The following is a 144,179-nucleotide window of genomic DNA, read 5'->3' on the forward strand; positions in this document are numbered from 1 at the left end:
CATATTGCTAAACATTTTAGCCAATCTTGTCAGTAGGAGAGGTCACCTATTAAACATTTTATAAAGATTTTCTTTCTATGATGTGGCCAATGTCAATTTCCGATTTCTCTCCCAAAGCTTTTGCTAATTGTCCAAATCAATATTATATCCAAAATTTTTAGCCGATACAACCATTGTTCTTTTTCCATTTTATAGTCTAATAAATAATTGTATAGTATCCTTATCAATTTGTCATCAGTCCCCACTAATAATTTATCCTATGTTATTAATTCTCTATAAAACCCCCATATTTTCACATCTTTCACATAACACAATTGTATCTGCAGGTATGACCACCACTCCAGTTCCACCCCTTGATCTTTTAATTCTAATCTGGTTTTCTGTTCACCCTAGGATATTTAGTATATCCTTATAAGAAACAATATTTTCTATATTTGTAAGATTTGGGAGTATCAGTGCTGTTCTTTTGATGCTTTGTGTTAACTAAATAGTCACCCCTGAACAAAAGGAGAATGCCAGCCTCCAAACATCTATCTATGTAAGCACAAAATACTAATATATTGTGAGTGCTGAGCTACTCAGTATAATAGTATTTCACTGCATTATTTAAAAATTACTTTTATGTAAGTCAATTCATTTTCTATACAGCTGCTTTATTAGTTTAATTTTAGAATATTCAGTATTCAGTAATACAAATCATATTACTTACTTTTATCCATTTACAGAAATGTTTAATATTTTAATTCCATTTTTTGTGTCTTCCTGTAAATGCTATTTACTAACTTTAATTAAGATATCACGTTCACTAAACTAAAACAACCCCATTAAGCTGAATATAAAATAAATCTATGTCTGAGAAGCTAGATCCCAGATTTATCTGATTTAGAAAAATACATAAATAAGGCCAATTGTGAAAAAGCCCACTGCACAATTTTTAGATCTTTGGATGATGCACTAGACTTACCTCAAGTTCCTTGAAATGGATTATATGACCTTTAAAGTACCTCTCAAAATTGATGCCTCATGAGATTCATCAGACAATGCTAATTTAATGTTCAAAAAAAAAAAAAAAGGAATTGCTTAAATAATTCTCTTTATTAGATGTTGCCTTTTATTCAGATCAGGCCTCACAATGATGATGTAGCATTTGGGGAAAAAGATACAAGCCAGAAGTCCAACACTAGAAGCCAAGAGGGAGAAGATCTCCACAGCCACTGTGTATTTCCCTTTTGTGCTCACATAGGCAGGGATAAAGGACAACCACACACTGCAAAAAAGAAGCATGCTGAAAGTAATAGATTTGGTTTCCTGGAAAGTGTCAGGTAGCTTCCTTGATAAGAAAGCTACAATAAAATTGACCATTGCCAGGAAGCCCATAAAAGACAAGACACTATAAAACATGACAACTGATCCTTCATTGCATTCCACAATGATTTCAGAAACAAAGGAGTGCATATCAAAGTTTGGGAAAGGGGGTGAGGTAGCCAGCCACACAGTACAAAGGAGGGTTTGAATGAGGGAGCAGGAGAGAACAATGGAAAGGGCCAGTCTTTTCCCAACCCACGTCCTCATCTTTGATCCTGGCTTGGTAGCCATGAAAGCAAGAACCACAGTGATGGTTTTGGCCAATATACAAGAAACAGCCACTGAGAAGATGATCCCGAAAGCAGTCTGTCGAAGGAGACAGGTCACCGCCATGGGTCTGCCAATGAAAAGCAGAGGACAAAGGAAGGAAAGGAGGAGGGAGATGAGGAGGGTGTAGGAGAGACTGCGGTTGTTGGCCTTAACAATAGGAGTGTTGTGGTACTTCAGGAACACTCCTAATACAGAAATTGTGGTGAGAGAAAGGAAAATGGCCATAATCATCAAGATGCTTCCTAACATTTCTTCATAGGAGAGATAAGTTATGTATTTGAGAAGGCAGAAATTATTTTTCTTATTGGAATACTGATCTTCTGGACACTGGAAGCATTGGTCCATATCTGCAAAAGTAAGTATAAACAGAAAATGAAGAGATAGTTGAAAGACCACCATTCAGAGGATGAGGATTTATGTAAAGGTTACATTGGCCATGTATTTGTTTAAAATAAATATGTTTTGGGAGAGATAGAGTAGAGTGGTGTACAAATGTAAATAATAATAGTAGTAACAACATAGTCTCTTCCATGTGGTAGGCTGCTGGGGGTTTGGGAAAACCACTAGCTATGATTCTTTCCAGTTTGGAGAACCCCCAAATCCCACTCCTGGCTGCCCCCACCCACTCTGCCTCACCCCTCCCAGGAGTCCCCACGTGGCCCGTTTTGGATGCAGGTAAGTGCAGGGCATGCATGGAGGCTCAGGGAGGGCAAAAAATGTGCCTACTGGAAGTTTGTTTCTGGCCTCCAGAGGGCCTCCGGAGCCTGGGGAGGCCATTTTTGCCCTCCTGGTGGCTTGAGGAAAGCCACCAGAGCCCTGCCAGGGCAAAAACGTCCTCCCCACCCGCCGTGGCGCAGGAGCTGACTAGGCCACGCCCACCATGGCCACACCCACCCAGCAACTGGGCAGAGAACCCCTTGCTAAAATTTTTGAAGCCCACCCCTGTTGTCTTCATGTGGATTTCTGCTTGGATGAGAGTAAATAACCAAGGTCCGTTTTGTTTATTTATTTTAAAAGCATAAATATCACAATGGTATTGGCAAACCTTCCTACAAACGAAAAAGAAAAGGTTCATATTGAGACTGTTCTAATTCAACCAAAGTTAGGAAGGACTTCAAAGGTACCTTAATACAAGATGTATTCAATATTCCTCCACTACTACTTTCACAAACTTTTAGATAGTAAATCAGAAGAAAGAAAGGAACAACCTTTAAAATAATAAGTTGAGTGTAACATGTAAGTGATGGAGGACATTCATAATCTCCCTGACCTGTCTGATTTGTGATCTCTCCTTGTGGACATGGAATGCAGCCATAACAGCAAAACGGTTTTCCATCTTTTGGGGTCTTTCTGTAACCTGAAGGGCAATTATCATTACAGAGAGAGAGGGGGGATACCTGCCCATGAAGGAAATAAAAATATGTTTATATATTTGGAAATATTATTCACAGATTGTCATTACAATATTTTGAGATTGTTATAGCATCTGAGTCAGGGGAGATTCCCAACCTCCCTGACACAGATGAAATGGCACCCAGAAGTATAAATAATTCAACAGCCCATGACTCATAGAAGTAACCAGTGGTGGGATTCTGCCAGTTCTAGGTGGTTCAGCTGAACCGTTTGTTAATGTCAGATGTAAATGCCTTATTCTCCAATGTGTAAATAGTATATGAACGGGGTATCAGGGGTTAATTTATTCTTCACTCCTTAATGTATTCATAATTCACCACTCCCACATCTAGCTCCTCCCATTGTATATATAAGGAGCTGTCTGCATCTTTTTCCTTGCTTCTATCTGTGAATATTCAGTGAATATAGAATGCCTGCTGTAAATAAAAGAAAATATATTCAAACCTCTAACTCTCACTAATCTTATTGAGTCTGATCCTGAAAATATTGCAACAAGTTGGTAGCAGAGGATGGTTAATTGACTCAATAAAAACTTAAAAATGTCTAAGAAAGATAGGCCCAACACCAGGGCATACAGCAAAGAAATGGAAACAGAACAAGAAATAATCAACGAATCCACAAACGCAATTTCGAGAGAATCCGAAGAATACACCACTGAAGACGAAGAAATTATAGACAAAAATGATGACCAGGAGGAAATCGAAATAGAGAATAACGAACTCAGGTCAGAAATATTAAAACTATTAAAGAGCCAGAAGAACGATGAAAGCCTCATCGCGAACCTCCAAGATATGCTGAAGAACAGCGGAGCAGCGAGAGAGAAAAACATCACTAATGAAAAGTCTAAAGACCCAAAAACAGTGAGTGATATGACTGCAGAAAAAAATATTGTGAAGAAGAAAAACGGTGATCCAGCGCGAAATTTTGAATGGCAGCCATCTTGGTTTCAACAGACCTCCAAGGTGAGCGAAGCAGAGCCAATCAAAAAGCTCAATTCAAAATTTCTGGCGCGAAAAACGTTATCAGACAACGAAAATGAAAAAGAAGATTCAAACTCCTCAGAAGAATCAGAATCAGAAAGTGAAGGTGATTCAACAAACTACCAAATAAAATCAGCAATGAAAACGCTTTTTGCTGCATTTGGGCCAAAACTAAAAATTACTAAAAAGCTAACGAAGAAGCGAGCGAGCAAGCCAATGCCTCAAGACCTGCCCGCTCCCATCCTGACTACGAGAGCGCCGACGCCCGAACCCAGAGAGCCCTGCCGATACCGCCCCACGCCACAGACCGAAGCAAGCACCAACGCCCTCAGAAGAAAAGGAAGAACAGCCGCCGTCGTCAGGACTCCCAAAATCGAACCAGAGACTGATTCATCTGAGGAGGAGCGGAACGAGCGAGCCGCGGTGAGGAGAACCTTTCACGACGACTCCAAGGAAGAAATGGACAACGCGCATGCGCAAGACTACACAGACGGCCCGGGAAGACATGAACTGGCGAGGAGACCGTTCAGGCTCGTTGCGAGCATCCCCATGCCGTTTTGTAACTTTCTGCATTTACGAGACCACGGACTACCTCAGGTTGTAAGTAATGGACCTAATAATGTCGGAAATTTACCCAGTGACTTCCCAAAGCTAAGGGTAGATGGCATTAATTTGCAAGAATGGTATCAACAGCTCCAGGTTGTCTTTATGAAGGAAAACTTACTGTTTTTTATCACTAGTCCCCCAAAAAGACCTTGGACTCTAAAAATAGATTGTTTACACCATAGAGCATTTTTCTTATTAATATCTAGTGTGTCTCCTGCAATGTATCACAGCATTAAGCCAAATCTGACTGTTTCAGAAATTATTCAATGCATGTTTAATTTGTTTCACAGTGACAGTGTAGCTACCACCACAAGGATGTCTAAAGATTTCTTTTCATCTAGGATAAAACCAGGGGTTTCCATAAGTGAGCACTTAATATCTTTAAACAAAATAAGAGCTGAGCTGCATTTAAGGGGGGAGGTGATTTCAGACCAAACAATGAAAAGTGTTATTATCAACTCACTTGATCCATCATGGGACAATTATATAACACATTTAGACACAATCAATCTAGGATACTTATCCATAGAAAGTCTATCCAATAAATTAATAGCAGAAGACAATTCAAGAAGGAATCGTTCTAACAATCACATAGAACACAAACCATATAGGAAAGTAGCTTTCCAAGAAAAATATAATGAAACATTTAAATGTCATAACTGTGGATCCAGGGAACACAATAGGAGAGATTGCCCCAAGATTTCAAAAGAAAGACATAGGTCAGAATATAGAAACAAATACAATTATAGACAGTCTTCCATAGATAGACATAGATATAAAAGCCCACCAAATTACAAAGAGAATAGAGGGGGCAGAGATAATTCAAAGGATAGAAAATCTGGTTCACTAAATGGATTAAATAAACAAGACAACACTAACATACAGCAAAATGAGAACAATAATTGGCTTATTGATTCTGGAGCAACTAATCACACCACTAATAACAAAAATATATTGTCTTCATTTATAGAAGATAAATTTGTAATAAAGGTAGCTAACCAAGAAAAGGTTCAAGTATTAGGTAGAGGGAATGTAACCCTGCCTGGTCTAGGAAAAATAGAGGGGGTATTGTTAATACCTGAAATACCTCATAACATACTAAGTGCCATAAAACTAAGTAGAGATTCTGACATTAACATTGTTTTTTCTAAAGGAAAAGCGACTTTGGAGAAGAATAAAATAAATATAGGCACTGTGATGATTAAAGGAGGCCTACCTTATCTGATAACGAAGGAAAAATGGTTGCATAACATTGATTCAAATATGGAAGATTGTATTGAAGTAGATAATGAAAATATTAGCAACAGTGACAATGATGAATGTAAAATATCTCATGATCACATAGATACACACAATGAAAAAAAACCAAAAATAGGTAAGCCAATTCATGATGAGTGTGCTCACATCTTACATAGGAAGTTAGGACATGCCAGTTTTCCTGTAGTACAAAAAATGACTGAACACGCAGAAGGTGTTAAAATAAAAAATTGTGAAAACTATTTGGAATGCTCAGTATGTAAATCTACAAAACTAAAAACTAGTCCCAGACCAAGAAAATCTACTAGATCAACCAACAAAATTTTTGATTTAGTACACATGGACTTAGTTGGTCCATTAACTCCATCAATCACTTATAGAAAACGTTACTTCTTGACAATAGTAGACGATTATAGCCGCTATGGATTTGTTTATACATTAAAACACAAAGATGAAACCTTTCAAAAATTTAAAGAATTTTACAAACGCATAGAAACACAACACAATATCAAAATAAAACAAATTATGACAGATAGGGGATGTGAATTCATGTCTAAAGAATTCTCCCAATGGTTAAAAGGCAAAGGAATGTTACATTACACATCTAGCCCATTTTCTGTGTTCCAGAACGGGATTGCGGAGAGGAAGAACTCAACATTACAAACCATGATTAGATGCACATTGGAAGATGCTGGCTTAAGCAAACAATTCTGGTCAGAAGCCTTACATTATTCAAATTACACACAGAATAGAACCTGGTCCAGCATTGTAAATAAGACACCATATGAAGTGATGTATAATAGGAAACCAAAATTAGCACACATGCACATATTTGGAGTCACTGCAGACGTACACATACCTAAGCAATTAAGAAGAAAGGGAGAAAACGTATCCAGAAGACTCAGATTTATGGGTTACGAGACAGGCACTAAAGGATACAGATTCATTGATAATAATAACAAATTTATAGTCTCCAGAACAGCTGTGTTCCATGAACAGGCCAACTGGTCTAAAATACATCTTAATGAAATATTTCCAAATAACAACAAAGATACAAAATCTCATGAGGAAGAGACTATAGAAAAGCAAGATATCAACAAATATAAAAACAAAACCAAAACATGGACAAATAGCCAACACAAAATAAAAACAGATACACTAACAAAAAAGGAAGCAAGATATTTGCATGATAACGATAGTAAACCTAAAAAAACTATTAGAAACACCAGAAATCAAATACCAAATAAATACAAGGATTATATAATGCATATGGATGGTGAGCCAACAACACCTAATACATATGAGGAAGTGTTAAAACTCCCTAGTAAAGAAAAAGAAAAATGGGAATTAGCGATGAAAAAAGAGATGGAAAGTTTACAAGGACTAAATGTATTTACACCTGCAATTGCACCTAAAGATAAAACAATTATTGGTACCAGGTGGATATATAAAATTAAGAACTTAGAGGGAGGCAATACCCTATACAAAGCTAGACTAGTTGCACAAGGTTATGCACAGAAATATCCGGAGGACTATACTGTCACGTATTCCCCCACAGTAAGAACAGAGAGTGTCAAAACAGCTCTAGTGGTAGCATCAGCACTCAATCTTGATGTATTCCAATATGACATACAGACTGCGTATCTACACGCAAAACTAGATAAGGAAATATATGTAAGAGCACCTCACAGTCAATACACAAACAAAAATGAGATTTGGTTGTTAAACAAGAGTTTATACGGGTTAAAACAATCTGGTAAACAATGGTATGATTGTTTAGTAAAAGTACTTAAAACCATGGACTTCAATGCTACCACTGCTGATAACTGTTTCTTTGTCAAAAAGGGTGATGATTACATTGAATTTGTGTTGATTTATGTAGATGACATTTTATATATAGGAAAACACAAAGAGAGAAGAGAAACTTTTGTAAATAAATTAAATGAACATTTCTCGTTGAAATCTCTAGGTAAAGTGAACAAATATCTTGGTGTTCAAATTAATAAGACTAGAAGGGGATTCAAACTTACTCAGAGAGATAAGATTATAGAACTTTTAAATAAATGCAATTTAAACAATGCCAAACCCTGTGATACTCCTATGCAAACTGATTTTCTTAGAAATACTGATGAATCTTCCCCTGAATTCAAGGATAACACGTTTTATAGATCAATCATAGGTTCACTTCTTTATATATCTAATTGGACTAGACCAGATATCGCCTTACCACTCAATTTATTATCCAGACACGTCAGCAAACCAACAATGTATCACTGGGAAGCTGTTAAAAGAATTTTAAGATATCTGAAAAGTACACTAGATTTTTGCTTAGTACTAGAACCTAGTGATAATAAAGAACCAAAGCTTGCATGTTATGCAGATGCGGACTGGGCTGGAGACACATCATGCAGAAAAAGTACATCTGGTTATATTTTTCTCTTAAATGACTGTCCAGTTTACTGGTATACTGGTAAACAAGAACTAGTAGCCACTTCAACGACAGAAGCGGAATATGTTTGTTTATCCAAAGCTGCAAATAACCTTGTATGGTTTAATGATTTAATTTCAGATGTTTGGAAAAAACCTGCTTTGCCTTTTGTTATGCATGAAGACAACAAAGCAGCCATTGAAATATCTAGATCTGACGCCATTGGACAAAGGTCCAGACACATAGATATAAAATTTAAACATGTGAGACAATTATCTCAGGATGGATTTATTAAAGCAGTGCATTGTGATACTTCAGAACAATTAGCTGACATATTGACAAAGCCTTTACCTTCTAAGCAGCACAAATATCTAACTTCTAAATTGTATGTTTTGTATTGTCCTGAATCTGAATGTAATTGGTGTTGCATAACGAATCGGCATTTAGAGGGGGATTTGTCAGATGTAAATGCCTTATTCTCCAATGTGTAAATAGTATATGAACGGGGTATCAGGGGTTAATTTATTCTTCACTCCTTAATGTATTCATAATTCACCACTCCCACATCTAGCTCCTCCCATTGTATATATAAGGAGCTGTCTGCATCTTTTTCCTTGCTTCTATCTGTGAATATTCAGTGAATATAGAATGCCTGCTGTAAATAAAAGAAAATATATTCAAACCTCTAACTCTCACTAATCTTATTGAGTCTGATCCTGAAAATATTGCAACAGTTAAATTGCTGGCTCACCCTGCCCCTTGCCCTACCCCTCTGCGCCACTATTTATTGGCCTCGGCCCTCGCAGCACAAGAACCATTTGTTAAATTGCTGGCTTGCCCGCCCCTCCCCACCACTATTTACTGCCAATAAATAGTGGTGGGCAGGGCAGGGTGAGGGGCGGGCGAGCCAGCAATTTAACAAATGGTTCAGTGTTTGTTTGTAATTTATTGGCCTTCTAGCACACCGAAACATTTGTTAAATTGCTGGCTTGCCCACCCCTCGCCCCGCCCTGCCCACCACTATTTATTGGCCTTGCTTGCAGTGTTGCACAGCTTGCCTTAGTGACACATTGAGGCATAGCTGCAGTTATTCTTTGGCTCCTTGACCACGTGGCCCAGCCAGCTTTCCGAACTTTGCCCGCGGCAGCCTCCCACTCTGTTCCCAAATGCCCACCTCAGACTGCCCCCAACCGCTCCAGCAGCAGAACAGGCAAGTACAGCTGAGTGCTGCCCTTGGGGAAGTGGGGCTGGGAACGGTGGCTGACCTGCACTCACACGGCTGCTGGCTGCGGCCTACCCCCATCCGAGCACCTTGCTAGTGGCTGGTGGCCACGTGGCTAGCGAGGTGCTTGGATGGGATGACCAGCAGCTGTGAGCCCAATCCAAGCGCTTCGCTGGCCACCCAATCCAAGCGCCTTGCTAGCCATGTGGCCGACAGTCACTAGCGAGGTGCTTGGATGGGGATAGGTTGTGGTCAGTGGCCGCGTGGCTAGCGAGGTGCTTGATCGGATAGCCAGTGGCTGGCAGTCACTGGCTACCCCATCCAAGCATCTCGACCTGCCACCAACCCAGCAGGACTGTCCTGCAGCTGCCTCCCACCCGCGTGACGCCAGCCTACCCTACCCCATCCAGTCACTGGGGGAGAGACGTGTGACTTTTCTCCACCCTGGAACACTGGCTGCCCAGGCTGCAGCCAATGCTCTGCATCGTAATGGGCTCCAGGAGGAGGAGGGGCACCATCTGCCCCATTGCGAAGCTCAGTAAGAGCAACCAGAGCCAGCTGTAGGCGGAGCCAGGAGGGCGCACGCGCAGTGGGGCACAGGCTTAAGGTGCCGCCTCCAGGCTGAGGGCGACCCAATGGTGCGGTAGGTGTGCTGCCACCGCCGCCGCCACCCGGGCAGGAGAGGAGAAAGAGAGATGAAGGAGAGAAAGAGAGATGAAGGAGAGAAAGAGATGGAGAGAAAGACAGATGAAGGAGAAGAAAAGGGGGGGAGAAAGTTGGATGAAGGAGAGAAAGAGAGGGGGGAGAAAGAGATGGAGAGAAAGAGATGAAGGAGAGAAAGAGGGGGGAGAAAGAGAGATGGAGAGAAAGAGATGGAGAGAAAGATGAAGGAGAGAAAGAGAGATGGAGAGAAAGAAAGATGAAGGAGAGAAAGAGAGGGAGGGAGAAAGAAAGAGATGAAAGAGAGAAAAGAGACACACAGAGATACCTGTTTAAAAGAAAATACTGGGAGCCACAAAACCTGGATGGGAGTAAGTGATATGGAGTTGGCAATGCCCATCCAGGTTTAAGGTTGTGCTTAAGTGTTTACATGTGTTTAAGGTTGAGTGTTTAAAGTTACAGACCCCTGATTTACCCCATCCGATCGCTTCACCCTGCAGCCAGCCCTGTAGGCCTGTGCCTGCCTCCCATCTGGGCAGCAGTGGTCTACCTACCCCAGTTGTATCACCTTGCCCTGCAGCCAGCCTGAACGCCCGCCTCGTACTCCTCCGACCACTCCAGCAGATCATTTTTATTTAATTAATTTAATTAAGAATGCTGCAATGGGCATAAAGGATGATCGGTCAAAAGTGCGAGGACCTGTCAGAAATCACTTTTTTCAGCCCTCTGGGTAGTCCCTATGTGCATATTGACTACTCAGTGGCTGAAAAAGTTATTTTTGACCGGTCCTCGCACTTTTGACTGGTCCTTGCACTTACGACTGTCCTCATATTTTATGTTTTGCATCCTATCTTGTCACCGTGGTGAAGAGAAGTAGTTGTGAAATAAGTGACACGGTTGTTAAGAATGCTGCAACGGGCATAAATGTGAGGATGGGCATAAATGCGAGGAGCAGTCAAAAGTGCGAGGACCTGTCAGAAATCACTTTTTTCAGCCCTCTGAGTAGTCCCTATGCACATAGCCATGCCCACCAGTCACATGACCAGCTAGCATGCCCACCCAGTCACATGACCACCAAGACACACCCCCAACTAAGCCCAGCCCACAGAACCGGTTTTTAAAAAATTGAATCCCACCACTGGAAGTAAGAAGATGGGCTCCTTACTTCTCACATAAACAGGATGTTTCAGCTGCTGCAGGCTGTGATTCCGTTAGATTCTAAATTATGAATTTAATTACCCACATTTTATTACTACAAGGTTAGCTTCTGGTTCAGAAAATAGCAATAAGACTTAGACTTATATACCGCTTCATAGTGCTTTTACAGCTCTCTCTAAGTGGTTTACAGAGTCAGCATATCTGACTCTGGGTCCTCATTTTACCCACCTCGGAAGGATAGAAGGCTGAGTCAACCTTGAGCCTAGTGAGATTTGAACTGCCAAACTTCAGCTACTAGTCAGCTGAAGTAGCCTGTAGTGCTGAACTCTAACCACTGCACCACCTTGGCTCTTAGCTGAATATGCCCTCCAAAAGTCTACACTTTGGGTCCCACTGCACAATGTGTCACTTAACGCATGCATTTTACCCCAAAATATCACATGGATATTTTCATGAACCCTAGGACTCAGATTCATCAACAACTCCTATGACTGAAGCAAAACAAGGCAAAATAAAATATATTTTTACCAGAATAGTCACTTGAACATATACTAAATATATACAGTCTTATTCCCTTAGTCCTTGGTCAGACATTTTGTTTTCTTCAGAAGAAAATACTCAACAGAAAATAATGCAATTGTGTTAGGTTTATGTGAATCTCCTTGGAATATTGGTACAGTAATCAATCAATGTGGATAGGATATGAATTTTACCTGATTGAACCAGGTGGACCAGATGAGGTCATCCTCTCTAATGGTCAGCAGGTGATGTGAGAATTGGTCTGGATCTATGGTTCCCACCTTAACTCTAAGGAAGGACTGGTTTGGGAATGTGATCCAGTTTATGATATCAAATCTTCCTACAATTTCTCCATTTCCATCAAAGGAAATATTGTCTCCAGCACTGTTATTAAATGAAACTCCTCTCAGAAAATTGTGAAGCTAGACAGCAAGGTGGAAAAAAAAAAGTATGGTCTGAAGCAGTGGTGGGATTCAAAATTTTTTACTACTGGTTCTGTGGGTGTGTGTTGCGTAATTTTAAGGATCAGACTCAATAATTGATTTAAGAATAAAGTATTCAAACATAACACTGTTTATTTACAGTAGGCATTCTATATTCACTGAGTAATCGCAGATAGAAGCAAGGAGGAGGTGCATACAGCTCCTTTTATATTCACAAGGCGGAGTAAAGTATGGGAGTGGTTACATATGAATATATTAAGGGAGGAAGAATAAATTAACCCCTAATACCCCGAGTATATACAGTTTCCATATTAGAGAATAAGGCATTTACTTGTGACAAATCCCCCTCTAAATGCCGATTCGATATACAACAATAATTACATTCAGATTCAGAACAATACAAAACTTGCAATTTGGAAGTTAAATATTTGTGTTGTTTAGAAGGCAAAGGCTTTGTCAATATGTCAGCTATTTGCTCTGATGTTTCGCAATGAACTGCTTTAATAAATCCATCTTGAGATAATTGTCTCACGTGCTTGAATTTTATATCTATATGTCTGGATCTTTGACCAATAGCATCAGACCTAGATATCTCAATAGCAGCTTTGTTATCTTCATGTATGATAAATGGTAATGAAGGTTTCTTCCAAGTATTTGACAATAAATCATTAAACCATACAAGATTGTTGGAGGCTTTAGACAAACAAACATATTCTGCCTCAGTTGTTGAAGTGGCTACTAAATCCTGTTTTCCAGTGTACCAGTAAACTGGACAATCGTTAAGAAAAAATATATAACCTGATGTCCTTTTTCTACATATGGTATCACCTGCCCAATCTGCATCGGCGTAACAGGTGAGGATGGGCTCTTTGACATTATTAGGTTCCAATAATAAACAGAAGTCTAAGCTGTGCTTTAAGTACCTTAATATTCTTTAAACGGCTTCCCAATGATACATTAAGGGTTTGCTGACGTACCTGGATAACAAATTGAGGGGCAAAGCAATATCAGGTCTAGTCCAATTAGAAATATATAAAAGGGAACCAATAACTGATCTGTAGAGTGTATTATCCTTAAATTCAGGGGATGATTCATCTATGTTCCTTAAGAAATCAGTTTGCATAGGAGTGTCACAAGGCTTAGCATCATTTAAATTACACTTGTTTAAGAGTTCTATAATTTTATCTTTCTGAGAAAGTTTGAATCCTTTTTTGGTTTTACTGATTTGAACTCCAAGATATTTATTTACCTTCCCTAATGATTTTAAAGAAAAATGTTCATTTAGTTTTGTTACAAATGTGTCTCTTTTTTCTTTATGTTTACCTATATACAAAATATCATCCACATAAATTAACACAAATTCTAATGAGTCACCCTCCTTTTTGACAAAGAAACAGTTGTCAGCAGTAGTAGCATTGAAATTCATAGTTCTGAGTACTTTGACTAAACATTCATACCAGCGTTTGCCAGATTGTTTTAATCCGTACAAACTTTTATTTAATAACCACGTTTCATTTTTGTTTGTGTATTGACTATGAGGTGCTCTTACATATATCTCTTTATCAAGTTTTGCGTGTAGATACGCAGTCTGTATGTCATATTGGAATACATCAAGGTTAAGTGCTGATGCTATAACTAAAGCTGTTTTGACACTCTCAGTTCTTACTGTGGGAGAGTATGTGTCTGTGTAATCCTCAGGATATTTTTGAGCATAACCTTGTGCAACTAATCTAGCTTTGTATAATGTGTTGCCTTCTTCTAGATTTTTAATTTTGTATAGCCACCTGGTGCCTATAATAGTTTTATCCTTAGGTGCAGGTGTAGGTGTGAATACATTTAACTCTCGTAAACTGTCCATCTCCTTGGTCATGGCTAATTCCCATTTTCTTCTTTCTTCAGTGGGAAGCTTTAATACTTCCTCGTATGTGTTTGGCGTTGATGTGTCACTATCCATGTACATTACGTAATCTTTGTATTTGCTTGGCACTTGATTTCTGTTACATCTGATTGTTTTTTCTGGTTTACTATCGTTATCATGTAAGTATCTTGCCTCCTTTTTTGTTAACGAATCTGTCTTTATTCTGTGTTGACTGTTTGTCCATGTTTTATTTTTGTTTCTATGTGTGTTGTGATTGCATTCTTCTCTATCTATTTTATCTTGACGCTCAGTGTCTGAATTTGTGATTGGGAATATTTCATTAAGATGTATTTTAGACCAGTTGGCCTGTTCATGAAATACAGCTGTTCTAGAAATTATAAATTTGTTATTATTATCAATAAATCTGTACCCTTTTGTGCCTGTTTCGTATCCCATGAATCTAAGTCTTCTGGACACGTTCTCTCCTTTACGCCTCAATTGTTTTGGTATGTGTACATCCGCTGTGACTCCAAATATGTGCATGTGTGCTATTTTGGGTTTTCTACTGTACATTAATTCATATGGTGTCTTGTTTATAATGCTGGACCAAGTTCTATTTTGTGTATAATTGGAATATTGTAATGCTTCTGACCAGAATTGTTTTCCTAAGCCAGCATCTTCTAATGTGCATCTAATCATGGTTTGTAATGTCGAGTTCTTTCTCTCTACTACTCCATTTTGAAATGCAGAGAAAGGGCTAGACGTGAAATGTAGCATCCCTTTGTTTTTTAGCCATTGGGAGAATTCTTTTGACATGAATTCAGATCCCCTATCTGTCATGATTTGTTTTATTTTAATATTATGTTGTGTTTCTACACGTTTGTAAAACTCTTTAAATTTCTGAAAGGTTTCATCTTTGTGTTTTAAAGTGTAGACAAATCCGTAACGACTATAGTCATCTACAATAGTCAGAAAGTATCGTTTTCTATACGTGATTGATGGTGTTAATGGACCAACCAAATCCATATGTACCAAATCAAAAATTTGATTAGTTGATCTTGTTGCCTTTCTTGGTTTGGGGCTAGTTCTGAGTTTTGTGGACTTACATACTGAGCATTCCAAATAGTTTTTACAATTTTTTATTTTAACACCTTCAGCATGTTCAATCATCTTTTGTACTACAGGAAAACTAGCATGCCCTAATTTCCTATGTAAAATATGCGCACATTCGTCGTGAATTGGTTTTCCAATCGTAGGTTTTTTGTTATTGGATGTGTCATTAATAGATGTGTCTTTGTGACTATGAATTGTTTCATGTTCCTCATTATCACTATTGCTATTGTCTCCATTATCTATGTCATTGTTATCATCCATGTTGGAATCAATGTTGTGTAACCATCTTTCTTTTATGATTAAATATGGTAGACCTCCTTTGATAATCACACTACCTAAGCTTGTTTTGTTTTTCTCTAGTGTTGCTTTTCCTTTTGAGAATACTATATTTATGTCAGAATCTCTACTTAGTTTTATTGCACTAAGTATGTTATGAGGTATTTCTGGTATTAGTAATACCCCCTCTATTTTTCCTAGACCGGGTAAGTTTACATTTCCTCTACCAATAGCTTGGACTTTTTCTTGATTAGCTACTTTGATTACAAATTTATCTTCTATAAATGAAGATAATATACTTTTGTTATGTGTAGTGTGATTAGTTGCCCCAGAATCAATGAGCCAATCATTGTCCCCTGACTGTTGTATGTTAGATGTATTATGTTTGTTTAATCCATTTAGTGAACCAGACCTTCTATCTTTTGAATTATCCCTGCCCCCTCTATGTTCTCTATAGTTGGGTGAGCTTCTATATCTATGTCTATCAATGGATGATTGTCTGTTATGGTATCTACTTCTATAGTCAGTTTTTTGCCTTTCTCTAAGGAATTTAGGACAATCTCTTCTACAATGTTCTTTAGACCCACAGTTGTGGCATTCAATTGATTCACGATATTTTTCTTGGAATGCTACTCTCTTATATTGTCTCTGTTCTATGTGGTTATTACAGCGACTCCTTCTTGAATTATCTTCAGCTATTAGCTTATTTGATAAATTCTCTATGGATAAGTATCCTAAATTAATTGTGTCTAAATGTGATATATAGTTATCCCATGATGGGTCTAATGAGTTAATGATAACACTCTTCATTGTTTGATCTGAAATTATCTCTCCCCTTAAATGCAGCTCTGCTCTGATTTTGTTTAAAGATATTAAATGTTCACTTATAGTAACCCCTGGCTTTAACCTAGCTGAGAAGAAATCTTTAGACATCCTTGTAGTAGTCGCTACACTTTCACTATGAAACTATTTAAACATGCATTGAATAATTTCTGAGACAGTCAAATTGTGCTTAATATTATGGTACATAGCAGGAGATATACTGGATATTAATAAGTAAAATGCTCTGTGGTGTAGGCAGTCCAATTTTAGAGTCCAAGGTCTTTTGGGGGGGTTAGTAATAAAGAATAATAAGTTTTCTTTTAGAAAAACAACCTGAAGTTGTTGACACCATTCCTGCAAATTAATACCATCTATTCTCAGTTTTGGGAAATCATTGGGCAAATTCCCAATACTGTTAGATCCATTACTTACAACTGGAGGTAGTCCGTGATCTTGCAAGTGTTGATAGTTGCAGAATGGTGTGGGTATGCTTGCAACGAGTCTGAATGGCTCTCTCTGCTCTTCATGTCCTCCGTAGTTGTCTGCGTAGGTCTGCACATGCGCGTTGCTCATTTCGCTTCTGGAGCTGTCGGGAGAGGTTCTCGCTGCTGCAGCTCCCTCGTAGCGTTCCTCTTCCGATGAATCGGTCTCCGGTTCGATCTTGGGTGTCCAGGTGACAGCAGGCGCTCGTTTCTTTTTGTTGAGATGATTCTTGTTGAGATCGCTGGTTCCTGGGATCGTCTGTGGCATGGGGTGGTATTTGCAGGGCTCTCTGGGTTCAGGCGTCGGTGCTCTCGTCGTTTGGATAGAAGCGGGTAGATTCTGAGACGTTTGCTTGCTTGCTTGTCTTTTCTTTATTTCTCGATTACTAGCTTTTGTTGATTCTTTTGTAATTCTTAATTTTGGACCGAATGTTGCAAAAAGCGTTTTCATTGCTGATTCTATTTGCATTTCTATTGAAGTTTCTTCGATGTCTGTGTCTGATTCTTCTGAAGAGTAAATTTTCTCTTTTTTGTTTTTTGCATCATGTAAGGCTTTTCGCGCCAGATATTTTGAATTCTGCTTTCTGATTGGCTCTGCTTCGCTCATCTTAGTGGTCTGTTGGAACCAAGATGGCTGCCATTCAAAATTTTGTGTGGGACTGTTAGTCTTCTTTTTTGTTATATTCTTAACTACAGGTAATTCGCTCACCATTTTTGATTCTTTAGGTTCATCTGTTGCGATGTGTTTCTCTCTCGCTGCTCCGTTGTTTTTTATTATGTCTTGGAGGTTCGCGATGAGATTTTCGTCATCCTTTTGACTTTTCAAGAGTCTCAGTATCTCTGACCTGAGTTCGTTGTTTTCTATTTCGTTCTCTTCTTGGTCATCAGTTTTATCCATTATCTCCTCGTTGTCTGTAGTGCAGTCTTCAGATTCTCTCGATATTGCAGTTGTGGATTCATCGATCATTTCTTGATCCGCTTCCATTTCTTTACTGTGTGCCCTGGTGTTGGGTCTTTCTCTTTTGTTTCTGGAGTTTTCTCTCTTGGGCATATCTAAAGTTTTATTGAGTCAATTCAACCATCCTCTGCTACCAGATTGTTGCGTAATTTTAAGGATCAGACTCAATAATTGATTTAAGAATAAAGTATTCAAACATAACACTGTTTATTTACAGTAGGCATTCTATATTCACTGAGTAATCGCAGATAGAAGCAAGGAGGAGGTGCATACAGCTCCTTTTATATTCACAAGGCGGAGTAAAGTATGGGAGTGGTTACATATGAATATATTAAGGGAGGAAGAATAAATTAACCCCTAATACCCCGAGTATATACAGTTTCCATATTAGAGAATAAGGCATTTACTTGTGACAGTGTGGCTTGGTGGGCATAGCAGGGGAAGGATACTGCAAAATCTCCATTCCCACCCAAATCCAGGGGAAGGTTACTGCAAAATCCCCATTTCCTTCCAATCAGCTGAGAGGCAGAGAATAGATGAGGGTGGGGCCAGTCAGAGGTTACTGGTTCTCCAAACTACTCAAAATTTCCGCTACCGGTTCTCCAGAACTGGTCAGAACCTGCTGAATACCACCTCTGATGGGAACTATGCTGGTGTAAAGGATTTCTGATTCATGTCCTGCCTAAATTTAGGTTTACTTTACTTTGAAGGTTTACTTCTAATGCTTTGCAAAATGTTTATGTTACCAATATGATCAAGGTCAGAAAATGAAGTCAATCCAGCATGGATATAAGGTTCAAATGAAGGAAAATAATTCACATCCAACTTGGAATAGCCTTTTTTGGGGGGGGAGGGGGGGAATAGCACTGCACTGAGAATTGGAACCTAGGATAGCTGTAGAAATGAAAACAAAATTGCAAACTAAAAATGTACAGAATATAGTGTATGGGGCAGCAACACCCCTACCCTTTTCTCTGTTGATATACATGAGCTGCATATATTCATATATGCAAACTCTTTGAAGGAAACATTGCCGTGATGGTATTCAGCTGGTTCTATCCGGTTCGGGAGAACAGATAGCAGTGGCTGTGGGAGGCTCCACCCACCCACCCAGACATCATCACGTCCTGTTTTTGACCCTCTCCGCATGTACTCACATTTGCGAACAAGTAGCAAAGGTAAGTGGATACCATCCCTGAAACATTGGTTCTATGAAATAAGAATTTCTCTGGGCCCAAATATTTCACAATTACCAGGTAAACACACACACACACACACACACACACACACACACACACAGTGTGAGAGAGAGAGAGGGAGGGATAAAAATGATAATATTACTGTTCTAGCAACCAATATGGTGAGATACCTTGCACAATTCTGTTGAGAAGATTTACCTTCCATGACTGTTGTTTCCTATTGTCATGTTGTTGTTTCCGTGTCATCCCTGGTCTTTGCTGGTCTATGGATGAATACAGGGCATGCAAAGCATGTGCAGCAGCATAGACAGCATAGTAGACACAGTAACTGTGGGCTGTCATCCTTGCTTCAAAAACAGTCATGGGAAGAGCCTCCAACCTTTCCATTCCAGTGCAGATATTCTGGTCCTCTGACTCAGAGGCAGAATTTGGAATCAGACAATCGAATAACTGCTGCCAGATCTCTTTCAGGAAGCCATCTCCCTTATGCAAAAGAGGGTTCCTCATCTGAACAAATCTTTCAAATCCTGACACTTCCTTAGATTGGACTGCCAAGGATATAGCACCATGGAGGAAATCTATGCGCCAATTTCTTTGAAAGAGGGCTGATGAAAAGTCCACATCTGCTGTCATGATCCAGACTTTTGCTTTTTTTCCTGCCATATCATCATAATCTACAATTCTGAGTAAAATCCATAAAAACCCAATACTCTGAAATTCCCCATGAAAGATCACTATATTAGCTGTGCTCTTCAAGGCCAGGCTTATTTTATCATGGGTTGCTTCCAAAATCATATTTGTCTGTCCACCGGGTAACTTTTCAATGAAGTCGAAGCAGATACCATGTTGTGAAAAGAAAGGTAATACCTTTCGGAGTAACAACTCTGTCTGACTGCCAATGCCAATATAAAATATGCCAATCCACGTCCATTTGAAAAAGAGTAAGAGCTGAAGAATCCCATCGTATTGATAATCAGCATTTGGAAACATCCAATGGAAGAAAATTGCTTGATTTGTTCTCTTCCTCTCTAGAGCAGAAGAATAGGCAAGCTAATTGAATGGAAGCATAAAAGCAGAATGAAACAACAACAACAAAAAAAAAAAAAGCAGAAGGATTTATTCCATAAGAAATACATTTTCCTTGGTTTGGTTCCAAGACAAATTCCTTGTGTGTCCAATCACACCTGGCCAATAAAGAATTCTATTCTATTCTATTCTATTCTATTCTATTCTATTCTATTCTATTCTATTCTATTCTATTCTATTCTATTCTATTCTATTCTATTCTATTCTATTCTATTCTATTCTATTCTATTCTTGTGTTCCATAGACTGGAATTATGTGGCCCTGATTTTATTGTAATTTTTACATCCTACAAACACTTGAATGTAAATATATTTTGTTTGGGATATGTTAACATGAAGAAAAATCGGGATGACATATTTATCTAGTTTCTCCTGCAGAAATAATAGAAACCCACCAATACCCATCACACAGTTCTCAAACAATTTCCTATTCAACAGGAGAGGGAATTTATAGACAGTTTCTTTATTTTTTCTCCCATTCACGAAAGGAAACACTACCTGTGCAATCTTGTATTGACTCAGAATAGTTGATACATGAAGGAAATCATTTGAGTTAGGTCCTCCAATGACTGCAACCAGATTGTTCTGCAAATCACATTTATAGTTTGAGATGAACCTGCCTGGTGTGGACAGGATTTCCATTGTAGCTGCATATGTAAGTTTTGGATTAAAATAGTTGTTATAGATGTTAAATCCCAAAGTGGTGTTGGTTAAGATGTGGGGATTTCCATTAATCTCCTTGACAGCAAACAAAATAGCCAAGATGTGTTGATAGGTTTGAGTTCCTAATCTGCAATTCAGTTGGAAAATCATAAATACCTTCATTACGTGGGTTTGCAGAGAGATTCACTTCCAGTATTAATAACTCTGAACTTGGTTGCTATCTGAGTTCATATGTAACAAATTGAAAATATCTCCACATATACACTAATATTGATTTAGAAGTTAACAGATTAATATGAAAAACATAATTCCATCTATGATAACCAGCCCACTTGTACAAATTTTGTTGTGTACATTTTTATCAAGTGCACGATAGAACTAATCCTATAAATTTTCAAATGTAGTATTTGGATCATGTTCACCATTCCTTAAAAATAATGTGTAGTAATGTGAAGACAATTGTCCTTTGTTTGCAACCTTTTGTAGCTCTAAGGGACAGTTTGTACATTTCTGGTGTTTCTAAAATAAAATGCTTGTTATTTTTTCAGACATACTAAGAGATGGTTAACTTCATAAAGAATTGATGAGTTGGAAATTTCTCGTGTAAACATTTCTGCTGCAAACATTTTATATAATTTTTTTTCTGATTATTGACCACAAATATTTTCTCTCTCCATCTCCATTTTCTATATCTACATATCTATCTATCTATCTATCTATCTATCTATCTATCTATCTATCTATCTATCTATCTATCATCTATCTATCTATCTATATCATTTATTCCTTGGAAAGCAAGAAAGAGATTGAATCTTTGATTCCCCTCTCTTTGAGATACTTTTATTTTCTAACTATTATTTGAATAGCGATACTCCATGACCTCCTTCTCCTCCTCTAGATTCTTGAAATGAAAAAGAATAATTAGCTACCAGAAAAATGTTCCCTCTCACCTTACCCTTCTCCCATAAACCAATAAGCCAATTTTATTCTTATCATTTCTGACTTTTATCAGGACAGAGATACAATACAGGTCTAAAGCAACCAACTCCTTACACAAATTCACCAAAGAAATCTTCAAAAGGATGCCTTCTGAATGAGATCTTCTCTGAACCTACAAGGCTCTGAGAAATTATACTACCAACAATGACGTCCCCTAGTTCATGATACTTATGAAGAAATGGACTTGGAGCATTGCTATGGCATTTTAAAAAGGAAACCTTGGAAACTCTCCTAGGGAGCATGCCTAATACCAGCATCCCAACTGTAAGATATGAAAATCTTCCTGTAAAAAGTCTATTCATTTCTCCCATGGCTGATGGAGTATTCTCCAACTGAACAGCCAGGAGTCAATGGAAAAACCGAGGGAATTGAGAACAAATTTCTAGCTATTTAGCTACAACTCCTCTGTATGCATAATGTCTAAGACTGAAAGGAATGTTTGAAGTATTCTTTCAACTTAAATGGCTAAACTGGTCATGTCCTATTGCATGTTACAGGGAGTTGCCAAATTGAAAGAAGGGGTCAATCAAGATTATAAGGACAGGACAGATGATTGCCTCACCGGAATTCTTTATTATTTAAAACAGCAAGGAAATAAATATGTTTATCTGACTGTTCTTCAGCTTATTCCCATGGTACAATTAAGCCATGTTTTGTAATGATCTATGCCAAAGAATGCCAAGGGGAAAATGCGATCACAACAGATGAATGCTTTTTATGATATTTGTATTAAGTTCTGCATTGTTCATAAGATACAAAAAATTAGTAGCCTAGAAATTTAAGTTGGATCCTATTTTGAGCACTCTAGATTGAATAAGTTTTATACAGATTCCCAAAGTACCTTGAGATTTTTCTGAATGTGCTACAAATGATGCAACCTGTAATTAAATTAAAGAAATGAAGATATTTACTGAACTAAACATGGATTTATAAATGTCATTTATTTAGACCTTCTAGAATTGGTCTGTAACATTGCGATTACATACTAGATCAGGGGTCACCAACCTTTCGGACCTCAGGTCCACTAAATTCATAATTTTAAATTTCACTGACCACTAATATGATCTGCCTAATAACCAGGTGGGTGTGGCTAGGTGGTCATGTGACTGGGTGGTCATGGCCCACTTGATGTCACTCACTTCATGGGGCACCTCGTTGGACTCTACTCACCCCTCCCCTGCCAGCCACTCCTCACCTCCCCACCTGGGCTCCTTAGGGCTCCAACAGGAAGCAGTTGTTGGAGCTAAGCAGCCACCATGAGAAAGAGTTGGCAAAACAGCTGGCTCAGTTCAAATTGGATCTAACCGAGAAGGAGGCTGAGCAGAAGCACCTCACTGAGGACTATGAGCATAGCCTTTCCGAGCAGAAGAAAGACCTGCGGGAGTGCAAGGCCAGGTACCAGCACCTGGAGGCTCAGTGAGTGAGATGGTCAGCCAGTTCCAGGCCATGATGTAGTCCCACTAAAACAAGGCCCTCCGGCTCTTCGCCACTAGTGGCACTTCCCTCCAGCCTTCACCCAAAGTCCCACACTGGCTGAAGGCTGAAGCAGACCCCAAGTCAGAATGCCCCCCTCCGACCTGCACACAAAGACACTGAAGGGGGAGATTCTCTGAAGCAACACAAAGGTTCATTGCATGTATCCGGCACAGGGGCTATAGTTTGAGGACTCCTGATTTAGTGCAATATAAAAAATTCAAATATTTTTTTCTACAGACCACCCAAAAATTTTCGTGGACCACCAGTGGTCCACGGATCCACCAGATGGTGACCGCTATACTAGATGGTAGCAATGTAAAAAAGGCAAAGGGATCTGGGCCCACTTTTCTTCAGCAGAAGCAACAGCGACAGGGACCTCTAGAGGGTTCATATCTGCTGACCTGCAGAGGCTAAAATCTTGAACATTGATTTTATTTGATTGATTTTTAATCGATTTATTGATTTTGGTTTTGACTTCTCTGGACACCACCTACTTTCATTTAGGCACAAAAATCGAATTGAAGAATAAAAATTTCCTTCTCGCTCTTATGGGTAGCAAGTGCTTTCCTCAATCTCAGGATCTCTACCAAAGACCTGGGGGTTTGTGGATTTTGCACAGTATCTTAGATGTTCCTAGCACTGCACTTTTCTGGATAGAGATCGCTGATGCCGTTCTGGGATCTGTTGGAGCCTCACTCCTTCAGAATGGTTCATTCCAGATTCCAGAGGGGTGGAATAATACTCCAAGATATTTAAAATATATTTCAACCAGCATCTAAACAGTTAATCCACTTGTTATTTCCTGCTGGCTATGAAATATTAACTAAAGGATAAAATATATCCTTTAGTATTATTCATTATGGTAGCAGGTGGGTTCTTGCTTCTTTTAGTATGAAAAATACTAAAGGAAGCAAGAACCCACTTGCTACTATAATACTTTTCAAACCCCAATCCATCTCCAAGATGCACACATATGTCTCAAAATCCAACCCTAATAAATGTTTCATAAGTTCTGTGCAAGATTTATTTGCTTTATACTATCAGTCTAGACCCCTAATATTTCCAGGAGAATCATTATTTCAGCAATCATTTTTAGGTAGAAAATTTTTGTTCTTAGGGACCTCACATATATCCAAACTTTTACATAACTTCTATGCTGTTCTATATTTCTATGTTTCCTGTTACATATCATTTGTCACTGAAATCTATCAATCATCAATCCTATCATCTCTCTCTCTCTCTCTCATCTATCTATGTCTGTCTATCTATCTATCTATCTATCTATCTATCTATCTATCTATCTATCTATCTATCTATCTATCTATCTATCTATCTATCATCTATCTATCTTCTATCATCCGTCTGTCATCTATCCAGCTATCCAGCTTTCTAGTTCTCCAGCTATCTACAACATAACTCAGTATATCACTATTACATTGTTTTATTCAAAAAGTACTGTACCTTTATCATAGTTAATTAATTTGTATACAGCTATTTTATTATTTTCATTTTAGTATATTCAGTATTTAGTAGCCTAAACTATTTTACTTTATTTTCTCTACTTTTAGAAAATGTTTATACAGTTTAATTTAATTCTGGGTAACTTTCTATAAACATTGTATAAAATACTTTTAAGACAATATAATCAAGATTTCAGGTTAAGTAAAATAATTTTGAAAAAGCTCCCAAAATTTCTCTGATTCAGAACATTACATAAATAAGGACAATCATGACAAATTCCAATGCATATTATTTTTTCCTGTTTGGCTGATTTACGGGACTTTCTTCAACACCATGAAATGGATTATCTGAACTTTAAAGTCTCTCTCAAAATTAATGCCTCATGATATTCACCTCAAAATGCCAGTCCCATGTTAGAGAAAGACATAAGACAGGATTGCTTAAATAATTCTCTTTATTAGATGCTGCCTTTTATTCAGATCAGGCCTCACAATGATGATGTAACATTTGGGGAAAAAGACACAAGCCAGAAGCCCAGCACTGGAGGCCAAGAGGGAGAAGATCTCCACAGCTACTGTGTATTTCCCTTTGGTGCTCACATAGGCAGGGACAAAGGACAACCAGACACTGCAAAAAACAAGCATGCTGAATGAGATGGATTTGGTTTCCTGGAAAGCATCTGGTAACTTCCTAGCTAAGAAAGCTGCAATAAAACTGACCATAGCCAGGAAGCCCATAAAAGACAAGACACTATAAAACATGACAACTGACCCTTCATTGCATTCCACAACAATTTCAGAAATGAAGGAGTGCATATCAAAGTCTGGGAAAGGGGGTGAGGTGGCCAGCCACACAGTACAAAGAAGGGTTTGAATGAGGGAGCAGGAGAGAACAATGGTAAGGGCCAGTCTTTTCCCAACCCATGTCCTCATCTTTGATCCTGGCTTGGTAGCCATGAAAGCAAGAACCACAGTGATGGTTTTGGCCAATATACAAGAAACAGCCACTGAGAAGATGATCCCAAAAGCAGTCTGTCGAAGGAGACAGGTCACTGTCATGGGTCTGCCAATGAAAAGCAGAGGACAAAGGAAGGAGAGGAGAAGGGAGATGAGGAGGGTGTAGGAGAGGCTGCGGTTGTTGGCCTTAATGATAGGAGTGTTGTGGTGCTTCAAGAATACTCCTAATACAGAAATTGTGGTAAAAGAAAGAATAACGGCCACTGTCATCAAGCTGCTTCCTAATGTTTCTTCATAAGAGAGATAAGTTATGTATTTGAGAAGGCAGAAATTATTTTTATTGTTGGGATACTGATCTGCTGGGCACTGGAAGCATTGGTCCATATCTGCAAAAGTAAATATAAGTTGAAAATAAGAAATGGTTGATAGACCACCAGTCTCAGAATAAAGATATAAAACACATATGTTGTAAATGTGTACTTAAACAAATTAATCTTTGGGAAACAGAGTGTTGAGTTGTGAACAAATGTATATAATAACAATAACAACAACAACAACAACAACAACAACAACAACAACAACAACAACAGTAATACCCATTGTCATCGGGGCACTTGGTATCATGTCCAAGAATTTTATAAAATACATCAAGAAATTGCAGCTTCCTGCAATAACACCAGCGGAACCGCAAAAAAAACCTGTGCTACTCGGAATATCATACATCTTTAAAAAATAATTGGTTGATACCTAGGATGTTGGCAGCAACCTGTATCAACCGTTAGTGCCAGTCAATAGTATTTGTGATACATTTTCAAATGTTCAGTTGACTGAGCTTCATGTTTAATGAATAAAAGAGATAATAATATGAATAATTGAATGACTGTGGCAAAAGAAAGCAAAGGTAATACCAATAGTAAAAGATTCCTTTCATCCAGTCCCAAAACAACTGGAGCACCACTTGAATCCCATTGGCATTGACAAATTCATCATCAGTAAATTGCAAGAGGCAGCTTTACTTGGAATATCTTACATCCTGTGACAATATCTGTAACACCATCAAGCATCCATATCTGCCTATACAAAGTCCTTGAGAGATACTCGATAGATAGACAAAATGTCAAATCCAGTCTGAATGTTTGGTTGATTATGTGACTAACCTTAGTAATAGCATACTCACGTCATGGGGATTTCATCCATAATCCACCCAAATATGGATGAAAATAATTAACAAAGGGTCATTTTATTTGTTTTTTTTTTAAAAAAAGCATAAATATCTCAAAGGTATTTATGATCCAATGAAAAAGATAAACTATTCACATTGAATTGAACTAAAGGTAGGAAGGACTTCAAAAATGCCTTAATACAGGATATATTCAATATTGCCGTCATCGCTATTTACACATTGACCTGATACTCAATCTTTGTGAACAATTATACATGGTTAGGAAATTGAGGGTGATAAGTGATCGAGGACATCCAGTATCTTTCATAGTTTCTCTTGCCTGTCTGATTTGTGATCTCTCCCTGGGGACATGGGATACAATCATAGCAGCAAAATGGTTTTTCTTTTACTGAAGTCTTTCTGTAACCTGAAGAGCAATTCTCATTACACAAGGAAAGAGGTGATGCCTGCCCATGAAGGAAATAAAAATTGTTTAATATATTTGGAAATTATATTCACAGATTGTCATTACAGCATTTTGAGATTGTGGTGCTAAATAGCAACTTTCTAACCTTTCTTACTTAAATAGAATAGAATAGAATAGAATTTTTTATTGGCCGTGTGATTGGACACGCAAGGAATTTGTCTTGGTGCATACGCTCTCAGTGTACATAAGGAAAGATACATTCATCAAGAATCATAAGGTATAACACTTAATGATAGTCATACTGTAGGGTACAAAAAAATAAAACAGCATTCAGAAACATAAATAATTCCAGGCCAATAACTCATAAAACTAATTCCATCAGGCTAAAAGAAGATGAACTCCTTAGTCTAGATATCAACTAGATGTTTCATCTGTTGCAGACAGTGCTTCTTGTAGTTCCCCTACACTATGAACTTAATGACACATCTTTTATTATTGAAAAGTTAACCTGTGGTTGTCATCAGAGTTGAAATTACCCTCCAAAAGTGTACAGGTTGGGTCCCACTGTACAAATTGTCACCTAGCCTACCAATTGTACCCAGTGGTGAAATCCAGCAGGTTCTGACAGGTTCTGGAGAAACGGTAGCGGAAATTTTGACTAGTTTGGAGAACTGGCAAATACCACTCTGACTGGCCTCAGAGTGGAATGGGAATGGAGATTTTACAGTATCCTTCCCCTGGAGTGGGGTGGGAATGGAGATTTTGCAGTATCCCTCCCCCAGGAATGGGGAGGGAATGGGGATTTTGCAGTATCCTTCCCCTGCCACGCCCACCAAGCCACATTCACCAAGCCACACGACGCCCACCAAGCCACACTACAGAACCTGTAGTAAAAAAATTTGAATCCCACCACTGATTGTACCTCAAATATCATATGGATATTGAACCTATCTATAGAAGGACTCAGATTCATCAACATGAATGAATGTTGACTGAAACAAAACAAGGCAAAATAGAATACAGGTAGTCCTTGACATACCCAAAATTTCTGTTCTTAGGCAAGACAGTTAAGTCAAGACACTTTATCAGTATAATCACTTGAATTCAATTTTCTTTAGTTTTATGTGAACCTCCTTGTAATATTGGGCAAAGTAATACATCAAACTGGACATGACAGGGATTTCTACCTGATTGAACCAGGTGGGCCAGTTGAGGTCATCTTCTCTGATGGTCAGCAGGTGATGTGAGAGTGGGTCTGGATCAATGGTTCCCACCTTAACTCTAAGGAAGGACTGGTTTGGGAATGTGACCCAGTTTATGATATCAAATCCACCTCTGAGTTCACCATTATCATCAAAGGAAATATTTTTTCCGGCACTGTTATTAAATGAAACTCCTCTCAGGAAATGGTGAAGCTAGACAGGAAAGAGGAAAAAGTTAGGGGGGAAAAAGCATGGTGAATTCAAGCAAACAAATACTCCTATTTGCATCATTGTTTTTGGTGGAAGTAGAATTTTAGGCTTCTTATCATTCTAAAAAATGATCATTAATGTTTTGTGAGCTTAATCTCTGAGTACGATTCCCACAATTTCTTAAACATATATTTATTTCTAATGGACAAAACATGACATTCTTGTGCAAATCTAAAATGTCTTAATTAATATATAGGAAGTTATCATTTGCCCATGTATTATTGCGGTTGAAGCTGAAGAAGTCATTGACAGGTAGGAGGTTGTCGCAGACAATTTTGTGTACTAAACTTAGGTCAGACCATAGGCGGCGTAGTTCCAAACTCGATTGCAGAAAATACGACTTCAGCAACAGAGTGGTCAATGCCTGGAATGCACTACCTGACTCTGTTGTTACATCTTCAAACCAGGGGTGAAATCCAGCAGATTCTGTCAGGCTCTGGAGAACCAGTAGCGGAAATTTTGAATAGTTTGGAGAACCGGTACCAGAAATTTTGAGTAGTTTGGAGAACTGGCAAATACCACCTCTAGCTGGTCCCAGAGTGGGTGGGAATGGAGATTTTGCAATATCCTTACCTCAGGAGTGGGGAGGGAATGGGGATTTTGCAGTATCCTTCCCCTGCCATACCCACCAAGCCATGCCCACCAAGCCACGCCCACAGAACTGGTAGTAAAAAAAAGTTGAATTTCAAAACTGCTTCAAACCCCCATAGCTTTAACCTTAAACTGTCTACCGTGGATCTCACCCCATTCCTAAGAGGTCTGTAAGGGGGCGTGCATAAACACACCAGTATGCCTACCATCCAGGGGTGGGTTCTACTTACCTTTACTACCGGTTTCCAATGGGGCCTCGTGTGAGTACTCTTGCATGTGCAGAAGCATTCTGATGACATCGGGGTCGGTGGGCGGAGCCTCCCGCTGGTTTTACTACTGGTTCTATAGAACCGGTGCGAACTGGGGGCAACCCACCACTGCTACCGTCCCTGTCCTACTGTTCCCATTTATTCGTAATCATTTCTTATGTTTATACTTATACCTGTTTATATATGTTTATATGTTATGTTTATACTTATACTTATTTTCTCATACATGCTTGACAAATAAATAAATAAATAAGAAGGTATCTACATAATGATCTTAACAATTGCTAGATTTATAGTAGTATCTTTTTTAATAGATACAGATTAATAGAGTTGGAAGGGACCAGAGTTGGACTAGATGACCTACATCTAGTCCAACCCCCCACCCAAGCAGACCCTACACCATTTTTGACAGATGGCAGTCCAGTCTCTTCTTGAAAGCTTCCGGTGATGAAACTCCCACAACAAGATATTTTGGAAAATCTTAATTGTAACAGTTGAGGGTCAAACAAGGAGTAGAGATTGAAATGTAAAAAGAAGAAATAATTCACTTCCAGATTGGAACAAATTTTATGAGACCAGAATTGTAGTGGATGAGAATTGGGATTTAAAACAATTGTAGAAATGAAAGCAAAAAATGTTAACTTTTTTTTAAACAAAAAAAATGGAATAGAATAGAATAGAATAGAATAGAATAGAATAGAATAGAATAGAATAGAATAGAATAGAATAGAATAGAATAGAATAGGCCAAGTGTGATTGGACACACAAGGAATTTGTTTTGGTGCATACTCTCTCAGTACATAAAAGAAAAGATACATTCGTCAAGAATCATAAGGTACAACACTTAATGATAGTCATAGGGATGTGTAGAAGACAAAGCACTGGACACCTCACCTCAACCTCACATCAACTTTTTGCTTTGCAGATAAGCTTTAGCCTCGGATTTTAATATATGCACTCAACAGGAAGAAGCCATTGGCTCTTGATATAATCCCACTGCTGCCAAGAATCTTAAGCCTGACCAGGTGGCTCAGTGGCTAAGACACTGAGCTTGTCGATAAGAAAGGTCGGCAGTTCGGTGGTTCGAATCCCTAGTACAGGTCTCCTGCTTGAGCAGGGGGTTGAACTAGATGACCTCCAAGGTCCCTTCCAACTCTGTTACTGTTATTATTAATGGAAACATGACACTTTCAGGTCGCAAACATCAGGATTCAGTAAAACAAAATGGGTTTATAATTTTGCTTTGCATCAAAAGATACGGCAATGTATCTTGCACAATTCTGATGAAGAGATTTATCTTCCATGACTGTTGTTTAAGGAGTTTCCAGATCACCCCCGATCTTTGCTGGTCTATGGATGAATACAGGGCATGCAAAGCATGTGCAACAGCATAGACAGCATTGTAGACACAGTAACTGTGGGCTGTCATCCTTGCTTCAAAAACAGTCATGGGAAGATCCTCCAATCTTTCCACTCCAGTGCAGATATTCTGGTCCACTGACTCAGTGGAAAAGTTTGGAATCACACAATTAAATAACTGCTGCCAGATCTCTTTCAGGAAGCCATCTCGTTTATGCAAAATAGGATTCCTCATCTGAACAAATCTCTGGAACCCTGACACTTCCTTAGATTGAACTGCCAAGGATATAGAACCATGAAGGAAATCCACGCTCCAGTTTCTTTGAAACAGGGCTGATGTAAAGTCCACATCTGCTGTCATGATCCAGACCTTTGCTTTCTCCGACAAACGATGAAATGCCGAAACCTCAAGTAGAATCCACAAATATATTATCCCTTTATATTCTCCATGAAAGATAATTGTATTCGCTGTGCTTTGCCATGCAAGACTTATATTTGGAATTGCTGACAATGCAACAGCTTGGGCTTCACTTAAACCCTTGTCTCTTAACTCCCTAATAAAATCAAAGCAGACCCCGTGCTGTGAAAATAAGGGTAATATTTTCCAAAGGAATGTTTCAGTTTGACTGCCAATACCAACATAAAACACTCCGATCCATGTCCATTTGAAATGTAGCAATAGTTGGAGAATTCCATGATGCTGGTAATCCACATTTGGGAACATCCAATGGAAGGGAATTGCTTGATTTGGTCCGCTTGTCTCTGGAGCAGAAGTATATGCAAGCTAAGAAAAAGAAAGTGTGAAAGAAGAAGAAGAAGCTAGAGAAAGATTCATTTGAGAAAGAGCCTTGATAGTACAGTGGTCTAAGCACCCTGTTATTAACACAACTGCCTGCAATTACTGCTGGTTCGAATCTCTCCAAGGCTCAAGGTTGACACAGCCTTCCATCCTTTCTAAGGTAGGTAAATTGAGGACCCAGTTTGTGGGGGCAATAAGCTGACTTTGTATAAATATACAAAAGGATGAAGGCTATTGCTTAACGCATTGTAAGCCGCCCTGAGTTTCCGGAGAAGGGCGGCATATAAATCAAATTAAAAAAAGAAAAAAGAATAGTAGCTTAGACTTATTTTTTTAAAATGTATGTTTCTAAGACTGTCCTTTGACTGAAATCACATGACCCTGATATTAATTTAATGTATCTATGTTATAAGCAACTAAGATCATGGCTCCCAGCCCTCTCAATTCCTGGCAAATAGATGGGAAAGAAATGGAGGTAGTGACAGATTTTATTTTCCTGGGCTTCAAGATCACCGCACATGGGGACTACAGCCAAGAAATTAAAAGACGCTTGCTCCCCTTTCTTGGGGAAGAAAGCTATGGCAAAGTTAGACAGCATACTAAAAAGCAGAGACATCACCCTGCCAACAAAAGTGCATATAGTCAAGGCTATGGTTTTCCCAGTTGCAATGTATGGCTGTGAAAGTTGGACCATAAGGAAGGCTGAGCGCCAAAGAATTGAGGCCTTTGAACTATGGTGCTGAAGAAGACTTCTGTGAGTCCCTTGGACTGCAAGGTGATCAAACCGGTCAGTCCTAGAGGAGATCAACCCTGACTGCTCTTTAGAAGGCCAGATCCTGAAGATGAAATTCAAATACTTTGGCCACCTAATGAGAAGGAAGGACTCACTGGAGAAGAGCCTAATGCTGGGAACGATTGAGAGCAAAAGAAGAAGGGGATGGCAGAGAATGAGGTAGCTGGATGGAGTCACTGAAGCAGTCAGTGTGAGCTTAAATGGTCTCCAGAGGATGGTAGAGGACAGGAAGGCCTGGAGGAAAGTTGTCCATGGGGTCGTGATGAGTCGGACACAACTTCGCAACTAACAACAATAGAAGCCTAGCCTTATTTTTGTCAGTATGTTTCTAAGACTATCTTTGACTGAAATCACATGATCCTGATATTAATTTAATATATGTATCTTATAAGCAGCTAAACTGAAGCCTGTTAATACTAATAAATATTAAAATATTTAATTCACATAGTTATTATGGTAAAATATAGATCAGTGTATTCCATAGTTTGGCTTATTTCACATAGTCTCCCTTATAGAGTTCATTTTTAGCTTTTTTTTTCTTTTTTTTAATTAGTGTTCAAATAAGAGTTCTGCAACCAAAAAAATCTTAATCTTTTGCATCAAGGAATTGTGAAGGACTTCTTCAGTTTCTCCTCTGTCATGATGTCATGAACTACCTGTGAAATCTTGTATTTACTCAGAATAGTTGCTATATGAAGAAAATCATTTGAGTTAGGTCCTCCAAGGACTGCTACCAGATTGTTCTGGAAATCACATTTATAATTTGGGATGAATCTTCCCGGTGTGGAGAGAATTTCCATTGTAGCTGCATATGTAAGCTTTGGATCAAAATAGTTGTTATAAATGTTGAAACCCAAAGTGATATTGGTTAAGAGGGTAGGGTCTGCATTAATCTCCTTTACAGCAAAAACCAGAGCCAAGATATGTTGATAGCTCTGGATCAGTAATCTGTAATTCAATTGGAAAATAATTTTTCTGGAAAGGGATGTCTTTTGAATGTGATCTCCTCAGAAGCAACAAAGCTCTGGGAAACGATGCCACCAAGAATGAGTTCACTTGGTTCATGGTATTTATGAAGAATGGGACTAGGGTCACTTGTAGTACATTTTGCGAAAGGAATCTTGCAAACACTTGCCGGGAGGGAAGCCAAGATCAACACTCCAATGGTTAAAAACATATACATCTTCCTGTAAAAAAGCTACTCATTTCACACACTTTTGGTCAAATATTTTTTAACACTCTATAGCCAGATTTCAGAAGCAAATCAAGAAAGGTTGGAACAATTTGCTTGCTTCTGCACAGGTGGATCACAACTGTTTTGCATTCAAAATTCCAGCAGTTAGACGAGATCATTGACTCTTTAGTTTTGAATACCAATTCTTTAGAAATTGGTAATGTCAGCGAATGTCCAAAGTCAAGGGAGAAAAGAATTAAGATCACAGAAATAAGGCTGATGGATCACATCTTAACTGTGTTTTATTATTTGCAGTATTATGGAAGAAAACATGTTTTTTTCCTTTTCAGTTTATTCCCCTGATGCAATCACACAGGCAACATTTGTAATGACCACTCCCAAAGGAAGATGCAATAGAAAAGCCAATTTCTTAAAAAAAAGTTATTTTTCTTGAAATAGTTGTGAAATTTTCAGGGAAAAAAAAAGCCAAGTCGTTTTCAACTCCAGGTCTTGATCTTGGTTGTTGATATATTTTACATTATATATCTCTTTCATATTTGGTGTTGTTGTTGTTGTTGTTGTTGTTGTTGTTTTACACTAATGTTAGTTGTGGTAGGACAATAATGTTCTTTTCTTCATGCAGATATGGCCAGCTAGTCCTACATAGCAATAAAGTACAATGCAGAAATGAAGACGTCTGTGGCCATTTGAAGCCAAAAAATATGCACAAGCTAGAAATGAAAGAAATGTGTAAGACAAACACATTGACCTGCTTGCACTGGTTAAAGAAGAGAGTCCTTTCCCTCCCTTTCCCAAGGAATCTTGCAAAACATTGCAAAAACTGCTGTATTACCTACAGGACAGTGGTGAAATGCTACCGGTTCGGGCAGGTTTGCCCGAACTGGTAGTAAAAAAATGTTTAAAAAGTAAAAAAAAAGTTCTGATGAACAGCTGTGCAACAATCAGCTGTGCTGCGTGAACTGGTAGCAGATTTCAGAGCATTTCACCCCTGCTACAGGATTACCAATAGTTACTTTCTTTTAATTATGCGTAAATCCTTGTTAACAAGCCAGTTTGGTGTAGTGGTGAAGACACTAGAGCAGTGATGGCTAACCTTTTCGGCACTGAGTGCCGAAACTGGAGCACGTGCTGGAACGTCAGAACCCAGAAGAGAGCAGCTGGCCACTGCACATGCGTGGCAGTCAGCTGCTCTCTTCTGGGTTCTGTCACACACATGTGCGCCAGCCAGCTGGTCTTCGCATGAAGATCAGCTGGTTGGTATGCATGTGTGTGACAGAATCTGGAAGAGCAGCTGGCGATGGCAAGTGTGCCCACAGAGAGGGCTCTACATGCCACCTCTGGCACATGTGCCATAGGTTCGCCATCACTGCACTAGAGTAAAAACTAGGAGACCATTAGTTCTAGTCCTGGCTTAGACACAAAGTCTGCTAGGTGATCTTGGGGCAGTCCTCTCTCATCTCTAGGAAGGAGGAGTAGCGGCAAAACACTTCAAACCCCCCCCCCAAAAAAAAAAACTTTGCCAAAAAACCCTGCAGAGATTTTCCAGGCAGCAAGAGTCAACAAAGACTTGAAGGAAACAACAAACAAAAGTCCTTGTTTCTCCAAAGTCCTACATCAAGCAGATGACAATGCATTGAACCCTTAACTTCTATAGTGAGCAAGCTTTATTAATACCAGGGCTTAAAGAAGGACACAGTGGTGTTATTTCTTTTAAGCATTATGGAGCTTTTAAGCTTTTTAAGCATTGTGGAGCTTTTAATCTTTTAAGCATTATGGAGATGAAATATGTGACCATAGGCATAACAGAATCAGAAAAAGGAGAGTAGTTTTTCTTCTTCTTATGTTAAACCTCCCATGCCTAGATTAGGGCCTTCAATTAGATCTGAGAAAACTAAGAGTTTCTTCAAGGTGTTTTGGTCCCTATTTTGTGCAATCCAGCTGAATGGTTGAATCCAGCAATTATTTTCCTCCATCTATCACTATTGGGATCTTATAGCTTGCTCTTATCCCTCCCACGCCTTCCTCTCTTCCATGTTCATAGCCATACATATCCCAACCTGTGGCTTCCAACTCAATCACTCAGTCAGGGAAATGTGAGAGGAAGAAGCTCCTAGGGCACTTCTGTATTAGCTCTCAGTATCAGAAGAAACTCTCCCTCATCTCCAACCCAGTTCATATTCAATCATCCCAAGACTGGCCTAACATAATATTATCCCTGATTCTCACCCAGAGAGAGGGATGCCAAACATTCACTCCTAAATTCACAGCAGTGATCCCTATGCTCTAAATTCACAGCAGTGACCTCTATACTATTCTATGATAGTAGTCACTATTCCTATCATTTTAGGGGACCTCAGCTCCCAATGCAAGCTTTCCACCTCTCTCCAACAGATCTGGTAGCACTTGTTGAGGTCAGTTTCAGCTATCACCTTCAGTTGTCTCTGGGAGTCAGCCTCTGGGCCCATTGGTGCAGCCATTAAATTCTGAGGTCCTTTCCTTAGGGATTCTTCTGCATTGCTGCCACCACTGATAGATCAGCTGTCAGCTCAGTTCCGCATCTCTTCTCTGCTTCTTCAGTGGGCCCCTTATTTGCTCTTCGGGCTGCCCATCTATCAACTTTGTTCCTTGCTCAGCTATGCTATCCTGGCAAATAGATGGGGAAGAAATGGAGATAGTGACAGATTTTATTTTCCTGGGCTCCAAGATCACTGCAGATGGGAACTGCAGCCAAGAAATTAAAAGAGCCTTGGTAGTACAGGGGTTTAAGGCACCCTGTTATTAAGCTGGTTATTAAGACCAGCTGCCTGCAATTACTGCAGGGTTCGAATCTCGCCAAGGCTCAAGGTTGACTCAGCCTTCCATCCTTTCTAAGGTAGGTAAATTGAGGACCCAGTTGTGGGGGCAATAAGCTGACTTTGTATAAATATACAAAAGGATGAAGGCTATTGCTGAGCACATTGTAAGCCGCCCTGAGTCTTCGGAGAAGGGTGGCATATAAATCAAATTTTTTAAAAAAAAAAAGACGCTTGCTCCTGGGGAGGAAAGCCATGGCAAATCTAGACAGCATACTAAAAAGCAGAGACATCACCCTGCCAACAAAAGTGCATATAGTCAAGGCTATGGTTTTCCCAGTTGCAATGTATGGCTGTGAAAGTTGGACCATAAGAAAGGCTGAGCACCAAAGAATTGAGGCCTTTGAACTATGGTGCTGGAGAAGCCTCCTGTGAGTCCCTTGGACTGCAAGGCAATCAAATTGGTCAGTCCTAGAGGAGATCAACCCTGGCTGCTCTTTAGAAGGTCAGATCCTGAAGATGAAACTCAAATACTTTGGCCACCTAATGAGAAGGAAGGACTCACTGGAGAAGAGCCTAATGCTGGAAAAGATTGAGGGCAAAAGAAGAAGGGGATGACAGAGAAGAGAACGAGGTGGCTGGATGGAGTCACTGAAGCAGCAGGTGTGAGCTTAAATGGACTCCATAGGATGGTAGAGGACAGGAAGGCCTGGAGGAACGTTGTCCATGGGGTTGTGATGGGTTGGATACGACTTCGCAACTAACAACAACAACAGCTATGCTAAGCTGCTCAATTGCCAGGCCAACACTCAACTGTCTAATGCATGATCCTGTGGAACAGCAGGTCATCTGTCATTGCCATTGTGTCAAAGGTGCTTTTTCAAAAGGCAGCTGGACTTTCTGTTTTTTTTTTTAAGATGTTTCGCTTCTCAACCAAGAAGCTTCTTCAGCTCTGACTAGATGGTGGGAAGGGAAGGATTTATACTCTTTGCAGACAGATGGTCATTTGCATTCTTTTTAGAAAGTTGTTAAGGCCACCTGGAGGTTTATCTGTGTCGTCAGGGTCACCAGAGTGGTGAAAATGGATGTGGAGCCTTCTTGGAACTGTTGAAAGGACTGCGTTGTAGACTGGAGATAGATGATGTCATATCCCTCCCCCTCTTTTGAGAGAGGGCTGTTCAATTTTGACATAGATGGCCTCTTTGACCTCAACCATGACCTGGATGACTGAGAATCTCCCTAGACATATAGTTGCCATTTTAACTTCAGTCACTGCACCAGCTGAAACCATATTTTGCTCAAACTCCTCATAATATGGAAATGCTATAATGATAAATGCTCATCAAATGTCCATTAAAACACTGCTCAAAAGTGCTACTTGAGAGGCACAGAACAAACAATCTAATGATGGTTACACCCCTGACCCTTCCCCCCCAAATGAAAGGAAAATGTTGATGACAAAACAATTGAATTCAATCTTTTTAATGTTCTTTTTAGTTGAGATCAGGCCTCATTGTAATGATGTAGCATTTGGGGGAAAAGCCAGGAAATCGGAATTGGAGGACCAGATAGCTTCACACCTGCCATGTATGTGCCCTTGCCCTCAAATATGCAGGGGCAAAAAACAAACACACAGTGCAAAAACAAGCGTGTTGAAGATAATAGGTTAGGTTTCCTGGAAAGCGTCAGGTAGCTTCCTAGATAAGAAAGCTACAATAAAAACTAATAAGGACCAGGAAACCCATAAAAGCTAAAACAGAATGAAACATTGCAACTTATTCTTCATTACATTCAACAATTATTTCACTGATTACAGTATGGACTGCATGTCAAAACCTGAAATATTGGAAATTGGAGAAAATAGTATATTACCCAGTTATTGTTTAAGAAAAAGTGCTAAGTGGAAATCTGCACAGAGATTTAGCTAAAAGAAGGGCTTATTTGGTATTACCTGGACCGATGGGGTTTTGATTTTTAATGTATTTTAATATGCATTTAATATGTATTTTAACAAGTTTCTTACTTGGATTGAGATTGTATATCTTAATTGTTGTGAGCCGCCCTGAGTCCTATGGAGATAGGGCGGCATACAAATCTAATTAAAATAAATAAAAATACAAAATAAATAAAAATAAATTACCACATTTTTTGCTCCATAAGACGCACCTGACCATAAGACGCACATAGGGTTAGAGGAGGAAAACAAGAAAAAAAATATTCTGAACCGAAGCCTGAGAAGACCACAGATAGGTGTCCTCTCATGTGCCAGCTCTGCCTAAAAGAGACAGAAGAAGCGGGCAATGACAAAGACAGAAGAGGCGGGGTTCAGCACTGCAAAAGGACCCCGTTGCCATGGCCTGGCTGCTATTCACCAAAGGACCAGCATCGTGATGCAATATTCACTCCATAAGACGCAAAGGCATTTCCACCCACTTATTGGGGAAAAAATGTGTCTTATGGAGCGAAAAATACAGTATATGCTAGCTGCAGCATTATGCATGCACACAGATTCATGCATGTGTGCGTGCGTGTGTTCATTTTCAAAGGCTATTCTGAGGACAAATATATGGCCATGATCACCACTACGAGACTGACATGGCATACTTCACAAGGTTACATAAGAGAAAACAACTACAACGTCAAACAGCTTAGTGCATATATCGCAGACAAGAAGCCACTTCTAAATCAAGATCAGAAAAAAAGCATACCAAATGATCATGGATTATCTAAGAAAACAACAAGGTGGTATCATTTTACTTAATGCTTCTGGGGGCACAGGGAAAACATTTTTAACTAATTTAATTATCGCTGAAATCAGGGCTCAAGGTGAAGTTGCTCTTCCTGTCTAATACAGGATTGCGATAAATAAATACCCGGGCAACTCTGGGTTATCAGCTAGTAAATTATATAGAGAAGGAGAATATTATTTTTCCCCCTTCATGTCCTCTTCCATACTATCATCTAAACCTTTGCCAACCATGTAATGAAGCACTAATTGAACTAGGAGATGGAAAATGACTTTTATTGAAAAGAACAGACACAGTGCAAATATGAAAAAAACCATGATGTAATTGATTACAAAATATGCTTTCTATGTTGAAGTGCCAGATGTTCTTTTAATATCAATAAAATATGCCAAATCAATAAGCTATCGTAGTAGTAAAATTTAAAAATTTAATTGTAGCCAGAAATTAATTCCTTGAGAAAGAACTGGTTTAGAGTGAACTGAGCTGGCACCATGCTGATTTTTTTTTTTAAAAAAATGACAACATAAGTAATATTTGAACTCAGGACACAGTAAGTAGGTCACAGAAAATGAAATGAGATTTATCAGTTTGAATGGAAAAATTTAGCTTGAAAGTAGATCTTGACCAGTGGTGGTTTCAAAATTTTTTACTACCAGTTCTGTGGGTATAGCTTGGTGGGCATGGCATGCTTTGTGGGCGTGGCTTGGTGGGCATGGCAGGGGAAAGATGCTGTAAAATCTCCATTCCCACCACACTCCAGGGGAAGGATACTGTAAAATCTCCATTCCTTTCCCAATCCAGGGGAAGGATACTGCAAAATCCCCATTTCCCCCCAATCAGCTGGGACTTGGGAGGCAGAGAATAGATGGGGGTGGGGCCAGTCAGAATTTTTACTACTGGTTCTCTGAACTACTCAAAATTTCCACTACCGGTTCTCCAGAACTAGTCAGAACCTGCTGAAACCCACCTCTGATCTTGACAATAAGTAACAAAACTGTGACTGTTTTGTAAAGTTAGAGCAACTTTTTTTCAACTAAAATAAAGACAGTGTCCCCTAGAATACTTGAACCATGACCAGTAAAGAACACACAGACAAGACCATTTAAATTGTACCATGATAACAAAACTGAATATGGAGTGTGTTGTAGAGTCTTTGATGTCAAGGTCCATTTCAGATATTACAAAAAGAAGAAAGAAAGAAAAGGAAAGGAAAAAAGTAACACACACAACTTCCTTCTTATTACTACAATAATAATGTCAATATATAGAATGCCATACTTTGACAAGATAGATATGTTAGGAGCAATTAAAAGGTCACGGACTATTGTATTTCTATAACTAGAGAAAAAAAATTAGTGACAATATAGTTTAATTCACTCTTTTTGTTAATTGCTCCCGTTTGTTAAGATCTGGTCTAATTATAATGATGTAACATTTGGGGAAAAAGATAAAAGCCAGGAGCCCAGCACTAGAGGCCAAGATGGCAAAGATCTCCACATCTATTGTGTATTTTCCTTTGGTGCTTATGTAGGCAGGGACAAAAGACAACCAGACACTGCAAAACACCAGCATGCTGAAAGTAATTGACTTGGTTTCCTGGAAAGTGTCTGGTAACTTCCTGGCTAGGAAAGCTGCAATAAAACTAACAAAGGCCAGGAAGCCCATAAAACCTAAAACACAATAAAACATTGCCACCGAACCTTCATTACATTCTATAATTATTTCACTATTTATGGACCACACGTCAAAGTCTGGGAAGGGGGGAGAAATTCCAAGCCACGCCATACAAAAAGTACTTTGAATAAGAGAACAGGAGAGAATAATGGAAAGGGCCAGTCTTTGCCCAACCCATGTCCTCATCCTTGATCCTGGTTTGGTGGCCATGAAAGCAAGAACCACAGTGATGGTCTTGGCCAACATGCAAGAAACAGCCACGGAGAAGATGATCCCAAAAGCAGTCTGTCGAAGGAGACACGTCATCTTCATCGGCCGACCGATGAAAAGCAGAGAACAAAGGAAGGAGAGGAGGAGGGAGATAAGGAGGGTGTAGGAGAGGCTGCGGTTGTTGGCTTTGACGATGGGAGTGTTGTGGTACTTCAAGAAGATCCCTAGCACAAAGATTGTGATAAAAGAAAGCACAAGAACTGATGTGGCTAAGCCTGTTGCCAACAAGTCTCCGTAAGATAGATAACTTACATGCTTTGGCATGCATAAATCCTGTTTATTGTTTGGATATTGATCTTCTGGGCATTGGAAGCAATCATCCATATCTGGAAAAAAACAAATGTATATATTTAAGTCAAAACATATTCAATTCTTTCCCTGTCTGATGGTATCCCACCAGGCAAAAAAAAAAAATATGATTTTAAAAAACCTAAAGTGTTCTTATGATTTAGCTTCAGTGGAATCAATTTATTTTAATTGAGTTTCCTTACTAAAGAACACACTGTTATTATATGGACAGAAACTTTATTTTGATCATTGACCAATAAAAATAAATGCAATAAAATAAAGCAAAGTTAACCCCTGATGTCAATGAATTTTTTCAACCATTGTGAGGGAATCTTAAAGGTGTAAAAAAAAAAATCGTAGTTTTGAGAGAGGTAGAATTGTCTTGATTATCTACAAACTAATGCAAATAAACATTATCAGAACTTGTAAACTTGGATGAAAAGGCTAGAGATGGCAAACATGTTTGTAAACTGACAATACAAAAGAACCAAGTTGTGTTTCCACTGTGTCACAGGATCAGGGTTTCATAAGGTTTTCCTCTACTTCCTTTCTAAAATCACTGTAGGGTACAGCATTAATTTGGGGAAATGTAAAGTAGAAGCACTTAAGTGAAGAACCTATGAGTTTACAGGTGAAACTCGAAAAATTAGAATATCGTGCAAAAGTTCATTTATTTCAGTAATGCAACTTAAAAGGTGAAACTAATATATGAGATAGACTCATTACATGCAAAGCGAGATAGTTCAAGCCTTGATTTGTCATACTTTTGATGATTATGGCTTACAGCTCATGAAAACCCCAAATTCACAATCTCAGAAAATTAGAATATTGTGAAAAGGTTCAATATTCTAGGCTCAAAGTGTCCCACTCTAATCAGCTAATTAAGCCATAACACCTGCAAAGGGTTCCTGAGCCTTTAAATGGTCTCTCAGTCTGGTTCAGTAGGAATCACAATCATGGGAAAGACTGCTGACCTGACAGTTGTGCAGAAAACCATCATTGACACCCTCCATAAGGAGGGAAAGCCTCAAAAGGTAATTGCAAAAGAAGTTGGATGTTCCCAAAGTGCTGTATCAAAGCACATTGATAGAAAGTTATGTGGAAGGGAAAAGTGTGGAAGAAAAAAGTGCACAAGCAGCAGGGATGACCGCAGCCTGGAGAGGATTGTCAGGAAAAGGCCATTCAAAAGGGTTGGGGGCTTTCACAAAAAGTGGACAGAGACTGGAGTCAGTGCATCAAGAGCCACCACACACAGACGGATCCTGGACATGGGCTTCAAATGTCGTATTCTTCGTCAAGCCACTCCTGAACAACAAACAACGTCAGAAGCGTCTTACCTGGGCTAAAGAAAAAAAGAACTGGTCTGTTGCTCAGTGGTCCAAAGTCCTCTTTTCTGATGAGAGCAACTTTTGCATCTCATTTGGAAACCAAGGACCCAGAGTCTGGAGGAAGAATGGAGAGGCACACACTGCAAGATGCTTGAAGTCCAGTGTGAAGTTTCCACAGTCTGTGTTGATTTGGGGAGCCATGTCATCTGCTGGTGTTGGTCCATTGTGCTTCATTAAGTCCAGGGTCAACGCAGCCGTCTACCAGGAGATTTTGGAGCACTCCATGCTTCTTTCTGCAGACGAGCTTAATGGGGATGCTGACTTCATTTTCCAGCAGGACTTGGCACCTGCCCACACTGCCAAAAGTACCAAAACCTGGTTCAATGACCATGGGATTACTGTGCTTGATTGGCCAGCAAATTCGCCTGACCTGAACCCCATAGAGAATCTATGGGGCATTGCCAAGAGAAAGATGAGAGACATGAGACCGAACAATGCAGAAGAGCTGAAGGCTGCTATTGAAGCATCCTGGTCTTCCATAACACCTCAGCAGTGCCACAGTCTGATAGCATCCATGCCACGCCGCATTGAGGCAGTAATTGATGCAAAAGGGGCCCAAACCAAGTACTGAGTACATATGCATGCTTATACTTTTCAGAGGTCCGATATTGTTCTATGTACAATCCTTGTTTTATTGATTTCATGTAATATTCTAATTTTCTGAGATTGTGAATTTGGGGTTTTCATGAGCTGTAAGCCATAATCATCAAAAGTATGACAAATCAAGGCTTGAACTATCTCGATTTGCATGTAATGAGTCTATCTCATATATTAGTTTCATCTTTTAAGTTGCATTACTGAAATAAATGAACTTTTGCACGATATTCTAATTTTTCGGGTTTCACCTGTATATAAAAATAAAATAAAACTAGGGCCAATACATATTCCTATCTAACTCCCTTCCTTAGTGACATATGCTTGTTTACCATACCTGATTTTCAATCTTGTGATTTTATGAATTTTATTTAGCAAAGAAGCAGAGGTTTATCTATTTTGGTGTATTTAAATTTATGCCAGAGTTTCGATCTGGTTACTATGTTGAGAGCTGACCTAAAGTCAATAAATGCGGTAGAAAAATGGATAGATTTAGGGCTATACATTTCTACTAGGTGTTGCAGCATCATAGCAAGGTCAAACACTAATCATTCTGCTCTAAACCCAGCCTTTTTGCCCATCAGAAGGTCTTTAGGTTCAAGCCAGTCAATTAATAGTAAACAAATAGAACAATTTACTAAATAATATATTGTTGTAAAAGATTGGTATGAAAACATGTTTTTTATACTAGTGTACTGTCTTGTTTCATTTAGATAAACTATAGCTACATATCTTCCTTCCTTCCTTCCTTCCTTCCTTCCTTCCTTCCTTCCTTCCTTCCTTCCTTCCTTCCTTCCTGTCTTTCTTTTTTGTTTGTTCTTTCTTTCTTTCATTCTCTCTCTCTCTTTTTCTTTCTCCTTCCTTCCTTCCTTCCTTCCTTCCTTCCTTCCTTCCTTCCTTTCTTTTTTGTTTGTTCTTTCTTTCTTTCATTCTCTCTCTCTCTTTTTCTTTCTCCTTCCTTCCTTCCTTCCTTCCTTCCTTCCTTCCTTCCTTCCTTCCTTCCTTCCTTCCTTCTTTCCTTCCCAGATTTCAGTCTGAATATTTTTGTGTTTGTGCTCATGTCTTTGGTCATTAAAACCTCCTGTTCAGATAGTTCTTCAAAAGAACTTTCTTTCTTTCTTTCTTTCTTTCTTTCTTTCTTTCTTTCTTTCTTTCTTTCTTTCTTTCTTTCTTTCTTTCTTCCTTCCTTCCTTCCTTCCTTCCTTCCTTTCTTCCTTCCTTCCTTCCTTTCCTTTCTTCCTTCCTTCCTCTTTCTTTCTTTTCTCTCTCTCTCTCTCTCTTTCTTTTTCTTTTGCTCTCATTCCTTCCTTCCTTCTTCCCCTCCCTCCCTCCCTCCCTCCCTCCCTCTGTCCCTCCCTTTTACCTATTTTGTTTGAGATCTTGCCCTTTGGACATGGAGTACAATCATAACAGCAAAACAATTTTCCTTCAATTTTGGTCTTTCTGTATCCCGAAAGGCACTTATTATTACAAAGTGAAAGGGGCTGCTCCTGTCCAGCAATGAAGAAAAAAAAAGTTTGTAATACAGAAAAAGAGTTTTCAAGCAGCACATATCTAGGAATGAATGGCATAGATCTCTATTCTCTCTCATTTTCCTGAAACAAGATATACAATATGTTATAAATGAAGGTATGTATATATATTATTATAAATAAGATATAAAAGATGTGGAGACTCTCGACTTCCGGTTGGCACCGCCGGCGTCGTGGATGGTCTTTTTAGACCACCAGCCCCGTGATTCCGTTGGAGCTGTCCTGACAGTGCTAATCAGCTGTCAGACGGCTTGAAAACCTCTCCTTCGGGAGAAGAAGGAGGGGAGAGCCGGTGGGCGAGGGTAGAGCTCCCCCTAAGCCCCTGGAACAACTCCAGGGGCTTGGAGGGTGAGAGCTCCCCGGTCAGCCAACTGAAGCTCCGGATCCAGGGCGACTCTGTTTTAAACAGAGCCAGACGTCGTGTCCAACTCTGCTGTCAAAAAGGAGATTAATTGAATTCAGAAGCAGACAGAATGGAAGCAGGAGGACAAGCTTTTGCAACTACTATGCTTAACTCCGGGGATACATTGTTTCTATTTGAATTTTCTGAGCTGGAGGTGAAGATGGCGTCTTTGTTGTGGGTAAAAGTGAAAGTCAGAAAGGAAAGCGCTTGTTAACAGACTTGCGCTCAGAGACTGGATTTAAGTTGCAGAGATTTGAGAGCTGGGAGGAGAAAAGACTATTCTGCTTGATAAATTACAGATAAATTTGTGAAAGCTGTTCAAGAGACTTTATGGCTGTGAAAAGAAATTTTTCTTAAAATAAGATGGCTTCTAAGCAAGGAGTTTCTGAATGTGGTGGAGGCTCTCTAGTGGTGTCAGAAATGACACAGAAAATACAATTTCCGATTGATTTACAGAGCCAGAAGGATTCTATTAGAGAACTTACAGAATTTATAAAAGAAGCCATGAACAACCAAACTGCAGCTATGAACAACCAAATAGCAATCTTGGAAGGGAAATTTACAGAGCTGGTGGAGGATACAAAAGTAACTACAGAGCACAATGACAATGCAGGAGACATTATGATCAAAGCAGAGAAGGTGGAACTGGCTGGTTCTCAAGAACTTTCAAATTTTCTTCCTGCTCTTTTGGAATTAATTGACAGAACTTTTCAAAAATATAATTTGGAGCAGAAAGAAGTAGAAAATGACCAACATTGCGAGGTTTTGGAGGACAAAGAAGACTTGGCAGAGGCTTTCACACAATTAACTGAAAAGCAACAACTGGACTCTTCTTTGCAAGCTGATGACAATTTTTGGTTTTACAGATGAAGGAATGAACTGAATGATCATATAAGCAAGAAGAGTCGATATGGGGGCTCTAAATCAGAGGAAATAGTTTTAAGAAAGGGACAAGTTTTAAAGATACATCAACCTCAAATCAAAATTCAAAACCTCCTTAAAATAGAAGTAGGAGGAAGGAAGAAAGACTGGAAAAAATACAGAAAGAAAGGAAGAATGGAAGATCAACTTTTTCTGGTTTAGCTGTTGATGCATTAATGATTAATTAAAATGATTAAGTAAATGAATTAAGAATATTTAGATGTATTAAGAGATTTTTAGGTTTTGAATGATTTATTAGTGTTTGTTAATGTTTTTAAAACCCTTAGGGCTAATGTATTATATGTTTCAAAATTTTTCAAAATGAAAGTAGGAGGGAGGAAGAAAGACTGAGAGAAAAATACGGAAATTAATGATTAATTAAGGTTTACTTATTGTTGTATTAAGATTTTTAAAACATTTGAATCTTGAGAATAAAAGTAGGAGGAAGAGTAAAATGACTAAGTAAATGAATTAAGAATACTTTATAGATATATTAAGAGTTTTTTAGGGTTTGAATGATTTATTAATGTTTGTTAATGTTTTTTAAACCCATAGGGCTGGATTATATGTTATTTGGAGTTTATAAAAAAGGGAGGTTGATGAATTTGTAGAAGGGGAGTTAAGGGGTTTAGGGAGTTTTAAATCTTGCAGTAAGCTAGCATATTTTAGCGTGTGTTTGGTAAAATCTATGTCCTGTTTTTGCTCTGGGAAGTCGGGGGTGGGGGGGTGGGGAGGGGGGTTTGAAGGTTGGGTTTAGAGATATGTATTTTGATGATATATTGAATGATTGCCTATATTGTATATTTGTTTGATTATAAAATAAAAAAAAAACTTTTTTTCTTAAAAAAATGTGGAGACTCTTGAAAGACTGCAGAGAAGAGCAACAAAGATGATTAGGGGACTGGAGGCTAAAACATATGAAGAACAGTAGCAGGAACTGGGTATGTCTAGTTTAATGAAAAGAAGGACTAGGGGTGACATGACAGCAATGTTCCAATATCTCAGAGGCTGCCACAAACAAGAGGGAGTCAAACTATTCTTCAAATCACCTGAGGGTAGGACAAGAAGCAATGGGTGGAAACTAATCAAGGAGAGAAACAACCTAGAACTAAGGAGAAATTTGCTGACAGTTAGAACAATTATCCAGTGGAACAACTTGCCTCCAGAAGTTGTGAATGCTCCAAAGCTGGAAGTTTTTAAGAAGATGTTGGATAACCATTTGTCTGAAATGGTTTAGGGGCTCCTGCCTAAGCATGGGGTTGGACTAGAAGACCTCCAAGGTCCCTTCAAACTCTGTTATTCTATTCTAATATATGAAACACATGAGGAAGTTTGACAGAAGCAAATTCCACCTGTTACTCAGGGGGGAGTCACTTTTGTGACATTGGAAAGTAAAACAGTTGAAAGAAAAACTAGTTGCATGAACAAAATAAAATTGTTTAATTGAAAAGAATTAATAATCATCTCTCATCAAACTTAAAAGCAAACTGTTTCCTGAAACACTCAGATCAATCTAGATGAAATGGGACTCAGGACATCATAATACGAAATGTCTTTTTTGGTCAATTGAAACTACTCTAGAATCAAATTCAATTTCTGATCGGTAGAGGAACCTATCTTGTTTTTTGCTGAGTATAATACTCAACCTTCCTCTTTCCACTATGTATTCAAGATGGACAGTGATTAATATTTATATGTTAGGTTGTAGGTATATACATAGGTATGTTAATAGCTCAGTGGCTAAAACGCTGAGCTTGTTGATTGAAAGGTCGGCAATTCAGCGGTTCGAATCCCTAGTGCCACGTAACGGGGTGAGTTCCTCTTACTTGTCCCAGCTTCTGCCAATTTAGCAGTTCGAAAGCACATAAAAAATGCAAAATAGGGACCTCCTTTGGTGGGAAGGTAACAGGATTCTGTGCGCTTTTGGCATTTAGTCATGCCGGCCACATGACCATGGAGACATCTTTGGACAGTGCTGGCTCTTTGGCTTTGAAACAGAGATGAGCATTGCCCCCTAGAGTCGCGAACGACTAGAACATATGTGCGAGGGGAACCTTTATCTTTACCTATATGTATGTTATGTAGGTGTATACTTTTGAGAGCAGGCAACAGAATTTCATTTTTAATGTGTGCCAGTGTGCCCACAGAAAAAAAAAGATACTAAAGCTTTTCTTATCTATCTCATTATCTATATAGTTTTCCATTGCATTAAATGAAAATTAATATCTAAACTGTCCAGAACTCCTTCACAAATCTAAGTGTGCAAATTTAACAATAAATTACTGCCACTGAAAATGTTGAATTATAGACTCTCTAAGTATAGTTTGCTTTAATAAGGTGAAAAATTGCTACTATTGTCTAGAGTGTTAGAGAGACTTTGAGAAGTAATATTAAAACTGCTGTTGTTATACAACAGGATATATTCAAGGCATTTTTTTAAAAAAAAATAGAAGTTCAGTTTACTTCAGAAAGTTTGGAAGATAATATATTTACTTTCTATTGATGTATGAACCTGAATATTCATAACTGGCCATAATAAAATTAAACCAATCCATTTTGAAATGAGCTGGATCTCACCTGATTAAACCGGTTGGGCCAAATGATCTTTTCTTCAGAAATAATCAATGGTTTGTCAGAGAGTGTTCCTGGATCTATCCTTCCAACTTTGACTCTAAGAAATGTCTGATTTGGAAATGTGATTCAGTTTATAATATCAAAGCCAGAAATTATTTCCCCATTTTTATCAAAGGAAATCTCTCCAGTACTGCTATTTAAGGATATGCTCCGGAGAAAATGGTGGAGCTTTAGAAACAGGGGATAAAAAAGGTACAAAGATTTCATTAGATCAACATCCATACTGTAATTAATTGCCCTTCAAAACGTTCAGCAGGCTACTACAATGGAAACCAGCCATTCAGCAGATTAAACATTTTATACATTACAGGTAAAATATTTAGAAATTAAATGCATGGCTTGGGACCAGGTTATCTGAGGGACCGTCTCTTGCCAGTCACATTTACCCGACTCATCAGAGGAATGCTGCGGGTCCCATTCCCTAGTGAGATACACTTGGTGGGACCCAGAAGAAGGGCCTGGTGGCTCCCTCTCTCTGGAACATCATTCCCCCAGAGATTAGAATGGCCCCCACTCTAATAGTCTTCTGGAAGGTGCTGAAGACCTTGTTCTGCCAGCAGACCTGGTGAACCCAGAGCAGGATGGAACCCATTAAATGGTTTGTGTGATGGGGTGGGGGTGATGTTATTATATATTATATTATATTATATTGCACTGCATTGTATTGCAGATCCCGGATCTGCGCACCTTCCGCCACGCCTTAAAGACCTTTTTATTTCACCAGGCAGGCCTGGCCTAATTTTCTCCCTCTTTTATAAAATATTTTTAATTTTTTAATATTTTTTTAGTATTTTATATATTCAAATTTTGATCCGCTGATCTGCTGAACTAGCTATTGTATTGTATTGTATTGTATTGTATTGTATTGTATTGTATTGTATTGTATTGTATTGTATTGTATTGTATTGTTATGATATGATATGATATGATATGATATGATATGATATGATATGATATTATTAATGGATTTGATTCTTTTTTATTAGTTTTATTGTTTTAAATGAGGTTTTATATTCTGTAAGCCGTCTTGAGTCACCATGTGCAAATAGGCGGCAATATAAATTCAATCAATCAATCAATAAAATTCCACTTAAAGCTTCCATATATTACAACAAAGGCCTGTAAATTGGGGAACTATATAGTTATTAGTAATGAATGATGTACAATACAGAAAAGCCAAAAAGATAAGCTATGTTCTTTATAATATAGAAATTGACATGTTTGTCTTTGCTAAGGTAAAATTATGTTTCACATTTTTTTCAGGGGAAAATCAAATTGTAATTTTAATTTAGAATAACAGAGTTGGAAGGGACCTTGGAGGTCTTCCAGTCCATTTCCCTGCTCAAGCAGGAAATTCTAGACCAGTGGTGGGTTGCCCCCGGTTTGGACTGGTTCGCAAGAACTGGTAGTAAAACCGGCGGAAGGCTCCGCCCACTGACCCGGACATCATCATAAGTGATCTAAGCATGCAGGCATGATGTGAACTGGTAGTAAAGGTAAGTAGAACCCACCCCTGCTCTAGACCATTTCAGACAAATAGTTGTCTAATCTCTTCTTAAAAACTTCCAGTGTTGGAGCACCTACAACTTCTGGAGGCAAGTTGTTCCACTGATTAATTGTTCTAATTATAAGGATTTTTCCCCCTTAATTCTAATTTACTTCTCTCCTTGATTAGTTTCCATCTATTGCTTCTTGTCTTGCATTCAGGTGCTTTGGAGAATAGATTGACCCTCTCTTTTAGAAGACCTCCAAGATCACTTCCAACTCTGTTATTCTGTTCTGTTCTTTGTGGCAGCCTCTTAGATATTGGAACGCTGCTATTATATCACCTAAATGGATAGTTTGATATTGACCTGACAAATAGAATAAATATGTTTATAACTTAATAGCATTGCAACTCCAGGAAAAAATATCTCCAAAATTTTTGACAATAATGAGACATGTAATCAATGCAGTCAAATTTTCAAAACAGTACAAACTAAAAGTTAAGATTACTCAAAAACTAGAAAGGAAAATAAAGAATTTTCTTATTATGTAGAAAATACATTGTGACTATCACTTGTGAAATATGCAGCTAAATACAAGTAGTATAATATAATAAGAGCAGAAAATATTTATTTACTTTATTTATTTATTTGTCAAACAAGTATAAGATAACAGATATAAGTATAAACATGATTATGAAAACAGGATAAGGATACAAATAAATGGGGACAGTAGGACAGGGATGGTAGGCACATTAGTGCGCTTATGCACGCCCCTTACAGACCTCTTAGGAATGGGGTGAGGTCAACAGTAGACAGTCTAAGATTAAAGTTATGGGGGTTTGGGGAAGTAACCACATAGTCAGGTAGTGCATTCTAGGCATTGACCACTCTGTTGCTGAAGTCATATTTTCTGTAATCGAGTTTGGAGCGGTTTACCTCTATATCTGATATTATATTATGTATGATATTATATATCTGACAGATGTAAGGATAAGACAAGATTGATAGAAAACTTTGCGATTGAATCGATGTACTGTATCTGCTGAGATGTTCTAAGTCATCTGCTTACCTTCCATGACTCTTGACTGAGAAATTTCTGCCTCCTCATTGTCCTTTGCTGGCCTTGGGAAGAGTACAGAATATGCAAAGCATGTGCGATTGCATAGACAGCTGTGTAGACAGTGTAGCTGTGGGCAGTCATGCTGGTTTCAAACATGGTCATGGGGAGACTCTCAAGTTTCTCTTCTCCATTGCAGATAGTGTCATCCTCTTCCTTTACAGAAGAAGTTGGGAGAAAACAATTGAACATTTGTTGCCAGAATTCTTTTAAGAAATTGTCTTCTTTGTCCAAAGCCGGGTTTCTCATCTGAACAAAATTTTGGAATCCTAATATTTCCACTGATTTTACTGACAAAGACAGAGCCCCATGCATGAAATTAATGTCCCAACTCCTTTGAAAGAGAACCGATGAGAAGTCAACATCTGCCGTCATCACCCAGACTTTTTGTACCATAAACTGCATTACTAAACTCCAACAAATTGAGTAAAAACCTTAAATTTAATATACTCGTGAATTCTCCATGAAACAACACAATATTAGTGGTGCTGTTGAAAACCGTGTTTAAAATTGCACGGGATCTATGAACAGTTTTTTTATCCTCGCTGAGAAAGCCAGATGGTAATTTTTCTATGAACTCAAAGCAGACGCCTCTTTTGGAAAACATGGGAAGAATATTCCTCCACAAAGTCTCGGCTATGTTGCTAATATCAAGGTAAAGCACTCCAACCCAGGTCCTGCCAAAATGGAAAAAAAGCTGGAGAAATCCTTTGTACTGGCGGAGAGCATTTGGGAACATCCAGTAGAAGAAACGAGATGAAGTTTGGCTCTTGGTCTCTAGAGTAGAGGCATATGCAACCTAAATGAAACAAGCAAAATGGGACAGATAAATAGTTAGGACCACTGACAATTTTTTCCCCTTTGGCATTAATAACATTGCTACATTTTCAGGTGAGATCATTCAGCCATTGTATTTTAGGTCTCCAAAATACATAATAAAAGTAAAGAAATATCACAAAATGTAAAAAGTTTAAAAACTCACTCTGGGTTTTTCTTAAAGAACTTACCTGTGGAAACTTGTAATAAGTCAGGATAGTAGCCATATCCAGAAAAACCATAGAACCTGGTCCCTCAATAACTGCTATCAGATTATTCTGAAGACCACATTTATAGTTAGAGATGAATCCATTTGGAGCAGAGAGAAGTTCCATTGTAGCTTCATATGTATATATTGGATTAAAAAAGTCATTAAAGATGTTGAAGCCCAGGGTGACATTGAGTAAGATGAGGGAATTTTCATTAATCTCTTTCGCAGCAAAAATCAAAGCTAAGATATGTTGGTAGGTCTGAGTGAGCAATCTGGAAAGAAAGACAGGAAGGAAGGAAGGAAGGAAGGAAGGAAGGAAGGAAGGAAGGAAGGAAGGAAGGAAGGAAGGAAGGAAGGAAAAAGAAAGAAAATTACTGTATTACCTCTGATATGTCAGAAGCTTTTAAGAGAAGTTCTTCATTTGTAGGTTAATAAGGTGTAATTCTCTAAGCATGTCAATACTGCAGGATTGAAATATAAGAAACAGAAAAAAATTGTAAGTTTAAAAGGCTTACATATGATCCAAAAGTATTTCCTGGAGTGGGGGTCTTCTGAACATCATTGTATTAATAAGAATGAAAGACTGTGATAAGATACCACCAATGATCCTGTCTCCTGGCTGATAATATTTATGAATGATAGTAATGGGCTGGGACCTGCGGCATTTTAACACTGGAACCTTGCAGACAATCTTAGGAAGAAGCATGAATGCCAGTAAGTTAAATATTATAACCATGAATGAAAATCTCCTTGTAAAAGAACCTTTATCCATTGGGTCCATAAATGCTGAGGCAGCCTCAAGTTGGAGAGCCTAAGTCAAAGAGGCATACTGCAAACCATCTCTTACTAGCCTATTAATGCAGACTCTCTCTGTTAGCATCTTTCATTCTGAAGTGCTAGAGGATATTCAAGTCTTATTTACATGGATTTGTAATGTCATGAACAGCCACTTGAATTCTCCACAGACCCAAAGAAGCTGCAGACCGATTCCACGTTCATAATTATAGAGTAGGTTATCATGCCTGAGTTAATTCCCAAGCCATGATTTTTCTCTAGGCTAGGGGGAAAAATGCTATTGAAAGCAACACAAGGAGGCAGCAACATTTAAATAAACATTTAAATTTTAAAAAAGCACTCTGGAAGGTTGTTGTTGTTTTTAATTCAAATTTTTGTAGCTTTTAGGAAGCATAACATGGCACTATAAAATTATACTTGAAATCATTTTCTTTTTGAGAAAAGAAAAGTATCCCTCTTATTTTGATTTATCTTAACATAACCTCCATAATGATATTACCTATAATTACAATGAAGATCTGAGAAAATAGATTTACCTACTTCAAAGTTGGCAATCATTAATCTAAGAAACCAAAAAGTTAGAGAAGGGCAGCAGCCATAGCATTGACAAAAAATACAAAATAAATAAAATAAAATAAATAAAATTAGTGTGTTTTTATGTCAGCTTTATTTTCATGGTTTCCACTCATTCAGGGTTTGGTAGTAGAACCCTAAGGCTTCGATCCAATTATATAAATCCGTCATAAATCCAATTATATAAATCCCTAGCCAAGACTAAATTTCTCTTAGTCCAATCATGACCCTGTTTCCCCCATCTCCCCAGGGTGTCTCAGCAATCACATTTGCAAACGGAGCAATTTCGCGGGTAGTAGAGCTCATTCCCCTCTGGCTGCTATGCGTAACCATGGGATACAGCCTTGAGAGAGATAAGTCTGGAATGTGCATTTGTCTTTGGCTGCAGTGCTATTTCGTCGGTTTCCCATCCCTCTTGCCTATGGCAACTTGAGAGCAGGCCAGGGACGTTTTGCAATTTGACATACAGTAAAGGATGAACAGACATCATTTAAATTGCACTATGAGAACAAAACTCAATATGGACTGTGTGAGAGTCTTTGGCTTTAAGGTCCATCTCAGAGATAGCAAGAAGAGAAAAAACATACACAACCGCCTGTGATGTTGCTACTGTAAGAAGGTTAATGCACAGAATGGCCTGCTTTGGCAAGGTTAATATGTCAAGTACAATTTAAATACCAGGTAGGAACCACTGTGTTTTCACAACTGGAGAAAAAGGAAACAATGTTGAAACATAGTTTAATTCACTCTTTTTATTAATTGTTCCCTTTTATTAAGATCTGGTCTAATTATAATGATGTAACATTTGGGGAAAAAGATAAAAGCCAGGAGCCCAGCACTAGAGGCCAAGATGGCAAAGATCTCCACATCTATTGTGTATTTTCCTTTGGTGCTTATGTAGGCAGGGACAAAAGACAACCAGACACTGTAAAACACCAGCATGCTGAAAGTAATTGACTTGGTTTCCTGGAAAGTGTCTGGTAACTTCCTGGCTAGGAAAGCTGCAATAAAACTAACAAAGGCCAGGAAGCCCATAAAACCTAAAACAGAATAAAACATTGCCACCGAACCTTCATTACATTCTATAATTATTTCACTATTTATGGACCACACGTCAAAGTCTGGGAAGGGGGGAGAAATTCCAAGCCACGCCATACAAAAAGTACTTTGAATAAGAGAACAGGAGAGAACAATGGAAAGGGCCAGTCTTTGCCCAACCCATGTCCTCATCCTTGATCCTGGTTTGGTGGCCATGAAAGCAAGAACCACAGTGATGGTCTTGGCCAACATGCAAGAAACAGCCACGGAGAAGATGATCCCAAAAGCAGTCTGTCGAAGGAGACACGTCATCTTCATCGGCCGACCGATGAAAAGCAGAGAACAAAGGAAGGAGAGGAGGAGGGAGATAAGGAGGGTGTAGGAGAGGCTGCGGTTGTTGGCTTTGACGATGGGAGTGTTGTGGTACTTCAAGAAGATTCCTAGCACAAAGATTGTGATAAAAGAAAGCACAAGAGCTGATGTGGCTAAGCCTGTCGCCAACAAGTCTCCGTAAGATAGATAACTTACATGCTTTGGCATGCATAAATCCTGTTTATTGTTTGGATATTGATCTTCTGGGCATTGGAAGCAATCATCCATATCTGGAAAAAAAAAAAAAACCAAATGTATATACAGTATTTAAGTCAAAACACTACCAGAAAGCCTTTAGTATATTGCATGATATTATGGTGCCTTATTGATACAAATGATGCTACTGTTATGATTGAGTTCCAGTGGAATCACTTTTTTCTTGGTAAAGAGTTTATACTAAAGAACACATATTATTATTATTATTAGATAGAAAGAAACTTTATTTCTTCCTTGACCACTAAAAAGACATCCAGTAAAAAAAACAAAGCAAAGTTCAACCCTTAATATCAGTGAATTCTATCAACCTTTTGTGAGTGAAGGTTATGTTTAATATAGTAACATTTTGCTACTTTTAGACAGATAGATTATCCTTGTTATCTAAGAAATAAAGAAATGCAAATTAGCAGAATGCCCTGTAAATTTAGATAAAACGGATAATCAATGTGTGGTAAATGTCCCTGTAGAACTGGCAGTGAATGGACTGTGGTTTCTGAGGCACCTACATAGTCTATCACAGGGGCAGTTTCAATTTTCATAATGAATATTTCTATATTTCTCATCTAAAACAGCTGAGGAGAACAGCATTCACCCTACACCATTTTGGACAAATGGTTATCCAACATCTTCTTAAAAACTTCCAGTGTTGGAGCATTTACAGCTTCTGGAGGCCAGTTATTCCACTGATTATTTGGTGTAGCTGTGATAAAATTTCTCCTTAGTTCTAAGTTGCTTCTCCCTTTGATTAGTTTCTACCCATTGCTTCTTGTCCTACCCTCAGGTGCTTTGGAGAATAGCTTGACTCCCTCTTCTTTGTGGCAGCCCCTGAGATATTGGGACACTGCTATCATGTCTCCTCTAGTCCTTCTTTTCATTATACTAGACATACCCAGTTCCTGCAACTGTTCTTCATATGTTTTAGCCTCCAGTCCCCTAATCATCTTTGTTGCTCTTCTCTGCAGTCTTTCGAGAGTCTTCACATTTTTTTACATCATGGCGACCAAAAGTGAATGCAGCATTCCAGTAAGAGTTGGAAGGGACCTTCTAACTCTATTCTCTAACTAAAGGTGATACACTTATGAGGTTATATTTCCCAATTCCCTTATTTCCCAATTCTTTTTCTTGTTGAATTGAGAAAATGGAGAAAACTCCTAGCCTCAACTAGCTCAAGTGTACCTCTATTAAATGTTCCTTCCTCTCTCCCTCTCTTTTTTTTACCTGTCTGATCTGAGATCTTCCCCTTTGGACACGGAGTGCAACCATAGCAGCAAAACAATTTTCCTTCAATTTTGGTCTTCCTGTAACCTGAATGGCACTTCTCATTACAGAGTGAGAGGGGTCTTTCCTGTTCAAAATAATAATAAAAAGATAGTTTGCAATATAGAAAAGTTTTCAAGTGCTATATCTGAAAAAGTAAAAACATCCTTTCTGTCTGATATGGCCGAAACAAAATAATGAAAAATACTGTGAAATTTGAGGAAAGAACATCCCTCCTATTACTTAGGCTAGAGTCAATTTTGTGACACTTGGAAGCAAAGAGGCAGAAAGAAAAACTAAGGTGTGTTAATAAAAAAAAACCACCCTGAAAATTAGATCACCAGATGTCATCAAACATAGAAGCAAAATTATTTCCTGAAACATTCAGATAAGGGATGAAATCCAGCAGGTTCTGACAGGTTCTGGAGAACCGGTAATGGAAATTTTGAGTAGTTCGGAGAACCGGCAAATGCCACCTCTGGCTGGCCCCAGGGTAGGCTGGTAATGGAGATTTTGCAATATCCTTCCCCTAGGAGTGGGGAGGGAATGGAGATTTGCAGTATCCTTCCCCTGCCACACCCACCAAGCCACACTACTCCCACCAACCCATGCCCACAGAACCGGTAGTAAAAAAATTGGATTTCACCACTGATTCAGATGCGTCTAGATGAAACAAGCCTGAGGATATCACGTTATGACATTTCCCCTTTTAGCCAGCAGAATTGCTGACAAATAAATGGACCAATCTCATTCTTTTTTGACTTTAATAGTCGTGTGGTTTTGAATTGCATTTATCTTTTGTTGTTGTTGTTGTTTATTTCTGCTTTTATTCCACTTCCACTCTAGCCTAAAGCTGGGAATTTCCACCAAGAGTAATTATGTGCCGCCAAGTACATGCACTCGAACAGCATTCTTCAAAATGAAAAAAGGTCTTCTGCAGTCACGACAGAAGCCTAAGGCTGAAAATCAAGCTTGTCAGATGTTCCATCTTTTCTATCCTGCTCTATGGAGTAGAGAGTTGGTCTCAGACAGAAAACCACTTGAAGAAACTAGAAGCATTTCAAATGTGGATTTATAGACGGCTGTTACATATAAACTAGGTTAACAAAATCACAAATCAGGAGGTGATAAGCCACCTGGGAAAGCAAAGGTAAATCATCAAAGCCATTAAAAAGCAAAAGTTCGAATATTTTGGACATGTGATGCAAACACCCTGAAAAAGACGGCTACTTTCACTTAATCCTCCAGGGAAAGATTGAAGGCAAACAAGGTGCAGGCAGAAGAAGAACATCATGGCTTCAAAACAGGGGTGAAATGTAAGATTTGTTACTACCGGTTCTGTGGGTGTTGCTTTGGGGGGGGGGTTAAAGTGTAATGTGACTGGGTGGGCGTGGCCAACTTTTTTTTTTTAACTTTTCAAAGCATTTTTTCTAATGCTTTGAAAAGCATCTGCCGATCAGGCAACTCAGCTGGGATCGTAAGAGACTTTTCAAAGCATTTTTTTTACCACCTCTTCGGCCAAGAGGTTGCAGAAAAAAATGCTTTGAAAAGCCTATGATGATCCCAGCTGAGCCGCGTGATCATCAGAGGCTTTTTTTTACTTTTAAAAGCATGTTTTCCGTCGGAAGAAGTTGTATAAAAATGCTTTTAAAAGTAAAAAAAAAAAAAAAAGCCTCTGATGATTGTGCAGCTCAGCTGGGCATGTGGGGGGGTGCAGGGATTTTTGCTACCGGTTCTCCGAACCACCCACTGCCATCACTACTGGATCGGGTGATCTGGTCCGAACCGGGTGCATTTCACCCCTGCTTCAAAACCTAAGGGAGTGGTTTGGACAAAACTCAGCAGCACTTTTTCATGGGGCTGTTGACAAAAATAGGATTGCAACATGATTGCCAATGTCCGATGATGGATATGGCACAAGAAGAAGAAGAAGTACATGCACCAGGAATTTAGACTCTCAATTGACAAGATTGACAATTAACATCTTTAACTGCCTAAAAAAGCAATGTTGCAGTCTCAATATGCAATTTGGAAAAAGTCAAAACTAATAGAAACCATTCCGGAAAGCATAGGTATGTACTTTCTACAATCATCCAGATAGAGTTAACTTGGATTAGGGAAAAAGAATTGAATCTCTCCAAGATGCCTTTGTGTTCAATAGAAATGTCTCCATAGCTGACAGTGATTTTAAAATCCATAGCAATCATTAAGAAATGAGTCTGGGATTTTTGATAGTCCTTAACATTTCTAGAAAGGATGCTCATCATCCAGTTGAGACAAAAGGATTGGTATTTGCTCACTTCAGCCGTATGATTATACAATCATTGATTATTAAGTTTAGATGCAGAAAAAAAATGCAAATAAGGGATCCTTAGAGCTCTCTGAGCTTGCTTGTTTTCTTGCAGATGTTTCATTACCCAAACTAGGTAACATTCCTCCCTCTATGTATGGGATGTAATGACCAAGGACCTGTCATATCAACCCTGAGCTGCAAGTATTCTCTTTTATTGTCTATGGAGATTCTCCGTCAGCCATGTCATGAGTGTCCCAAAGGTGCTTTTTCAAGAAGCAATTGGCTTTTCTGGTTTTTCTTTGAAGATTTTTCCCTTCTCATCCAAGAAGCTTCTTGAGCTTCATAGGATATTTCTTGTGGTGATGAAATAAATGAAAATTAACATCTAAACTGCCCAGCCTTCTTAAAGCTAAAGGTGTAAAAATCTGATAATAAATTACTGCTACTGGAAATGTTAAATCATAGCTAATTAAACTGTCCAAGTATTATTTGCTTTAATAAATTAATATTTTTTAAAATATTTATTTTTTCTGGAGTATTGGAGAGAAAGGAATTAGGCAATATTAAAATTGTTGCTATACAGTAGGTTATCTAAAAGCAAATGTTAAAGAAATAGTCAGAAGTGGACATTTCTTCAGAATGAAGGGAAGACAATATAAGCACTTTGTAATGAGGTATGAACCTGAAAATCATGACTCATCGTAATAAAATTGAACCAAGCCATAATGAAATAAGATGAATCTCACCTGATTAAACTGGTTGGGCCAAATGATCTTCTCTTCAGAAATAGTCAATGGTTCATCAGAGAGTGTTCTTGGATCTATCCTTCCAACTTTGACTCTAAGAAATGTCTGATTTGGAAATGTGATCCAGTTTATAATATCAAATCCTGCAACTATTTCCCCATTGCTATCAAAGGAAATCTCACCAGTATTGCTATTAAATGATATACTCTGCAGAAAATGGTGAAGCTTTAAAAACACAAGATAAAAAAGGTACAAAGGTAAGAATGCATTTTAATAAATCAGCATCCATACTGTAATTAATTGCCCCTCAAAACGCTACTATAATGTAAACAAAGCAATTCAGCAAATAAAACATTTTATACACTGCTAGTAACGTATTTAGAAATAACCATTACTATATGATTCCACTGAAAGCTTCCATATATTACTACAAAGGCCTATAAACTAGGCAACTATATATTTTATTATGAATGAATGCCGTATCACAAAGAAAAGTCAAAAAGATAAACGATGTTCTCTATATCATAGAAATTGCCAAGTTTGTATTTGCTAGGATAAAATTGCATTTTATTTATTTTTCAGTGCAAAATAAGGATGTAATTTTAATTAATCCAGGAGCCTCGATAGCTCAACAGACTAAGCACTGTAATTTAACACCAGCTGTCTGCAATTAAAGTAAGATTGAATCTCGCCAGGCTCAAGGTTGACTCAGCCTTCCATCCTTTTTAGGGTAGGTAAATTGAGGACCCAGTTTGTGGGGGCAATAAGCTGACTTTGTATAAAAATATACAAAAGTATGAAGGCTATTGCTTAACGCACTGTAAGCCGCCCTGAGTCTCCGGAGAAGGGCGGCATATAAATCAAATTTTTTAAAAAATTATTTCTGATCATTCACCATAAATGGAGGGAGTGGTACGGTGGCCTAGAGGTGGAGCTCTCGCCTCAAAATCAAGAGGCTGTGAGTTCAATCCTAGGTAGAGGCAGATATTTCTCTCTCTGGGCACAATGAGAATATATCTGCTGAACAAAACTCTGCATTGGTGACAAGTAGGGCATCCGGCCAGTAAATTCTCTGCTCACTCCATTCAGTTGCCCAGACTCCACCCCACAAGGGATTATGGGGTCATTAAAAGAAGATGATTCACCATAAATGGATAATTTGATGATGAGCCCAACAAATAGAATAACAATATTTATAGTTATAAGTTAGAGCAGTCAAATGCTCTAATTTAAAAGCAAAAAGCTTTTAGCTAAAGCAAAAAAAAAGCAAAAAAATATAAATCTTATTGTGTAGAAAGCAAAGCACAATGTATAAAACATATGGTATGAAACTGGTGCTCACCAAACACATTGTGATCATCCCTTGAAAAATATACACGTAGACAGTCATAAGTATTGGAATTGACTAAAAGCTGAATTTATATGTGATTGGCTCGAGGATGAAAAATCTGACATTGAAGCAATGCAGTCAAATTTTCTAAACAGTACATACTACAAGTTAAAATAACTGAAGATAAAGCAAAATAAAAATTACATTATCACATAGAAAGCAAAGCACACACACAGCTGGTGATCATCCAATACATTGTGACCAGTGCTAGTATTCAGCCAGTTCAGACTGGTTCAGGCTAAACCCGTACTGGCGACCTGAGGGTTTGCTATGCCCTGGCGCTATGCCGTCCTATTTAGCCACGTTTTCTAAGCCACGTGATGTGTGCAAGCGAGCAAACCAGTGGTGAGTTCCTCCTGGTTCTGCCGAACCAGTAGCAGTGAAGATATGACATCACCAAACCTGTTCTGCCCCCCCCCCGCCCCTCCGCCCCCCTGCTCTGCAAGCAGTTAAAAGCCTGATAGACCAGTACCTCTGCTAAATCCTAAATAATTCTCACATGACCATCAAGCCACGCCCAGAAAATAAGCCACGCCACAGAACCGGTAGTAAACACTTTTAAAACCCACCCCTGGGGCAAACCAGTGGTAAAATCATGTGAAACCCATCCCTGATGGTGACTATCACTTGCAAAACATGCAGCTGGATCAATCACAAATATCAGAATTTAATAAAAGCTGAAAATAGATCTGATAGGCTTAAAGGATGAAAAAAAAAAAAAAGGCCGATAGACAACTTTGCAACTGAATCAATGAACTATATCTGCTGAGATGTTCTAAGTAGTCTGCAGTACTCACCTTCCATGACTCTTGATTGAGGACTTTCTGCCTTCTTGTTGTCCTTTGCCAGACTTGAGAAGAATACAGACTCTGCAAAGCATGTGTAATTGCATAGACAGCAATGTAGACACTGTAGCTGTGGGCAGTCATGCTGGTTTCAAACACAGTCATGGGGAGGCTCTCAAGTTTCTCCTCCCCAGTGCAAAGAGTCTCATCCTCTTCCTCTATAGAAGTCGTTGGGAACATACAATTAAACATCTGTTGCCAGAATTCTTTTAAAAAGCTGTCTTCTTTATCCAAAGCTGGGTTTATCATCTGAACAAGATTTTGGAACCCTGATACCTCCACTGATTGCATTGAAAGAGACAGAGCTCCATGCATGAAATGAATGTCCCAACTCCTTTGAAAGAGAACCGATGAAAAGTCAACATCTGCCGTCATCACCCAGATTTTTGTACCATAATCTAGATTGCTAAACTCCAACAGGTTGAGTAAAAACCTTACGTTTAATATACTCTGAAATTCCCCGTGAAGCAACACGACGTTAGTTGTGCTGTTGAAAACTGTTTTTAAAATTGCATGGGAACTGTGAACAGTTTTCTCATCTTCGCTGAAAAAGCCAGCTGGTATTTTTTCTATAAATTCAAAGCAGACCCCTTTTTGGGAAAACATAGGAAGAATATTCCTCCATAAAATATCTGCTATGTTGCCAATGTTAAGGAAAAATAACCCGATCCAGGTCCAGCCAAAATGCAGAAAGATCTGGAGAAGTCCTTTGTACTGACTAATTGCATTTGGGAACATCCAGTAGAAGAAATGAGATGGAGTTTGGGTCTTGATCTCTAGAGTAGAGCTATATGCAACCTAAAGGAAACAAGGAAACTGGAAAGGTTTAATGTCCGGGACCTGCAACATTTTAAAATTAATATTCATTATTTTAATTAATATTATTTGTGAATAGAATAGAATATAGAAGAGAAGAGAACAGAACAGAATAGAATAGTAAATAGAAGAGAGCAGAGCAGAGCGGAGTGGAGCGGAGCGGAGCGGAGCGGAGCGGAACGGAACGGAACGGAACAGAACAGAACAGAACAGAACAGAACAGAACAGAGTGAGTGGAATGGAATGGAATGGAATGGAATAGAATAGAATAGAATAGAATAGAATAGAATAGAATAGAATAGAATAGAATAGAATAGAATAGAATAGAATAGAATAGAATAGAATAGAATTCTTTATTTTCCAAGTGCGATTGGACACATAAGGAATTTGTCTTCAGTGCGTAAACTCTCAGTGTATATAAAAGATATAAGTGATAAATCATGATCATTTAGATCTTTAAATGACATTCATTCATTTTATGAATGTATTTTCAAGCACCTTGTAGCTTTTAGGAAGCATTTACATGGCACTATAAAATTATAGTGTTTAAATCATTTTCTTTTTGAGAAAAGAAAAGTATCCCTCTTATATTGATTTATCTTAACATAACCTCCATAATATTATTACCTATAATAGCAACGAAGATCTGAGAAAATAGATTTACCTACTTCAAAGTTGGCAATCATTAATCTAAGAAACCAAAGACTTGGAGAAGGGCAGCAGCCATAGCACTGAAAAAAAAAAATAGTGTGTTTTTATGTCAGCTTTATTTTCATGGTTTCCACTCATTCAGGGTTTGGAAGCAGAGCTCTAAGGCTTCAATCCAGTTATATAAATCCCTCATAAATCCAATTATATAAATCCCTAGCCAAGTCTAAATTTCTCTTTCTTATTTATTTTTATGTACTTATTTCTTTAGTTTCTTATGGTTACAACTTTGTTGCTTTTTATGATTGATGTTGATTGTTTCTATTTAGTATCCTATTATGAATTATGTTGATTGCTATTTAGTATCTATGTCAATCATTGCTGCATCTTATGATTTATGATGGTTGCATTCATGATTATGATCATGCTATATTACTTGTTCCTTGTACGTGTCCTTGTGTGTCCCATCTCACCATTGGCATCCTTCAGTCTCAAAAGACTATGGTAACGTGCTCTGGAAAGAGGTCCTAAAACAGCATCTAGTGTGACTAAAAAGGCCAATTCGAGAGCATTCAAATAAAGGGACGGTAGCTTCTAAAGGTCTTTTTCTTGAGAGTCATAATTAACTCTAAGCCTCTTCTTTATTTGTTGCCAGAGAATGACTGTGAAGTGGAAAGCTAGAGATTTAAATAAGAAGAGTTTATTTGGTATTAGATGGTTGTTGGGGCCACATGCATGCACACAGATTCATACATATAACAAGAATATTATTTTTCTTTCAGTTCTACTTGACATCTGCCATTCTATCATCTGCATCATTGGCATCTAAGTAAAGAAGCACTAATTAAACTAGCAGATCGGAAAAAAATTTACTAAAAGAAAACTGATTAAACTAATCACCAAAAATACTTTGTATGTTGAAATTTCAGATAATGTCAATAAAATGTGACAAATCAATAAAGTATGTAGTAAAATTTAACAGGGAACACTGTTTAATTACAGACAAAAATGAATTCTTGAAAAAGGATCTGAGTGAATTGGGTGAGAAAAAGGCCACCAAAGTATTATTTGAACCTTGGTCACACTAATTAGATCACAGAAAATGAAATGAGGCATATCAGCTTGATTGAGAAAATCTGGCTTGAAAGTAAACCCTGACAATGGGTAACAAAATTATACCTGTTTTGTAAAGGTAAAGGAATTTGAAGCAAACTTTTCCTCAACCAAATAGAGTGTCATCTAGAGATGATTCCTAATCTTACTGAACCATGTCCAGTGTTAGGGTTCCGATGGATGCCCTAATTAAAACATGAGCCTTGAGCCAAGCTTCAAAAGAAATCCAGTTATTTATTAGAACCTTCATGTCGGCACATTCAAAAGTGTAGCCAGCTCTGACCCCATGTAATTTTTTCCCCAATCATGACCCTGTTTCCCCCATCTCCCCAGGGTGTCTCAGCAATCACATTTGCAAACGGAGCAATTTCGCGGGTAGTAGAGCTCATTCCCCTCTGGCTGCTATGCGTAACCATGGGATACAGCCTTGAGAGAGATAAGTCTGGAATGTGCATTTGTCTTTGGCTGCAGTGCTATTTCGTCGGTTTCCCATCCCTCTTGCCTATGGCAACTTGAGAGCAGGCCAGGGACGTTTTGCAATTTGACATACAGTAAAGGATGAACAGACATCATTTAAATTGCACTATGAGAACAAAACTCAATATGGACTGTGTGAGAGTCTTTGGCTTTAAGGTCCATCTCAGAGATAGCAAGAAGAGAAAAAACATACACAACCGCCTGTGATGTTGCTACTGTAAGAAGGTTAATGCATAGAATGGCTTGCTTTGGCAAGGTTAATATGTCAAGTACAATTTAAATACCAGGTAGGAACCACTGTGTTTTCACAACTGGAGAAAAAGGAAACAATGTTGAAACATAGTTTAATTCACTCTTTTTATTAATTGTTCCCTTTTATTAAGATCTGGTCTAATTATAATGATGTAACATTTGGGGAAAAAGATAAAAGCCAGGAGCCCAGCACTAGAGGCCAAGATGGCAAAGATCTCCACATCTATTGTGTATTTTCCTTTGGTGCTTATGTAGGCAGGGACAAAAGACAACCAGACACTGTAAAACACCAGCATGCTGAAAGTAATTGACTTGGTTTCCTGGAAAGTGTCTGGTAACTTCCTGGCTAGGAAAGCTGCAATAAAACTAACAAAGGCCAGGAAGCCCATAAAACCTAAAACAGAATAAAACATTGCCACCGAACCTTCATTACATTCTATAATTATTTCACTATTTATGGACCACACGTCAAAGTCTGGGAAGGGGGGAGAAATTCCAAGCCACGCCATACAAAAAGTACTTTGAATAAGAGAACAGGAGAGAACAATGGAAAGGGCCAGTCTTTGCCCAACCCATGTCCTCATCCTTGATCCTGGTTTGGTGGCCATGAAAGCAAGAACCACAGTGATGGTCTTGGCCAACATGCAAGAAACAGCCACGGAGAAGATGATCCCAAAAGCAGTCTGTCGAAGGAGACACGTCATCTTCATCGGCCGACCGATGAAAAGCAGAGAACAAAGGAAGGAGAGGAGGAGGGAGATAAGGAGGGTGTAGGAGAGGCTGCGGTTGTTGGCTTTGACGATGGGAGTGTTGTGGTACTTCAAGAAGATTCCTAGCACAAAGATTGTGATAAAAGAAAGCACAAGAGCTGATGTGGCTAAGCCTGTCGCCAACAAGTCTCCGTAAGATAGATAACTTACATGCTTTGGCATGCATAAATCCTGTTTATTGTTTGGATATTGATCTTCTGGGCATTGGAAGCAATCATCCATATCTGGAAAAAAAAAAAAAAACCAAATGTATATACAGTATTTAAGTCAAAACACTACCAGAAAGCCTTTAGTATATTGCATGATATTATGGTGCCTTATTGATACAAATGATGCTACTGTTATGATTGAGTTCCAGTGGAATCACTTTTTTCTTGGTAAAGAGTTTATACTAAAGAACACATATTATTATTATTATTATTAGATAGAAAGAAACTTTATTTCTTCCTTGACCACTAAAAAGACATCCAGTAAAAAAAACAAAGCAAAGTTCAACCCTTAATATCAGTGAATTCTATCAACCTTTTGTGAGTGAAGGTTATGTTTAATATAGTAACATTTTGCTACTTTTAGACAGATAGATTATCCTTGTTATCTAAGAAATAAAGAAATGCAAATTAGCAGAATGCCCTGTAAATTTAGATAAAACGGATAATCAATGTGTGGTAAATGTCCCTGTAGAACTGGCAGTGAATGGACTGTGGTTTCTGAGGCACCTACATAGTCTATCACAGGGGCAGTTTCAATTTTCATAATGAATATTTCTATATTTCTCATCTAAAACAGCTGAGGAGAACAGCATTCACCCTACACCATTTTGGACAAATGGTTATCCAACATCTTCTTAAAAACTTCCAGTGTTGGAGCATTTACAGCTTCTGGAGGCCAGTTATTCCACTGATTATTTGGTGTAGCTGTGATAAAATTTCTCCTTAGTTCTAAGTTGCTTCTCCCTTTGATTAGTTTCTACCCATTGCTTCTTGTCCTACCCTCAGGTGCTTTGGAGAATAGCTTGACTCCCTCTTCTTTGTGGCAGCCCCTGAGATATTGGGACACTGCTATCATGTCTCCTCTAGTCCTTCTTTTCATTATACTAGACATACCCAGTTCCTGCAACTGTTCTTCATATGTTTTAGCCTCCAGTCCCCTAATCATCTTTGTTGCTCTTCTCTGCAGTCTTTCGAGAGTCTTCACATTTTTTTACATCATGGCGACCAAAAGTGAATGCAGCATTCCAGTAAGAGTTGGAAGGGACCTTCTAACTCTATTCTCTAACTAAAGGTGATACACTTATGAGGTTATATTTCCCAATTCCCTTATTTCCCAATTCTTTTTCTTGTTGAATTGAGAAAATGGAGAAAACTCCTAGCCTCAACTAGCTCAAGTGTACCTCTATTAAATGTTCCTTCCTCTCTCCCTCTCTTTTTTTTACCTGTCTGATCTGAGATCTTCCCCTTTGGACACGGAGTGCAACCATAGCAGCAAAACAATTTTCCTTCAATTTTGGTCTTCCTGTAACCTGAATGGCACTTCTCATTACAGAGTGAGAGGGGTCTTTCCTGTTCAAAATAATAATAATAATAATAATAATAATAATAATAATAATAATAATAATAATAATAATAATAATAATAATAATAATAATAAAAAGATAGTTTGCAATATAGAAAAGTTTTCAAGTGCTATATCTGTAAAAGTAAAAATATCCTTTCTGTCTGATATGGCCGAAAGAAAATAATGAAAAATCCTGTGAAATTTGAGGAAAGAAAATCCCTCCTATTACTTAGGCTAGAGTCAATTTTGTGACAGTTGGAAGCAAAGAGGCAGAAAGAAAAACTAAGGTGTGTTAATAAAAAAAAACCACCCTGAAAATTAGATCACCAGATGTCATCAAACATAGAAGCAAAATTGTTTCCTGAAACATTCAGATAAGGGGTGAAAGTATTGTGTAGAAAGCAAAGCACAATGTATAAAACATACGGTATGAAGTTGGTGCTCACCAAACACATTGTGATCATCACTTGAAAAATATACAACTAGATCAATCATAAATATTGGAATTGACTAAAAGCTGAATTTATATGTGATTGGCTTGAGGATGAAAAATCTGACATGAACTGATAGTGGCGACCTGCGGGTCACTTTTCTAAGCCGCATGCATGGTGCAAGCTGCGCGCACTAGCAAATGGTGGTAAAATTATGTGAAATCCACCTCTGATGGTGACTATCGCTTGCAAAACATGCAGCTGGATCAATCACAAATATCAGAATTTAATAAAAGCTGAAAATAGATCTGATAGGCTTAAAGGATGGGGAAAAAAAAAAGGCCGATAGACAACTTTGCAACTGAATCAATGAACTGTATCTGCTGAGATGTTCTAAGTAGTCTGCAGTACTCACCTTCCATGACTCTTGATTGAGGACTTTCTGCCTCCTTGTTGTCCTTTGCCAGACTTGGGAAGAATACAGACTCTGCAAAGCATGTACAATTGCATAGACAGCAGTGTAGACACTGTAGCTGTGGGCAGTCATGCTGGTTTCAAACACAGTCATGGGGAGGCTCTCAAGTTTCTCCTCCCCAGTGCAAAGAGTCTCATCCTCTTCCTTTATAGGAGTTGTTGGGAACATACAATTAAACATCTGTTGCCAGAATTCTTTTAAAAAGCTGTCTTCTTTATCCAAAACTGGATTTCTCATCTGAACAAGATGTTGGAACCCTGATACCTCCACTGATTGCACTGAAAGGGACAGAGCTCCATGCATGAAATGAATGTCCCAACTCCTTTGAAAGAGAACCGATGAGAAGTCAACATCTGCCATCATCACCCAGATTTTTGTACCATAACCTAGATTGCTAAACTCCAACAGGTTGAGTAAAATCCTTACATTTAATATACTCTGAAATTCCCCGTGAAGCAACACAACATTAGTTGTGCTGTTGAAAACTGTGTTTAAAATGGCATGGGATCTGTGAACAGTTTTTTCATCTTCGCTGAGAAAGCCAGCTGGTATTTTTTCTATAAATTCAAAGCAGACCCCTTTTTGGGAAAACATAGGAAGAATATTCCTCCATAAAATATCTGCTATGTTGCCAATGTTAAGGAAAAATAACCCGATCCAGGTCCAGCCGAAATGCAGAAGAATCTGGAGAAGTCCTTGGTACTGACTAATTGCTTTTGGGAGCATCCAGTAGAAGAAACGTGATGGAGTTTGGGTCTTGACCTCTAGAGCAGAGCTATATGCAACCTAAAGGAAACAAGGAAACCGGAAAGGTTTAATGTCTGGGACCTGGGACTTTTTAAAATTAATATTCATTATTTTAATTAATATTGTTTGTGAATAGAATAGAATAGAATAGAATAGAATAGAATAGAATAGAATAGAATAGAATAGAATAGAATAGAATAGAATAGAATAGAATTCTTTATTTGCCAAGTGCGATTGGACACACAAGGAATTTGTCTTCAGTGTGTAAATTCTCAGTGTACATAAAAGATATAAGTGATAAATCATGATCATTTAGATCTTTAAATGACATTCATTCATTTTATGAATGTATTTTATGTCTGCTAAATATATAAGAATAGTAATAAAATATTAGAGAGACAAGATATCTAATGAAATATTTGAAAAGTCATAGGTTTAAAAACTAAGCATGTGTTTTCACCAAAAGAAAAACTCACTTGTACAAACTTGTAAGGTGTCATGATGGTAGCCATATCAAGAAAAGCAACAGGACTTGGTCCTCCAATGACAGCTATCAGATTATTTTGTAGATGACATTTATAGTTAGGGATGAATGCTTCTGAAGCAAAGAGGAGCTCCATTGAAGCTTTGTAAGTATGTTTGGGACTAAAATAATCATTGTAGATGTTGAAGCCTAAGGTCATGTTAGCTAAAATGAGAGGACTCTGATTAATCTCTTTCACAGCAAAAACCAAAGCCAAAATGTGTTGATAGCTCTGAGTCAGCAATCTGCAAAACAAATAAATAGAAAATTACTGTATTGCCATTGGCATTTCAGAAGTGTTAAGAAGGAGAGATTCTTCTCTAGTAAGTTGCTAAGGTACAATACATATATTAATAGAGAAAGATTGAAACATAGCTTTAAAAAAAGAAAACGGAAAACTTGCTCCCAATTTTAAAACACACAACTGTTTACACATGATCCAAAAGCATGTCCTGGAATGGATGTCTTCTGTACTGTAATATGCTCATATAAATGAAAGACTGTGAGAAAATGCCACCAAGAATCTGGTCTCCTGGCTGAGGAGGAAGGAAGGTTAGTAATAGGCTGGGTCTGGGAGCATTTTGACACTGGCACTCTGCAGACACTCTTAGGAAGGGGCACTAATACCAATAATCTGAATATTATGATCATGACGGAAAATCTCCCCATAAAAGAATATTTCTCCATCTGGCCCATTAACGCTGAGGTAACTTTTTCTTAGATTCTAAATCATGTCTTATTAGTCTGGTAATACAGTCTTTCTCGGTAGCATCTGTAATTTCTGAACTGGGATATTTAACTTCTTTTTCCTTTGGTCTGTAACATCATCAACAATTATCTGAATTCTCCACATAGGAAAGTAGAAAACTTCCCAAAGAAGCTGCAGTCCAAGTCGCTATTCATAATTATAGGGTAAGCTTCTGGGTGATTCCCATGCAATTTCTCAAATTGATTCTCTCAACGATCTCACTACCAGAGATCATTAAGCGAAAATAAAAGTGTATATAATTAGAGGACAGAGGAGCTGAGAAGTGGAACAAAAGTTCCACAGAAAAGAAATCCAAAATCTACGTGTGTCTCTATGGTTTTTCATGCAAAATTTCTCACATTTCTTTCACTCAGAATTTTGAAGCAGAGGAATTAAAACTTAGGCCTAATTATATAAATCTTTTAGGTTTTGTTTTTTTTTGTTTTTTTTTAGGATCTCTATCCAAGGATATCTAGAGTCAGGAAAAAAATTGCTGTCTGAATCCCACACCTTTCTCCCAGGTGAAGGGAAAGTAACTGTAGTTAAAGAATTCTTTCCTTTCCTTTCTCTCTCTCTCTCTCTCTCTCTCTCTCTCTCTCTCTCTCTCTCTCTCTCTCTCTCTCTCTCTCTCTCTTTCTTTCTTTCTTTCTTTCTTTCTTTCTTTCTTTCTTCTCCTCCTCCTCTTCCCTTTAAAATGGGAGCACAAGTATTTCTTTTTCAGTCGCTGGCATTCAGGATCAAACCAATGGGGTCTATCCCAGTGATGGCTAACCATTTTCACTTTGGATGCCAAAAGTGTGTGTGCACGTGCGTAATATCGTGCAGACGTGCCGGCACCCATAATGCAATGCAGGGGGGGCTGTGCATGCATACAGGATCCCCCCGTGCCCCCATGCCTCCGCCCCGCACATGCACATGCAACCCCTCCCGCACAAGCGTTTGTGACCCCCACCCCCATTTTGGGCAGCCTCCTGGGCCAAAAAATGGGCCAAGGGGGGATGCGCCACTCCCCCCACCCCCCATTTGGGCCTACGAGGCCTCCCTGCAGCCTCCTGGGCCCAAAAATGGGCCATGGGGGGGCATGCCTCATCCCCACCCACTCTTTTGGACCTAGGAGGCTTCCGTGTGTGACCCCCCACCCCCCGCATGCATGTGCAAAACCCCCCCACGCATCCCAAAAATCAGCTGGCCAGTGGGAGGCGCATATGCATGCACGGTGGAGCTGAGCTAGTCTTTCTTTTAATTAAACTAAAAGGTAAAGGTAAAGGTTCCCCTCGCACATATGTGCTAGTCGTTCCCGACTCTAGGGGGCGGTGCTCATCTCCGTTTCTAAGCTGAAGAGCCAACACTGATGACAATTCCATGGTCATATGGCCAGCATGACTAAACGCTGAAGGCACACAGAACTTTGTTACCTTCCCATCAAGGTATCCCCTATTTTTCTACTTCCACTTTTACATGCTTTCGAACTGCTAGGTTGGCAAAAGCTGGGGCAAGTAATGGGAGCTCACTACGTTATGTGACACTAGGGATTTGAAATGCCAAACTGCCGACTTTTCTGATTGACAAGCTCAGCATCTTAGCCACTGTGCCACCACGTCCCCTTAATTAAACTAGAGATACCCAATTCCAGCAACAGTTCTTTATATTTTAGCCTCCAGTCCCCTAATCATCTTTGTTGCTCTTCTATGCACTTTCTCTAGAATCTCAACATCTTTTTTTACATCATTGCAACTAAAACTGGATGCAGTATTCCAAGTATGGTCTTACCAAGGCATTATAAAGTGGTATTAACACTTCACATGATCTTGATTCTATCTAATGCAGCCTAAAACTGTGTTGGCTTTTTTTGGCAGCTGCAGCACACTGCTGGCTCATATTTAAGTGATTATCCACTAGGACTCCAAGATCCCTCTCACAGTTACTACTATTGAGCAAGGTACCACATATACTGTACCTGTGCATTTTGTTTTTCTTGCCTAAATGTAGAACCTTACTTTTTTCACCATTGAATTTCATTTTTGTTAGATAGTGCCCAATGTTCACGGCTGTCAAGATCCTTCTCTATCTTAAGCCTATCTTCTGTGTCTGTGCTATATGTAATGTTCAAACAACTCTTGCACAAATATGGTGAAATGGACTTTTTTACATAGTAGTCATTTTGGCATGAAATAGTAGGACATATACAGGTATTAGCAATGCATTATAGAGTTCCATTCCATTTAGGTTTACAGCATCCAGCTGTCTGTGGTTGCTCCAGTGTATGGGGAGGTCATACTAAATATTTGCCACTTTAGCCTATGGAAGGGTTTCCTGTTTTTGAATACTGCGTGTTGAGGGTAAAACTGCCCTCTGCAAAGTGGTGCAACGGACCAGACAGCGAATAGATATGTTGCTTATCAAAACATACAGATACTCACAGACTCTGAACATTGTAAGAAAATAAACAGTCTTTACTTGTAGTAAAACAAACAAACTTGGCTTCTTAAAACAAAGATAACACTTCTTCAAATAATCACAGTTCAATACAAAAACATTGTTTGCTTACAATTCCAGTTCTCTTCAGTAACACAGACACAGTTCCTTTCAGCAGTTCAACCTTCTAATAGCAGGAGGAGAAGTGAATGAACTTCCTGCCTTCTTTTATGTCTGCTTAGCCAATTAATCAATTAGTCATCTTGTAGCAGTTAAAGTTACAGAACATAGTTTGCTATATATTACCTACCCAACCGTAGGATAAGGATCCAACATTCTCCCCTTTGGGTAGACTAATATATTTACAATCTTAAACCATACTGTTCACATGTATCTATATGTTTCCTACTTCCCTGTGCTTTTGTGAAATAATCAGCCACATTGTTTTCTGATGCACAATATACAAGTTCTATCATCTTGTTCATTATACATTCTCTTACATTGAGATACCGAAGATCTGTATGTTTTGTTCTAGTCTTTACAGCTATATTTGTCGCCATTTTTATCGCTGCCTGATTATCTTCGTATATTATTATAGGATCTTGTATATCTATTCCTAAATCTAGCATCAGCTGCTTAATACTGATCAAATCCGTATATAACAAAGACAAACAAGAAAACTCTGCCTCCATTGTAGACATACTTAAATGCTTCTGTCTTATTGAACGCCACCATATCAAAGATTTACCCAGAAATACATCGATTCCTGAGGTTGATTTTCTTGTATTCACATCTGTTGCGAAACTAGCATCTGCATAAGCGGTTACATGAAAGTTTTCTGATGGTTGTAGATATAATGCATGATGCATGATATATTTCAGATATCTAAGAATACGTTTTGCTCCTTGCCAGTGTCTTTCTGTAGGTTCCGTGTTGAATCTAGCTAATTGGTTCACGCTATAAGAAATATCGGGTCTAAACCAATTGCTAATGTATGATAAACTGCCAATCAACGATTGGTATATCCCTTTATCAAACACTGGACTTTGCACATCAGTGTTGCAATAATCTTGAGCCATAGGTGTTTTTGATGGTTTACACAATTCCATTCTGAACTGTTTTAATAGATTATTAATTTTATCAGTTTGGGATAATTTAAATCCTCCCCTAATTTTTTCGATCCTTACACCTAGGTATTGTTGTATCTCCCCTAGATTTTTAATCCTGACATGAGCTTTTAATTCATCAACAATCCTGTTGGCCTCTTGCTCATTCTTTGTAATCAGAGCTGTATCGTCCGTAAAAAGAAGTAATAATGATACTATACCATCCCTTTCCATTTTAAATAAACATCGATCTGCTAATCCTGCTTTAAATCCGATATTCTTCAATGTTTTTACAATGAACTGGTTCCATTCATAACCTGAATTAAATAAACAACAAATTCCATTCAGATGGGATGCTCCAGTTGGCATAATATTGAGGTATCAAGGAGAGAGATATCGATTAAATACTGTTGAAAAAGCAGAAGAATTTTACTTCAATGTTTTTAAAACTGGCCCAACATCTCCACGTACATCCTCAGTGTCAGGCATAGAGAAGGGTGATAAAGAGAAGCAATTTGAACAAGAGTCAGAAGAGCAGCGGAAACAGATGGAGGTGGAGGCAATGGAAACTCAAGGAGCTATAGGGGTTTTTTTGGATGAACCATTGTTGGATCTTCCTTTAGAGGCTATAGGTGGACCACCCAAAAATACAAGAGAAGTGGCAGTGGATCTCGACTTGATGTCATATAAAGCTAAAGATCAGCGTATAACTCGATCAGCTTACAAACAAATTCTAGAGAAACAACAACTGCAGAGGTCTAAGCCACCACAAGATAAGAAGGGAGCCAAGGGTAAAATACAAAAACTTGAAGCTATGGGAGGAGCCAAGCCAAAGACTACCAGTTTGGAACAGAAACTTCAGCAAATGCTCTTAACGCTTCAGGAGACTACAAATGACAATTAAGTTTCTATCCTGGAATGTGAATGGATTGAATTCACCACAGAAAAGGAGGAAAATATTTCATTATCTGAGACAATTTAATAATGATGTTATGTGTTTGCAAGAAACTCATATTAGAACACAAGATCAAAAATATCTGATAAACTCTAGATTAGGAGCACAATTTATAGCCTCAAATCCGGAGAAAAAGAATGGTGTGGTGATTTATATAAATAAAAGACTGTCAGCTAAAATTATAGAAGCAGATGATTGTGGAAGATATATAGCAATTGAACTTTATACATATAATGGTCCAATTTTGGTGATTGGAATTTACGCTCCTAACCAACAACAAGAGAATTTTTACAAAATATTGTATTCTAAAATATTACAATGGGACTATAGATCCATTTTACTTATGGGAGATTGGAATGGAGTAATAGATCTTAAAAAAGATAAAAAGAGTTTGGCAAAGTCATGTGTTAAATTACCACAGATCTTTTTCGATATGAAAGAAGATTTGGAATTGAAAGACATATGGAGAGTGCACAACCCAAAAGAACTGGACTTTACTTTTTTCTCAGACAGGCATAGATCCTTCTCTAGGATTGATTTTATCCTACTTACGGCTGATTTACTTCTAAAAACAAAGAAAACAAAGATATTTCTGAGGACTTTAACTGACCATAGCCTGGTATGGATAGAAATAGAAATGGGAAAGAATGAGAGAAGATCGTGGAGAGTAAATGAAAATTTGTTTAGATATGAAAAGAATGTAAATGAACTCAAAAAACAAATGAAGGAATTTTTTGAAATGAATTTGAATAAAGGTACCCCTATTGAAATTGTTTGGGACGCGAGCAAGGCATATATGCGGGGGGTACTGATCTACATGAATTCTAAACTTAAGTTTAATCGACAAAGAAAAAGATTAGAACTGGAAGGAGAGATAAAGAAAAAAGAACAGTTACTTATAAAAAATCCAACAGATGAAAAACTACAAGGAGTTATAAAACTTTTGAAAGATCAATTTCAAATGCTCATAGCAGAACAAACAGCAACTAATTTACAATTTGCAAAACATAATACATTTTGTAACGCTAATAAACTGGGCAGGTGGCTGGCTTACACATTGAGGAAGCAGCAGAGTACTCGGACTATTGATAGTATTGAGTATGGAGGGAAGGAAGTTTTTCAACAAAGATTAATCAAAGAAGCCTTCTTAGATTACTATGCCAAATTATATGCTAAAGATGATATACTGAATGAACTTATAAATAAATATCTAGAAGAAAGGAGAGTTATGAAAATTTCTAGCAATCAAAAGGAAAGAACGAGTCAACCAATAACAGCTGAGGAGATTATCGTTGCTATTAAACAACTGAAAACAGCTAAAGCTCCAGGGACGGATGGTTTAACTGCGGTGTATTATAAAACCTTACAAGTAGAAATGATTGAACATCTTAAAGACTTATTTTGTAGCATACAACAAGGGGGTAAAATACCCCCTTCATGGAAAGCAGCTTTTGTCTCATTGATACCAAAAGAGGAAGCAGGTTCTACAAAACCAGAAAATTTTAGACCAATAACACTCTTGAATACGGATTACAAAATTTTTGCAAAAGTATTAGCCAACAGACTAATGCCAGTTATCCAAGAGGTGATTCATCATGATCAAGCAGGATTTATAGAAGGCAGATATATGAAGGATAATGTGAGGCAAATTATAGACTTATTGGAATATCTTGAGAAGAATAAACAGATCCCTGCAGTGCTGGTGTTTTTGGATGCGGAGAAGGCCTTTTATCGAGTGAATTGGAACTTTCTATTAAAGACTTTAAGAAAGATGGATTTTGGGGATCAGTTTGTGCAGGCGGTTTCAGCAATTTATCAAGAGCAAACAGCACAAATTATCATTAATGGAAGCTTAACGACAAACTTCAGTTTAGAAAAAGGCACAAGACAAGGGTGTCCGTTATCCCCGTTGTTGTTTATCTTAACTCTAGAAGTCTTGTTGAACACAATACGGGACTCGAGTACCTTGAATGGAATAGTTATAAGGCAAGAGGATTACAGAACAAGGGCATTTGCAGACGATCTGGTTGTTACCCTAACACAGCTGATGGAATCAATAATCCAGGTGAAAGACATTATAGAAGAATATGGTATGGTATCAGGATTTAGACTGAATCAGAAAAAAACCAAGATGATAGTTAAAAATATGACAGAAGATCAAAAGAAGGAACTTGAAAGGAAGGCAGGTTGTGAAATAGTACCAAAGGTGAGATATCTAGGAGTTCAAGTTGCAGATTCAAATATAAAATTGTTTCAAAATAATTATGAGGTGTTGTGGCGAAAGGTACAAAAGGATATGGAAACCTGGAAAAAACTGCAGCTGTCTTTACTTGGAAGAATAGCAGCAGTTAAGATGAACGTTCTACCTAGATTTTTATTTTTGTTTCAAATGATTCTGGTGCTTAAAAGTGATAAACAGTTGATGGAATGGCAAAAAGGAGTGAATAAGTTTGTTTGGAATGAGAAAAAGCCGAGAGTTAAACTGAAAATTATGCAAGATGTTTGTGAAAGGGGTGGCCTTAAACTTCCAAACCTACGACTGTACTATGAAGCAGCAGCATTGACACAAGCAAGTGATTGGTTTGGAAGGATAAAGACTGGAATATTGAATATAGAAAGTTATGATCTTGAATTTGGTTGGCATGCATATTTATTTTACGAAAATAAAGTGGATAAAGTATTCAACAGCCATATACTCAGAAACTCCTTGATGAGAGTATGGAAGAAGCACCGTCTTAAATGGGATTATAAAATACCGTTGTGGTTGAATCTTGGTCATATCATACGGAATATAAATATAAAGTCACTCGGGGGGTTTTTATACAAAGAAATACTTTTTAAGGATGGGGGCAGATGGCAGCTAAAGACATTAAATACACTGTTGGAAGAAGGGATTAATTTAACTTGGTTACAGTATAGTCAACTTCAATTGAGATGGAAAGAAGATCAAAAAACTGGTTTAATGTTGCATGAAGAAGAATTGGTATGACAGATAAAAGAGAAAGGCCCAATGCATATTAAGAGGGTCTATAACGTTTTGCTAGAAAGAGATTCAGAAAATGAATTGGTTAAAGATTGCATGATATTCGATCGAATAAGAAATAAATTTTACCTGATGACTCCGATTTGGCTTTCCCCTTTAGAGGCAATGACACACCCGACTCTTTATAACAGAAATAAACCACTAATCTACCAAGCCCTGTTGGAACCTTCAGGCAAAGTAAAATCTCGAAATATGCTGGGGGAATTAGGCTATGAGCTAGATTGGTGGTCATACAATCAGATCCAATCTAGGACAGCTCAGGATAAAAATAAAGGAGGAATTTATAATTCTCTACAGGAACTTGATAAGATCTTGTTGGGGAAGGATGAGAAGGTATTAGCCAAACTCTATCAATTCCTCTTAATGGACTGGATTGGAGAGGAGGTCATCAAAGACTCAATGATTGCCTGGGGGAGAAATTTGGGATACTCGATTGAACTTGAAAAATGGGAAGAAATCTGGGGGACAACCTTAAAATTAACAATGTCAGTTTCCTATAAGGAAAATATATACAAAATGCTATATAGATGGCACCTGCCCCCGGCTAGATTATCGAAGATGTTCCCGGGGACCTCTCCGGTTTGCTGGAAATGCAACGCCGCTATGGGAACTTACTTTCATAGTTGGTGGACCTGTCCCCGAGCAAAAGAATATTGGGTTAGAATTCAAAAATGGATTTTAGAAATCATAGGATGTAGAATAGATTTGAACCCGGAAACGTTTTTACTAGGCATGAAACCAGAGAATTTAAACAAATCTAATTGGTATTTCGCTCTCCACATCATCATTGCAGCCAGGATCTCGTTCGCGCAAGAATGGAAATCTAAAAATATCCCATCGGAGGCTATGTTAATTACAAAGATCATGGACTGTGCAGAAGCAGACAAGCTTACTGGACTTTTGCGAGATAGACAAGAATCGGGGTTATATAGGAGCTGGGACAGATGGTATGCTTGGCTGCAAAAAAAGAAATCTTAAGAAGAACGAAAATATTAACCTTAATGTGAACATGGGTAAATACTTCCAGGAGTACTGCATGACGATTGAGAATTTTTTTTCTGGCTAAACCTTCCTTTCGTTTGATGAGTTAGCTTAATGGAAGTTTGTACTTTCTCCAGGCGAAAATTGATACTTTAAAACTCTATATGTATTATATTACTCTCTGCAATTCTATCCATATTATTATATTTTTTTCTGTATTTTTTAATAATTTTCAATAAAAAATTAAAAAAAAAAAAAAGATTGCATGATAAAATGGGCACAAAACTTTGCAGAACCAGTTATGATGGAAACGTGGAAAAAATATGGGTCCAGAATGTTAAATTTACGCAGTCACAGAATTTGAGGGAAAATTTTTACAAAATGTTTTATAGGTGGCATTTAGATCCTAAGAAATTGTCGTGCATGTATCCTAATGTTCAACCAAAATGTTGGAGATGTGATTGCTTAGATGCTACATATTATCATATATGGTGGACTTGCAAGAAAGTGAAGGCTTTCTGGATAAAAATTTGGTGGGTTATGCAAAATGTTTTGAAGAAAAAACTTCAATTTTCTCCTCAATTGTTTTTATTGGGTATAGTTAAGGACTTTTCACTGGGTGAAACAAAATTGCTACTGTATATGATGACAGCAGCTAGGTTACTGATTGGTCAATATTGGAAAAGGGATGTTATGCCTACTATTGAAGAATGGACTTTGAAGGTGGCCAGTTTTGCAGAAATGGCGAAGATATCAGCATACTTAAAAGACCGGACTCAAGAGACCTATGTATGGGAGTGGAAGAAATGGATAGATTATGTGCAGAATAAATATCAAACTAGGAAGTACCAGATAGCTTTTAGCTGAATGTTGTGTAGAAATGTATAGTATACAGGGGGAAGAATAGTTGAATGTCATGTAGAAATGTATAGTACACAGGGGGTAGAATAGATGGGCGGTAAAGTATTATACAATATGATTTAGATTTGGATTTCATCTTGGGGAAGTCATGAGGGGACGGGAGGGTTAGGGAGGGTTAGGGAGGGAAAAGGGGGGGAAATGGGAAAATTTGTATTTGTAAAACTTTTTCAATAAAAAAAAAAGAAAGTTGTTAAGTGTGTTTTACCCCATTTACATCCTTTCAGTTGTTGTTCAGTCTGTCTTCCCCATTGTCTTTGCTTTTCAGAAGGTTGCAAAAGACGATCACCTGACCTCTAAACACTGTAATCCAGGGGTGTCAAACAGACTCAGATGCGTCACGTGCTGGCCATGCCCACCCCCGTTTTAGCGAAGGGGGAAAAGTTGTGATACATCACGTGACGACATGTCATCGTGAGTTTGACACCACTGCTGTAAACCATCATAAATATTCCAAACATCTGAATTTTGATCACATGTCCATAGGGATGCAATGGTTGTAAGTGTGAAATATGGTCATAAGTCTCTTTTTTCAGTGCTGTTATGACAACAGTAAATAAACTGTTGTTAAGTGAAGTACTACCTGTACAAATTTCCTTCATTTTTTGGTTGCATTTTAATAAGGAGACTGAGACATAATTATATATGGTTATTATCAGTGGTAGGATCCTGCCGGTTTAACAACTGGTTTGGTGATCGGGCTTTGTGCATGCACAGTTTTACAAAAACGTACCTTGTGCGTTACTGCTGGGGAGTAACACAGCTGAGGCGTGGTTCGCTCCCAGCTACCAGTTCACCCGAACTGGTCTGAACCAGTAGAATTCCAGCCCTGGTTATTATACCATTGCTACAACAATAAATCTAAGCCTTTTGCACAGCGCTATATGTTCCCTTCCTCAAGAAGTCATTGTTCACTCTAGTTGTTTTTGATAATTATAAAACAGTCCCCAACTTTCTCTTTCTGGGGGAAGTTGTGGATCCGCAGTTATGAAAGGCCCTGGAACACATAGATTATCAGAATTAGTTTTTTTTTTTTTTAATTTGATTTATATGCCGCCCTTCTCCGGAGACTCAGGGCGGCTTACAATGCGTTAAGCAATAGCCTTCATTCTTTTGTATATTTTATACAAAGTCAGCTTATTGCCCCCACAAACTGGGTCCTCATTTCACCTACCTTAGAAAGGATGGAAGGCTGAGTCAACCTTGAGCCTTGGAGAGATTCGAACCAGCAGAAATTGCAGGCAGCTGTGTTAATAACAGGGTGCACTAAACCCCTGTACTATCAAGTTTGATAAGGTACATTGGTAAGGTAAAGGTAAAGGTTCCCCTTGCACATATGTGCTAGTCATTCCCAACTCTAGGGGGTGGTGCTCATCTCCATTTCAAAGCCAAAGAGCCAGCGCTGTCTGAAGATGTCTTCATGGTCATGTGACCGGCATGACTAAATGCCAAAGGCGCATGGAACGTTGTTACCTTCCCACCAAAGGTGATCCCTATTTTTCTACTTGCCTTTTTTATGTGCTTTTGAACTGCTAGGTTGGCAGAAGCTGGGACAAGTAACGGGAGCTCACCCCATTATGTGGTACTAGGGATTCGAACTGCTAAACTGCCGACCTTTCGATCGACAAGCTGAGCATTTTAGCCACTGAGCCATTGCGTCCCTTTGTCCCTTTGTCCATCTGGCTGTACTAAAACCAGATTAAGGTCATGCAGACCTTCTTAGTGATCTCTCAGCTGTCTTTTGGACCACTTGCAGGAGTTAAGTATGGGTGAACTGTTTGCCTGCAGTTGTCATCATTCTTCGGGGGCAAGTTTCAGAAAAGCTTTCTCTTTGGGAACAGGTTTCCATTATACCCAGTGTTCCATCATATTCAGAGTGAACTCTGCTGGCACTTAGGAAAGCCAGTAACCTCTGGCTATTTCAGGAAGCCTTTGGGGGCTGATAAAATAATGGAAAATGTGTTGTTAATGAGCATGTCTTTCCTCAGAATGTTGCTGAAAATGATGCCACCACAACTGTCTGTTTTATGGTTTAATTTTTTTTATTGTATTGGAGTAGCTGTCACTTAAAGGATTCAGTGGCTCAGTGACTAAGATGCTGAGCTTGTCAATTGAAAAGTCGGCAGTTCAGTGGTTCAAATCCCTAGTGCTGTGTAATGGGGTGAGCTCCCGTTACTTGTCCCAGCTTCTGCCAACCTAGCAGTTCAAAAGCATGTAAAAAAAAGCAAGTAGAAAAATAGGGACCACATTTGGTGGGAAGGTAACAGCATTCTGTGCGCCTTTGGCATTTAGTCATGCCAGCCACATGACCATGGAGACGTCTTCGGACAGTGCTGGCTCTTTGGCTTTGAAACAGAGATGAGCACCGCCCCCTAGAGTCAGGAACGACTAGCACATATGTGCAAGGGGAACCTTACCTAGCTGTCACTTAGAACCAACTGGTATTGAAACACTATTAGTCTAAATCAGGGGTCTGCAAACTTACACACTCAAAGAGCCATTTGGACTCGTTTCCCACAGAAAAGAAAACACCAGGAGCCACAAAACCCTTCCCGTGCCTGACTATTTCTTGAGCGGCCACAAAACTAGCATATGTAGTTGAATTAAATGTTCCGTTTTCTTCTGAAACTTTTCCTTTCTTGGGTTTATCCATGTTTGGCCTACCCGGGGTTGAAAAGCTCAATAAATTGCGTGCCAGCAGGTATCACACATTGGCGGTTGTGACGCACATTTTTAGTGACAGGGAGCCACAACAGAGGGGTGAAAGAGCCACATGCGGCTCCAGAGCCGCAGTTTGCTGACTCCTGGTCAAAATAAATAAACATAGGATTGTTAATTGAGTATCACATTTTAATCAGGCAAAATAAATCATTTACTGAGTGGGATGGATGGATGGATGGATGGATGAAGTCAGCCAATCATCAACCATTTATTTATCATTTATTTCAACTAGCTGGGCTGGCTTGAGTTAAATTTTAAATTGATTTTAAATTGGGTTGTTTTAATTTACAGCCAAAATATTTAATTATTTTAAACTGTTTTTAAATTTTGTATGTTCTGTTTTTTACTTTGGCTGTTCACCGCCCCGAGTCCTATTTGGAGAAGGGCGGTATAGAAATGGAAACAAATAAATAAATAAATAAACCACAATAGGAAAAAAAATGGACACTGGAAACGGATATTGAAGCTGCAATCTTATCAAAAGTTTCCTGGAGTACAGCCCATTGGCTTCCTAAAATTTGATCTGTGTGACTATTTAAATCCTCATAGATAATAGGACCAAGCACATACATCTTTTCTTCTCTGTTCTTCGTGTATTTAGCTGGTAAATCTACAAAATCAAAATAAGCACCATCACTTGACTCAGAATAAAGCTGTTCATATGATCTGGAAATTTAAATCCAGACTTGCATAGGAAATTTACCTATGTACAATTACATCCTCCCACCATTGCATGCCTGATCTCTAAATACTCTAAGGCTAGGTACTGAAAAGAGGTGAATCTAGTTCAGAAATCTCATTTTGTATTAATTTAAAATGTTCTTTTATAGAGCTAACTGCTGGAAATGGCATTTAGGCTAGATAAATTAACACCAATAGCTCCTTGAAGCTAAAGGAAAAGCTGAAAATGGTTCGTTCCATTCATTGTTTAGAATTTATATGGTTTTTAAATTTGTTAGCTGAATGCCATAAATATCAAAAATCTTTAGTGCTTTATTCTGAGCAGTTCCCTATTATTTAATTCAGGTTTCACTAGAATGATATAAATTTTTGGAAAAAAAATACAACTCAGTAAGCCAGCACTGGCGGCCAGGATGGAGAAGATCTCTACAGCCACCATATATTTTCCCTTAGTACTAAAATAAGCTGGGAAAAAAGACAACCAAACAACACAGAATATTAGCATGCTGAAGGTGATAAACTTGGCTTCATTAAAAGTATCAGGCAGTGTCCTGGCTAGAAAAGCTGCTATGAAGCTCACGATAGCCAAGAAACCCATAAAGCTGAGGACACAGTAAAACATGACATTTGAGCCTTCGTTACATTCTAATAAAATTTCTGCAGGCAAAGAATGCACGTCAAGATCTGGGAACGGAGGAGCGACAGCCAACCATGTTATACAAATAATTATTTGAAGAAAAGAGCAGGAAAAAACAATGGAGTTGGCCAGGGGTTTTCCAACCCACTTCCTCATTTTGGAATTTGGCTTGGTGGCTTTAAAAGCGAGAATCACAATTACAGTTTTAGCCAAGACACATGACACAGCTATCGTAAAGATGATGCCAAAAGCACTTTGTCGAATAAGACACAACACCTTCTCAGGCTGGCCAATGAACAGTAAAGCACAAAGGAATGAGAGCAGGAGAGAAACAAGGAGAGTATAAGTAAGATTCCTGTTGTTGGGTTTGACAATGGGAGTATCTTGGTACTTTATGAAAATTCCAAGCACCAATGCTGTGATAAAAAAAAATGAAAGTGCAAGAACGGTTAAACTAATCCCTAAAGATTCTCTGTGTGACAAATATATAATTTCTTTCAGAAGACATCCATCCTGTCCATGATTTGGAAATTGTCCTTCTGGGCACTGAATGCAATCATCCATGTCTGAAAGAGAATTCATGTCTAGTATCAATATGTAATATTGCCAAAGCCCTAAAAAAATCAATTAAGATACATCTAAAAGAGACAACTTTAGTCTTTTCCATCACTGAATTATGTGGCGGGGAAGTATTGCTTTACAAATTGGAATGTTTAGTAACCCCATTGTATAAGTCACTACCATATATCTGAAAGGCCCAGAGAAGGGAGAAATTATGATTTTTTAAAAGCACATTCTTGGTATTTTGCTCTGTCTATTTTATATGTAATGCATTTGACTCATGTTATATGTGTAATCTGGTTTCTTATAGTTTTAACAATATACACAAAACAATGCATATCAGAGATTATCTAAGGGACCGTCTCTTGCTGATCACATCTACCTGACCAGTGGTGAAATTCATTTTTTTTTTACTATCGGTTTTGTGGGCATGACTTGGTGGGTGTGGCTTGGTGGGCATGGCAGGATTTTGCAAGGATACTGCAAAATCCCCATTCCGTCCCCACTCCTGGGGGAAGGATATTGCAAAATCTCCATTCCCACCCCTCTCTGGGGCCAGCCAGAGGTGGTATTTGTCAATTCTCCAAACTACTCAAAATTTCTGCTACTGGTTCTCTGAACTACTCAAAATTTCCGCTACTGGTTCTCCAGAACCTGTCAGAACCTGCTGAATTTCACCCCTGTACCTGACCCATTAGAGCGGGGAGGCAGGGAATGCTGTGGGTCCCATCCCCAAGAGAGATACACCTGGTGGGACACAGAAGAAGGGCCTTCTCCATGGTGGCTCCCTCTCTCTGGAACATCATTCCCCCAGAGATTAGAATGCCCCCCACTCTAATACTCTTCCAGAAGGCACTGAAGACTTGTTTCTGCCAGCGGGCCTGGAGAACCCAGAGTGGGATGGAGCCCATTAAATGGGTCATGTGACCTGCTGCCACTAGGGCGGGAAGTGGGGGGTGATTTTATTATATTAATTTATTTGATTCTTTTTTATTAGTTTTATTGTTTTAAATGAGGTTTTATATTCTGTAAGCCGCCTCGAGTCGCCATGGCAAATAACCACCAATAATAAATAAATAAATAAATAAATAAATAAATAAATAAATAAATAAATAAATAAATAAGCAAGCAAGCAAGCAAGCAAGCAAGCAAGCAAACAAACAAACAAACAAATAAATAAATAAATAAATAAATAAATAAATAAATAAATAAATAAATAAATAAATAAATAAATAAATAATACAGGACTATATCTTCATCTGCAGATGCTACCATCATGATTTAACTGAACAACTGTTAAAATATAAGGTCAGCTTTGCACCTTATATATATCTATCAATATGTGTGTGTGTGTGTGTGTGTGTGTGTGTGTGCATCTGTGTGTGTGTTTGTGTGTGTGTGAGAGAGAGAGAGAGAGAGAGAGAGAGAAAGAGAGAAACAGAGACAGAGACAGAGACAGAGACAGAGACAGAGACAGAGACAGAGACAGAGACAGAGACAAAGACAAAGAGACAGAGACAGAGAGAGAGGGGGGGAGAGAGAGGGGGAGGGGGGGGGAAGGGACAGAGACAGAGACACACACAGAGAGAGAATATTTGTGGTCAATAACCAGAAAACAAAACTTAGTTTTCAAGACAGTGTTGACTTTTGGTGGAGTAGTAAAGACTGGTTTGTCATTGCCTTCTTCCCAAGACCAGAGAGTCAATGTCACATAGCTGATTTCATATCATAGGGTGGGACTAAAACTCATGGTCTCCTAGATTTTAGCCTGGTGCCTTATCCACTATAACAAATTGGTTCTCATATTTGTATTTGTATCTGTATCTATCTCAGTCCTACACAACAAATATTTTTGACCCATCAATGCATTAGGTATCTTACCCTCCTGATTTGAAATCTTCCCTTTTGGACAAGGAAAGCAATCATAGCAGCAAAATGGCAGCCCTTCTTTTTTTCTCTTACTAAATCCTTTAAAGCAGTTATCATTGCATATTGAAACAGGGCATGTCTAAAGATAAAATAAAACAAAAACAATGATAGCTATATCTCAATTCATGTTGCAGGGAAAAAGTGACTAGTTAAATATAAGGTGTGACAAGATGCAAAAGAAAGATGAAGGATGGACTGACCTGATTTGAATGTGTATGTGCTGTTTGGTCTGGATGAAAGGAAGGCTGTTACAGAGAAATTTGTAGTTAGAAGGGCATAATTTAAGATTTGGGTGGCACAGGGTTAATGTGAATATTATGGGACATGGTGGCTCAGTGGCTAAGATGCTGAGTGTGTCAATCAAAAGGTCAGCAGTTCAAATCCCTAGTGCCGCGTAACGGGGTGAGCTCCCATTACTTGTCCCAGCTTCTGCCAACCTAGTAGTTTGAAAGCATGTAAAAATGCAAGTAGAAAAATATGGACCACCTTTGGTGGGAAGGTAACAGCGTTCCGTGTGCCTTTGGCATTTAGTCATGCTGGCCACATGACCACGGAGACATCTTTGGACAGTGCTAGCTCTTTGGCTTTGAAATGGAGATGAGCACAGCCCCCTAGAGTCAGGAACGACTAGCACATATGTGTGAGGGGAACCTTTACCTTAATGTGAATATTAAAAATAAGTTTGTTAGATTTACTGAAAATACAGAAGGAATATAAACTCTAGGCTGTGGTTTAAAATGCCTTTGTAGCTCTCAGCACAGGAAGCATTTGATAGAAGAGAAATGCATACTAAGTGGTTGACTTACTTTGATATATGAGAATTTTGTCAAAGAAAATGTAGAGTAACAGCAGAAGAAAAACTGATGGTAGAATGATGTTCATGTCAATGGGTTTTATACATACAGTTAGTATAAATATTTAAAGTAGAGAAAAGAACTTTTTGGTCTGAACAATATAAGACTTAATTTGAGATGAAATTTCTGTCACAACATCATCCACACCATAACTCACTCTCCTTCATTTTAGGATTGGCTGTGAGTAAACCAGGTTTTTTTTTCTTTGACGAAAAGACCTGGAAACCCAAAACAAATTCATTGACCCATACCTGATTGAACCTGCTAGGCCACACAATATTATTCTTGTCAGATGTAAATGCCTTATTCTCTAATATGTAAATAGTATATGAATGGGGTATCAGGGGTTAACTTATTCTTCACTTCTTAATGTATTCATAATTCACCACTCCCACTTATAGCTCCACCCATTGTATATATAAGGAGCCACCTACACCCTTTTCCTCGCTTCTATCTGTGAATATTCAGTGAATATAGAATGCCTATTGTAAATAAAAGGAAGTATATTTAAACCTTTAACTCTCACTAATTTTATTGAGTCTGATCCTGAAAATATTGCAACAAGCTGGTAGCAGAGGATGGTTAATTGACTCAATAAAAAAACTTTAAAAATGTCTAAGAAAGATAGGCCCAACACCAGGGCCTACAGCAAAGAAATGGAAACAGAACAAGAAATAATCAACGAATCCACAAACGCAATTTCGAGAGAATCCGAAGAATACACCACTGAAGACGAAGAAATAATAGACGAAAATGATGACCAGGAGGAAATCGAAATAGAGAATAACGAACTCAGGTCAGAGATATTAAAACTATTAAAAAGCCAGAAGAATGATGAAAGCCTCATCGCGAACCTCCAAGAAATGCTGAAGAACAGCGGAGCAGCGAGAGAGAAAAACATCACTAATGAGAAGTCTAAAGACCCAAAAACAGTGAGTGATATGACTGCAGAGAAAGTCATTACGAAGAAGAAAAACAGTGATCCCGCGCGAAATTTTGAATGGCAGCCATCTTGGTTTCAACAGGCCTCCAAGGTGAGCGAAGCAGAGCCAATCAAAATGCTCAATTCAAAATTTCTGGCGCGAAAAACGTTATCAGACAACGAAAATGAAAAAGAAGATTCGAACTCCTCAGAAGAATCAGAATCAGAAAGTGAAGATGACTCAACAAAATCTCAAATAAAATCAGCAATGAAAACACTTTTTGCTGCATTTGGGCCAAAACTAAAAATTACCAAAGAGCCACCGAAGAAGCGAGCGAGCAAGCCGATGCCTCAGGACCTGCCCGCTCCCATCCTGACTTCGAGAGCGACGACGCCCGAACCCAGAGAGCCTTGTCGATTCCGCCCTACACCACAGACCGAGGCAGGTGCCAGCGCCCCCAGAAGAAAGAGAAGAGCAGCCGCCGTCGTCAGAACTCCCAAGGTCGAACCAGAGACCGACTCGTCTGAAGCAGAGCGGAGCGAGCGAGCCGCAATGGAGAGAACCTTCCACGACGACTCCAAAGAAGAAATGGACAACGCGCATGCGCGAAACTACGCAGACGGTCCGGGAAGACATGAACTGGCGAGAGAACCACGCAGACTCGTTGCGAGCATCCCCATGCCGTTTTGCAATTTTCTACACTTGCGAGACCACGGACTACCTCAGGTCGTAAGTAATGGACAAAATAATGTCGGAAATTTACCCAGTGACTTCCCAAAACTAAGGGTTGATGGCATTAATTTGCAAGAATGGTATCAACAGCTCCAGGTTGTCTTTATGAAGGAAAATTTACTATTTTTTATCACTAGTCCCCCAAAAAGACCTTGGACTTTAAAAATAGATTGTTTACACCATAGAGCATTTTTCTTAATAATATCTAGTGTGTCTCCTGCAATGTATCATAGCATCAAACCTAATCTGACTGTTTCAGAAATTATTCAATGCATGTTTAATTTGTTTCACAGCGATAGTGTGGCTACCACCACAAGAATGTCTAAGGATTTCTTTTCATCTAGAGTGAAACCAGGGGTTTCCATAAGTGAGCATTTAATATCTTTAAACAAAATAAGAGCTGAGCTGCATTTGAGGGGGGAGGTGATTTCAGACCAAACAATGAAAAGTGTTATTATCAACTCACTTGATTCATCATGGGACAGTTTTATGTCACATTTAGACACTATCAATCTAGGATATTTATCCATAGAAAGTCTATCCAATAAATTGATAGCAGAAGACAATTCAAGAAGAAATCGTTCTAGCAATCACACAGAACACAAACCTTATAGGAAAGTAGCTTTCCAAGAAAAATATAATGAAACATTTAAATGTCACAATTGTGGATCCAGGGAACACAATAGAAGAGATTGTCCCAAAATTTCAAGGGAAAGACATAGGTCAGAATATAGGAACAAATACAATTATAGACAGTCTTCCATAGATAGACATAGATATAGAAGCCCACCAAATTACAAAGAGAATAGAGGGGGCAGAGATAATTCAAAGGATAGAAAATCTGGTTCACTGAATGGATTAAATAAACAAAACAACACTAAAATACAGCAAAATGAGAACAATAATTGGCTTATTGATTCTGGAGCAACTAATCACACCACTAATAACAAAAATATATTGTCTTCATTTACAGAAGATAAATTTGTAATAAAGGTAGCTAACCAAGAAAAGGTTCAAGTATTAGGCAGAGGAAATGTAACCTTGCCTGGTCTAGGAAAAATAGAGGGGGTATTGTTAATACCTGAAATACCTCATAACATACTAAGTGCCATAAAACTAAGTAGAGATTCTGACATTAATATAGTTTTCTCAAAGGGAAAAGCGACTTTGGAGAAGAATAAAATAAATATAGGCACTGTGATGATTAAAGGAGGCCTACCTTATCTGATAACGAAGGAAAAATGGTTGCATAACATTGATTCAAATATGGAAGATTATATTGAAGCAGATGATGAAAATATTAGTAACAGTGACAATGATGAATGTAAAATATCTCATGATCACGCAGATGCACACAATGAAAAAAAACCAAAAATAGGTAAACCAATTCATGATGAGTGTGCTCACATCTTACATAGGAAGTTAGGACATGCCAGTTTTCCTGTAGTACAAAAAATGACTGAACACGCAGAAGGTGTCAAAATAAAAAATTGTGAAAACTATTTGGAATGCTCAGTATGTAAATCTACAAAACTAAAAACTAGTCCCAGGCCAAGAAAATCTACTAGATCAACTAACAAAATTTTTGACTTAGTACACATGGACTTAGTTGGCCCATTAACTCCATCAATCACCTATAGAAAACGTTACTTCCTGACAATAGTAGACGATTATAGCCGTTATGGGTTTGTTTATACATTAAAACACAAAGATGAAACCTTTCAAAAATTTAAGGAATTTTACAAACGCATAGAAACACAACACAATATCAGAATAAAACAAATTATGACAGATAGGGGATGTGAATTCATGTCTAAAGAATTCTCCCAATGGTTAAAGGATAGAGGAATGCTACATTACACGTCTAGTCCATTTTCTGCGTTTCAGAACGGGATTGCAGAGAGAAAGAATTCCACATTACAAACCATGATTAGATGCACATTGGAGGATGCTGGCTTAAGCAAACAATTTTGGTCAGAAGCCTTACATTATTCAAATTACACACAAAATAGAACCTGGTCCAGTATTGTAAATAAGACACCATATGAAGTAATGTATAATAGGAAACCAAAATTAGCACACATGCACATATTTGGAGTCACTGCAGACGTACACATACCTAAGCAGTTGAGAAGAAAGGGAGAAAACGTATCCAGAAGACTCAGATTTATGGGATATGAAACTGGCACCAAAGGGTACAGATTCATTGATAATAATAACAAATTTATAGTTTCCAGAACAGCTGTGTTCCATGAACAGGCCAACTGGTCTAAATTACATCTTAATGAAATATTTCCAAATAAATGTAAAGATACAAAATCTCATGAGAAAGGAACCATAGAAAAACAGAATATCAACAAATATAAAAGCAAAACCAAAACTTGGACAAATAGCCAACACAAAATAAAGACAGACACTCTAACAAAAAAAGAAGCAAGATATTTGCATGATAACAATAGCAAACCTGAAAGAGTCATTAGAAACAACAGAAATCAAATGCCAAATAAATACAGAGATTACATAATGCATATGGATGGTGAGCCAATAACACCTAATACTTATGAGGAAGTGTTAAAACTCCCTCGTGAAGAAAAAGAAAAATGGGAATTAGCTATGAAAAAGGAGATGGAAAGTTTACAAGGATTAAATGTATTTACACCTGCAATTGCACCTAAAGATAAAACAATTATTGGTACCAGGTGGATATATAAAATTAAGAACTTAGAAGGAGGCAATACTCTATATAAAGCTAGATTAGTTGCACAAGGTTATGCACAGAAATATCCGGAGGACTATACTGACACGTATTCCCCCACTGTAAGAACAGAGAGTGTCAAAACAGCTCTAGTGGTAGCATCAGCACTCAATCTTGATGTATTTCAATATGACATACAGACTGCGTATCTACACGCAAAACTAGATAAGGAAATATACGTAAGAGCACCTCACAGTCAATACACCAACAAAAATGAAATTTGGCTGTTGAACAAGAGTTTATACGGATTAAAACAATCTGGTAAAAGATGGTATGATTGTTTAGTAAAAGTACTTAAGACCATGGATTTCAACGCTACCACTGCTGATAACTGTTTCTTTGTCAAAAAGGGTGATGATTACATTGAATTTGTGTTGATTTATGTAGATGACATTTTATATATAGGAAAACACAAAGAGAGAAGAGAAACTTTTGTAAATAAGTTAAATGAACATTTCTCGTTGAAATCTCTAGGTAAAGTGAACAAATATCTTGGTGTTCAAATTAATAAGACTAGAAGGGGATTCAAACTTACTCAGAGAGATAAGATTATAGAACTTTTAAATAAATGCAATTTAAACAATGCCAAACCCTGTGATACTCCTATGCAAACTGATTTTCTTAGAAATACTGATGAATCTTCCCCTGAATTCAAGGATAACACGTTTTATAGATCAATCATAGGTTCACTTCTTTATATATCTAATTGGACTAGACCAGATATCGCCTTACCACTCAATTTATTATCCAGACACGTCAGCAAACCAACAATGTATCACTGGGAAGCTGTTAAAAGAATTTTAAGATATCTGAAAAGTACACTAGATTTTTGCTTAGTACTAGAACCTAGTGATAATAAAGAACCAAAGCTTGCATGTTATGCAGATGCGGACTGGGCTGGAGACACATCATGCAGAAAAAGTACATCTGGTTATATTTTTCTCTTAAATGACTGTCCAGTTTACTGGTATACTGGTAAACAAGAACTAGTAGCCACTTCAACGACAGAAGCGGAATATGTTTGTTTATCCAAAGCTGCAAATAACCTTGTATGGTTTAATGATTTAATTTCAGATGTTTGGAAAAAACCTGCTTTGCCTTTTGTTATGCATGAAGACAATAAAGCAGCCATTGAAATATCTAGATCTGATGCCATTGGACAAAGGTCCAGGCATATAGATATAAAATTTAAACATGTGAGGCAATTATCTCAGGATGGATTTATTAAAGCAGTGCATTGTGATACTTCAGAACAATTAGCTGACATATTGACAAAGCCTTTACCTTCTAAGCAACACAAATATTTAACATCTAAATTGTATGTCTTGTATTGTCCTGAATCTGAATGTAATTGGTGTTGTATAACGAATCGGCATTTAGAGGGGGATTTGTCAGATGTAAATGCCTTATTCTCTAATATGTAAATAGTATATGAATGGGGTATCAGGGGTTAACTTATTCTTCACTTCTTAATGTATTCATAATTCACCACTCCCACTTATAGCTCCACCCATTGTATATATAAGGAGCCACCTACACCCTTTTCCTCGCTTCTATCTGTGAATATTCAGTGAATATAGAATGCCTATTGTAAATAAAAGGAAGTATATTTAAACCTTTAACTCTCACTAATTTTATTGAGTCTGATCCTGAAAATATTGCAACAATTCTCATCAATGATGAATGAAGTATTTGATGAAACATGCGGGTCTATCTTTCCAACTTTGACTCTAAGAAAAGATTGGTTTGGGAACGTCTTCCAGTTGATAATATCAAATGCAGCTATTCTTTCACCATTTTGGTCAAAAGAAATCTTTTCTCCAGCACTGTTGTTAAATGAAACTTTTCTTAGAAAGTGATGTAGCTAAGATACAAAGGGAGAAAATTCATAAGGATAACTATTTAATAAGTGAGAGGCATGTGCTATTTTTAAGAAGGAAGGAAGGAAGGAAGGAAGGGAGGGAGGGAGGGAGGGAGGGAGGGAGGGAGGGAGGGATTGGATGGGATGGGATGGGATGGGATGGGATGGGATGGGATGGGATGGGATGGGATGGGATGGGATGGGATGGGATGGGATGGGATGGGATGGGATTGGATTGGATTGGAGGGAGGTGTGCAGGAGGTACAAACAGAGAATATACAAGGTACAAACAGGGATGATAAACTATTCTATTAACAATGTATGAGGTATCAATAGTATAACAGCTTTACTGAATCTTTCATTACTGAATTTGCTATTCCTTTTGTTAGGTAAAGGTAAAGGTTCCCTTCACACATACATGCTAGTCATTCCTGACTCTAAGGGGTGATGCTCATCTCTGTTTCAAAGCCGAAGAGCCAGCGCTGTCCAAAGACGTCTCCGTGGTCATGTGGCTAGCATGACTAAACGCCAAAGGCGCACGGAACTCTGTTACCTTCCCACCAAAGGTGGTCCCTATTTTTCTACATGCATTTTTTATGTGCTTTCGAACTGCTAGGTTGGCAGAAGCTGGGACAAGTAACGGGAGCTCACCCCGTTACGTGGCACTAGGGATTCAAATCGCTGAACTGCCGACCTTTCGATCAACAAGCTCAGCATCTTAGTCACTGAGCCACCGCATCCCTTATTCCTTTTGTTAAGGCTGTGAAAAATATTGAAGAGGTCCTTTCTTTTGTTTATGCTTTGGGTAAAAAGCCCTTTTCGAAACCACAGGGCCTCTCATTTCTAAAGAGTATACCAAACCTCCCCTATTGATCTATTTTGTGTCATTCTGACAGATTTTCCAGTTGAGGAGCTTTCAGAATGTGGTTTTCAAGAGTTAATCTAGGTTTGAATTGATCTTGTCACAGTATAGTCTACTACAGCTATCATGATATTGTTGAACTCCATGACTGTAAAGATATCTAAGTTGGTACAGATACCGAATCCATGCAATGAGATACAACTTATAACTTTTCTGAATCCTAAAAAAAATCTCAAGTGTCCTCATTCCCATCCTAGGAAGATCTGGGAGACAAGCCTTGCTGAGGAGTTGAATCTATTGGGATCTTGTAGCAAATTCTTCTCAGTGGCATCACCTGTCCCATGGAACAACTTGCCTTCATATATAAAAGACTACTTCTTCCTAAAGAGCATCCATAAAGAAGTAAAATTTTAGCTTGGATAAATTATGTAGTTATTTTGGGTCCACATATCCTTAGATACATAAGAATTTGAAAAGTATACAAGAAAGATTTGAAACCTTGTTTATTCAACAAACCACACCATTTGGCGGAAGGGTGATAAACATATGCCAAGAATGTTGATAGGGCTGTTTCAGTATAAATTGTTTAGTAAAGCTATATGGTAGATAGGTTGAAGTTTGTATACTTGTAAAAGATTATTTTAGCTGTTGTGAATATATTGTGATACAAATTAATTTTAGAACAGAACAGAACAGAACAGAATAGAATAGAATAGAATATCGGAGTTGGAAGGGACCTTGGAGTCTTCTAGTCCAAACCCCTGCTTAGGCAGGAAACCGTACACCACTTCAGACAAATGTTTATTCAACATCTTCTTAAAAACTTCCAGTGTTGGAGCATTCACAACTTCTGGAGGCAAGTTGTTCCACTTATTAATTGTTCTAACTGTCAGGAAATTTCTCCTTAGTTCTAGGTTGCTTCTCTCCTTGATTAATTTCCACCCATTGCTTCTTGTCCTGCCCTCAGGTGCTTTGGAGAATATCTTGACTCCCTCTTCTTTGTAGCAGCCCCTCAGATATTGGAACATTGCAATATTCCAATCATGTGTCCCCTAGTCCTTATTTTCATTAAATAGACATACCCAGTTCCTGCAACCGTTCTTCATATGTTTTAGCCTCCAGTCCCCTAATCATCTTTGTTGCTCTTCTCTGCGCTCTTTCTAGAGTCTCAACATCTTTTTTACATCGGGGTGACCAAAACTGAATGCAGTATTCCGAGTCTGGCCTTACCAAGGCATTATAATATAATATATTTTATTTGTGTTGTTTTCATTTCATGTCCCATTTCTTGTAATATTCATTGCTGTTCATATCTTATTTGTTAATTATTTAATTGTAGTTGGATGCCTGAGGCAAAATATCAAAAATTAAAAATTCCTTCCTTATTGCTTTAGGATCTACTCTGCTGGTTAGAATCTATCCCTGTGATGATAATGTATATTTCTTTTTACTATTTTCTTGTTTTTAATCTGTTTATTTGCTGTGAACAGCTCCTATTATTTTTATTAATAATAACAGGAAAAGGCTAATACTTCTTTGTACAGGCAAAAATAGAAGACTCTTCTCTTTGATTTGTTTAAGATTGCAATTCAGCTCTAGCCTTCCTTCAATAACATCAAGTCCAAAGAAACAGGTCATCTGTCTTGATCCTAACAGTTCATGAAGGAAACCAAGCCACCATGGCATCCCTTAGGGCTGCAATTGTTTAATGTTTGCTAAATGATTAAAGTAGACATCATAATAAGCATTCTAATAATCAGTTAATGTAAGAAGAATCTGAGAGCTGGAATGAATGGTTCTTTGTACTCAGTTGTTTCCAGTGGTGGGATTCAATTTTTTTTTACTACTGGTTCTGTGGATGTGGCTTAGTGGGTGTGGCTTGGTGGGCATGGCAGAGGAGGGATACTATAAAATCTCCATTCCCACCCCACTCCAGGGGAAGGATACTGTAAAATCTCCATTCCCTCCCCACTCCAAGAGAAGGTTACTGCAAAATTCCCATTTCCTCCTGATCAGCTGGGACACAGGAGGCAGAGAATAGATGGGGGCAGGGCCAGTCAGAGGTGGTATTTACCGATTCTCCAAACTACTCAAAATTTCCGCTACTGGTTCTCCAGAACTGATCAGAACCTGATGAATACCACCTCTGATTGTATCTCATCCATTTGACATAAGAAATGAAAGGCTGTGGGGCAAATAGAAAGGAAGAAAGACCTTCATCCAATCTAATACCTTATTTCCTAAATAATTTCAAACTTGTTACATGTACCTATTTTCCCTTGGGTTTTACCTGCCATGAATGTTGATTGAGAAGCTTCTGCTCTTTTGACAATGTGTGTTGTTTGGAATTCATCCCATGTATTAAGTGCAGGGCGTGTGCCACAGTATGGACGGCATTGTAGATACTATAGCTGTGAGCAGTCATCCTCGTTTCAAAAATAGACTCAGAGAGAGTGTTCAGTTTCTCCTCTCCAGTGCAGGTCCTCTCGGGTCTGTCCCTTGAGTTTCGGTTAGACAAGGAGCATCCAAACACGCTTTCCCAAAATAGCTGGAAAAAGCCATCCTCTTTTTCTGAGCTAGGTTTCCTGGTCTGAAGAAATGTTTGGAATCCTGATATCTCCTCAGAGTGAACTGCCAAAGCGAGAGCACCGTGAAGGAAGTCTATGCCCGTATTCCTCTGAAAAGGGAGGGAGGCGAAGTCCATCTGGGCTGTCATGATCCAAACTTTACTCTCAGCCTTAGTTGATCGGTCATATTCTGAAAGTGCGATGAGCACTCTGAAAACGAGCATCGTCTGCAGTTCTCCATGTGTGAATAAGACGTTGTAACTGCTCCGCTCAGTGATCTTATAGGTTTCCACCCCCTTTTCTACAAGATTAAAGGTGTTACTAGAAAAGCTGTGCTTGGGTAACTTTTGAATGAAATCAAAGCAAATGCCGCTCTGAGAAAAAAAAGGAAGGACTTTCTGCACAAGCCTTTCCCCGTTCTCATCTTCGATATAAAGCACCCCTATCCACGTCCACCTGAAATATAGAAGTAAGTAAAGAATTCCATTGTATTGATGGGTCCAGTTTGGAAACATCTGTTGAACAAAAGCTTCCTCGCGTTTGTTATCCATCGCTGGAGAAGAACCATACATGAGCTAAAGGAGATTTGAAAAGGAGATCAGGTTTGCAAAATATATTAATATGCATGTGTGTGTATGTGTGTTTGTGCATGTGTGTATCAGTGGTGGGTTTCAAAATTTTTACTACTGGTTCTGTGGGCGTGGCTTGGTGGGTGTGGCTTGGTGGGCACGTCAGGGGAAGGATACTGTAAAATCTCCATTCCCTCCCCACTCCAGGGGAAGGCTACTGCAAAATCCCCATTTCCTCCCAATCAGCTGGGACTCAGGAGGCAGAGAATAGATGGGGGTGAGGCCAGTCAGAATTTTTACTACCAGTTCTCCGAACTACTCAAAATTTCTGCTACCGGTTCTCCAGAACTGGTCAGAACTTGCTGAAACCCACCTCTGATGTGTATACACACACAAACACATGCACACAAATTAACACAAATCCAAGTTGCATAGAAAAATAAAACAGAAAATATACTTATATGCAAATAAAAAGCAAATTTACCACATATGCACTATAAACTATTATAATATTATTGAAACGGAGGAAACCCATAAAATCCATCCAAATTTGATTTTTTTTTAAAAAAAGGGGTGCCTGTCTCTGATGTCTCGTTACTTTAATTTTATCTGCAATTTTTTTTTCCTAATGTGGCAATTAATTACAATTTCCTAATGTGGCCGTGTTAATCCACATTTCAACTGTTATATTTTCTTGAGTTTTTCCAGTGTTCGGTAACTATTATAGTCACCATTACCTGTTCAGGCTTCAAAGGTAATGTATAAATGCACACCTCTCAAAACATGACTGAAATTTTATGTATACCTTTGTTGCGATCACATTTATATACGAAGCAATAACTTAGATACACTAAACATATTTGCTTTTGGTTTTTCAGCAAATGCAAGAAATACTTAATTAAAACTACCTCAAAAAAAAAAACCTGCCATTCCCAGGAGGCAACCAATATAGTGTGATTAGCGCTCACTGGAATATACCTATTTGCTTATCTGGCAACACTTGTTCTATGGAACAAAGTAATAAACTAATATAGCTACTGAACCCTAGAATACCTTACATAAAAGCAATATGCGCAGAGAGACAGCAGACTGCAAAATAGAATGAAATATTTTAAATATTACTTTGCTGCTGTTATGTGAACAGTAGGGAGAAAATTAATGTTCAGTCTCTGGATTGTTTATCAAATGGAAAAAAAAGACCAAACTACTATCTGAATTAAGAGATTTCAGGAACTTGAAAATATTTTTGTCTAGGAGTTAAACACAAGGATCAGGGAAAGCACAGCATTTGATTTAGGATTAAGAAATCCAGTTGCTGTCATTTATTCTCTCTCAAAAAAGTTTCTCTCCACACCACCATAAAATAAAACTATGATTTTAGCTACTGAAATTAAATAGGTAATATATTCATTATTTTTAAGCTTGAAATTTGCTCTTATAAATCAACGCAGTAAGACTAATTTTGGGAACACTCCATATTTACTCCTGAGAAAGCCCAGGAGAATCTAGAAAGTACTTTACCTGTGGAACCTTGTAGATACCTAGAATGGTGGCCATATGGCAGCAGACATTGGAATCAGGTCCTCCAATGACTGCAGCTGCATTGCTTCTACTATCACACTTGTAGTTTGGAATGAACTTCTTCCAGGTAGAGAGAAGTTCCATTGAGGCAAGATAAGTTGAGCTTGCACTCAAGTGACTGTTATAGATCAGGAACCCCAGAGTGATGTTTGGCAAGATGTGAGGGTTTTCATTGATTTCTTTTACCGCAAACGCCAGAGCCAGAATATGTTGGTAATTCTGAGCCAAAATCCTATAAAAGTGGATGTATTATTGGGAAGAAACACTGTGATAAAAACAAAGGCATCATCTAGAATGATAGTTTTTTTTTTTTTTTTTTTTTTTTGTTTCGAACAGTACCTATTTTGATAGCCAACACATCATTTTAAGTAAAGGCAAAAAAAGATATATTTAGGTTCATATGGCAAGGACAAGAATCAAGGACAGATTTTAAAACCCCCCCAAGATGCAAAGAAATGAGGAGACTTGGCATTGCCTGTTTTGAAGATGCATTTTTCAACTTGCTCTTTGATTTGGATGGAAGAATTCATGTTGCTGGAAAGTAAAATAAGTTTAGCACTAGAAGAGCACAATACATACAGTAGTGGCCAAAATTGTGGAAACTTTTTGGGAAAAGTGTATTTTCTAAAACTAGCTAATAACACCACTTTTTTTTATTAGTACCATAAAATTATATATCAATGGAAAGATAATTTAATCAAGAATGTAATGCAATAACTTTTATGAAGGATTAAGAAGAAAAGTGAAACACGTAGAAAAAACAAGATGTACAAAAATTATCACCATGTCAGTTAATACTTAGCTGGGTAACTTTTAGCATGAATTACGGCCTTACAACATCTTCTCATGGAGTGAACTAAGTCTTTTAGTTCTGCAGCTGTTATAATGTGAGACCAAGATTGAATGATTGCTTCTATTAACTGGGTTTTATTGCTGGGTCACTTCTGACTAACAAGTTTCTTTAGTTGGCTCCATATATTTTCAATTGGGTTAAGGTCTAGGCTATTCCCAGGCCATTCCAGCAGTGGAATATGATTATCTTGAAACTCCAAAAAAAAAAAAAAGTGGTGTTATTAGCCATCAAACCTCAAAAATACACTTTCCTCAAAAGATTTCCATGATTTTGGCCACTACTGTAGTTAGATCGACTAGTTAGATTTTCCATCCATGTTCAACCCCCCCTTACCTATTGTGAGACTAGCCAAAGTTGATTAAGTGTGTTCCCTGAAACTACATGTATTCAAATAAAGGAAATAATACAGATGGTGTGCCAAGAGGACAAGGCAATATCCATGACTGTTGGGTGCCTTCATACATGAGAAGGCTTGTTCTGTACATGACATGGCTGAAATGTTTGAACTTGTTCCAGAAGATAATATTTAAAAAAAAAAAAAAACCCATAATGTTTAAATTATGAGAAAGCAGATTTTGGTTGCACACCAGAAATAATTTCCTAATGATAAGAAGTATTCAATTATAGAAGAGACTGCATCAGGAAATATTTTCATAGGGGGAAAAAAATCTTTCCAGATTGACCATAAGGCAAACAAAACAAAAAAATGTTTAGCAGGTGGCAAGATAAAATAGCTTTATCTTTCTGGCATAATACTTATTTAAACTTGTTTTAGTTTTGTTTTTACCTGGTTTCTTTTACCGATATATTGCACTGTATAGGTTTTATATGCTTTTATGCTTTCAACTGTATATCATCCAGAGTCACTCTCAGAGTAAGATGGGTAGTACCTAACTTTGACAAAAATAAATACATAAAAGTGATACGGATCAGATTAAACATTATTAACCTAATCTAGGGGGGAAAAGATGCCATACTATAAACTATGCATGATTACATCCTCAGAACAAAATTCTATTAATGAAATACCTCTTAAGTTCCTTTTTTTTGAGAACTTCCTTACATGATATCATCTAAGAGATCCAGCGAAGGGGCTGTTTTAAAGGTGATTGGCTGTAAAAAGACATAACTCTGAGACATAATACCAGCAATGTTGAGTTCCCCTGGATGATAATATTTATGAAGAATAGGAAGAAGAATCTGGATTCCTAGAAACATCAGTCCTGATATAAACACCACTATCATGCTGTGTTACACTCTACTTTCTCGGAAGTCTTTCAGCCAGCTTTGTTGAGGTAGTCAAAGAGATGTCAGTTATCATAAAAAGCTGGATAATTACTCTCTTACTAAAAAGGTTAATGCAAATGTTGGGTGTGCCAAATGTCAAGAACGTGTTTATCTTGCTTGCTGTTCCATCTCTAAGTGGCAAAGGCTGGATTATTAGAACAATTTAGTCTTAATAGCTTTGCTGCAGCCCAAGGACACTCTTGAATGAAAGGATGAAAAGATCATGATAATCTTGATAATTGCAGGATAGATGGAATTGACAATTATTTAGAACTGCCAGTGTTTTGTTGACTTTAGATGAAATTAGTTGAACTTGCTTCCTGTTTGAATTGAGGGGAAGAAGAAATGGCCTAATGCATTCAATATGAGGGCAGCTAATTGCAATGAATCCAGTACATTATAACATATTGGGATCCATACTTGTTCAATACATGTTCAATATCAGAATCAGAATAGAGCTGGAAGGGACCTTGGAGGAGATCCTATACACGGGTGGGTTGTACTTACCTTTACTACTGGTTCGCAATGGGGTCACGCACCACTCCCTCATGACGTCGGGGTCAGTGGGTGGAGCCTCCTGCCAGTTTTACTACTGGTTCTTGCAAACCTGTCCGAACCAGGGGCAACCCACCACTTATCCTATATCATTTCAGACAAGTGACTGTCCAATCTCATCTTAAAAACCTCCAGTGATGAAGCATCCACAACATCTGAAGTCAAGCTGTTCCTCTGGTTAATTGTTCTCACTGTTAGGAAGTTTCTCCTTAAACTCCAGGTTACTTCTCTCCTAGATTAGTTTCACATTCAATGTTTGTTGTCTTGCTTTCTGGTGCTTTGGAAAATAAATTTACCCCTCCTCTTTGTGGCAGCCTCTTAAATACTGGAATACTGGTATCATGATCCCAATAGGGGCCTGGTGGCTCAGCAGACTGAAAGCATTGTGATTAACACCAGCTGTCTGCAATTACTGTAAGTTTAAATCTCACCAGGCTCAAGGTTGACTCAGCCTTCCATCCTTTATAAGGTAGGTAAATTGAGGACCCAGTTTGTGGGAGCAATAAGCTGACTTTGTATAAATATACAAAAAGTATGAAGGCTATTGCTTAACTCATTGTAAGCCGCCCTGAGTCTCCGGAGAAGGGCAGCATATAAATCATTTTTTTTAAAAAAAATAGTCCTTTTTTTCTCTAGACTAGCCAAACCCAATCCTCCAACCATACTTCATATGTTTTAGCCTCCAGGCCTTTATGTTATATATTGATTAGATTAAAATTTTATTAGATTAGATTATTACATTAGATACCATATTTTCAGAATATAAAATGCACCTTTTTCCCCCAAAAAAGAGGGTGAAAATCTGGGTGCGTCTTATATTCTGAATGTAGCCCTGCCTAGCCTCGCAAACAGAGATTTCAAAGGCTGAAAGAAGCCTCCGAAAGAAGCTTCAGAAAAAAAGCCTCAGAAATGAAGCTTCAGAAAAAAGCCTCTGAAAGGCTTTTATCTAAAATAATATGGCAAGCAACAAAAGAAGAATCAGTAAAGGTTCTAACCAAACTATGTTAACAAATCTGGAAAATGACACAGCAGATTGGAAGAGGTTAATCTACATGCCAATACCAAAGAAAGGAGATTGAACAGAGTACAGATAATCCTTCAGAAAAAAAGCCTCTGAAAGAAGCTTCAGGAAAAAAGCCTCTGAAAGAAGGTTCAGGAAAAAAGCCTTTTTTTCTGAAGCTCTCTTTCGGAGGCTTTCAGAAGCAGAAAAAAAAAGCAAGGCAAAGAACTCACAACCAACAAACCTGTTGCTAAAATTCACCTCTGGGAACAGCTGATTGAGAGTATTCCGAGAGGCCAATCCACCCACCAATCAGCTTTTTTCTTATTTTCCTCCCCCAAAACTAAGCTGCTTCTTATACTCTGAAAAATACGGTATGATGTTACGTTACGTTACGTTACGTTACGTTACGTTACGTTACGTTACGTTACGTTACGTTACGTTACGTTGTTATGTCATGTCATGTCATGTCATGTCATGTCTTGTCTTGTCTTGTCTTGTCTTGTCTTGTCTTGTCTTGTCTTGTCTTGTCTTGTCTTGTCTTGTATTATTATTATATTTTATATCTTTATAATATCTTTTATTGCTTTTCATTCATTTTGAAAGGATATGCCCAAAAAACTTATTGAAAGTGGTTTTGGGTTGCTGAGCAAAAAGATGGTGTCTATGAAATAATTATTTTGCAGAATCCCAGAAGTAAGCAATCACATTATGAGAATAATTATTTCCTTGATTACTTAAGTGAAAAAAGAATCAAGTCTGTGAGCATGTAAGGCAACAAATACAACTTATTATCTATGGACAGAGTGTCCAGGATAAATCAGAAGACTAATTAGGAAAGAATAAGCAAGATGGGTGGCATAAAGTTTAATAAATAAGTAAATAACAATAACATAATAATACAACTTAATGATGAATCACATCTGTAATATGAAGAACCTCATTGTCATCTCCATATTTCTACAAAGATAATATAATTTTGCTCTACTCTAATTCTTTTACTGACATATTGTCATGATATATAAAAATTGTTTTGAGATTGCTTTGTTCTACTCTAATTCTTATTCTGATTCTAATTTAATTAGAATAGAATTAATGCTGATTAAAGAAACAATGGATGGAAACTCATTCAAGAGGAGAAGCACACTGGAATTAAGAAGAAATTTTCTAACAATGCGGACAATTAACCAGTGGAATAGCTTGTTTTCAGAAATTGTGGGTGCTTCATCACTGGAGGTCTTTAAGACAGCCACTGTCTGAAATAGTGTTAAGTGTCAGCGTTCCAAGTAACACAACCATAGAGAGCAGAATTCCGAGGCAGATAGATTCCTCAAAGAACAATTTGGTTGGATACATCATATTGGCACAACTGATGAAAACCAACTCTGAAAATTCCCACGGTTTTCACATGGTTAAAAGTGAAAGTTCCCCCTTTCCCACAAGTCCCATCAAGTGCTGGCTGGTTGCTTGGTTACTTTCTCCTCCTCCTCCTCCTTCCAGCCACCCGTTGAAATGACCTTGGTTCTCACAGAACACTTTTTTGTTTTGGCTACAAACTCCCAGCTATCTATTTTCCTCCCCCCTCCCATCCAGTGGCAACCTTGAAGCCTTAAAGATAGCCACAGCCAGGTTCGCTTCAGGGTTGACAATAAGGTCGCCTGCTTGAGCAAGGGGTTGTAGTAGAAAACTTCAAAGATCCCTTCCACCTGTATTCTGTTTTATTGATTGATTGATTGATTGATTGATTGATTGATTGATTGATTGATTGATTGATTATTCTGCCATATTGGCATGATAAATGTAGATTGTTGTAGTATATTTTTTTTTTAAATTATACATAATGATAAATTAAAAAATATGTTTGGGAAATAGCTTATCCAGGATCCCAGACAGCCTGTAACAGTCTTGGAATTTCCATACCACCCGTATTTCTATAGTTAAAATTTGCAACTGATTTGTGAGTTTTTCCTCAGCTTCCTCAGCTTCCAAGGACAGTAACTTTTCCATGCCAGAACAATCTGAAGCAGTTCCACAGCAAACAGTAATTGGGAATACTTTGTGCCACACTAAGCTGGTGAAATTTTAGGACTGAATGATGGAGTTCGGTACCAGACTTACATAGAAAAATATTTCACAAGGAAGTAGATGGGGTTCCGGATATAAATAATAAGTCCTCTTCTTTTTGTACCATTCATTATGCCCCCCCTCCATTAATTCTATCACCATTGGCGAATATTCAAGAATTTACTGCTGCCTTTCTACCTATTTTATCTACTTGCATTTGCATGCTTTTGAACTGCTAGGTTGGCAGGAGCTGGAGCAAGTAACAGGAACTCTACTGTGCCATGCAGGACGTGGGCCTTGAATCCAGCTGTCAGCTTTTCAGCTGACAAGCTCAATGTCTTTAACTACTGAACCATTGTGTACTACTTTGGTGGGAAGAGAGCAACATTCTGTGCACATCGGCTTATAGTCATGCTGGCCTCATGACCACAGAAGTGTTTTTGGACAACATTGGTTCTCTTAGCAAAGAAATGAAGTTGAGCACCATGCACTAGAATTGGACATGACTCGGCAGGGAAAACCTTTACCTTTATCTTTCTAGCTAATGCCTTCAATTGATGGCAGTACATATTCCTCTTGAATGAACAACTTTTCAAAATCTGAAAGCAATGTAGTGTTGTGGACAAGGCCCCTGAACAGTCTCATTCCCTGTTGCCAACCTCCCCCATCCCACTCCAATTTTAGAATATCATCCTTATAATGGTTGGGCAAGGTTAAACCCAGATGTCTACCGCCTTCTGTCAATAATAAAAACAAAGCATGTCGCTGAATTTTAGCCTTTATCCAACAATTTCAACAGTAGAGAGAACTTTTCCATGCTTTTTCCATGCTCCAGGTCTTGTATAATTTTATCCTTTAAATTCAAGTTCTTCGTATACTTTTCTTTTTTACTTCTTTCCTCTTCTTAGAATACTTTTGTTATTTATTTCAGGCCTAATCAAAATAATATAACATTTGGGAAAAAAGATACAGCTCAGTAACCCAAAACTGGATGCTACAATGGAAAAGATCTCCACAGCCACCATATATTTTCCCTTTGTACTCAGATAAGTGGGAATAAAGGACAACCAAACACTGCAAAATACTAACATGCTAAAAGTGATAAATTTGGCTTCATTAAAACTGTCAGGCAGCTTTCTTGCTAGGAAAGCCACTGTAAAGCTCATAATGGCCAAGAAGCCCATAAAACCCAAGACACAGTAGAACATAAAGACAGATCCTTCATTGCATTCCAGAACAATTTCTGTAGTCATTGCTTGCATGTCCAAATTTGGGAAAGGGGGAGATATAGATAGCCATATAATACAAATGGTAACTTGAATGAATGAGCAACAAAGAATAATGGAGGTGACCATCCACTTCCCCATCCATTTCCTCATCCCCGATCCTGGCTTTGTCACCATGAAGGCCAGAACCACAAGGATGGTTTTAGCTAACACTGAAGAAACTGCCACAGAGAAAATGATGCCGAAGGCAGTTTGTCGTAGGAGGCAGGTTATCTTTTTTGGGTGGCCAATGAATAGGAAAACACAAAGGAATGAAAGCAAGAGGGCAATGAGGAGAACGTAGCTGAGGTACTTGTTGTTGGCCTTAACAATGGGGGTGTCCTGGTACTTAAGGAAAGTCCAGAGCACTAGTACTGTTATGAGAGAAAAGGAAGAAGCAAGAATGACCAAACCACTCCCTAAAGGTTCTTCATAAGATAAAAAGCTCATTGTTTTTGGAATGCATGAACTGTATTCTGGATCCGGATACTGGTCTTGTGGACACTGGAAACAGATATCCATATCTGAAAAAGCAAGCAGAAATATAATTGTTTTCACTAACATTTCTGCAAACAATGCTCAAATTTGTATGAATGTTCTAAGAAAACATCCATAAGAGCCGTGGTGGTGCAGTGATTAGAATGCAGTACTGCAGGCTACTTGTACTGCCTGCCGACAATTGCTGCCTGCAATTTGGCAGATCAAATCTCACCAGGCTCAAGGTTGACTCAGCCTTCCATCCTTCTGAGGTGGGTAAAATGAGGACCCAGATTGTTGGAGGAAATATGCCGACTCTGTAAACCGCTTAGAGAGGGCTGTAAAAGTACTGTGAAGCGATATATAAGTCTAAAGTGCTATTGCTATAACCTTTGTCATATTATTAGATTTATAAAATTTCAAACCAATGCATGATTTACAACATTTGATTATATAGGTAGCCTTTAACTTATGAACATAATTGAACCAGGCAATTATGGTTGTAAGTTGTGATAGTTGTAAAGCAGATTCACCATGTGACTGGACCTGATTTTACTATGTTTTTGCAGGTTTTTTTTTTTTTTTTTTAATTTGATTTATATGCCGCCCTTCTCCGGAGACTCAGGGCGGCTTACAATGTGCTCAGCAATAGCCTTCATACTTTTGTATATTTTATACAAAGTCAGCTTATTGCCCCCACAAACTGGGTCCTCAGTTGCCATTAAATTAACACTGCATTTATAATCTGCACCCATCCTTTTGGTCTTTGGAAAAGGCTTGAAGACCTGGCTTTGCCAATTATAATTCTGGAGGTAGTTAGTCCTCCCCGTCTTTGTTTTATTTGTGCATTGGAGTATCTCAAGAGTTCTCCAATGCATAAATAAAACAGTCCAACCTCCTAAACGATTATGGAGAATCAATATGTAAAGAGACTTCATAAAACAGAGAGGAAGGACAAATGTTTTAAGCAGCTAAAAGAAGAAACATAAAAGTACAAAGTATATGAAAGTGGGAAATTCTATAGATATTCTATATGTTATTCAGCCGCCTCTACAGAGCTTTTGACACAAATCTTATATTGAATTACAGTGGTGGCCAAAATTGTGGAAACCTTTTGGGAAAAGTTTATTTTTAAGGTTTGATGGCTAATAACACCACTTTTTTTTGGAGTTTCAAGATAATCATATTCCACTGCTGGAATGGCCTGGGAATAGCCCAGATCTTACCCCAATTGAAAATCTATGGAGCTGACGAAAGAAACTTGTTAGTCAGAAGCGACCCAGCAATAAAACCCAGTTAATAGAAGCAATCATTCAATCTTGGTTTCACATTATAACAGCTGCAGAACTAAAAGACTTGGTTCAGTCAATGGGAAGACATTGTAAGGCTGTAATTCATGCTAAAGGTTACTCAATTAAGTATTAACTGACGTGGTGATAATTTTTGTATATCTCATTTTTTCTATGGTGATAATTTTTATGTATCTCATTTTTTCTACGTGTTTCACTTTTCTTCTTTATACTGTAACTGCTATTCTAACTTTCATAAAATTTATTGCATTACATTCTTGATTAAATTATCTTTCCATTGATGTATAATTTTATGGTACTAATCAAAAAAAAAAAGTGGTGCTATTAGCTAGTTTTAGAAAATACACTTTTCCCAAAAGGTTTCCACAGTTTTGGCCACTACAGTATTTAGCCATGGTCTTTACATTAACTACTCCATTAAATCCACCCATACTGAAAGTTAATGTTAAATTTATGATAAGAAACTCAGGGTTATAAAGATCAAATTGTTATATTCTCTTACATTCTTACCTTTTTGAGTTGAAATCTGGCCTTCAGGACATGGGAAGCAATCATAGCAGCAAAATGGTTTGCCTTCCTTCTTTCTCTTGACTGAACCTGGATAGCAATTCTCATTACACACCGAACGGGGAAGTACCTATTCATAAATGAACAAAATAGTAGAATAGAATAGAATAGAATAGAATAGAATAGAATAGAATAGAATAGAATAGAATAGAATAGAATAGAATAGAATAGAATAGAATAGAATAGAATAACAGAGTTCCTTTTATCAACCAGAAGAAAATAAACATAAAAAGTTAGTCTTATTAGCAAGCTTCCACTGAATTACACTCATACAACATGTTCTTCAGAATAACAGAGTTGGAAGGGATCTTGGAGGTCTTCTAGTCCAACTCCCTGCTCAGGAAACCCTATACCATTTCAGACAAATGCACTAGAATTGGACATGACTCTGGAGCCTGGGGAGGCCATTTTTGCCCTCCTGGAGGCTCGAGGAAAGCCTCCAGAGCCCAGGGAGGGCAAAAGACCCCCCCCCCATCATGGTGCAGGCGGCCGACTAGGCCATGCCCATCATGGCCATGGCCACCTAGCAACTGGGTGAGAACTCATTGCTAAAATTTTTGAAGCCCACCCCTGCCATTTTCCCATCCATTTCTCATCCCAGATCCTGGCTTGGTCATCATGATGGCCAGAACCACAAGGTTTTAGCTAACACTGAAGAAACTTCCACAGAGAAAATAATGCTGAAGGCAGTTTGTCGTAGGAAGCAGGTTACCTTTTTGGGGTGGATTTTACCTGGTTAAACTCATTGGGCCATATAAGAGCATCATCATAAATAGAGAAAAATTTAGGGGGACTTCCGGTGGCTCCGCGGACGACGAGGACGGTCTCCATAGACCGCCAGCCACCCGATCTGTAAAAACCGCCCTGACAGCGCTAAACAGCTGTCCGGCGGTTTGAAAAAACTCTCCTTCGGGCAAAGAAGGAGAGGAGAGTCGGAGGGGGTGGGTAGAGCTCCCTGAAAGTCACTGTCTCTCGGCTTGTCGTTCGTTCAGAACTGCGATAGGAAATAATCACCAGTAACACACAGAGAATCAGGGTTTACTTTGGCAATGATAAGCTTGCAGTCAAAAGTAAAGTACAAGTCAGTGTTTTGGTTCAAAGTCAGCGCTGGGTGTAATCACACCACAGTGCTATTTAACAAAAACTCAGCCCCTTAAACATACATCCGGTGATTATCAATCAAGCACCCCCCACTCCCTTAACAGTAACAGCTGCGAGCAGCGAGGACAGCAGAATCGGAGAGGCCTAGCAACGTCATCAATCATTGCCCTGAATGCTGCTATCCAGGAACTGTTTGTGTGTTCGCTGTGGCTGCTTATCTCCACTCCTTCGTCTCCCACACCCCCCATCGATGGCGAGCTCCGGCAGGACTCGACAGGCGGCCCCCCTACCAGGAGCTCACCTATAAATAGAAAGCATACAGATGTTAGTCACTGTTACGATCCTGCATTAGGTTTGTCTGGGTATTTCCGATGGAACCATTGTATCAATCGGGCAGCGTGAACATCGGGTGCTGCCACCCACGAGGCCTGTGTTACAGGGTATCCTTTCCACCGCACAAGATATTGTAACATCCCCCTACGAACCCTGGAGTCCAATATTCGGTCTATCTCATATTGGTTGGTATGCACGGGACCCGGTGGAGTAGTTGAGGTACCTGGCCTTTCTATCGTCACCGGTTTCACCAAACTGCTATGGAATACGGGATGTATCCTACTGAACAGAGGGGGAAGTTTAAGAGCTACGGTTACAGGATTGATGACTTGTGTTATGGGAAATGGTCCTATATATTTAGGTCCTAATTTTTTACTGGGCAGTCGGAGTTTAAGGTATTTCGTAGATAAGTATACTTTGTCTCCTATCCGGAATGGTTTTGGATCAGCTCTTTTCTTGTCTGCATATTTTTTGTACTCGTCTGCTGCCTTTTGTAATGCTGTTTTTACACTTGGCCATACATTACTAATTTTATCGGCCCAACTGCGTGGCGTGTCACCGTCTATCATAGGGGGATCTAACTCTGGAATGGCTGAAAACTCTCGGCCATATATTACTTGGAAAGGGGAGAACCCAGTACTGCGGTGGGGTATGTTGTTATATGCCACTTCGGCGAAAGGCAGGAGTCCTGACCAATTCGTCTGCTGGTATGAAACGTAGCATCTGATATATCTTTCGACCATGGCATTGGCCCGTTCAGCCGCCCCGTTAGTGCTCGGGTGGAATGCTGAACTTAACCCTTGAGAGGACCCAATTAAACGGACAAATCGTCTCCAAAACTTAGAGGTGAATTGAACACCGCGGTCGGATATAATCCTCTTAGGTGCTCCATGGAGACGATAGATATGTTGCAAAAAGAGTTCGGTTAATTGTCGCGCGGATGGTATGCTTTTACATGGCACAAAGTGGGCCTGTTTCGAAAACAGATCTACCACCGTCCAAATTACAGTGTGGCCATGGCTAGGGGGGAGATCGACTATGAAATCCATAGCGATCTCTTCCCAAGGCCTGCTAGGATTCGCAACTGTCTGTAATAGTCCTAACGGTCGTCCAGACCAGGGTTTGGCGGTTGCACAAGTTGTGCAACCTTTTACGTATGTTTCTATGTCCTTACGCATTCGTGGCCACCAGAATTGCCTCCTCACAAGGTGTAGAGTTTTTAAATACCCAAAATGGCCTGCTGATTTGGCATCATGGCACCTGCATAACACTACGTTCCGTAAACGTTCTGGAACATATATTCTATTCTCCCTCCACGCTATTCCATCATTATAGCTAACCATAGAGGGGTTTTGGATTACCCATTGATCCTGTTGTAAAGCTGTTTTAAACTCGGTACGTAAGTGACCATCTACTTCTGTAAGTCTTAATAGGGTTTGGGAAGGTGCAATTAGAGGTTCTATCACTTCCTCTCGCTTGCTATTATACTGTGGCATCCGGGACAGCGCATCAGCCAGGAAGTTTTTCCCAGCAGGAACATACCGCAACCGGAAAGAGAAACGCTGAAAATATTGTGCCCACCTTATCTGTTTGGGAGATAGTCGCCTGGGCGTTTGTAAGGCTTCTAAGTTTTTATGGTCCGTCCATACCTCAAAAGGATGAGACACCCCCTCCAAGAGATGTCGCCATGTCATCAACGCCCAACGGACCGCGAATGCCTCTTTTTCCCAGATCACCCATGCCCGCTCTGTCGTGGTTAACTTTTTAGACGTATAGGCACAAGGTTGTAACCCTCCCTGCTGTGTTCTTTGTAGGAGTACTGCTCCTACAGCCACGTCGCTAGCATCTGCTTGGACTACGAATGCCTGCGTTGGGTCTGGATGCTTGAGTACTGGTTCTTGAGCAAAGAGTGTTTTTAACTGCTCGAAAGCCATTTGACACGCTGACGACCACGTCAACGCTTGTCCCGGCTTTGGTTTAGCTGTGGCCGGTTTGGTCCGTAACAGATCCGTTAGTGGTAGGGCTATTTCAGCAAATCTGGGAATGAACTGCCGATAGAAGTTTGCAAAGCCTAGAAAGCTCTGTAATTGCTTTCTGGTTCTAGGGGCCTGCCATTCAAGCACTGCCTGGACTTTTCTGGGATCCATCTCTACCCCGCTCTCTGATATTCTATAGCCTAGATAATCTATCCTCTTTTTGTGAAACTCACATTTGGATAGTTTCACGTACAGCTTAGCAGCTAATAATTTGTCTAAGACCTGTCGGACCAGAGATATATGTTCCTCTTCAGTTTGCGTGTAAATTAAGATGTCATCCAAATATACAAGGACACCCCTGTACAGATGTTCATGCAGCACTTCATTGATGAACTGCATGAACACCGCAGGGGCGCCCTGTAGTCCGAACGGCATGACCTGGAACTGATAGCTTCCCAAGGGACAATTGAATGTTGTTTTCCACTCATCCCCTGGTTTGATTCGTATCCTATAATACGCTTCGCGTAGGTCGAGTTTCGTAAAGATACGACCGGTGGCTAGGGCAGCTAACAGGTCCTTCATTAAGGGAAGTGGATAGAGGGGCTCCACACACACTGCATTGAGACCTCTGAAGTCAACGCATAAGCGTAAACCCCCGTCTTTCTTCCCACGAAACAGGACAGGGGCAGCCATCTTTGATCGACTAGGTGTGATAAAACCCCGGGCCAAGTTCTTGTCTATATATTTTCGTAATTCTTTTAGTTCGGGTTGTGTCATTGAATACATCCAGGGCTTGGGTAGCTTCGCCCCGGGTATTAACTCAATACTGCAATCCGTAGGCCGGTGAGGGGGCAGGGTCTCACATTCCTCCTCACTAAAGACTCTGGCGAGATCCCTATACACATCAGGATACGTCGTGTCTACTGGTGGGCTCTCTGCTTCTATTCCCCCTGCTGGCTCCTTTTCCTCCTTGGTAGGGGGAGGTCCCAACGGTAATCGAAGTTTGCGAAAACCCCCTTCCCACCATATCGTAGGAGCCCACTTGTCCAACCATGCTAATCCTAAAATCACTGGTTCTAACATTTTCTCCACTATAATAAACCGAATAGTTTCGGTGTGCTCCCCAATATCGAGGTGCACCTTTTCTGTTATATGAGTCACTGGTGCCCCTCCCAGCAATGAACCATCCATTTGTTCAAAGGTAATAGGGGTTCTCAACCGCACAACCCGCAGCCCAAGTTCGTCAACTATCGCCCTACGAATTAAACAACGAGTACACCCTGAATCAATCAATGCCTCATATCGGCGTCCAGTGGTGGCCCGTGGGTTTCGGAGTACGACTGGTACCACAAAAGGTCGGATGGGGTCGCTCACCATCGGGTCATGTGGGTCCTCATCGTTGTCATCACTATCCCCAGCCACAATCGGGAACTTTTCCGCCACCACTTTCTTAGTATCTGTAGCCAGGGGATCCCTCTCCATACAGGATGTTCGAGTCATTTGGGACCGTTCGGATGTTGGTCGGCCTCTGCCTCTCAACACAGCTCTAGGAGGGGGGTTTTGGTCCAAGTTGCGGGGCATGGGATGAGGACAGTCGGCTGCTCGATGACCAAGGCGATTACATCTGAAGCAACGAAACGCAGGCCGCTGGATCCTTTCCCCCAAGCCGGAGCCAACATTCGGTTTAGTCTCCTTGGGTGTTTGTGTGCGTTCTGCTGGTCGTTTTCCTTGACTTGCAACCCCTTCACCCCGTATACGGAATTCTCGGAGACCGACGTCCAATTCGATGGCTGCCTTGTACCACACACTCAACTTGGGGGGCAAGCCCCGGTACACGCAGGCTTGCCGTAAATCACGGTCTAGTCCTTTATGGAATTGGTGCACCAGAAGACGTTCTGGCCACCCCACCAACCGAGCCGCAATCTTTCGGAACTCCTGTACATATTCCTTTGCTGGTACGCCCCGTTGCTTAAGCGCAAACAGATCCCCCTCTGCAACCTGGGCGCTTGTTTCGTCTTCAAATCTGGCACGAAGAGCCTCCAGAAATCGTCCCAGGTCCACGAATTCCCTTGCATGTTTAGCATGGAGGCCTGCCACCCACTCAGCCGCTTCTCCCGTCAGGACCCCCGTAACAGCAACCACCATAGCCCACTGGGAGGGATACCACTGTCCATATTGGTCCATATGGCTTATCACCTGGCTTAAGAAAATAGCCACTCGTTCAGGGTTTCCGTCAAAGGAAGTCTGCAGGGCAGGTGGTCCCCAAACGGCCTGCGGGACCCACAGCCCCGGCGGGGCCCCCGGAGGCCAAGGCATGGGGCCTGGGGTCCTCGCTGCTCCAGTCGCTCTCCTGTCCTGCCTAGGTTGGTCCCTCGTCGCCCCGCGACCCCCAACAGGTAAGCCCCCTGCCAATTGCGTTGGTTGGGGCTCAGGACCGGCTCCAAGGTCTCCCGACGAGGCACCTTGGTCTTGTTCTGGAGGGGGTTGGTCCATGGATCGTCTAGAGGTCCGCTCCATCCTCAATTTAGGACTTGTGAGCCGGAATTGGGTCTCCGAAGCGGTCACCCCTGTATCCTGCCAAGAAGAACCTGGAGGCTCCAGCCCTGCAACCCAGGGCTGCCAGGATGGGGCGTCACGAAATCCAGATTCCCCAAAACGCTCACGTAGCGTATCCATGGTGCTGGGACCGGATGAGGCAGGATACCCCCAATCCCCTTCATCCTCCTCAGTCCATCGTCTTTCCCTCCAGCCCTGGAAAGATGCTCCCAAGCGAGGGGGTGTTGGCATCCGTGGCCCGAGGAGAACAGAGCTGTGCCACCAATCCCCCGTCCGAGCCCGTTGTCCTGGAAAACTCTCCTCCTCCGGTCGGGGCGGGGCGCTCTTGGGTTGCTTGACTTTTGGTTTCACTGCCAACTGTTCCACACTCTCCTTCACCTCCTCTATCAGTGGTTCCTCCCCCTCCACATCTCCACCACACTCCTGCTCTTCCAAGGCCGTCCCTTCTGCCATATCCCCCTTTGCTGCAAAGCCACAGGGACTCCTCACCTCTTGCGAAAAGGAACCAAGCGCTGACTTTCTCTCGGCTTGTCGTTCGTTCAGAACTGCGATAGGAAATAATCACCAGTAACACACAGAGAATCAGGGTTTACTTTGGCAATGATAAGCTTGCAGTCAAAAGTAAAGTACAAGTCGGTGTTTTGGTTCAAAGTCAGCGCTGGGTGTAATCACACCACAGCGCTATTTAACAAAAACTCAGCCCCTTAAACATACATCCGGTGATTATCAATCAAGCACCCCCCACTCCCTTAACAGTAACAGCTGCGAGCAGCGAGGACAGCAGAATCGGAGAGGCCTAGCAACGTCATCAATCATTGCCCTGAATGCTGCTATCCAGGAACTGTTTGTGTGTTCGCTGTGGCTGCTTATCTCCACTCCTTCGTCTCCCACACCCCCCATCGATGGCGAGCTCCGGCAGGACTCGACACTGGATTAATTCCAGGGACTCGGAGGGTGAGAGCTCCCCAGTTCACCCCTCCCATTGCTCCGGATCGCTGGTGCCTCTGTTAATCAGAGCAAGACGTCTGCGTCCAATTCTGCCGGCAAACAGTGAGTTTTAATGATTTCTAACAAGGCAGACAGAGCGGAAGCAAGAGTGCAAGCTTTCTAAAAGAAACAGAACTTAACTCCGTGAATACATTGTTGCAAACGGAGCTCTCTTGAGCTGGAGGCTGGAGAGGAAGCCTTTGTTATGGGCGGAAGGGAAAGTGAAAGTTAAAGGGAAACTGCTTGTTAAGAGCCCTCTGCCTGAAGAGTAAACTGCTGGGGATTGAGTATAGCTTGAAGAGAGGATTGTTTATTTTGGAAAAACTTTGAAATATACTTTGTAAGACTGTTTATAAGATTCTGTGGCTGTAAAAGGAAAAAACTCTTTTTAAAATAAAATGGCTGCTAAACAACTAAAGCCACCAATTTCTAAAGGGGGAGGAGGTTCCCCTGTAGTGACTCAAAAACAACAACTTCCGGCTGATACACAGTCACAAGACCTTAAAGAATTTATAATGGGTGCCCTGAACAATCAGACAGAAATGATGAAAGAATTTTCAGAGGAGCTAAAGAAACTTACAAGTGTGGTGGAGGAAAAACATGATGAAATAAGAGATGACATTGTTTATGCAGTTTCAGGACTGGCTACTCATATGTTAAAGATTAAGGAGAGAGTACGGGAAATTGATGATGCTAACTTGGAGCTTGCAACTAAAGTAGGAGAGGTTATGATACAAACAGAGAAAGTGGATGACGAAATGGTTATGTTACAATACAGATCAATGGAATTTGCCCTGATGCTGAGAGGTTTGAAAGAAAAGAGTGGTGAAAATTTAAAAGATGTTTGCTCCAATGCTTTAGCAGAGCTGATCTCAGAAAGGCCAGAAGATGTGGCAATTCAAATGGACAAAATTTACAGGGTCAATTCCTGGCTGGCAAAACAAAAGCAGCTACCAAGAGATGTGGTGATTTATTTTACAACAAGGAGAGTTAGAAATGACATTTTGCAAGCTTCTTACAGAAACAAGACTAAAGTGGAGGGACAAGAGCTGGTGGTCCTGAAAGAGCTTCCTCCTAAAATGTTAAGAGACAGAAAGCAGTTTGGTTTTTTGGTGAATGAACTAAGAAACCAGCAGCTCCAGTACAGATGGGATGTCCCATTTGGGATAATAGTGACATACGCTGGGCAAAGACATCGTTTAAACACAGTTGGAAAGGCAAAAGATTTTTATGCCAATGTTTTAAAGGCTGGAAGGCCACCCTCACCAGGGGGTGCTAGAAAGCAATTGGAAATTATACAACAAGAGAAAGATGGAGGGCAACCACAAACTTATGCTCAAGCACTAGCTGGAGGAGCCAATCTGGAAGAAGATCCACTATTGAGTGGGGGTCCACCACCAACCCTTGAGTCATTAACGATGATACAGCTGCCAAAAGATCAACGATTGACAAGAGCTACTTACAAACAACATCTGGCACAACAGCCTCAAGATTCAACCCAACAAGCCCAAAAAACACAAGCAGTGGGAGGAGCTAGGCCGAAGTCTAAAATGGCGGAGGAGGTTCAGCTGATGCTCTCAAAGCTTGGAACGCCCAGATATGGCAAATAAATTTTTATCTTGGAATGTTAACGGTTTAAATTCTCCACAAAAAAGAAAGAAAATATTTCACTATTTGAAGCAATTTCAGAACGATGTCATTTGTTTGCAAGAAACGCATCTGGATCATTTGTTTGCAGGAAACGTATCTGGATCCGTTCCAGTCGGGCTTCAGGCCCGGGTACAGCACGGAAACGGCATTGGTCGCGTTGGTTGATGATCTCTGGAGGGCTCGGGACAGGGGGTGCTCCTCTGTCCTGGTCCTGTTAGATCTCTCAGCGGCTTTTGATACCATCGACCATGGTATCATGCTGCACCGGTTAGAAGAGTTAGGGGTGGGAGGCACTGTGTTGCGGTGGGTCTCCTCCTTTCTCTCTGACCGGTCGCAGTCTGTGTTGACAGGGGGACAGAGGTCGACCCCGAGGCCCCTCATATGTGGGGTGCCGCAGGGGTCGGTCCTCTCGCCTCTCCTGTTCAACATTTATGTGAAGCCGCTGGGCGAGATCATCCGTGGTTTCGGGGTGGAGTACCATCAGTACGCTGACGACACCCAGCTGTACATCTCCACCCCGGATCACCCCAACGATGACCTTGAAGTGATGTCCCGGTGCCTGGAGGCCGTACGGATCTGGATGGGGAGGAACAGGCTCAGGCTCAAACCATCCAAGACCGAGTGGCTGTGGTTTCCGACGTCCCGATATAGTCAGTTGACGCCATCACTGACTATTGGGGGCGAATCACTGGCCCCCATGGAGAGGGCTCGCAACTTGGGCATCCTCCTGGATTCACGGCTGTCTTTAGAAGAGCACCTGATGGCCGTGACCGGGAGGATTTTTTATCAGGTTCGCCTGATTCGCCAGTTGCGTCCCTTTCTGGATCGGGACTCGTTACGCACGGTCACTCATGCCCTCGTCACCTCCCGCCTGGACTATTGTAATGCTCTCTACATGGGGCTTCCCTTGAGGAGCACCCGGAGGCTCCAACTGGCGCAGAGTGCGGCCGCGCGGGTGGTAATGGGAGCGTCATGGCGCTCCCATGTGACACCTCTCCTGCGCGAGCTGCACTGGCTCCCGGTGGTCTTCCGGGTGCGCTTCAAGGTTTTGGTTACCACCTTCAAAGCGCTCCATGGCTTAGGACCTGGTTATCTACGGGACCGCCTACTACCACCAATAGCCCCCCACCGGCCAGTACGCTCTCATAGAGAGGGACTCCTCCGGGTGCCGTCAGCCAAACAGTGTCGGCTGGCGACCCCTAGGGGGAGAGCCTTCTCTGTGGGGGCACCTACCGTCTGGAATGAGCTCCCCCCAGAGATACGGAGGATTCCGGATCTGCGCACCTTCCGCCGCGCTGTGAAGACTTTTTTATTCCATCAAGCGGGCTTGGCCTAATCTCCTCCCTCTTTTAATATGTAAATTTTAATCTGTTTTTAAATTATTGGGGTGTTTTAATCTGTCTGGGCCAAAATGATTTAATTTGATTTTATCTGGTTTTAAATTTTGTGTATTTATGTATTTTATTGCTTGGCTGTTCACCGCCCTGAGTCCTTCGGGAGTAGGGCGGTATACAAATCAAAAAATAAATAAAAAAAATAAAAAATATTAAATCCTCAGATCAAAAGTACTTGATAAATTCGAAATTAGGTACACATTTTGTGGCATCAGCACCAGAAAAGAAAAATGGCCTAGTTATATACGTTAAAAGAGGCTTAGTGGCCAATTTAATTGAGGCTGACACTCAAGGTAGATATATTGCAATCGAATTAACAACACAGAATGGGAAGCTGCTTGTAATTGGAGTATACGCACCTAATCAACAACAAGATAAATTTTACAAACTTTTACATACCAAAATATTACAATGGGATTATAGATCTTTACTTCTAATGGGTGATTGGAATGGGGTATTAAATACCCAGAAAGATAAAAAAAGTCTTTCCAAGATTTCCATGCGTGCTAAGTTGCCTAAATCTTTTTTTGATATCTTGGAGGATATGGAGCTCAGAGACATTTGGAGAGAAAGGAACGTATTGGAGAGTGATTTTACTTTTTTTTCAGATAGGCATCAATCTTTTTCTAGGATTGATTTTATATTAACTACAAATGATCTTTTTTCTAGGGTGAAGAGTACGAAGATATGTCCAAGAACTTTAACTGATCACAGCACGGTTTGGGTGGAACTAGAGCAGGAAAGAGGGGAAAGGAGGTCTTGGAGGTTAAATGAGAATTTATTTAGATATGAAGATAACTTGTGTGAGCTTAAAAAACAAATGAAAGAATTTTTTATTAACAATATGAATAAAGGAACTTCGATGGAGATGGTATGGGATGCGTGTAAGGCATATATGAGAGGAACATTAATTTTTTTGAATAATAAATATAGATTAAAACAACAAAACAGACGGAAAGAGATAGAGGAGGAAATTAAAAAGAAAGAACAATTGCTTATAATTAACCCGGGAGATAAAAAGGCAAAAGATATGATTAATATTTTAAGAGAGCAATTTAATATGTTAATGGCTGGGCAAGTAGCAACCAGCATACAATATGCCAGACATAATACATTTTGTAATGCTAATAAACCTGGAAGATGGTTGGCTTACACAATGAGGAAAAAACAGAAATCACGTGTTATAGACAAGATAGAATTTAGAGGTAAAGAGATTTATCAACAGAATTTAATAAAAAAGGCTTTTTTGGAGTTCTATACAAAGTTATATGCTAAAGATGCAATTCAAGATGTTGATATTGATAGATATTTAAAGATGGAGATTCCTGAATTAACGCTGGAACAGAGAGAGAGATTGAATCAGCCAATAACTTCCGAGGAAATTGTTGGGGCAATTAAACAATTAAAAATAGGTAAGCTGTTTATTATAAACATTTACAATCTGAAATGTTAGAACCACTCAAAATTTTATTTAATAAAATACAAGTAGGAGGAGGAGTACCACCTTCTTGGAAAACAGCCTTTGTCTCACTAATTCCAAAGGAGGACCAAAATTCCATTAAACCTGAGAATTTCAGGCCAATTTCACTTCTGAATACTGATTATAAGATTTTTGCTAAAATATTAGCTAATACATTAATGCCAGTTATGCAACAAATAATTCACAATGATCAATCAGGGTTTATAAAAGGGAGACAAATGAGATATAATGTTAGACAAATTGTAAACTTACTGGAATATTTGGAAAAAAATGATCAAGTCCCTGCAGCGTTTATATTTTTGGATGCAGAGAAGGCATTTGATCGTTTGAACTGGCAATTTTTGTTCAAAATAATAGAGAAAATGCACTTTGGGGAATATTTTACACAATCAATTAGAGCGATATACCAGCAGCAAACAGCACAAATTATAGTTAATGGAGGTTTAACAGAGGCTTTTAAAATTGAGAAAGGAACAAGGCAGGGGTGTCCTCTGTCCCCACTATTATTTATTTTGACTTTGGAGGTACTATTGAACAAGATACGTGATTCAGAAAAATTGAAGGGTATTGTAATTAGACAACAAGATTATAGATTAAGAGCATTTGCAGATGACTTGGTTATTACTTTATCCCAACTTATAGAGTCGGCTCCATATATATTGGATATAATTGATCAATACGGGAAAGTATCAGGATTTAAAGTTAATTCACATAAGACAAAGATGATAGTTAAAAATATGACTATACTTGAAAGAGATAAACTAGCAAGATTAACAGATTTTGAAATAGTTAAAAAGGTTAAATATCTAGGGGTATACATAGCAGCTTCAAATACAAAATTATACAAAAACAATTATGAGGTACTTTGGCAGAAGGTACAGAAGGATATGGAAAATTGGAAAAAATTACAGTTGTCTTTATTGGGAAGAATTGCAGCAATTAAAATGAATGTTTTACCTAGATTTTTATTTTTGTTCCAAATGATACCTGTGCTTCAGAAAGATGAAAATCTGAGAGAATGGCAGAAAGGTGTTAATACTTTTATTTGGGCTGGGAAAAAACCCAGAATAAAAATGAAAATTATACAAGATACACGTGAAAGAGGGGGTCTTAAAATGCCTAATTTAAGATTATATTATGAAGCAGCGGTTTTATCACAAATTAGTGATTGGTTTAATTTAACTGAGGGGAGAATTTTGAATTTAGAAGGTTATGATTTGTTATATGGATGGCATGCCTATTTGTTATATGACAAAAAAGTGGATAAAGTATTTAAGGTTCATATATTAAGAAATGCTTTGTTAAGGGTTTGGAAAAAATATCAATATAAGTTAAATTATAAGATACCTTTATGGGCAAATCCTAGACATGCAATAGAAAATATAAGTATAGAACAAAAACAGGAGGTGATTACCTATAAAGAGCTTCTTATTATGGAAAGGGGGGTAATGTATTTGAAATCTTTAGATATACTGAGAGAAGAAGGTATAATTTATACATGGTTTCAGTACGGTCAACTTCAAGCTAGATGGAAGGAAGATCAAAAAACTGGCTTTGTGCAAAATGAGGAGAATTTGGTAAAACAAATTAGAGATCAAAAACAAATGCATATTAAAAGGTTGTATAATGTTTTATTGGAAATAGATTCTGAGACGGAATTGGTTAAAGACTGTATGATTAAATGGGCACAAAATTTTCAAGAGCCAGTAATGATGGAGACTTGGGAAAAGATTTGGATTAGAAATGTGAAATTTACACAAGCACAAAATTTAAGAGAAAATTTTTATAAAATGTTTTATAGATGGCATTTAGATCCTAAAAAATTATCATGTATGTATTCTAATGTGCAAGCTAAATGTTGGAGATGTGACTGTGATGATGCAACTTATTATCATATATGGTGGACTTGTAGAAAAATCAAAGCATTTTGGATAAAGATTTGGTGGGTGATGCAGAATATTCTTAAAAAGAGACTGAAATTTACTCCACAGTTGTTCTTACTGGGTATAACTACGGACTGTACAGTTGCAGAGACTAAATTGATTTTGAACTTGATAACAGCAGCAAGATTGTTGGTAGCACAACACTGGAAGAAGGACTTTTTGCCTACTATTGATGACTGGATATTGAAAGTAACTAATTTAGCTGAAATGGCTAAAATTTCAGCATATCTGAAGGATCACACACAAGAAAGGTACATACAGGACTGGAGAAGATGGATTGATTATATACAAAATAAGTATCAGACCAAAAAATATCAAATAGCTTATGAATGATTTCTTTTATTTGTATAAGCGTTATATAAGTGATATTAGAAGTATTATGTTTAAGAAATAGGATTTTATATATGGGGGGTTAAGAAATTTTTTTTTAGGGGTGTTAGTTTAATGATTGGTTATGCAATTTAGTTTATTGTTAAAGGTCAATAGAAATACCTTGTGTTCTGCTCTGGGAAGTCGGGGAGGGGGAGGGGGGGTTGGGAGGGGGGGTTGTGGGGAAATTGTGTTTGTTTTAAAACTTTTTCAATAAAAAAAATAAATAGAGAAAAATTTCTCTGATTGAGCCTTAGGATCTATTTTTCCAACTTTGATTCTTTGGAAGGACAGATTTGGTAATGTGATCCAATTGATAATATCAAATCCAGCCAGGATTTCACCATTTTGGTCAAAAGAAAGTTCTTCTCCAGCACTGTTGTTAAATGAGACTCCTCTCAGAAAGTGGTGGAGCTAAATCAGTGAAGAAAATAAAATTAAATTAAACGGTTAAAAGATGTTTAGATTTTTTTAAAGAAAAAAAACTGTTTAATTAAGCAGAATTATTGAAACACATAAGACTTGAGTTAAATGCTGTTTTAAGGTCATTAAATTCAAGAGGTGTGCCTTATTTATTATCACAATCTACTAAAAATGTGAACTTTTTTGAAGAACTACCTTTCTTCACATTGCTTGTATCAGTCAGTTGCTTCAAAAATGGGGCCACCATACACAGGGGATTCATGGTTGTTGCTAGTCACAACAATCAAATAGCTAAGGTACAATTTTAACAAAATGATAAGTAACATGTGATTCCCCAAAATTAAATCACACACACACACAAATCAGAAAACACCAATATAAAAAGTAATTAAAAATAGCAAGGTATGTAGCCCAAATGACAAACATCTAGTTCTGCAGATGTTTGAAATTTTAAATGCCCATTCCAATCGTTCGAAACACCAAAGACCAAATAGATACCTGCCAAATATGCTGATGGAAAAAATATCTCACTTTTTTCATTGTTGATAGAAAGCATACACCATAATATATCAAAATTATATAGGTATACTATATGGGTATATAACAGTATAAGTATACTATGTAGTGTACTTATAAAGTTATATCAACTGTGCTGCTTCTCCTCATGGATGACAATGACTTTGGTATCTTTGAAAGACAATGAAATGAATTTAGATACCAAAACACTCATTTTTTTAGATTGTTTGATTGATTGATCGATCAATCGATTGATTGATTGATTCATTCATTCATTCATTTTCATTAATTTGTTCAACTTGAATGGGCACCCAACTCATCTTGACTGTTGGCAGCATAAAATGCAATTATTAAAAATGCACGCTTAAACAACAAAATAAATTGGCAGTCAAAGACTCTAGTCAATACACTATTGTACATTCCTCAGTGTAGATTTAATAATTATTCTGGCCCAATACTTGATGGAAAAGCCTGTGGAGAGCCTTTTATTAGTTTAGTCGCTTTGCATATATGCTGCAAAGATATTGTAAGCAAATTTTCCCCCTCCCTCCCTCTCCCTCTCCCTCTCCCTCCCTCTCTCTCCCTCCCTCTCTCCCTCCCTCCCTCCCTCTCCCTCTCCCTTTCCCTCTCTATTTAGAAACTACCCATATCCTGCCCAAACTTTGATTTTACATTATTATAACCAAGTAATTACTTGATATGGATATTGACTGAAATTCCTCCTCCCTTCAATCGTCATTGTTCTCTCTTGCAATGTGGATGAAAGCATGTCATGCAAAGCATGTGCCACAGTATAGACAGCATTGTAGATGCTGTAGCTGTGGCCAGTCATGCTCATTTCATAAACAGATTCAGGAAGAGATCCCAGCTTTTCTTTTCCAGTGCATCTCTTCTCATTCTGTGGGTCTTTTTCAGAGAATGAACAAAGAAATGCCTGTTCCCAAAAAGCCCTAATAAATCCATCTTCTTTTTCTGAAACGGGGTTTCTGATCTGAACAAATTGCTGGAAACCTAGAACTTCCTTTGATTGAACTGCAAATGACATAGCGCCATGGAGAAAAGATATCCCTGAATTTCTTTGAAGGGGTAAAGAGGTGAAGTCCATCTGGGCTGTCATAATCAAGACTTTATTCTTAATCACTATTGGCCTATCTCCAAACGTTGAGAGATGGAGCAGCAGTCTCAAAATCATCATGGTATGAATTTCTCCATGGATGAACCAAATCTTAGCAGTTTTCTCCATGAGAATGTTTAAAGTTGCAAAGCCTTCTTCAAACATCTGCTCAAAGCCAGTAAGATAAGTTAATTGAGGCAACTTTTCTATAAAGTCAAAGCATATGCCTTTTTGGGAATAGGAGGGAAGCATGATTTGCACAAAAGTTTCTGCATTATCATCATCCAGAGTAATCACACCAATCCAGATCCAATGAAAATGAAGCAGCAATTGTAGAATCCCTTTGTATTGATAATCCCCCTTTGGGAACATCTGGTAAAAGACACCATCTTGCATTTTCTTATTCACCAGTGCAGCAGATCCGTATGCCATCTCAAAAGAAACAAAAGAAAAGAGTAGTTAAATCTCAAAAATTGTATCTCTTTTTTTTGGTGACCTATGTGCTTTCAGTAGCAATAGCAATAGCATTTAGAGTTATATACTGCTTCATAGTGCATTACAGCCCTCTCTAAGTGGTTTACAGAGTCAGCATACTGCCCAGGGGTGGGATTCTACCGGTTTGGACCGGTTTGGGTGAACCAGTAGCTCCGACGATCAGCTGGGAGTGAACCAGTTTGCCCCAATGATCAAATGGGCCCACCCACCCATGTGTGCTATTTTCCTACCTTTATCTTCTCAGCTGATTCACACGGCAGAGCAGATTGCTGTGCCTCAGCTGTGTTTCTCCTCCGAAGAAATGTGGATGTGAAGAAACTACACACGCGCACGAAGCACACAATCACCGAACTGGTTGTTAAACTGGGAGGTTCCCACCACTGATACTGCCCCCCCCAACAATTTGGATCCTCATTTTACTCACCTCAGAAAGATGGACAGCTGAGTCGACCTTGAACCAGTCAGGATCGAACTCCTGGCAGTGGGCACAGTTAGCCTGCAATTCTGCAGTCTAATCACTGCATCACCACAGCTCTTCAAGTGTACAATCTGTAGGTTAAACTATCTGCATCTATTGAGCCATGGTGGCACACTGATTAGAGTGCAGTACTGCAAGCTACTTCTGCTGATCACCAGCTGCCAGGAGTTTGGCAGATCGAATCTCACCAGGCTCAAGATTGACTCAGCCTTCTGTCCTTCCGAGGTCAGTCAAATGAGGACCCAGATTGTTGGGGGCAATATGCTGATTCTGTAAACTGCTTAGAGAGGGCTGTAAAAGCACTATGAAGTGGTATATAAGTCTAAGTGCTATTGCTATTGCTATTGCTATCTCTTTCAGGCTAATTTCTATGTCTAAGCAGAGCAAGAGATCTAAATTCATTCTCACCTTCTTAACATCATCTTACCTGTGGAATCTTGTACAAGCAGAGAATGAGTGCCATGTGTAAAAAAATGTTAGCACTTGGGCCCCCAATGACTGCTACCAAATTCTTCTGGCTGTCACAGTTATAATTAGGTATGAATCCTTGTAAGGAAAGAGCTTCCAGTGAGGCATGGATGGTCCAGCTTGCACTGAAATGGCTGTTATAAATATGGAATCCAAGGGTATTGTTCAATAAAATGGAGGGGTGTTCATTGATCTCCTTTATTGCAAAAGCCAATGCCAGGATGTGCTGGTAATTATGTGTTAGTAACCTATGAGGAGAATTCTGAATTATCTAGAAATATATCTGCTAGTATGAAATTAATACTTTTATATTTACTTTGCACTGAAAACGGGATAAGGATAGGGATAAGAATAAGGATAAGGGATAAGGATAAGGATAAGGGATAGGGGACGGGGAAGGGGAAGGGGAAAGAGAAAGAGAAGGAGAAGGAGAAGGAGAAGGAGAAGGAGAAGGAGAAGGAGAAGGAGAAGGAGAAGGAGAAGGAGAAGGAAGAAGACTCATTCACTTTACTATACCAAATTTTAAAACCAAGTACACATCATTAGAATGTTGAGATAAAAGTTTTATGCAGAGCATTGACTGAAATAAATATGTAGTTAATTGTGGAGATAAAATGTCCACAGTACACTATATTAAAATGTATGACATATCATTAATAGGTTTTAATCAAAGGTAAAACTCCATTTGACAGATCACACAGTTATCTGATAAAACAAAAATAAGTATGTTCCATATTAGCTTGCTGAAATTCAGACTGCTGATATTCAGGATTCCAGCTGCTCTACTTTCTCCTTCTCCTTCTCCTTCTCCTTCTCCTTCTCCTTCTCCTTCTCCTTCTCCTTCTCCTTCTCCTTCTCCTTCTCCCTCTCCCTCTCCCTCTCCCTCTCCCTCTCCCTCTCCTTCTCCCTCTCCTTCTCCTTCTCCTCCTTCTTCTGCAATCCCCCCCACAATGATTTAGTTCCATTCCACTTTCCATTCCCATTTAAAAGCTTCTTGCCTTTAAAGGACACTAACTTGGGACATGGTGAGAAGGAAAGAGATCTCATTGAGAATTTCTGCCCCTAGACCTCATCAAGTCTCAAAAAGTTCCTGAACATTTGGTGTCATTAAGTAACAGCAATTCCTTACATAGCTTCAGCATTCAGATCTTCAGAAGGATGCCTGGTAAATGTGATTTGCTCAGAAGGGATGTAAATCTGAGACATAATGCCACTAAAGATGAAATTTCCTGGTTTAATATACTTGTGAAGGATAGGAAGTGGTTCACCAATGTAACATTTCCCATTAGAGAGCGAGCATACTCTTTGTGGCAGTAGCAGAAAAAGTATAAATATCATCATTTTGGTGATAATATGAAAGTATTACATCAATCCACACATTCTTAGAATATCCAAGCGTCCTTCAGCATCATGGGTTTACTTGGTTGAGCTATGCACAAAGATGAAATTTTATCATGTAAAACATTTGATCTCGGATGGAGAACTGGCTTGGAGGTTATTAATGACCATTTTAATAGTTGCATCAGAATCTCTAGGCACTTGAAAATAGGAATGAACAGGATTAATTTGATAAGTGGATGGCAGATGTTCCTGACTGCACAATTATAGATTCTCTACAGTATCACAAAGAAAACAGTATTTATGCACTCTCGATGGGATATATTTCTCATTTCAGAGAAGTTATAGTTCAAATATAGTTCAGGTAATAGATCAAGTTATAATTCAAAGTTATAGATTTTTGGATGGGCAAAAAAACTGCTCTTGAAAGGAGATAAAAAGAAAATAAGAAGTGAATTTCTGGGACATTATATTTGAGGAGATAAAAGATCAACTTTTAAAAATAAAAATAAAGTGAAAGTAGCAAAGTGAATTTATTGGGATTAAAATATATATGCTGGGGCTTCTGGTAGTTATTGATGGGATTCTTTTAAACCAAGACTGAATGACAAGGCTTTAAGGATATAAGAGGGAAGATGTTCTTTTTTGCTTTAAAGAGTAGAGTAGAGTAGAGTAGAGTAGAGTAGAGTAGAGTAGAGTAGAGTAGAGTGGAGTGGAGTGGAGTGGAGTGGAGTGGAGTGGAGTGGAGTGGAGTGGAGTGGAGTGGAGTGGAATGGAATGGAATGGAATAGAATAGAATAGAATAGAATAGAATAGAATAGAATAGAATAGAATAGAATAGAATAGAATAGAATAATAGCATACTTTATTTTATTTATTTATTTTTTTAAATTTTGATTTATATGCCGCCCTTCTCCGGAGACTCAGGGCGGTTTACAATGCGTTAAGCAATAGCCTTCATACTTTTGTATATTTATGCAAAGTCAGCATTGCCCCCGCAAACTGGGTCCTCAATTTACCTACCTTAGAAAGGATGGAAGGCTGAGTCAACCTTGAGCCTGGGGAGATTCGAACTTGCAGTAATTGCAGGCAGCTGAATGTTAATAACAGGCTATTAGTCTGCTGCGCCACCAGGCTCATTTTTGGCCAAGTGTGGTTAGACACCCAAAGAATTTGTCTCCAGTATGGAATATAGTTACAAAACAACAGAGAAAATAATAAAATAATAATAATACTAAAAGTGTGCAAACACTAGAAGAGGAATATAAGAGCAATAAGCGGATAAATAATACTACAGCCACACTCTAGTCACCATGTTTTGTCAACTGTGAGAATTAAATATTCAGCACAAAGAAAAAAAAATGTCCTTGTGTCTAGTTCTCTTGGCATACACTACCCTATAATGCTGTCCCATGGGGAGGAGTTGAAACAGTTTGTATCCAGGATGTTAGGGGTATGGAGATACCTTCGCAGCCCTCCCTGTGACTACTAGATCATCAACTTTTTTTCTGTGATTCCATTATAAACTTGGATTTGCTTAATATTTTGATGGCAGACCTTCAGTCAATCTCAATGTATATTAAATTAAGCAAAACAAAAGTTGAAAGAAAGCAATGATGAAATAGTTCTGAATTCCTGATGAAACAGCTATTGGAAGTCAAGCTGGATGGAACATTCTTCAAATACAATACCTTTATTTTTATGGCAGAATACAAGGTGATGTCCCTATTTTTTGCCTTCTGTGGCAGAATTGAGAAAGGCAGCTCATTTTAACTGGGACTGACTAATCAATTAAATTAAGAATTGCTGGTCCCAGGGTCCACACTGTGGGCTCCACACTGGCGTTGGCCCAGGGCATCGCCCAAAGACCTGGGTGTAGCTGGCCTCTCCTCAACACACCCGGCCCTGCCTCGCCCCTCCCCACCCCTCCTTGTCATGCCTGGCTGGTGAAGAGTGGCTGGGAGGGGAGGGGAGATGCCGGGCATGCCAAGGCTATTCAGCCATTTTGCCGAACTGCCCAAAAAGTTAGCTACCAGTTCTACCGAACTGGTGCAATCCGGCTGAATCCCACCATTGCTCCTTTCTAAAGTCACAATTATATCCTTGAATTTTGCCTTCTTTGCCAGCTCATTTTAACCAGGTCTGACTAATCAATTAAATTATGAGCTGTTGTTTTATATTTTACTGAGATAAAGTGAGCAACAACTATAGATAGGAATTTGTGTAATTATTCCATCTGGACTAGTTACAGGAAAATGTTTCCAAACATTTCAAATGAGAAGAAATCAGAGACTTCAATCTTATCTGTTTTATTTATTTATTCATTAAAGTTCTTTGCCACCTGTCTCCCTTCTAAAGCAGCTCTGGGTGGTTTACAGATTATAAAATGACAAATAGAAAAGCACTTAAAAATTAAAACAATCCAAATTACAATTTTAGAAGTAGACAAAAAATCAAGACTAAGAGAAATGCAACACAAGGATGAAGCCTTCTTATCCCATCAACCACCTCCAGGCCAGTAGTGGGTGTCAATTTTCTTCACTACTGGTTCGTTATTGGGAGCGCACTGGTGCAGAGTGTTTTTGATGACATCCAGGTGGGTGGGCAGAGCCTCCCTCCACCACTACTGGTTCAAACCAGTAGCAACCCACCACTGCTCCAGGCCAACCATCAAATCCAAGGTTTTTTTAAAATAATATTAAATAATTATTAAATAAAATTTAATAATTATTATTTAATAATAACTTTTATTAAACAGTTTTTTTAATTGACAGTTTTCTTCTTTACAAATGTTCTCCGATGTGTTTTAATACCCTTCCAGAAGGTCAAAATGATGGGAGAAGTCCTCGACTCCCATGGTGGAGTGATCACAGGGATAGGTCCACAGCAGAAAAGATTCTTTCTTTGACCCTGCCCACCAGAATTTCTTAGCAGATGGGATCTGTAGGAGGCCTCTACTACTGATGTGAGTAGACCAGGATTTGAGATAGTCCCACTGGGGTGAGGAAGCTACTGAGATACAAATTTAATAAGACAAATCTCCATCTCAGAATACTATATACAGTATATCGCCAATATAGTAACCTATAAAGGACTTAACAGATGAAGAATCTCTATCTTAAAGTAACAGGATGATTTTCAAATCCTGAATTCAGTTGTCCTCCCTCATATATATCACAGTAACAGGTGTTTATACATTAGAAGGATGCAAAGATGCATATTTTTGTCACATATCTAGAAAAAAAATGAAAAAAATGGGGAAAATTCTGTCTAGAATAGCCCAATGGTGAAATAGGCAACAAATACATTATACAAAATAAAATAAAGAACTGTTTGCTTATGTGATGGGCGTAGGTACCTATGGATAATTTACTGCTGAGAATTTAGCAGTCAAGACTCAGATGATCAGTGCTCAATACATATAGTGGTGTGCAGAGGTAGGCAAATATAGTAATATGTGTCCTGCCTTAGAACTAGATTAGTTAGAACATAGAATAAGAGAGTTGGAATGACCTTGGAGGTCTTCTACTCCAATCCCCTACTTGAGCAAGAGAACTTATACCATTAGAGATAAATGATTGTCCAATCTCCTTTTGAAAGCTCCAGTGATGGAGCACCCACAACTTCTGAATGGAAATTGTTCCATTGGTTCATTGCTCTCATCATTAGGAAATTTGTCCTTAGTTCTAGGTTGCTTCTCTCCTTGGTTAGTTTCCATTCATTGTTTCTGGTCTTGCCTTTTGGTGCATTGGAAAATAGTTTGACACTCTCATCTTTATAGGAACCCTTCAAATATTAGAACACTGCTATCATATCTCCCTTAGTCCTTCTTTTCATATCCAATTCCTGTAACTGTTCTTTCTATATTTTAGTCTCTGCCCCACTAATCTTGTTACTCTTCTCTGCACTCTTTAAAGAGTCTCAATATCATATATATATATATATATATATATATATATATATATATATATATATATATATATATATATATATATATATATATATATATGTGTTTTCTGAGGTTTTCGCGGGTGTTTGTATGTAGGTCTTTGGTTATTCGGGTTTTCTCCCGCGTAAAATTGGAGGTGTCTTGGCAACGTTTCGACGAAGTCTCATTCGTCATCTTCAGGCTGATGTTCTCGGCTTCGTGCTTCTAGGAGCAATGTGTGTGATCGCAGCTGTTTCTTCCTTTTAACTGCCAGTGGGAGTGTGAACGGATTGGGTGGGAGCTTGGCTGTGTTCTGATTGGGTGGAGGTGTGTTCTGATTGGTTGGGGGTTTGGCTGTGCTCTGATTGGATGGGGGGGTTGGCTGTGCTCAGATTGACTGGGTGTGTGTTCTGTTTAGGTGGGGGCTTGGTTGTGCTAGGGTTAGTCTGAGTAGCAGGGGGATTTGAGCTGGTGAGCTGTGTTGCTGTTGTTTGGCTTTGTGTTCGTGGCCGTGCTATCTCTTCACGTTGGGTGTCAGTCTGCTTCATGTATGGATTGGAGGGGTTTAAAGTGGCTAATGATGCAGCTGTGGTCTGGCTTCTGGTCCGTGGTCATGCCTGATCATCAGTGTGGGTTTGAGTCTGATTTCTGCATGGATGTGTGGTGGTTACATCCTGTGTGGCTCTCGTGAGTGTGGCTCTGGTATCATTCTTTGTGTTAGGGACTCGTTTGTCAATAAGGATAGAAAAACGTCCACACAGCATGAATAAACGAGGTGATACCTCTAGCCTGCCAGCCATTTGGAAACCCGCCCTTATTGACAAACACACCTCCACCCAATCAGAACACAGCCAAGCTCCCACCCAATCAGTTCACACTCCCACTGGCAATTAAAAGGAAGAAACAGCTGCGATCACACACATTGCTCCTAGAAGCACGAAGCCAAGAACACCAGCCTGAAGATGACTAATGAGACTTCGTCGAAATGTTGCCAAGACACCTCCAATTTTACGCGGGCGAAAACCCGAATAACCAAAGACCTACATATATATATATATATATATTGGTAATCACTAGAACAATTAGTTCTAGTTTTAGTACCACTTTACAAAGAAGGAAACTTGTAATGTTGTTAATACATATGGTATATTCTTTAGTTCTTTATTCTTATCAGCTGATCTCTCTTATTCAGTTCTGGTTTTATCAATATAATATAGCTTTTGGGAAGAAACATACAAATTAGTAATCCGGCACTGGAAGCCAAAATGGAGAAGATTTCCACAGCCAATATGTATTTTCCCTTTGCACTCAAGTATGTGGGGACAAAGGTTAGCCAAACAGAACAAAACATCAGCATACTGAAGGTGATAAACTTGGCTTCGTTAAATGTATCTGGCAAATTTCTGGCAAAGAAAGCTACAGTGAAGCTCAGGAGTGCCAAGAAACTCATAAAGCTGAGGACACAGTAAAACATGACCATTGAGCCTTCATTACATTCTAGTAGAATTTCTTCAGCTAAAGAATGCATATCAAAATCTGGGAATGGGGGAGTGATTATCAACCACATGGTACAAATAATGAGTTGGACAAAGGAGCATAAAAAAACAATGGAAGTAGCCAGGGTTTTTTTCATATACTTCCTCATTTGGGAATCAGGCTTAGTGGCCTTAAAAGCTAGAACTACTATGATGGTTTTGGCCAAGACACAAGATACAGCAAAAGTAAAGATGATGCCAAAGGCACTTTGTCGGAAAAGACATGCCAACTTTCTGGGCTGGCCAATGAACAGTAAAGCACAAAGGAACGAGAGCATGAGAGAAATAAGGAGAGCATAAGTGAGATTCCTGTTATTGGCTTTGACAATGGGAGTGCCTTGATGTTTAATGAATATCACAAGCATCAATGTTGTAATTAAAAAAAGACAGAGTGCAAGAATGGTCAAACCAAACCCTAAAGGTTCTCTGTAAGAGAGATAAGTGATTTTTTTCAGAAGACATCCATCTTTAGCATGGTTTGGAAATTGTCCTTCTAGGCACTGAACACAGTCATCCATGTCTGGAAGAGAAAATATAAATCAATAATGTAATTCATTTCAAACATCCTGTCAACTCTGAAACTGGGATGACTGAGGCCATCTTGTTGCCACAATGTGCTGAGGGATAGGGAGAGGAGACTAGAGATAGCTGGGGTTTGTAGCCAAAACAGAATAGTTTCCCCTGAGAACCAAGGACATTCCCACAGGTGGCTGAAAAGAAAAGGAGTGAAGTTTCCTAGCAACTGGACAGCACCTTGATTGGACTATATGACTGATTGTATGGGAAAGGCGGGAAAACTTTACTTTTAATTAGGTGACAACCATAGGAGCCTTTAGAGTCTATTTTCATCAGTCTGTGCCAATATCAAAAATTCAATAAACCTGTTCTTTGAGGAACATGCTTGCCTGGGAGTTCTGTTTGCTATGGGTGTATTACTTGGAGCCCTGACCCATCATTCTGTAATGACACAACTATGAAGAGGGTTAATTGATTAAAATTTTAAAGGAACACTTCCACTTCACAACGTGTTCTTTAGTCCATCTTAGTACAAACATTATCTAATAATCCAGATCTTACACTATCCATGAAAAATGGTGAGTAAATTTATATTGAATGTTATACCTTCTTCAACAGTACAGGCTGGGATTATCTAGACTCTGTATGTGTTTCCATCTTGTGAAGGACCAACTACTGTCTCCATTAATTGAAAGGAGACAATCTTTGCAAGCTCTTTGCAAGTCAGGTTCTGATAGGTTCTGGAGAACCGGTAGCAGAAATTTTGAGTAGTTTGGAGAACCGGCAAGTACCACCTCTGGCTGGCCCCGGAGTGGGGTGGGAATGGAGATTTTGAAATATCCTTCCCCCAGGAGTGGAGAGGGAATGGAGATTTTGCAGTATCCTTCCCCTGCCATGCCCAACAAGCCACGCCCAACAAGACACACCACACCCAACAAGCTACGCCCACAGAACCGGTAGTAAAAAAAAAAATTGGATTTCATCACTGTCTTAATTCCATTGTTAGCAACAGTTACTTCCACCCAGTATAGTCCAGTAAGCTTTCTTTGGCTCCGGTTCAATTCTTTATTTCTCTGGCAATAAAAATATTGTTCTGTACATTGCTGAAAGGGGACCTCAGTCCCTTTCATCCCACAGAATAAAGGGAGTAGTGGAATGTACATACTGGGTGGGCCAAATGGTTTGGTTCTGGGTGGAAAAAATGGTCTTGCACAATCAGGCCTTCAGAAAAGATATAAATATTCCAAACATAATGTTTAAGGATTCAATACTTAGTGTTTTGTTCTCCTCTTTCTGTTCTTGCTCTTTCACAAACCTGAAATAATCTCAAAAGTCATACTACAAAACACAAAACTGAGCTGTTAATATGATGCTAATGGATTACATACATCATTGTAAATGCAAAGGAAGAGTGGTGCGGTGGCCTAGAGGTTTAGCTCTCGCCTCACAATCATGAGGCTGTGAGTTTGATCCTAGGTAGAGGCAGATATTTCTCTCTCTCTGGGCACAATGAGACTATATCTGCTGAAAAAACACTGCATTGGCAACAGGAAGGACATCCGGCCAGTAAACACTCAGCTCCATTCAGTCCAGACTCCACCCCATAAGGGATTATGGGGTCATTAAAAGAAGATGATTGTAAATGCAAAGGAACTGCCTAGGTCAAATATCAAAACATCTGAAAAATCTAGGTTTGTTTTTTCCTCACCCTTCTGAGTTGAAATCTTTCCTTCTGGATATGGAAGGCAATCATAACAGCAAAAGGGCTTCCCCTCCTTCTTCCTCTTATAGAATCCTTGATGGCAGTTATCGTTACAAACTGAAATAGGTTGAGTCTTAATGTAAAAGAAAGAATATCAAGTTATCATATCAATAAATATGTCTAGGGAGTTTGAAACAAAATTGATTAATAATAATAATAATAATAATAATAATAATAATAATAATAATAATAATAATAATAATAATAATAATTTTATTTCTATACCGCCCTTCTCCCGAAGGACTCAGGGCGGTGTACAGCCTATTTAAAAACACAGACAAAACAACAATATAAAATTTAAAATAATTAAATAAAGTGGCTCAGATTTAAAACCCCAATAAATTTAAATACCCCAATTTAAAACTTTTGTGTTGATAGTCTGGCCTGGCAGAACAGCAGGGTCTTTAAAGCGCAGCGAAACACCCGGAGGTCGGAGATCTTACGAATTTCCGGGGGCAGTTCGTTCCACAGGGCTGGGGCTCCCACAGAGAAGGCCCTCCCCCTGGGCGTCGCCAGCCGACATAACTTGGCTGATGGCACCCTGAGGAGACCCTCTCTGTGGGAACGGACTGGTCGGTGGGAGGCTATTGGTGGCAGAAGACGGTCTCAGAGGTACCCGGGTCCTATGCCATGGAGCGCTTTAAAGGTGGTGACCAACACCTTGAATCGCACCCAGAAGACCACTGGGAGCCAGTGCAGCTTGCGCAGGAGGGGTGTCACATGGGCACAACGGGTTGCGCCCATAACCACCCGCGCGGCCGCATTCTGGACCAGTTGGAACCTCCGAGTGCTCTTCAAGGGGAGCCCCATGTAGAGAGCATTACAATAGTCCAACCGGGAAGTAACAAGGGCATGAGTGACCGTGCGCAGGGCGTCCCGATCCAGAAAGGGCTGCAACTGGCGAATCAGGTGAACCTGATAAAAGGCCCCCCTGGCCACGGCTGTCATATGCTCTTCTAAAGACAGCCGCGCGTCCAGGAGGACACCCAGATTGCGAGCCCTCTCTGTGGGGGGCAAAGATTCACCCCCAATAGTCAGCGATGGCACCTGCTGACTATATCGGGGCGCCGGAAGCCACAGCCACTCGGTCTTGGAGGGGTTGAGTCTGAGCCTGTTCCTCCCCATCCAGACCCGCACGGCCTCCAGGCAGCGAGACATCACATCAAGGGCATCGTTGGGGTGGTCTGGGGTGGAGATGTACAGCTGAGTATCATCAGCGTACAGATGGCACTTCACCCCAAAACCACGGATGATCTCACCCAGCGGCTTCACATAAATGTTGAACAGGAGGGGCGAGAGGACCGACCCTTGTGGCACTCCCCATGCGAGACGCCTCATGGTCGACCTCTGTCCCCCTGCCAACACGAACTGCGACCGGTCGGAGAGGAAGGAGGAGAACCACCGCAAAATGGTGCCCCCTATTCCTAACCCCCTCAACCGCTGCAGCATGATACCATGTTCGATGGTATCAAAAGCCGCTGAGAGCTCTAATAGGACTAGGACAGAGGAGCAACCCCTGTCCCGAGCCCTCCAGAGATCATCCACCAACGCGACCAATGCCGTTTCTGTGCTGTGCCCCTGCCTGAAGCCCGACTGGTACGGGTCTAGATAGATAGCTTAATCCAGGTGCCGGGGAAGTTGTCGTGCCACCACGCTCTCAACAACCTTCGCCACAAAATGAAGGTTGGAGACTGGACGATAGTTGGCTAATTCAGCCGGGTCCAGGGAAGGCTTCTTGAGGAGGGGCCTCACTACCGCCTCTTTCAAGGCGGCAGGAAAGGCACCCTCACTCAAAGAAGCACCTATAATCCCCTGGAGCCAGCCTCGTGTAACCTCCCTGGAGGCCAGTACCAACCAGGAGGGACACGGGTCCAATAAACACGTGGCGGCACTAATCTTACCCAGAACCCTGTCCACATCCTCGGGAGTCACAGGATCAAACTCCTCCCAGATAACATTCTCAAGACCTGCCCCGGTCTCCTCCCGTGGTCTCATCCAATCGGAGTCCAAGCCATCCCGAATCCGAGCGACTTTATCGTGCAGGAATTGCACAAAATCCTCAGCACGACCCTGCAAGGGATCTTCCCGCACTCCCCCCCGAAGAAGGGAGTGGGTCACCCTAAACAGGGCGGCTGGGCGGTTCTCTGCAGATGCGATAAGAGCGGAAAAATGGTTAGATTTTTATCGCCACTAGGTAGGTCTTGATATAAGACCTCACCTGTGTCCGGTCGGAATCGGATTGACTAGTCCTCCAAATGCTCTCTAGGCGTCTTTTCCGACGCTTCATCTCTCTCAGCTCCTCAGAGAACCAAGGAGCTAATTGAGATCGGCATCGGGTCAGAGGCCGCAAAGGCACGACGCGGTCCAAAGCTCCAGCGGCCGCCCTTTCCCAGGCGGCCACCAGCTCTTCAGTCGAGTCGTGTGTTAGAGTCTCAGGAAACGGCCCAAGCTCTGTCAGGAACCTTTCGGGATCCATCAGGCGCCCAGGACGGAACCATCTGGTCGGTTCCGTCTCCCTGCGGTGGGGGGAGGTGGTAGGAAAGTCTAGTTGAAGGAGTGAATGATCTGTCCATGACAAGGGTTTAATATCTAGGTCCCCTCTACCAAGATCATTCAACCACTGACCAGAGATAAAAATCAGGTCCAGAGTGTGTCCCCCTATGTGAGTGGGGCCTTGAACTAACTGGGTCAGGTCCAAGGCCGTCATGGAAGCCATGAACTCCCGAGCCACCTCTGACGCCTCACCTGTGGATGGGAGGTTGAAATCCCCCATGACAATCAGTCTGGGGGTATCGACCGCCACCCCGGCAATGACGTTGAGTAGCTCGGGCAGGGTCGCTGCCACGTGGCAGGGAGCCAGGTACGTAGTCAGCAAACCCATCTGCACCTCACGGCCCCACTTCACACAAAGGGACTCACATCCGGCTATCTGAGGAACAGTGATCTCCCTCAGACAAAGACTCTCCCTAATGATCACTGCCACTCCCCCACCCCTCCCCTGGGCCCTTGGCTGATGAAATGCACGGAAACCTGGCGGGCACATCTCTACGAGGGGGACCCCCCCTCTTGGCCCAACCAGGTCTCCGTAATACCTGCCAGGTCTGCACCCCCCTCCAAAATAAGATCACAGATGAGGGGGGCCTTATTAACCACCGACCTGGCATTGCATAGCATCAGCCGCAGACCCTGGGCCTGACTTGATCTTCTTAGGAAAAATGTTAAGTTATGCTCTTTATACATTTTTTTTAGAGTTGCTACAATAATATTTAATTGAGATAACTGTAAAAAATTGTCTATCTATTTCAGAGATTTTCTTGATGTTTCTATGATTACCCTAAAGTCCAAAAGCACTTCTGTACTTTCTTAATGTTGCCTGTATAGACATATCTCCTCTTTAATTGTCTTGAAGTCTTTACATTTAGCTTTTGTTATTGATCTTGGATGTCGGTTATTTTTTAATTAGTTGGCATACATTTTATTGGGCTGAACTAATTAACCAAAGAAAGAAATAGACATGCATAGAACAGAATCAATGAATTAATATAATTTAAAATGTAGAAATCATAATGCACCTAATATCTATCTATCTATCTATCTATCTATCTATCTATCTATCTATCTATCTATCTATCTATCTATCTATAAAGGACTGGGGAATTGTTTCAAACACAACAATTCCATTATTTTCCAATATTGTTCAAAAGCCATTAACCTTTTCTCTTTATAAAAGTCAAAACTAAACTAAATGTTAACAGATAAATAGCAATACTCCTTTACTGCAAAACTGGTGTATATTTTTCTTTCAGCGGTTGTATGATTACTGTTTTAGTCAACTCTCATGCCCTCCATAAGGGATAATTCTAGTGAATTAGGCAGTTGCTTAACTTCTCTATAATGCTGATATAATGCTTCAGGAAATTGAAACATCCTTACATGATTGAACCTGTTTGGCCATGCAATGCTATTGTCATTAATGGAGAATATACTCTTTGAAGAAGCATATGGATCAATCTTTCCAACTTTTGCTTTTAAGAAAGATTGATTTGGGAATGTTATCCAGTTGATAATATCAAATCCCGCTATTCTTTCTCCATTTTGGTCAAAGGAAATTTGCTCTCCAGCACTGTTGTTGAATGATACTTTTCGTAGAAGGTGATGAAGCTAAGATCAAATTGGGGAAAACATTTTTAAACAACACAGTCCATGGAAAAACCTCTCTCTACAGACCTGATCCCTGGCACCCAAAAGTTTGGGGGCCACTGTTCTAAGTTATTTGTTACTCCTATAATTTATATTTTTGCATATAAAACTATGATAAGACATTTTCCATTTGTGATGTAGAATAGAAAAAACAGAATAACAGAGTTGAAAGGGTCTTTGCAGATCTTATAGTTCAACCCCCTGATCAAGCAGAAGAGACCCTCTACCATTTCAGACAAACTGTCCAGTCTCTTCTTAAAAGCCTCACGTGATGGAGCATCCACAACTTCTGAAGGCAAGCCTGTTCACAAATTGTTCCATTGGTCGTTCCACTGTTTAATGTTTTTCACTGTTAGAATTTTTTTACTTAGATTTAGGCAGTGGTGAAATCCTACAAGGTCTACTACCGGTTCACTACACACGCGCAGGTGCACTTCAGGCGCTATCACGCACCGCTGAAAAAGAAGGCTTAAGAAGCCTTTTCTAAGGTAAGTAGAACAATGGGGAGGGAAACAGCTGTGCCACATGATTTAGATTCGCTAGAAAGCCAGATTTCCTGCTTTCTAGTGAATATAAATGGCATGACACATCTGATCGTCGTAAATACTGGTTCGTCTGAACTGGTAGTATTTTTTTACTACCGGTTCGCCTGAACCCGTAGCTTTTATTACTACCAGTTTGCCTGAACTGGTCTGAACCGGTAGCATTTCACCCCTGGATTTAGGTTGCTTCTCTCTCCTTGATTACTTTCCATACATTGCTTCTTGTCTTGCCTTCTGGGGCTTTGAAATATAGCCAGATTTCCTGCTTTTTAGCAAATATAAATTGCGTGGCACAGCTGATTGTCAGAGATAATGATTTGTCTGAACCAGTAGCATTTTGTCTTGCCTTCTGGGGCTTTGAAAAATAGTTTGACTCCCTCTTCTTCATGGCAGCCCCTCAAATATAGAAACATTGCTATCATCCTGTTCTGTATATACAGTACATATAAGGTATATACTGTACCTGCCAAGAGTATTGATTGAGAAGTTTCTTTCTCTGCCCCTTTACCATTATTTTTTGCTTGAATTTCAAGAAATGTTTTTGCTTGAATTTCAAAGAATGTATGTGATGCAGAGCATGTGCTATAGCGTAGACTGCATTGTTCATGCTATAGCTGTGAGCAGTCATCTTCACTTTGAAGAGGGAACCAGGAAGAGCCTCCAGTTTTTCAAACCCAGTGCAGGTTTTCTCTGACAGGTTTTCTGAGAAAAAACATTCAAACACACTTTCCCAGAAGCTCTGGATAAAACCATCTTCTTTTTCTGAGATAGGGTTTCTGGTCTGAAGAAACTCTTGGAATCCTGACACTTTCTTTGAGTGGACTGCCAAGGGTATAGCACCTTGAAGGAAGTCTATGCTCCAGCTACTTTGGAAAGCAAAGGAAGTGAAATCCATTTGGGCCATCATAATCCAGACTTTATCACCTGGCTTTGAAGACATATCCAAATATACTGAACCTGCTATCAGGAGTCTTAAAACTGGCATTGTCTGTATTTCTCCATGTATGAGCAAAACATTGGAAGTATTTCTCATAATGATCTTGTAAGTTGCAAGACCTTCTTCTATAAGTTTCTGCATTTCCCCAGTAAATCCTTGTTTGGGGAGTCTTTGTATGAAATCAAAACAAATGCTCCTCTCTGAGAAAAAGGGAAGGACATTCTGCACAAATCTTTCCCCATTGTCATCATCAAGATAAAGCACCCCAATCCATGTCCACCTGAAATGCAGAAGTAAGTGAAGAATCCCATTATATTGATGAGTGCTTTTTGGGAACATCTGTTGGACAAAGCCAGCTTGGCTTCTGTAATGCAGTACTGGAGCAGATCCATATGTAACCTTTTAAAAAATAAACACAGAATTTTTAAAAATTATGTCATAACATCTATCGGTAAATATATTTGACCACCACAATTTAAAAATATGTTGAGGCTCTAGAAAGAGTGCAGAGAAGAGCAAAAAAGATGATTAGGGGACTGGAGGCTAAAACATATGAAGAAAGTTTGAAGGAACTGGGTATGTCTAGTTTAATGAAAAGAAGGACTAGGGGAGACATGATAGCAGTGTTCCAATATTTAAAGGACTGCCACAAAGAAGAGGGAGTCAAGCATTTGAAGGCAGGACAAGAAGCAACGGGTGGAAACTGATCAAGGAGAGAAGCAATCTAGAACTAAGGAGAAATTAATCAGTGGAACAGCTTGTCTTAAAAGGTTGTGTGTGCTCTATCACTGGAATTGTTTAAGAAGAGATTAGACAACCATTTGTCTGAAATGTGTAGGGTATCCTGCCTAAGCAGGAGGTGGATTAGAAAACCTCGAAGGTTCCTTCAATCTCTTTTATTCTGTTCTGTTCTGTTCTGTTCTGTTCTGTTAGAAACCCAATTTAACCTGTCTTCAGTTGTGAAAGATAATCCTTACAATGCTTTATAACAACATAAAATCTAAACACACTATTATCCCATATTAGCTTCTGGAAACTAAGAGTCTTTTAAATCAAATTATGAATAGTCAAGGATAAAAATATATTATTCTCAATTTTGGAATATTTTGGACATACTTTCTGTAAACAAAATGGTGGACACAATGCAAATTTTGATCAAGGCAAAAATATTTTAGTCTCTATAATTGGAGGAATTCTAATGTTCAAATATGAAGGATGAAAGTCAACATACTGTATAGTCTCAACTCTTAAAAAGTCACACAGTTTTCCCCTTATTTTAATCATGCCAATAAGGGAAGCATCAGAAGTATAGATGTTCCTTAACTGTGGGATCTTGTAGACACCAAGGATGGTGGCCATATGGAGGCAGACATTTGAATTAGGACCCCCAATGACTGCAACTGCATTGTTTCTACTATCACACTTGTAGTTTGGAATGAACCTCTTTTGGGTGGAGAGAAGTTCCATTGAGGCAAGATAAGTCCAGCTTGCACTGAAATGGCTGTTATAGATCTGGAATCCCAGAGTGATGTTTGGCAAAATATGTGAGTTTTCATTTATTTCTTTTACAGCAAATACCAGTGCCAGGATATGCTGGTAATGCTGAATCAATACCCTACAAAAAGTATATAAGACATAACCATATGCTTCAACATGTTATGTTTTCTCAATATAGCAATACTTGTATTAAATATATATCAAACAAATGATTCTGCATTTGAGATCGATTATGTATAGCTCTTACGATGGGAAGAGAAAATACACTCCTGTAAGGTATCATTTCTTGAAATTTGTATGTGAATTTAATTTGGAGCTTCTAGTCAGCATGCACACAATAATTTTGTTACATGTTTTGGGAAATCTGCATCTGCCTGCATTTGGTAAATTTAATTTAATTTAATTTATTGAATTTCTATGCCACCCAACTCCCAAGGGACTCTGGGTGGTAAAGGCAAACCATTCATACATTTGTATTAAGATTATAAATGATACTCCTTCGTTCATTCACAGGGCTGACTAGAAAGTTGTGCATGATGCTAAAACCCAGTCTTCTAATTCATTCACCAACCTAAGCTCCAGAGCACTGTTATAGTTAGATTCATATGATCTATTCCATTTAAAAAGGCTAGCATAGCATCTTCATGGCCATCAGGTTTATGAGGGCACATATTCCCAGGAGCTCAGAATGTTGGATTCAGTATGTGTTATTGCATGGATATAACACCCATCCACTTACCCATCTACACATAGACATGCAGACACACAGACACATGAATGTGCTAAGAAGATATTTTGAGAGGAAGGAGAAGCAGGAAAAGATCCTTTTTTAAAAAATCAAGGATTGGGAATAATTAACTTCTGTTTATGACTCAAGACATAAACAAGTTTCCAGAATTGTTCACTTCCAGTTCAGAATTCTGTTCCCATCAATTTGCCCACTACTAAAAAATATAGTTCGCCAGTTCCGAAAAGTTGGTCATTTTCCCTAATGTGCGGAAAAAATCTATTACAATAGCTATACATTCAATTCAGCAGATGTGATTTTGGGAGCCGAAGCAAATGATTACAAAATAATATTGCTGCTGAAAAGAGTGTATCATAAAAAAAAAAAAATAAATAAACCAGGTAACATATATCTTCATAAGGGCTGCAGCTCTTGTTTGCAAATACACTCTGAATAAATATAATCAGAAAACATGTATTGCTTTTGTTGGAGAAACAAAACCTTGTAAGCACACAACAGTCTTTAAGATATTACAAAATACAGCTTGAGCTGTCCAGCCTCAAAAACCACAGAGGAGGACACAAATATTAGGAAGAACAGAATGTATGGCTTCTATTAATAAAGAATCATGTTACTATTATGCTTCTTTGCTAAAACTAGAATGAGGTCACATTACAAATGATATGAATCAGAAATAAAAGTTCATCTATCAAGCAACTTGCTCAGATAGAAAGTCAGGAGAGATACCCATTGTGATTCAATAATATCCCAGATTCTTACGGAATATCATCAAAGTACTCTGGATATGGTATTTTTTCATAGGATAAGGCATGTGAAAGCACATTACTCTGAGAAGTAATGCTCGCAATGTTAAATTCTCCAAAATGGTAATATTTGTGAAGAATTGGAAGAAGCACCCGAGTGGCACATTTATCAACAGGGCATTTGCTAGCCGTATGAGGCAACAAAGCAAATGCAAACATAATTATCACCAACATCTTGTTTGTTGATTTAAAAAATGACGGAGAAGATCTTAGTGTCACATTTTGATTTAACAGACTATTTTTGCAGAAAGCTGTCCTGAAAAACCAAGCCTGGGCATATAGATCAATTGTTGGGATAGAAAATCCATTGAACGTGTTACGTAGTTTTGCTACCACTGATAGACAGAAAGATGTCAATTTAATTATGGTTAT

The 144,179-nt window shown here is 39.1% G+C and overlaps 5 protein-coding genes across 5 annotated transcripts; all 5 read right to left on the bottom strand.

Annotated features, from left to right (window-relative positions):
* Positions 1-25,153: 25,153 nt before the first annotated feature.
* On the bottom strand, positions 25,154-52,734 carry LOC139317639 (vomeronasal type-2 receptor 26-like). Its single transcript, XM_070944723.1, has 4 exons — positions 52,591-52,734; positions 51,536-51,739; positions 27,172-27,298; positions 25,154-26,055 (listed from the first exon to the last, which is right to left on the bottom strand). Exons 1-4 carry the CDS (start codon positions 52,732-52,734, stop codon positions 25,154-25,156), a joined length of 1,377 nt encoding a protein of 458 aa, XP_070800824.1.
* A 1,982-nt stretch (positions 52,735-54,716) lies between these two features.
* Positions 54,717-70,101, bottom strand: LOC139317640 (vomeronasal type-2 receptor 26-like). The gene is made up of 6 exons (XM_070944724.1): positions 69,895-70,101; positions 68,612-68,815; positions 62,088-62,933; positions 59,901-60,125; positions 56,823-56,949; positions 54,717-55,618 (listed from the first exon to the last, which is right to left on the bottom strand). Exons 1-6 carry the CDS (start codon positions 70,099-70,101, stop codon positions 54,717-54,719), a joined length of 2,511 nt encoding a protein of 836 aa, XP_070800825.1.
* A 13,712-nt stretch (positions 70,102-83,813) lies between these two features.
* LOC139317641 (vomeronasal type-2 receptor 26-like) lies at positions 83,814-99,424 on the bottom strand. The gene is made up of 4 exons (XM_070944726.1): positions 99,281-99,424; positions 96,914-97,765; positions 86,589-86,715; positions 83,814-84,712 (listed from the first exon to the last, which is right to left on the bottom strand). The coding sequence occupies exons 1-4, from the start codon at positions 99,422-99,424 to the stop codon at positions 83,814-83,816; spliced, it is 2,022 nt and encodes a 673-aa protein (XP_070800827.1).
* Positions 99,425-105,986: 6,562 nt separating this feature from the next.
* On the bottom strand, positions 105,987-109,549 carry LOC139317642 (vomeronasal type-2 receptor 26-like). Its single transcript, XM_070944727.1, has 3 exons — positions 109,451-109,549; positions 108,662-108,788; positions 105,987-106,738 (listed from the first exon to the last, which is right to left on the bottom strand). Exons 1-3 carry the CDS (start codon positions 109,547-109,549, stop codon positions 105,987-105,989), a joined length of 978 nt encoding a protein of 325 aa, XP_070800828.1.
* A 22,871-nt stretch (positions 109,550-132,420) lies between these two features.
* Positions 132,421-140,900, bottom strand: LOC139317643 (vomeronasal type-2 receptor 26-like). The gene is made up of 3 exons (XM_070944728.1): positions 140,286-140,900; positions 135,027-135,153; positions 132,421-133,322 (listed from the first exon to the last, which is right to left on the bottom strand). The coding sequence occupies exons 1-3, from the start codon at positions 140,898-140,900 to the stop codon at positions 132,421-132,423; spliced, it is 1,644 nt and encodes a 547-aa protein (XP_070800829.1).
* Between the last annotated feature and the right edge of the window lie 3,279 nt (positions 140,901-144,179).

The sequence above is a fragment of the Pituophis catenifer genome, unplaced genomic scaffold, assembly GCF_029215685.1.
Source record: "Pituophis catenifer annectens isolate HBS135680 unplaced genomic scaffold, rPitCat1.0.hap2 SCAF_5, whole genome shotgun sequence".
Lineage (NCBI taxonomy): Eukaryota > Metazoa > Chordata > Lepidosauria > Squamata > Colubridae > Pituophis > Pituophis catenifer.

Coding starts and splice junctions, on each gene's coding strand:
- LOC139317642 (XM_070944727.1), bottom strand. CDS start 109,549: ATGGAGACCGTCCTCGTCGTCCGCGGAGCCACCGGAAGTCCCCCTAAA. Junction 108,789..109,450: donor GGCCCAATGAGTTTAACCAG/GTAAAATCCACC, acceptor ATTTATGAATAG/GTACTTCCCCGTTCGGTGTG. Junction 106,739..108,661: donor CCAGATTTCAACTCAAAAAG/GTAAGAATGTAA, acceptor CTCTCATAACAG/TACTAGTGCTCTGGACTTTC.
- LOC139317639 (XM_070944723.1), bottom strand. CDS start 52,734: ATGGAACTTCTCTCTGCTCCAAATGGATTCATCTCTAACTATAAATGT. Junction 51,740..52,590: donor CTTATTACAAGTTTCCACAG/GTAAGTTCTTTA, acceptor TCTTCTGTAAAG/GAAGAGGATGACACTATCTG. Junction 27,299..51,535: donor TCAGTCAAGAGTCATGGAAG/GTAAGCAGATGA, acceptor CTTCATGGGCAG/GCATCACCTCTTTCCTTGTG.
- LOC139317641 (XM_070944726.1), bottom strand. CDS start 99,424: ATGGAACTTCTCTCTACCTGGAAGAAGTTCATTCCAAACTACAAGTGT. Junction 97,766..99,280: donor GTATCTACAAGGTTCCACAG/GTAAAGTACTTT, acceptor AATCTCCTTTAG/CTCATGTATGGTTCTTCTCC. Junction 86,716..96,913: donor TCAATCAACATTCATGGCAG/GTAAAACCCAAG, acceptor TTTTATCTTTAG/ACATGCCCTGTTTCAATATG.
- LOC139317643 (XM_070944728.1), bottom strand. CDS start 140,900: ATGCAGAAACTTATAGAAGAAGGTCTTGCAACTTACAAGATCATTATG. Junction 135,154..140,285: donor TCAATCAATACTCTTGGCAG/GTACAGTATATA, acceptor TTTTACATTAAG/ACTCAACCTATTTCAGTTTG. Junction 133,323..135,026: donor AAAGATTTCAACTCAGAAGG/GTGAGGAAAAAA, acceptor TTTCTCTTCCAG/ACATGGATGACTGTGTTCAG.
- LOC139317640 (XM_070944724.1), bottom strand. CDS start 70,101: ATGACCTTAGGCTTCAACATCTACAATGATTATTTTAGTCCCAAACAT. Junction 62,934..68,611: donor TCAATCAAGAGTCATGGAAG/GTGAGTACTGCA, acceptor TGTTTCCTTTAG/GTTGCATATAGCTCTACTCT. Junction 55,619..56,822: donor GAAGATCTCAGATCAGACAG/GTAAAAAAAAGA, acceptor TTTTTTTTCCAG/ATATGGATGATTGCTTCCAA.